This window comes from Pelobates fuscus, chromosome 3 (assembly GCF_036172605.1).
Source record: "Pelobates fuscus isolate aPelFus1 chromosome 3, aPelFus1.pri, whole genome shotgun sequence".
NCBI lineage: Eukaryota > Metazoa > Chordata > Amphibia > Anura > Pelobatidae > Pelobates > Pelobates fuscus.
Window position 1 is genome coordinate 260,108,915 of NC_086319.1, and position 129,201 is coordinate 260,238,115.

General features: G+C 41.8%; 1 protein-coding gene across 1 annotated transcript; it reads left to right on the plus strand.

The window, feature by feature from the left end:
- The first annotated feature begins 1,442 nt into the window (after positions 1-1,442).
- PLEKHA2 (pleckstrin homology domain containing A2) lies at positions 1,443-71,449 on the plus strand. Its single transcript, XM_063448413.1, has 12 exons — positions 1,443-1,736; positions 3,878-4,038; positions 5,838-5,894; positions 15,568-15,616; positions 19,382-19,479; positions 38,097-38,225; positions 41,915-42,067; positions 51,777-51,845; positions 53,970-54,040; positions 62,653-62,716; positions 66,162-66,239; positions 70,263-71,449. The coding sequence occupies exons 2-12, from the start codon at positions 3,901-3,903 to the stop codon at positions 70,563-70,565; spliced, it is 1,209 nt and encodes a 402-aa protein (XP_063304483.1). The 5' UTR covers positions 1,443-1,736; positions 3,878-3,900; the 3' UTR covers positions 70,566-71,449.
- Positions 71,450-129,201: the final 57,752 nt, after the last annotated feature.

Here is a 129,201-nt window from a genome sequence, read left to right on the forward strand (position 1 = left end):
TTTTGTCGAATCATCTGTAAGCCATTAACCCCTTAAGGACCAAACTTCTGGAATAAAAGGGAATCATGACATGTCACGCATGTCATGTGTCCTTAAGGGGTTAAGGACTGGTGATCTATCATTACTATCACAATAACAAGGCATCTGCCTGATCCTAGGATTATTAATAATAATAATTATTATTATTAATTATTATTATTAGTAGTTTGATTTAAAATGTGTATCTCCAAAAACCCAAAGTCTGCACCCACTACTGTCGCTGAAATAGTGGGAGATAGCTGAATTTGTCGGGCCGAAAATCATGCTAAATATATTACAGAGCATTTTATAAACAGGTACTCATAGCCCTATAGACCACCCTTCCTTTTTTCCCATAAACCCTAATCTCCCCTTTACTCCTAACCTCCCCCACCCTTAACCCCTTAAGGACCAAACTTCTGGAATAAAATGGAATCATGACATGTCACACGTCATGTGTCCTTAAGGGGTTAAAGGGATCCTATAGTGCCAGGAAAAAACAAAATTGTTTTCCTGGCACTATAGGCTCCTGGAATGCCCCCATCCCACGGGGATTAAAACCCCCACATCCACTTACCTGAAACCAGTGCCAATGTCCCTCAGCGCTGGGTCAGGCTCTGCCTACGCTCCTCACCTGCCAACGGCAGCCGGCGTAGAGACCTAATGCGCATGCGCGGCAATAGCCACACGCATTAGACCTCCCCATAGGAAAGCATTATTCAATGCTTTCCTATGGGGAAACGGACGTCCAGCGTCATATAACGGACCAAAAGTCTGTTTGGATTCCAGAAGACCTCTAGTGGCTGTCTGGTAAACAGCAAGAGAGGGCAGACTTAGAGCTGCAATGTAAACATTGTAGTTTCTCTGGAACTGCAATGTTTTACATTGCAGCACTAAGTGCAAAAGGGACACAGCACCCAGACCACTTCAATTAGCTGAAGTGGTCTTGGTGCCTACAGTGTCCCTTTAACCTGATCCAAATAACAACCATACCAAACAAAATCACAGGGGGTGTAATGCCACTTGGTTCTTACAATAGCAGATATTGCCATTTAGATGGTCATGTGTTAAGGCAGCCTGGCAGGCTCATATGATGCAAATAAAAAATAAGCACCTTTAAAAAATGCCCAACACTGTATTTAGCTATTAGCTGGTACAAAAATCCTACATGTGACAGTTCCACCTTATACAACATCTATACAAGAAAGTGCACATGGTCTATTAGTACTACTTTGGTCTGATGCAGTTGCACCTGACTCTTGCAGTGAACTGCACATTTTCTAATCATGGTTCACAGACTGCTTCTAACTTCCGACAGCACTTTAAAAATGAATCTGCCCACATATGCTGTGTATGTGAGGGGTGTGTTTAAGGCGTGCCCGCTCTGCAGATTGTGAGAGGAAAGCACACACAATAGGAAACTGACTAACAAACACAAGCACAAGGCAGAAGGAGAGAGGATTCTCTAGCTGGAGTCTTAGAATCTAGAAAGAGATTATCTCAGAACAGACCGAATCATCCACTCTAGAAACAGTTCGAGCTAGATTCGTGTTGCATTGTTAGTAATTTTGCAAGTTCGAGTTAAAAAATCTGAAACGGTATTCCACAGTAAATCACCAGAAATAATTCTTGCCTACTTAGACCATAGTGAACTAATGTGACACCGCTATTAAGAACTGGACATGTCTAAATGGAGAATTTCCAAGAAAGTTATTAAGGTAGGATTTAAAAAAAAAAACAAAAAAAAACGTAATTTACATTTTATCAACACAGTTTAAGTGGGATGATGTGAAATGATCAATAGAGGACAGGTTATCATGAATGGCACAGACAGTGCTGGGCATGTATCTAATTTATGGTGATCTCATGATGCAGTTTATCAGGGCAAAGTCAGACTGGGGTGAATTTTTATCAAATTTAAAGTATTTTGACTGCAAATTATGTAGACCGATTGAGACAGTGTTTTGCTTTTTCTAATGTGAGGTGCTGTCAAAATGCAAATTATCGGGACAGGCTCAGAGAGTGCTGGGTTTATATCAGGTGTGGAAAGATCTGACTGCAGTTTGCCAGGACAGCCTCAAACAGTGCTGGGTTTATGTCAGATGTAAAGGGATCCTCCTGATGCAGATTTTCAGAACATATTTATGCAATGCTGGATGAAGTGTAATACATCTTTTTAATATGTTTTGACTGCAGATGATCAGAACAGTGTCAGACAACACTTGGTGTGTACCTAATGTAGAATGGTGTAATGATAATAAATATAATAATGATGATGATTGATGAATATTACTAAAACTATGTAAACAACCTATAATATAGCCCAGTGGATAGGTCTCAAACAGAGGTAATCAAACCAGCAGAAGTTTTAATGTTGCTATTGATTCTCGTTAGATTAGAGGAGTAATCTAATTACTAATTGTAAAGGTTGTAGTGGACATCCTCTTTATGATGTTGGGTAACGTCACCAACTTTATTAATTACAGAATTTTCACATTGGATAACCGCCTTGGGATGGTAATGATGGGCAGGAAGCCCCTGGGGTAAGGAAGCGTAGGCCTCTCAAACTATCACCAGTGCTGAAGTTTGGACAGGCTAATAGATCACTGTTTTTTTTTTTTTTTTTTACACTGCTGGAAAATGGAATTAGAGTGACAATGTCCAAATATTATTATAGTGAGCTGTAGTGGTTATGTTGTATAGAGTGTCCATATAATGGGACATATGCAGAAAGGTTTATGATTTCCTGATTACAAACAATTAGAGCACATTTACTTCCATTTATACTGTTAATGAAATAACTCAGTACCTAGTTTAGTGTGAGTTCACCAAATCATATTTGCTGAAATATGTATGGACCGGAATAGATATACATAACATGGTAAGGGTATACAATAGATATAGTACAATGCAATAGCTTTCAAACATCTCCTCAAGAACCACAAGTTGGATAAAATATAAGCCCTTAATTTAGCAGGTATGGATATTAGTGATTGACAGGAATATGTATCTATTGTGATCTGTTGGTGGGTCCGGAGAACAATGCACTAATTGATGATGAAGGAACCCATTTTTACAAGATCTGATACAATACCAAATACCAGGCCATATTTTGCAAAGGTAAAACTAGAGAAATTCTAAATAAGTGATCACCCTATCAATCAGTTCATGATTAACAATTTCCTGTGTAATTACTTACTTGTGTCTTCATAACTAGGGAATTTCATGCGCTCATATAAAATGTGCACTGTGTTAGCTTGACATGCGCACAGTCGTTCCTTAAGCATAGTATTATAACACCCCCCAACCTTACCCAGTCATTTTTTGGGGGTACATGTTTGTCCACAGCTTTTAATTTTCATATGAAGAATATATCAAAGAAAGTCATTGTCAAACAGTTCCTTAGCACCACATTCCCTCTTACATCACACACCAATGACAATGACTGCTAAACATAAATACTGTGATGACAATGTGACAATATAACACATAACACTACCAACAGTGCAAACCACTTCCTAATGACCTAACCTGTAGGGGTATACCAAGATACCCCTACACCCCCAAACTCTGAGCCCCCAATTTGCTTATTAATCCCCTGTTGCTGTGACCAAACGGGAGCAACATCAACTAAACGTAAAGGGAGGGTGGGTGGGACAAAAACAGATTTGTAAAGATGAATTAGAATGAACTGTCACAAAAAATGGCTGTCCTATATATAATAGCCCTCCCTGACTTTGCGCATAACCTTTTAATTTATACCCTAATTTAATGCCATCCTCCTGGCTCTGTCAAGGCCCTATTACCCTAAACGGTGCTGTGGCTACATGACCATTGGAATCCTTTGTTTTTAATGTAGGTTGGTGCGTGGATGCAGTAGGAATGCCTTATGTGGATCGGCAGAACCGGACCTGTGGTTTTCTGGACATTGAGGATGGAGAGAATGGGCGATTCCTACGGAGATATTTTATTCTGGATACAAAGGCAAATTACCTTTTGTGGTACATGGATAATCCCCAGGTAGGCAATGCTGTACTGCAGAATAGGCACTTTTTACAGAACTAAGGTGGCATTTTAATTATTATGGGATAATCATTTTTTATTTTAGAAATTATTTTGATATTTTAAGAACACTCCATGCTAAACGTGGCCATAATTTAATGCATCAAATTATGCAAAGATATTGTCAAAAAGCATCCACAACACTTCAGAGAGAAATGTATCCCCCAAATAATTGTTGTAATCTTTTAAACACAACTTTTGTGTCCTGTAAGCTTTTTTTTTTTGTAGGAGGGTCCCCTGTGGCAGGTTAGAAATGAATGTTTGTGCCTGTTTTCTGTTTTGTATAGGATATTACTATAGGAGTTATTTTTCCATTCGGTTGCTGATCTGTCTATTTGTTTACTTCAAGACAAAATGTTTCAGATTGTCTTTAAATGTGATGGCTCCCATTTGCAATCCAGTCTATTGTTGTATTGTGCAACTTCCTACGAATACATATATGACTGCGCAACTTTTCTATTGTAATGAAAGTGAATTCTGCCCTTAAGGGGGAACTGACACGTCTCTGGCACCATTGAATAAATCGTTGCAAATCACCGATCACTTTGAGTTAAAGGACCACTATAGGCTCCGAGTCGTCTGGGTGCCAGGTCCATCTAGGATTAACCCTTTCTGCTGTAAACATAGCAGTTTCAGAGAAACTGCAATGTTTACTTTAGGGTAAATCCAGCCTCTAGTGGCTGTCTCATTGACAGCCGCTAGAGGTGCTTCCGCGCTTCTCACTGTGATTTTCACAGTGAAAATACGCCAGCGTCCATAGGAAAGCATTGAGATTGCTTTCCTATGGACTGACTGCGCGCGTGGCCCATTTGCAGTGGATGTCCTCATTTAATGTTATTGTTGATAGCCACAAATACATATTTGTTAAATATAGGGATGAATAAACATGATATTAAAAATCCTGGGAAGTCCTATTACCCTGTCAGACGATCAGAGTGATTTCCAATCCCCCCCAACTAAAGAATAAAAAAAGCAAAGACAATCATTTTGGATTCCCAGTGACAATTCGATTTCTCTTTGGATCAGCAAGCTCTTTATTCTGTCTATAATATTTGTTATGCTTCATTGTTGGGAGATAGTTGCCATTGTACTAACTCCATGGTTCTTTTTATGCTGCATGCAATATTACCTGTTTCCTGTTTGAATGTTCACTGAACATTGTCCTGAAAAGCTTATAAATCATGTATGTAATCTTTAATATTTATATGTGAAGCAATTTCATTGTAGAGGAGTTATCATTTAGTTGACTTAGCTATCAACCATTTTTTTTTTCACAATATGCTTAATTTGTTTTATGTTAACTGAGTCACAAAAACTCACATATCCAAAGCATGAGTGTCTTGCTGAATTTGGGAAAGCACACAGGGGATTTCTGTCTTCAAAGATGACGCACCTCCCTCAGATGATTGTGGGAAAGGTTGTCAGGATGACAGGTCCTGGGTAGGCTAATTATGTTTAAAAAAATATTAGTTATGGTTGCATTCCAGATGTTGTGGACTACATCTCCCTTAAAGCTTTCCAAGCATTATGGCTGTAAGAGCATTATGGGGGATGTAGTTCACATTTGGAGTGCTGAACGTTGCCTATGCCTACTCTAGACTGTTATGCATATGCAGATACACTCATCGTGTCGGAGATACATGAGAATAATATTTTTTATATATTTTTATGTAAATTAAAGTATTCATTATAACATGTTTTATTAGTTTTTACTTTTGAAGGTGTGATGTTTCTCACCTATGTTCTCACATTTTTAGAACCTGCCCAGTGGAACAGGAGCAGTTGGATCTCTGAAACTGACGTATATTTCAAAGGTGAGGAAAGGACTAGATCACTGCCGTGTGTATATGTGATACAGGTTGTCATCTAATTTCTAGAGTGAAAAGGTAGCATTCCAATATGGGTGCAATTTGTGGACATTTGTCGACCTGTGCTGGGTAAGTGTGATGCCGCCAGTCGCCATTTTGCCTGAGCCACGTGGAGTTGGATCGCCGGGGACAGTGTGGTCGGGTGCTCCAGATGTCCAGTGTGGACCGGGATAACCCCCGCCGGTCCATAGGGGGGGGGGATATGCAGGGGGTTCGCTGAGGAGTCTGTCCCAGGCTTCGCCTTAATAGAGAGCGGCCGCCTCTCCTCGGCTCGACCGTGGGTAGGCCCCATCTGCTTGCTCGGGTTCCCGGGCATCGTAAAGCGTGAGTCGGGTGTCTGTAGATGCCCCCGGGTTTGCCTGGTTGTGTGCCTGCCTTCTCGCTGGCGTTTCTATTGATTTCTGGGGTAAATACCCCGTTTTTCGTCGCTTGTGAGCCGGAGCTGTGTCTCGGCGCGTCTATCCAGCTTGGCGGCTAGGCTCCGCCCCCTAGTTTGTACTCTTATGTTGACACAATACCAGTAGAAAATGTATCTTTACTGGGGGCATAAGACACAAATTGCTAGATAGAAAAAATAAATCTACTGGAGATCAGTATACTGTGCATACATTGTCTGTAGCACTTGTGTAGGGTACCTTAGTTATAGGAAGAGATATACACAGGCTCCACGGCTGCTTAGAACATGATGAATGAAAAACCGGCTTTAAATGAAGAAGTCGACCTCCATCCACTTCAATGGTAAAAGCAAATGAATCGCGTCTGACGATTTGCAAAAGGTACGAAACTTGTTAGAGGATAGATCCAGTACTCCCCCTGTCTGCCCAAGCCATGCCACGTACATGAGTAAAGGTATGATTAATTTGCTTACAGTTCAAGTGGATTGAGGTGTTCTTCTTAGTTTAAAGTCGTTTTTTGTTCATTCATTAGGTCATAAGACACAATATTGACACAATAGCTGCTAATATGATAGAAGTACCGACATTTTAGCATAGACTCAGTAAGGTGTCAGAGAGATACTATTCTATGGATACAGCAGAAAAAAAAACCTGCTAGAATTCTATTTCCTATACCTGTCTGTCTCCCTAATTGAATAGTTACTCTATTTCAACATTTACTTAAATTAATAAACACAGCAAATTGCAGAAGGAAGAGTTTTATTTCTAGTAATAACAATACAGATGCAAGAGTTAGCATTTCCAAACTGGGACACTCCATGCACATTATGCAGCACTGACCCAGGAAGAACCTCTAGTGGCTGTCTGAGTGACTGCCACTGGAGGTGTAATGTAAAAACTGCCATATCTCTGAAAATGCAGTGATTACATGAAAAATCCTGCAGGGACAGTATATAGACACCAAAACAGCTACATTAAGTACATTTTAAATGACTCTGGAATGCTTCAATACAATAGACCAGAGGGTCCCAAACTGTGTGACGGGCACACAGGGGAGCCGCAAGATGTTTTCCTGGTGCTATGATCAGAGATCTCCCTCTCAGGCCCGCTAGCAGTGTAATGCTGGCAGCCGGCAGGGGAGGGAGGCAGAGAGAACCCGGGGAGCTTTAACCTGCAGCTCCGCCGCATTCTCCTCTCGCGAGCTCGGAGCATTGCCCCGGTTACCACGGCAACTCTCCAAATCTCGCGAGAGTGAACTCTAGTAGCTCCTGAGGTTGCTAGAGTTCACTCTCGCCACTGGGACCACCAGGGCTTCCCCACCGGACCACCAGGGATTTCAGGAAATGTCCCCCCTCCCAGTCAAAGGTAAGCAGGTACGGGTATATGAAAATTATTATTTTTAATTAAAAAAAATAAATTATATATTCATGAATTTGCCCTCCCAACCCCACAGAACCCACACCACACAATAACTCCCCCCATACGCACACACACTGCCCCCCCACACACAAACTGTACCCCTCACACACACTGCGCCACCCACATTGTACCCCTCACACAACCTGCCCCCCACACACACTGTATCCCTCATACAACCTGCCCCCTACACACACACTGTACCCCTCACGCACAAGCTTACCCACATACACACACACTGCACCCCTCACAAACACGCACACTGCACCCCTCACACACACTACTGCCCCTATCCTCTTCTACAGCCCCTATCCCGGCAGATCCCAGGTAAGTTGTCAAACTGTTCTTAAACAGTTTTACTACTTACTCTGGGAGGGCACTACTGGAACCATAACCACTACAGAGTGCTGTAGTGGTTATTGTGCCTGGATTGTTTCTTTAAATAATTTACCAGTGCCCCTCCCAAGATTAGGTTCTGCGCTTAAACGGCAAGCATTTCTGCCTCCCATACACACACGCTGTATATGCCGTTGCACTGTACATATACACAACCTAGAAATTGTTTTGACTTGGGCGCCTTTTAGTTTAGGAATTACTGCAAAAGACTAAAGGGATATTCTAAATAATAGATTAAAATATGAGTTATTTGATGAGGCACTCTTACAAAGAGCTATATTGTTTTTACTACTGACTTATATAGCACCATCTTCTGCAGCATTTTACAGTGTAGATATTTAAAAGCAAGTAATTCACTGACAAAATAAACAATGACAGACAAAAAAAGTGTCTTAGAATCTAGAAAGTGTCTTAGAAAGATAGAGTAAAAATCGAGAGGGTGAGATGACATGTGGCATATACACAGCATATCATAGACAGATATGACTGATATATATACACTGTATCATTAATCTGTCACTACTGAACATTGATTTAACAACCATACATTGTTCCTCTTTTTTTGCTTTTCTTTCTTTTCTGAGACGCCACTTCCTGTCTCTGTCTAAATATATCAATGGTCAAAAATGCATTTTTTTCTTTTGTATCCTAGCCACAATGTTACTTTTCCCCAAATTTTTTTTAAAAAAAGAAGAGATTTTGCAACACATAACAGAGTTGATAGGCTAGAGTTATACTGTGTCCACATCACAGATAGTCCTCCTTACATTAAAATTTGCCGTTCTATTTGGGCTCTTCTATATACAAACAGAATCAAGGCTCCTATCTCAGTGTGCAATGCTGTGTACAATAAGGTACAGTTAATAAGGTGCATTATGCTATAGTTGTTCTCGTGGCTATAGTGTCCCTTTATTAAAGACTATGCTACATAGTATATTTGCATAGATTTTACATTTTGCATAGAAGTCACATACTAATGCATTTTAAAAAAAGAAATCATTGCTTTTTTAAATTTAGTACTAGTAATGTTTTATTTATTATTTTAGTGTTTATGAATGAAACAGCAAATTATTAAAAGGACGCTCTAAACACCAAATTTATTGCAACTTAAAGGGATTCTATAGTGCCAGGAAAACAAAGCAGTTTTCCTGGCACTATAGGGTTAATAGGTCCCCCCACTCCCTTGGGGCCCCCCTCCCGTGAAGCTGAAGGGGTTAAAACCCCTTCAGCCATTTACCTGAATTCCGCACTGATGTCCCCCGATGCTGTCAGGCTCCGCCCACGCTCCTCCCCCGCCGACATCAGCCGGCGGGGGAGACCTAATGCGCGCATTAGACCTCCCCAGAGGAAAGCATTGTTCAATGCTTTCCTATGGGGAAAATCTGATGCTGGAAGGCCGTGAGGACATCCAGCATCAGATAACGGACCAAAAGTCTGTTTGGATCCTGGAAGCACCCCCAGTGGCTGTCTGTTAGACAGCCACAGAGGGCAGACTTAGAGCTGCAATGTAAACATTGCAGTTTCTCTGGAACTGCAATGTTTAACATTGCAGCACTAAGTGCAAATGGGTCACAGCACCCAAACCACTTCAATGAGCTGAAGTGGTCTGGGTGCCTACAGTGTCCCTTTAATGTTTTGGTGTTTGGTCTGTTCCTGCAGCTGTTAATTGTCTCCCCATAAAGAAGTGTTATAATGCTTCTCTATGAGCAGAATCCTATTTATGTACTTAGTTTATACTTTCTTAATGCATTGTGAAGATAAAAATGATAATTTCTATCCTGGAGTGTCTCTTTAATTTTGTGAAATAAATATTCACTTTAAGCACCTTAAGAACTTTGATTTTAATTTGATGGGACACAAATTCCTGTGACTGCTCACTTTAATTATAGACTAGTGACTTTGCAACCTGCATAATACAAGTGCCCTCCCCAATTAAGTGTATGGATTGCTTTTCATGATACTTAGAAAAATAAAATTCAACAATTTTGCATTAATGTTTCATTAATGTATTTTTTTTTAATTATTTCACTGTTTACTGAAATATTGAGCAGACAAATGTTTTAGTGATTACATTCTATATTTTATCTTGCAATACTTTAAATTGGTTCTTAAATATTAAAATATAAGGACAAAATTCCATTGTATGACATACAGTAAGTGTGTGTTTTCTATTTATTTTACATGAATTCTGCTCACTCCTCCCTATACTTCTGCCTATATTTTACAAAGTTTCACTAATTTAATTGGCATGCCTAATCCACCAGGTATCTGGTCATGAATATCTTTATTATATTTTTCATTCTTTTTATTTTGGGCGTGATGTAGTACTGGTGCCTAGGGGTATCTGGGATGTAACACTGGCCCTGCTAGTCAGACAGCTTTAAAATAATTTTCCCACCCCAATAAATCTGGGAGATTTTCAATACTGCTTTATTATAAACAAATGTGATTGAGCTCCAGGTATCTTTTACTCTTTATTGCTATAAAACAACCTATATATTTAAGAAACTAGAGAAACAATTCTTCATCGTGATTTTACTGCTAAATCATGGCCAATTAGTTTAATTGCACGTATAAAAATAATGTTAGCTAACCATAAATGCAGCTAATATATCTTAAATTAGTAAATAAAAAATTAACAACTTTATATAACAGAGAATTTCTATGTGGTGTTTCATTCATATCTTTGATCAAAGGGACAGGGTGGGCGATGGGGGCCCAGACCTTGATCTATGTAAGGGGCCTTAAAACGTATGATGGCAGCTCTTCTAATATATATACACTGATCAGCCACAACATTAAAACCACTGACAGAATAAATGAATAACATTGGTTATGATGTTACACTTGCACCTGTCAAAGGGTGGCATATATTAGGCATCAAGTGAACAGTCAGTTCTTGAATTTCATGTGTTGGAAGCAGGAAAAATAGTAACTTTGACAAGGGCCAAATAGTGATGGATAAACAGATGGATCAGAGCATCTCCAAAATGGCAAGTCTTGTGGGGTGTTCCCATTATGCAGTGCTTAGTATCTATCAAAAGTGGTGCAAGGAAGGACAACTGGTGAATCGGTGCTAGGGTCATGGGCGCCAATGCTCAAATTGCTGAAAAACGTGGTGGTGGCCCTGATAGAGAACACAAAATGATGTGCATGGGGCTGTGTAGCCGCATACCTGTCAGAGTCCCATGATGACCCTTGTCCACTGCCGAAAGCACCTTCAATGGGGACTTGAGCATCATAACTGGACCATGGAGCATTGAAAGAAGGTTGTCTGGTCTGATGGATCATGCTTTCTTTTAGATGAAGTGGATGTCTGGGTGGGTGTGTGTCATTTACCTGGGGAAGAGGTGGCAGCATGATGCACATATTAAAAGGCAAGCTGAAGCAAGAAGGCAGGCTGGAGGAGGCAGTGTTATGCACTGGGAAGTTTTCTGCTGGAAAGCCTTGGGTCCTGGCATTCATGTGGATGTTATTTTGAGACGTACCACCTATCTAGAGATTGATGCAGACCTCGTATACCCCTTCATGGCAACGGTGTTCCCTGACAGAAATGGCCTCTTTCAGCAGGATAATGCACAATGCCACAGTGCATAAATTGTTCAGGAATTGTTTGAGGAACATGACAAAGTGGTTTTTGGTGTTGCCTTGGCCTCCAAATTCCCCAGTTCTCAATCTAATTGAGCATATGTTGGATGTGCTGGAACAGCAAAGCTGATCCATAAAGCCCCCACCTTGCAACTTGCAGAACTTAAACAATCTGCTGCTAATGTCTTGGTGCCAGATACTACAGGACACGTTCAGAGGTCTTGTGGAGTCAATGCATCGATGCATCAGAGCTTTTTTGGCAGCACAAACGATACCTACACAATTAATGTTGTGGCTGATCATACATACACACCCCCTCATACATTTTAAAATTCAAGACCTACACTAATTGCCAGCCCTCCAAAGTTACTTGCTGTGAGACCCTGGAAGGACCATCGCACACTCAGCAGGAATACATTTCTATTTGACGTGATGAGTGGAAATTTTGAGCCCTTTATATACATATATATGAATTATATATTGTAATTTAGTTATATTTAAAAAGATATATAAAAAAAATGTTAGTTTAAAAATGTATCTGGCTAATAACATTTGGCACAAGCCCATATATTCTAGAAATAATTGGTAACCACTGCCGTCTTTTTACAATTCATTTTTTAACTGAATTCATTTTCTCACTTAAAAAATGGGGATTTACCATTCTGTTAACCATCCTCAGGTAATTCCTAATTAAGCTAATGTGGCTAGTAGTACTGCTACTCAATATCGCACTATTGGAAATTCATTACAGAAGGAGAATTGGAATATTAGAGGGGATTTTTCTTGGTAAATTTGCTATGCCAGTAAACTGCTCTGGGGAATACCATAAAATTACTGGATGCATCACACGACCAGACTGCTCTGTATTGATACAGGCAAATCATCTAACATTTAGAGAATAAGCAGAAGTATGAATGAGGAAGTGAGAGTATACAAGCAGAGAATCTGTATTGGGAAATGTATGTGTTACATGTCAGCACATGCCTTCCATCATACTTATAATGATAATGATATGTGCATCATTTAGATATTTTCATTGTGGAATGTATTTACTGTGAGAGAAACTGACTAGTATAGAACTTTGCCCCATAATTCCTTTTTATTCATAGCCCCATTGTTCTAGCATACATAGAAATACAGGCAAAGGTGAATGTTTATGATTCCATAATACATGCCAGTTAAATGCATGGTTATGGGATTGTGTGGTTAGCGGGTGATTTTCTGCTTCAAAACTTGGACAATGTACCATCACTAATGTAAGCAGGGGCTTTGCAGGGATTAGATGATTCTAGGGAGGAATGTTTAGCAAGCCATCTATAAGCTACAGCTGGACTGAAAGAGGGGTTTTCAGTAACTGACAGTGTTCTCAAGGTATATAACTGCAGGGGAAAAACTGCATACTAACATGTAAAAATTAATAAGCTACCTTCCTCTTTAAAACCTAAACTTACCTACCAATGTCTAGAACCAAGTAAACAAATACAAAGAAAGCATTGATATGAGTATATTATGATTATCACATGACTCTAACTTAACATGTCATTCTAACATAACCTTAATTCTAGCCTTATTCCTAAACCTTACCTTGCTTGTAACCCTTCCTTGCAATCCCTACCTCTAAACCGAACCTTAACCTCTTTAGCATTAACCCTATTCCTAGACTAGGACATATGGCTGTTGGAAAGATTGTTGTTACAGCCAATCACAGGGTTCACATTTCTCTAGATGTCAAAAAAGCTGTTTGGTATATACAAGGCAGAGATGTGCAGGGGCTGCCCTAGCCCTACAGTAAAGACAGCTTCTCAGATCAAATGGATCCCAGAGGCAGCACCTTGTAGAATATTGCTGGACATCCTCTTGCCTGTGTCAGAATAGAATCCCTAAAATCCAGTATCTGGTATTGCACTGCGCCCCAATTTTAACACATAAAATCCCATTATCTCTCTCATATTACAGCTCTATGAATTCTCCTCCGACACATGGTCATCGAGCCACTGTGGTATATGGTCCTCTAGTGAAGACTAGACAATGTATTTTAATTTAAAATCAAGATAAATGGAGATAATGTGTCCACACTTATCACAATGTTCCGTTGCACACTTATACCCAATCAATAATGTGATATGCGAGATAAATGATCTATATATAGTTTTCAATTTCCTTGCATAGTCTTATACTGTATAACAGACTCACATAAAGCCAGTTTGATGGAAATGAAGTTTACATGAATGGTAGTTAGCAAGAACTACAACCATACGTGTGTACCTAATTGTGGCTCCGTTTTTATTTGCTATATCTATATAGATCAGTGCAGATACACTTTGAAATCGTATTTAAGTCATTTACTAAAACATATTTATATTAAATATAAATGTTCTGATTTCAAATTCTATAAATTTTAGCCTTTTCTTAAAAAAGGAATGTGGACCCAAGACTCAGATTGTCCGTGGTTAATGTTAGGGTTTACTAGAAAGTGACAGACTGTCTTTGATGAACTTCACTGAGAGTTTAAGGCTCTAAACATTCTATAATGGTTTCATGAGAGATAGATAACATTTATTATTTTATATCACTGTTTTTAAAGAGCCAAACATCAGCTTTTTATTATTATTAACAGTCATTAATAACTTCATCTATTGATGATACAAATAACACTGTATCACCCTCGCATGAGCTGTGTTTGTGAACATTTAATCGTTTCCCTTAAATTGTGGTACAAGCGTTAAAGGACCACTCTAGGCACCCAGACCACTTCAGCTTAATGAAGTGGTCTGGGTGCCAGGTCCTTCTAGGGTTAACCCATTTTTTCATAAACATAGCAGTTTCAGAGAAACTGCTATGTTTGTGAATGGGTTAAGCCTTCCCCCTAATCCTCTAGTGGCTGTCTCACTGACAGCCGCTAGAGGCGCTTGCGTGATTCTCACTGTGAAAATCACAGTGAGAGCACGCAAGCGTCCATAGGAAAGCATTATGAATGCTTTCCTATGTGACCGGCTGAATGCGCGCGCAGCTCTTGCCGCGCGTGCGCATTCAGCCGACGGGGAGGAGAAGAGGAGGATCGGAGGAGGAGAGCTCCCCGCCCAGCGCTGGAAAAAGGTAAGTTTTAAACACTTTCCCCTTTCCAGAGCCGGGCGGGAGGGGGTCCCTGAGGGTGGGGGCACCCTCAGGGCACTCTAGTGCCAGGAAAACGAGTATGTTTTCCTGGCACTAGAGTGGTCCTTTAACCATGAGTAAGTAAAACTTCCTGCCTCATATTCTGCTGTTACTTTGTGGGCGGTGGCACAGAATTCAATCTGTTTAAATTAATACATGAAGCATGTTTCTGTCATTTCATAAGCACATAGGAGCTCTACTCACCTCCAGGAAAGATACATTAGTACAGTATGTTTGCTCTTTGGTGGAACAACCAGAAGTGGCACCTTCATTACTGTGGTCACTTCTACTGACGCACCTGTAAGTGGGTTTCTGAACCCAAACACCGTGGTCACTGTAAAAACTGTATACTTAGAAAGAAAATGGACTCAAAGGACTCAAACCAAGGACTCAAAATATAAAAAAAAAAGTCCTTTGCAGATTTAAATCGGAGTGACAAAATAGACAGACTATGAGTTTTACAGAATTTTTCAGATCAGGTATTTCTCCCAAATCTTGCCAATTACATTTCAATTCAATACAAAACAGTATTGGTGGATAATCCTAATATTACACAGATAGCCTTTTAAAAGCTTCTCTCCTTTGAGAAAGGTGATTTTAATAGAGACAAAGAAAATGCCTATTTGAACGGAATTGTGGCTAATTTAAAAACAAACATTTCTTTCTGTCAGGTTGGTAGCGCTACTGTGAAGCAGAAACCAAAGGTACCTTTTTGTTTTGGTGAGTATGCCCTTATACAACACATTCTAAAGATATTATTACTGTTTTTATAATCGGTCCTCTTCATGTAAATCCTTCCTATAAATTCATATTACAAGCTATAACATTTTCCTACAAAGCTCCCATCAACCATATGAGATCTCTCTGTAATGTCCATCTCAATAACCCCATTATACTATTTCATAAAGCCTCTAACTCCTCTTATTATTCCATATAGCCTCTCCCTGTAACTCCTCCTATTACTCCATATAACCTCTCTCTATAACTCCTCCTATTACTCCATATAACCTCTTCCTATAACCCCTCCTATTGCTCCATATAACCTCTCCCTATAACTCCTCCTATTACTCCATATAACCTCTCTCTGTAACCCCTTCTATTACTCCATATAACCTCTCCCTATAACCCCTCCCTATTACTCCATATAACCTCTCCCTATAACCCCTCCTATTACTCCATATAACCTCTCCCTATAACCCCTCCTATTACTCCATATAACCTCTCCCTGTAACCCCTCCTATTACTCCATATAACCTCTCACTATAACCCCTCCTATTACTCCATATAACCTCTCCCTATAACTCCTCCTATTACTCCATATAACCTCTCCTAATAACTCCTCCTATTACTCTATATAACCTCTCCCTATAACCCCTCCTATTACTCCATATAACCTCTCACTACAACCCCTCCTATTACTCCATATAACCTCTCCCTATAACTCCTCCTATTACTCCATATAACCTCTCCCTATAACCCCTCCTATTACTCCATATAACCTCTCACTATAACCCCTCCTATTACTCCATATAACCTCTCCCTATAACTCCTCCTATTACTCCATATAACCTCTCCCTGTAACTCCTCCTATTACTCCATATAACCTCTCCCTATAACCCCTCCTATTACTCCATATAACCTCTCACTATAACCCCTCCTATTACTCTATATAACCTCTCCCTATAACTCCTCCTATTACTCCATATAACCTCTCACTATAACCCCTCCTATTACTCCATATAACCTCTCCCTATAACTCCTCCTATTACTCCATATAACCTCTCCCTATAACTCCTCCTATTACTCCATATAACCTCTCACTATAACCCCTCCTATTACTCCATATAACCTCTCCCTATAACTCCTCCTATCACTCCATATAACCTCTCCTAATAACTCCTCCTATTACTCTATATAACCTCTCCCTATAACCCCTCCTATTACTCCATATAACCTCTCACTATAACCCCTCCTATTACTCCATATAACCTCTCTATAACCCCTCCTATTACTCCATATAACCTCTCCCTATAACTCCTCCTATTACTCCATATAACCTCTCCTAATAACTCCTCCTATTACTCTATATAACCTCTCCCTATAACCCCTCCTATTACTCCATATAACCTCTCACTATAACCCCTCCTATTACTCCATATAACCTCTCCCTATAACTCCTCCTATTACTCCATATAACCTCTCCTAATAACTCCTCCTATTACTCTATATAACCTCTCCCTATAACTCCTCCTATTACTCCATATAACCTCTCCTAATAACTCCTCCTATTACTCCATATAACCTCTCCTAATAACTCCTCCTATTACTCTATATAACCTCTCTATAACTCCTCCTATTACTCCATATAACCTCTCACTATAACCACTCATATTACTCCATATAACCTCTCCCTATAACCCCTCCTATTACTCCATATAACCTCTCCCTATAACTACTCCTATTACTCCATATAACCTCTCCCTATAACCCTTCCTATTACTCCATATAACCTCTCCCTATAACCCCTCCTATTACTCCATATAACCTCTCCCTATAACCCCTCCTATTACTCCATATAACCTCTCCCTATAACCCCTCCTATTACTCCATATAACCTCTCTCTATAACTCCTCCTATTATTCCATATAACCTCTCCCTATAACTCCTCCTATTACTCCATATAACCTCTCCCTATAATCCCTCCTATTACTCCATATAACCTCTCCCTATAACTCCTCCTATTACTCCATATAACCTCTCCCTATAACTCCTCCTATTACTCCATATAACCTCTCTCTATAACTCCTCCTATTACTCCATATAACCTCTCTCTATAACTCCTCCTATTACTCCATATAACCTCTCTCTATAACTCCTCCTATTACTCCATATAGCCTCTCCCTATAACCCCTCCTATTACTCTATATAACCTCTCCCTATAACCCCTCCTATTACTCCATATAACCTCTCCCTATAACCCCTCCTATTACTCCATATAGCCTCTCTCTATAACTCCTCCTATTATTCCATATAACCTCTCCCTATAACTCCTCCTATTACTCAATATAACCTCTCCCTATAACTCCTCCTATTACTCCATATAACCTCTCCTAATAACTCCTCCTATTACTCTATATAACCTCTCCCTATAACCCCTCCTATTACTCCATATAACCTCTCACTATAACCCCTCCTATTACTCCATATAACCTCTCCCTATAACTCCTCCTATTACTCCATATAACCTCTCCTAATAACTCCTCCTATTACTCCATATAACCTCTCACTATAACCCCTCCTATTACTCCATATAACCTCTCACTATAACCCCTCCTATTACTCCATATAACCTCTCCCTATAACTCCTCCTATTACTCCATATAACCTCTCCCTGTAACTCCTCCTATTACTCCTATAACCTCTCCCTATAACCCCTCCTATTACTCCATATAACCTCTCCCTGTAACTCCTCCTATTACTCCATATAACCTCTCCCTGTAACTCCTCCTATTACTCCATATAACCTCTCTCTATAACTCCTCCTATTATTCCATATAACCTCTCTCTATAATTCCTCCTATTACACTGTATAGCCTCTTTAGTAGATATACCCCAATTAGTATGTGCATGCATTTTTCATGCATGTATTCGTTGAAGGTATATCTTAAAAAAGCTTGCAAAAGTTAAAGTTCTTATGAACTGCAAGCAACCTCCGTTTTCCCTGTAAGAGACTTTCAGTCTCCTTATAGGGAAATAAACAATGACAACAGGTATGGAGAGGCAGACTCACTCAAATAGAGTGCACCCGCCACTTCCATTTACTCAGAGTAACTAACTGAAGTAGGAAGGAAACCTACCCGGCGGTTTGATTGACTGCGAGGTGTAGTCCATTATTTATCTCTTAGAAATCTGCACTTTTATAAAGTACCTTTTTAAAAAAAAAAAAAAAAAAAAAAAAGCTTTTAAACATTTTTTTTAAAACAACTTATGTATGAAGTGCCTTTATGGCATTTTGCAGTTATACTGATTTTGAAGTATTTTTATAAGGTAATACAGTAACGGGAAATATATATATAAAAACCTGAAAATTATAACAAAGTGACAGAAGTTTGTAACAGTAGCTATCTATTCGTTCTTCGTTATTCTTGTAGTTATCGTATATAAAGTACCTTTTTAATAGGATACTCCTCACAAATAAAGGACTTCAGCAGACGGAAGTGTGTTATAGGTGTGGAGTGGTCCTTTAATACTCCCTGTAGCCTTTATAAAACAAGTTGAAATGTTTATTGTATTTATATGTATTTTGGACCATACCAGTTTACAGGAACAGCTCCGATATTGCTTAAATGCTGTATGGATTGTATATATAATGTTATTAACATTTTATTGATTCCGCATCATTGTAAAAATGAGCATTAATGAATGATTGCTAGAGGGAGTGAACCATCAAAGTGTGTTTATTAAACCTTCTGATGTTCCCATCAGTTATCAATGCACTATCGCAGAGACATTTCCTTCAAGCCAGCGACCAAAAGGATCTTCAGGAATGGGTGGATGCCTTAAACTCAGCAAGTAAAATTACTGTAAGTGCTATTTTTATCACACTACTCTCTGCGTTCCCGTGATGTATCTGATTGTCATGTGGGATATCCATCAATTCCACTGCTTAATTCTTCAATTTTCGAGTTAAATCACTCTTATTTCTGTTAATGCAGACCTAGGCACACCTCCCCTGGCAGTGACTGACACGGCCTGCATGAAAACAAAATGGTTTCATTTTCAATCAGATGTAACTTACTTTAAAAGTTTTTATCTCCTGCTCTGTAAATTGGTGAACTTTAATTACATACAGAAGGCTCCTGCAGGGTCTAGCAAGCTATTAACAGAGCAGGAGATAAGAAATTCTAAATTAAACATAATTTGCAATAAAGTAAGTGTAAACATTAGATGACTTTTTGTCAGGATCGGGACAGGGATCCAACACGCAGAGTACAAACAGTAGCCAGATACGTATACCGGACCTTAGAATGGCCGGACTAACGTAAGTAGTACAGTATAGAATGGTCAAAGACAAGCCGAGGTCGAGGGTAACAGAAGACAGGTAAGCGAGAGACAAGCCGAATCAAGGGAAACAGAGATAAGCAGAGTAAGGTAAACAAGCCGGGTCAAAACCAAAAGGGATAATAGAAAACACAAGCACTGAGTGACTAGAACAAGCTAGAACCACGACAGGGCAATGAGCTAATGAAAGAAGCTCTGTTAAATACCCTGTTCAGAGCAGTAACCACGCCTCCGAGGCGTCCTGATTGGTCCTGCAGCAATTGACTGACAGGTCGTACCGGGGGAGTGTCCTGATGACTACTTCCTGCCTAGATGCTGTAAAAGGCAGTCACTCCCTCGCGGCCGGCCTAGCATGACCGGATAGACCGCGGGGAAGGAAGCCATCAGACCGTCTGGATGGAGGAACAGCTAAGTCTCTACCTCTTTCGGAGGTAGAGACCACAGGTACCCTGACACTTTTTACAGGAATTGTTTATGGAAGGCTATGTAAGTCACATGCAGGGGGTGTGACTACGGCTGCATAAACAAATTGACCTACCTCCTAAATGGCAGAGAATTGAACAGTGAAACTGTAAGGGCATGATCTATACACCAAAACTGCTTCATTAAGCTAAAGTTGTTTTGGTGACTATAGTGTCCCTTTAAAGATTTAAAGAATATTGTAGGCTTTTGCACAATATTTATTTTTGTGAAAAAAGGTGCAAGTTTGAGTGAAGCATTTTAATCTAAAGAACGAACAGAGTGATATCACATGATTTCAAAATAAGAATGAACCAAAAAAAAAAAAGTTAAATCTTTTTGTAACACAAAGGTTTCTTCATGTAGTAATTATGTTGCCTAGGGTTACTGGGTTCCATACCCTGCTTAGGGTTTTTCATGGAACGCAGTGGCTACCTTGAGAATACATAGCTTACAATGTTCCATTATAAAGGCCAGTTTTGTCCAGCCTGAACAAATGTAATAAACAGTGATCTCAGGAGTAACCAACCCATAGCACTTTCAGCCAGACAAAATCATATTAACTAGAATGCACATGAGCAGGAACCTGCCTACTGGCAGAATGCTGGAGGGGTGTGCCAACCAGCAGGTGCATGTGGCTGAGAAATGGACAGCGAGGGGGCTGCTTTGATTTTTCTGCACAGATTTCCCAGCTCCCTCTCACACTCTGTACTGCTGGAGCTGGGACATGACATAGCGTTGCTACAGATCAGAAGAGAGCTGGTAAATCAGTCAAAAGACTGATCCCAGCAGCAGATCACTGGACACCAAGGATGACTTTCCACGCTAGCTGTCCTTCTCAAGGTAAAAAGAGTGAAGCAGTGTGGACCTCACTATGAAACCCACACGCCTTCCCAAAATTAATAAATAAAAAATAAGTCAGCTATTGTATATAAATGTGTCTGTGAGTAAATTAGTGTGTGTCGAGTCTGTCTGTGTATGAATGTGTGTTTGTGTATATGAGTCTGTGTGTGTATATATGAGCCTGTTAGGGTTATTTTTTTAAAGTGAGAATTGAAACTGATTTCAAAGTAAATTTCAAATTTAAGGCCAAATTGGCCAAACTGTAAGAATTCTCTCAGTCAGCTATTGTTTTATTTCTGCTACTCTGGCTTTAAATCTAAAATCTTTGAATTCTCACTCTAGTAACCATGTGTGTGTCTGTTAATTCTGTGTTTGTATATGAATGTGTGTTTGTGTATGACTCTATGTCCGTATAGGTGTCCATGTGCTTTTGCATGTTGTTTGAATATTTTTTTTGTGCAACTTTTTATGTATGTACATCAATTGATGTGTATATGAATTGATGTGTATATGAATGTGAGTATATGTAGGAATATCTATGTATATGAATGTACATAGAGATTTCTTAGGGCAATTTATAGAAATCGATATTTAATAATGGGTATTTCTGTGCAGCATACTCTCTCACAGAATGTCCTTCTTTCCAGCTCTTGGACAATTGGCAATGCTTTTTAGCTGGGCTCTCAGCTTAGTGCCTTGATACAATAAGAAAGGTATGCATGAAAGCATTTGCGTGGGTTAACATGTCTATGTAAATATTATGTGCTTAATGTCTCTGCACTGAATATTAAGTAAAGTGACAGGTGAGTGTTACAGACTTTGCTTGATAAGACGGTGGAGGTAAGGGTGTGTGCAGGGCAATTTCCCAACCTGGGCACATGGCCCAGTCCCATAATCCACAGAGAGAGAATACAGAAAGGATCCAGAACTGGAGGAAACACTTGATCTATCTCAAGCTCCCTTAGTTACACGTTAATTCGCCAGTGCAGTAACACTGTATTTCTTTTCATGTAGAAGAACCCAGGGCAGTGTTACAAAACCTAAATCTACTCCATGTGAGGCACAGGATAATCTAGCTATCACTCTGTAACCAAAAGGGTTACACAGCAGCCCTTTCTACTGAAGCTTTTTGTACAATGGGTTCAAAGTGTTTGTTTAGACTCTGTCCAGGAATTGAAGAAACGCAGAGAATAATATAGTAATACAATGACTCCATTCATGTACTGATCATGAAATGAACCACAATACTTAGATGAAACATACAGCTTGATCCAATAAATCAGTCTGGATATGGCTAAATACAGGGCCAAGGTTGCTGAACAATCAACGTAGATGAAAGACAAAGCTATAACGTGTGTTGTAATCGATACAAGGTCAGAGAGGTGACTTGGCTGTACTGGTTGGTCAATGGGGGTGTTTGTGTGTCACATGACCCCTGTTAACAACTGTGGGATTGGCTAATCACTGACAGCATGTCTGCGGGTAAGAGGCAATGAGACTAAAAAATTGTACTTCATATGCCATCCCTAGGTGGCAGCACTGTGGAATGGCCAACCATGTGACCAATACTTGTAATACTAAGATGGCAAAAATGCCTAAATCACACTAGTGGATTACTGTGAAGGTGCTGTTAGTGGATGGGGTTACCAGTCAATGAGTGTTTGTGTGAGTCAATCATAAAGACTTGCTTTCTTTGTTTAGATCATTATTGCTCATCTGTGTTAGTACGTGTTCATGCTTCACTTAGCATGACTTCTCTACATTAACAGCCATACCTTCTATAAACTTCATCAAACCACGCAGACACACCAGATGTATGCTTTTGTTATTTTGTTGTTTGTTTCTCGCTGACGTTCTGCTTCAATGAAGAGTAAAAGACTTACCATCAATGCAAAACGATAATATAATTTAGCTGTCAGTTTTCTCTCCTCACCATTAGATTTTATTTAACTGCAAAACCCATTCTATAAACATAAAAATATTTTCACGTCACTCAGATTGAAGGTTTTATTAGCTGTACCATTATTTTTATCCTGATCTTTCTTGTTACTTTAGTCATGTTTTAATATCCATCCACTAAAATCCCAGGTTTTTTCCATCTCCGTTTTCTGAGACAATTATCCCATCACCCAGTTGTCTTCTCCCATAATTCTTTTCTTATTGAGTGAAAGATTCATCAATTTTATTAGAATTTTATTTTTATTTTTTATTTTTGTTGTGCATGGTTTGACAAGATGATATACGTTGCCACTGCAACAGCAAACATAATCACAGCAATATCACAGGTTTCTACATATGTGGCATTGGAGAGTAAGCAAATTTAAAAAAAAAATTAAAACGTGGTAAGTCAGTCTAGTGATTTGACATGCAAGTATCAGCATTAGGAGATATGTTCTTTAAGCATTATTATCAGTAGTGTATGTAAGCTATAAACAGGTTTGAACAGTTATATCCTTAAGATTACATAGCTATGTCTAGACACTTTTTCCTGTAGGTGTTTAGGCTATTAGGCATGGAAAACATAGGCTAACAACATACTATAGGTACATAAACATTCTGAGTGCTGGCTAGCATCGCCCATCCACTGAGTTGGGTTACGGTAGAGTCACCCTGCTTTGGTCTATCAACAAGCTTTAATTCTAATGTGCAATTAGGTCGGTTATTACCCTGCCTAGCTGGCTGAAAGTGTGAACACGGTTCCTTGTAGGCATGGCATTAAATCAGCGACATATTCTCATCAACTAAACATGTAATGTATGCAAACCTAAAATATAAACTAACGTAAGGTAGCATTAGTTCAGGTGCTTCTGAGGGGTGCGTACTAGGCAAGACCTGGTCAGCAGTGTCTGCAGGAGAAAGTCCTGGCTTGCGAGTATGCATGGCTCGCGTGTCAGTCCTCCGACCTGCCCTCTCCTTGCTTTGGAGGGTTGGAGCCTCACCAGTGTTACACAGCAGGCCCGTTCAGCCGATGCCCTGCTTGTGCGTGGGTGTTGCAGGTAATGCAGGTGTCTGGCTGGGAGCTGTTCTGGTTGACTGCTTGCAGAGTAGTACAGTCTCTTGGGTGAGTGTTCTCCGGGGTGCTGTGTATTGCGGGGACTCCTCGGTCGGTTCCGTCCCGACCGGCTGTCATGAAGGGGCTGTACCTGCCTGGGTTGTAGCGGAGAGCACTTCCCTGTGTCCTCGGGTCCCTTTCCCATACATGGGGGGACCGTGGGCCCTCCAGAGCCTCGCTCTCCCGATGCTCCTTTGTGTGTGTGAACGGTGGGTCGGATTTTGTTCCGGTATGCTCCCCTGCCCAGAAGGAGATTTGTTACTCCGAGTGGTTAAGCGAGATTGCGGTCGGGCTTGTAGGGGTGGACAGGAACGTTTGCTCTGTTGTGCTCGCTTGGCGCCGGCCATTTTGTGCCCTCCTCGTGGTTGCGGTGAGGGGTGATTGTCACGCTTGATTTCGGCTGGGATGTGTAGGCGCCGTGCCAGCCTGCGCCAGAATGCCGCAAAGATTTTATTTAGCCTTGCTGTGTAGTCAGCTTGGTCAGTGAGGTTCGTGTTTGACTCTCTTGTGCTCTCTCCGGGTTGCTTGGGCGCCATCCTCGCCTCAATCCCAGGGGAATTCCGAACCCGTTGTGTGTCAGGCTGTAGTGTGGGGGTAGTCGCCCCCAGCGAGGACCGGGATGTCCCCCATCGGTCCAGAGGGGGGGGGTTGCAGGGCCGTTCTGAGTGTTTGCTTGCGAGCGTGGTCTGTGTCAGGGGATCGGCCGCCTCCCCCAAGTTGCAGGTTTCGCTCCGAAGTAGGCCTCGTGGCCGGTCCATGCATGTTCAGGTGATTTCGACATGGGTCAGGGATCATTGTGTGCCCCTTGTGGTCCTGTGTCGTTCTCTGGGCTCCGTTTGGTGTTGGCACCAGTAGTTCGTGCAAGTTTGGCATTTTTGTGCCTTCTATTGCAGGAGCTCTCAGAAAGCACGTCCGGCCATCTTGGCTGTCAGGCCCCGCCCCCCAATTTTATTAGAATTATATCATCTATATATCTCCATTACTGCATTCAGGTTGGTCTTTTTCTGGGTAAATTAATGTATGAAATTAATCTTCATTGGATGACTTTGAGACAAAATGGCACTGAGCTAAATATTAGAACTGCTTTACATGGGAACATATTTTGTATCCAAAGTGCATTGAATAAAACCTGCACATTCTTTACTAACAAGTCCAACTGCTTCCTGGCATTGATCCCACAATGGGATCGAATTCAGCACTCCCAACCACACAGGAATGTGCACGTTACAAATGTATGTGTGATCTTTTTATTCTTATATCTGTATGCGATACAAAGAGTATAATTATTATTACTAATATGTAACACTGGATGGACTAGTACCTCCACCCCAATTATGCTGACTGGTATGCTGAGGTATTTTTCCAACCTTAATTTAAACAATACACATATTTAATTGAGTTTAAATATATATGCCTCTGAATTTCCTCTCATTACATGAAATGATGGTTAAATGTTTATTACGAATGCATTTATCTAAGAGAATGATCTTCCTTTTTGTAGACTTTTTAAAGGTTACTTTTTTATAGGTAACATCTCATTCTTTCAGGCTCAGCTATTTCAAATCCTCCACTTCAGTCCCCTATCTCCCTCTACAGCCCTAGCCTACTACTTACAGCCGCTATCCTCCCACTTCAGTCTCCTATCTCCCACTTCAGTCCCCCATCCACCTCTACAGCCCTAGCCTACTACTTACAGCCGCTATCCTCCCACTTCAGTCTCCTATCTCCCACTTCAGTCCCCCATCCACCTCTACAGCCCCTAGCCTACTACTTACAGCCACTATCCTCTAACTACAGTCCCCTATCCCCCACTTCAGTCCCTAACCTACCGATTACAGCCTCTATCCCCCCACTACAGCTCCCTATCACCGCAGTACAGCCCCCCAGCTCCACCGCATTACAGCCCACTGCCAGTGCTACTCTCAAGATTTAGTTCTGGATCCACCCTGTTGTGGAATGATATTTGGTACCAGATATGGTTGTTTGCGTTTCTCAGGAACTGCTGATCTGTTGGGGTTTTCATGTACAATAGTCTCTAGAGAGTATGGTGAGAAAAACAGTCAGTAAGCGGCAGTTCTGTTAGAGAAATAGCCAGACTGATTCAAGCTGACAGGAAGGCATTAGTAACTGAAATAACGAAGTATAACAACAGTGCTACGCAAAAGCGAATCCATGTCCTCTCCTGTCAGCTTAGAACACGAAATTGAGGCTACAGTAGGTACTGGAGTGCTAAAAACGGGAAAGCAGAAAGATAAATAGTTTCCTGCGTTGATGAACTTTGGTTTCAGCTGCAACATGTAGATCATGGGTCCTCAAACTCCGGCCCCCCAGATGTTGCTGAACTACAACTCCCATGATTCTCTGGCTATCTATGTAATTCAAAGAATCATGGGAGTTGTAGTTCAGCAACATCCGGAGTTTGAGGACCCATGATGTAGATCATAGGCATAGATAGGCTAGCATGAGGGACAGGGGGGCAATTGACCGCTGGACTACCAGCATATTAGAATTTGTGTGCCACTGCCTCATACCATTCATTTGCTGATTAAATTGCAAGAAGTGGGGTCTCTGTTTAGCACAGTACAGCAGGCTGGATTTGTGAAGGGCCATTGCTAGCCCAGCACTGTATGGGTTTGTGTTTGGGCTGTTGGTCCACAGTCTTAATGTGTTTAATGTGGATTGACCCGGTTGATTATGAGGAAAATTTAAAATGTCACTGGAGGTATTTGGAGTGGCTGTGGGGTGAGAAGTCTGTGCTCTCAACATTTATAAGTAGTCACTCGTCATTGGCAGCAACAGAAAACAGACAGAACAGGGCAGCATTCAAAGAATGATAATTAATTATCACATAAATGTATTCCCCTTCTGTTTAAACAGCCTGCCTGTCTTCATAACTATTATGCAGGAATTTGGGCACTCTGGATCATGGGGCACCAGGATAGTATAGTTTCAGTTTGGGAATGAGCTTTTTCTTTACATTTGTATCTAAATGGGCTGCTCCACCTCTTGTCTCCGTTAATTTTTGCATGCCAGTTACTTATTGTCAAATATCCCTATTTTATAAATGTAAAGAGCTGCACATATAATTTCTAATAATAATTATAAAGTGGCAGCAATGCACCTCTCGCAGCCTCCGCATATCACATGTCCATTTAGGACTATCCACACAGAGATCTATGAGTTTTGTGGACAGAAAAAGTACATTCTATTACATGTATCTTGCCCCATCTCTGGTCCACACACAAGTGAAGGACTACCTTTGGCATTTGTGCCTGAAGTTAGAAATCTGACCCAGATTATTAGATCAATTTAATTTATTAATGCAGTTATAATTGCAGTTTATTTTTCTTATTGAAGGAGCGAACGTTGCGTCTGTTTGGTATGGCACAAATCATTCTAAATGTAGAAGTACGTATATCTATATCAGCATGGGGACTTTGATCCCGAGGCAAAGAAATTAATTATTGCATGTACGTGGGTGGCAAACAGACTGCAGGGCATAAGGTCTTCTATGCAATGCATTCTGATGTGTGCTAATTATACTGTGAGAAATTGGCTCGTATCCAGAATTGTGTAACTGCCGTCTAGAAAAGTGTATTCATTAGTGATTTAACAAATCCATATTTACATGGTGCTGAGGTATATTAATATTCAGGTTTTATTTCAATGTCAATATGGAAAAGTAAAAACGTCATAACTCCTACAAAACTTACGGACTATGGCTTATTTACGAAGCAGTATAAAAACAAAACTATGTTCTACTATTGTTTCTTTATTTTTTTTTATTTATTTATGCTTTATTTTTGTGGTGTAAATAACAGCAGATTGTTGCATTGACATGTTATAAACATCTTAGTATACGTTTTTGAGTAGAAAGGTCCAGATAAGCTGCACCATTTTTTGTTAGAAAACATTAAAGGGATTATACATGCTGATAACATAAGACTGAAAAATCATTTGAGGATTATATATGCTGGTAATTTATGGTTTTGAGAACATTTAAGGCTTGTATATGCTGAGAATGTACGACTTTACAAACATTTAAGGAGTACATTTGCTGATGATACATGAGTTTAGAAACATGTAAGGAGTATACATGCTGATAATGTATGACTTTGAGAAAATTTAAGGAATGCATATGCTGATAATACATGACTTAGAAACATTTAAGGATTATATATGCTTATAATATGCAACTTTATGAACAGTTAAGGAGTATCTATGCTGATATAACATGACTGTAGAAACATTTAAGGAGTATATATGTTGATAAAATACGACTTGTAGAACATTTAAGGATTATACATGCTGATAATGTATGACTTTAAGATCATGTGAGGATTATAGATGCTGATAAGTTATGGTTTTGAGAACATTTAAGGGTTAAATATGCTGATCATGTACGACTTTAAGAACATTTGACGAGTACATTTGCTGATGATACATGACTTTAGAAACATTTAAGGAGTATATATGCTGATAATGTATGACTTTGAGAACATTTAAGGAATACATATGCTGGTACATAACTCAGAAACATTTAAGGATTATGTATGCTGATAATGTGCAACGTTAATAACAGTTAAGGAGTACCTATGCGTAGGAGTACCTATGCTGAGGTGCCGGCTAAGGTGTTATAGAGACCGGTTTGGCCCTGTCAGGAGTGAACGATTAACTGAAGGGTTCAAAGTAAAACTAAACATATGCGCAACCATAGGGTACTACTATGTGGTTCTCGGTCTGCGACTTTCTCGCCACCAGGTGTCCTTTGCGGTTTCAGCCGGTGTCGGTCCCAGCTCGGGGGGTAAATGGAACAATCTTGGAAACATCCCAAGTGTCTGTGTGTCCCAAGTTGGTTGTAGCAGCCATCCAATTTGTATGTTTTTAGCTACTCGTTGTTGCAATAGGGCTGCGAAAAGGCGGCGTAGGAAGTGCGGTAGTTCTTGGTCGTCGACTGTCTCCGCAATGCCTCTAATTTTGAGGTTTGTGCACTTTCTTGTGTCTTCCATCGCCTCTATTTGAAGTTGGGTGGCATGTTGTGCGGTCTGGAGTTGCAGGATCTGCTCTGCTTGGCTTGCTTGGCGTTGGGCTTTGGAGGAGATGGGCTCCTCGCACTCTGGCCGTGACCATAGAAATATCCTCCCTGATGATGTCTAGGTCTGCGTTAAAGAAGGCTCTGATGTTTTTCATCAGGGCTTGGATATCACCCTTGGTAGCTGGGGCTTGAAGGTCTTCCTTCAGTGAGGATAGTTTTGAGCTCTCCGATCTCGGGATGTCATCGTGGGCATCAAGGATTTCATCTTCGGAGGAGGGGCAGGTTGAGTCTGTTGGCGACGCCATTTTGGGCCTAGGCCGCGGTTGCTGCAGCAGGTCGCAAATGCTTCTGGAGCCCTCCTCCGCAAGGGTTCTGAGTTTTTTTTGTCTTTTTGCCCATCTCTGGTGTTGTTGGGCCCGGTCCTACGTTGTGTGAGGGCAAGAAATCACCGTTTTGCGTATATTTGCTGTATGTCCTACTATTGTGTTTTTTTTTTTTTTTTTTTTTAACAGTGATATTTTTTTTATTTTTTTTTAGCTATTTCACTTTTATATCATGCAGCTTTAATGATTTATTTATATATATATATATATATATATATATTTATTTTTTTAATCTATAGCAATACTTTCTTAGCGCCTTATTCACTTCTTATAAAAAACCAAAACAAAACTGTAGCAAATAAATGGGAAAATTACAATCCAGCATCAGAATCCGACAAATGTTTTCTTGATTTATTGTGTGAATGTTTTGAACAAGATCACAATTCATGTGTCACAACTTTTTTTTCTTAGTTATGTTGCTAAATCGTTAACAGGGTTTTTTCAGTCATCATCCTTAATTAACCGATCCTAAAATCGATAATCCGAGATAGCAAGGTTGGCAACAAACAAACAAACTGGATCCATCCTGGACAGATCTGATTTTCATGGTGAAGTGTGTAAATTAATCTGGTCTGTTCCAAATTGATGTTGATATGCCTGTATATTTCTTTGTGTTTTTAAATTGCACTCTGCTGTTATTTTGCTGTTACAGTGCATACCTTTCCTTTATTTCATTTAAAGGATCACTATAGGGTCAGGAACACAAACATATATTCCTGACCCTATAGTGTTAACACCACCATCTAGCCCCCCTGGGCCTCTCATGCGTCCATAAATATAGCAAAAGCTTACTGTATTCAAGCCTGAAGCTGTAACTCTGTATGCTGCTTGACTCAGAAAAACATGCAGTTTGCTGACATTATCAGAAGTGTTGTTCTGAGCCAATCACAGTGCTTCCCCATAGGATTGGCTGAGACTGACAAAGAGGTAGATCAGGGGCAGAGCCAGCATGATTCAAACACAGCCCTGGACAATCAGCATCTCCTCATAGAGATGAATTGAATCAATGAATCTCTATGAGGAAAGTTCAGTGTTTGCATGCAGAGGGAGGAGACACTGAATGTTTGGATGCCTTTTAGGCAGCCGTGACCAAGGAAGGATCTCTTACAGCCATCTGATGAGTGGCCAGTGAAGTTATCACTAGGCTGTAATGTAAACACTGCTTTTTCTCTGAAAAGACAGGGTTTACAGCAAAAAGCCTGAAGGTAATGATTCTACTCACCAGAACAAATTCAATAAGCTGTAGTTGTTCTGGTGACTATAGTGTCCCTTTAATTGATTTAATGAGAAGTCATAAACATGAGTTTGGTGACATATTTATTTATAAAATATTTTACCAGGATGGATACATTATGATTTCTCTCGTTTTCAAGTATGTCCTGGATCCACAAAACATTGCGTTGTTACAATAGGATACAATATTACAAAAAAACAATATACGAACTACTGTGTGTGTGTGTGTGTGTGTGTGTGTATATATATATATATATATATATATATATATATATATATATATATATATATATATATATATATATATATATATATATATATATATATATATATATATATATATATATATATATATAAAAAGAGATCTATGGCAATATACCTGAGCAGAGAATGCACCTGTCATGGTTGAATATATTTATCACCTGCATATATATATATATATATATGCAGGTGATAAATATATTCAACCATGACAGGTGCATTCTCTGCTCAGGTATATTGCCATAGATCTCTTTTTTTATATATATATATATATATATATATATATATATATATATATATATATATATATATATATATTGCTTGCGAAACACAACATTTTTGCAGTATTAGTTAAAGGGACACTATAGTCACCTGAACAACTTTAGCTTAATGAAGCAGTTTTGGTGTATAGAACATGCCCGTGCAGCCTCACTGCTCAATCCTCTGCCATTTAGGAGTTAGATCCCTTTGTTTATGAACCCTAGTCACACCTCCCTGCATGTGACTTGCACAGCCTTCCATAAACACTTCCTGTAAAGAGCGCCCTATTTAGGCTTTCTTTATTGCAATTTCTGTTTAATTAAGATTTTCTTATCCCCTGCTATGTTAATAGCTTGCTAGACCCTGCAAGAGCCTACTGTATGTGATTAAAGTTCAATTTAGAGATTGAGATACATTTATTTAAGGTAAATTACATCTGTTTGAAAGTGAAACCAGTTTTTTTTTTCCATGCAGGCTCTGTCAATCATAGCCAGGGGAGGTGTGGCTATGGCTGCATAAACAGAAACAAAGTGATTTAACTCCTAAATGACAGTGAATTGAGCAGTGAAATTGCAGGGGAATGATCTATACCCTAAAACTGCTTTATTTAGCTGAAGTAATTTAGGTGACTAGTGTTCCTTTAATTATGTGAATTATGTGAATAGTGTTTTGTTTTTTTCTTCAGATGAATTCTGATTAAGAGTGGTATTTTAACATATGGTATAGAGCTCTTTTTCATCAAACTGATAATGGTATTAGTGTTTCGAAATGTTTATTTTTATTGAAAATCCTGGAGTAGTCCTTTAATAACACATCGTGATCTTGTGGTCTGACATTCAAGTGTAATGCATCATTGTAATTTAAAGTGACACTTTAATGACCAAAACAACTTTAACTTAATAAAGCAGTTTTGGTATACAGCTCATGTTCCTTCAGTCTCACTTTTTGTTTATGCCGCTCTAGCTATACTTCCCTTGGCTGTGACTCAGCCAGGGGAAACATGGTTTTATTTTCAATCTGATGTTAGCTTGCTTTATAAGTGTTTAATCTCCTGCTCTGTAAATTTAACTTTAAATGGACACTCTACTGCCTAAATACAAAATAAGTAAAAATCACTGTTTTGTAAATTGATGCCATATGAAAACTTGCATGTATTTAATCTCTGATTCAGAGATTAAATTACAGGAAAAAAAGCTTGAAATTTGCTCCTAGTGAAGATGTGGATGATTTGAATCTGTATATTGATCTAAAGAAATTCATTAGATCTATGCCAGTAAAAAGACAAGAAGGCGGAGGGATACCAACTCAATACAAGATTCATTCAAGCCCATGTCCCACTTTTTTCATATTCATAGTAAGGCACCCTATTTAGAAACTTTTGAAAGCCATGGTTAATTTGAAAAATATTCCAGATTTCGCAAAAGACATTTAAGAGCTAATAATCTAGCTAGAGAGGAGATGGAATGCCTTACAAAATTGGCTAATAGGGAGGACATAGTTATTAAAGAGGCAGACAAAGGTGGGGGAATAGTAATCATGTCCACAGATTACTACCTACAGGAATCAATGTATTTAATTATGCATTTAAAAAAAATATATATATCTTTTTTTTTTTTCTGTGCAATCGGAGTCACAAACAAGCCTGTAGTGCCACGATCGCAGTAACAGGCATATCAATGCAAACAATATTATGACAAGATTGAGCTGCACATTTTTTCTTTTAAGTAAACCGGATGAAACTAGGAGATGATTGCGTATGAACAGTATTAAAAGGTTGTGTAAAATAAAACAAGCTTATATTGGTAGCCTAGTATTCTATGGCAAGCCATTGATTTGAAACTGCAGAGTGTTCAGTTAAGTAAGTGAGTAGGGGGTCTGTATGGTGGGTAGGAGGACTGTGAGTGGGTAGGGGGGCTCACTGACAGACAGACACACACACTCATTCACTCACACATTCAATGACAGACACACACACACACATTATTATTTTTTTTTCCAATTTAAATACACCCAGCCTCCCTACCATTGGGAGATCTGGGTGGATTTTTTACCTGGGGTCCAGTGGGGCTGCTGGCTGTTTTTGCAGGAAGGCGGGCGGCGAGGGAGTGTTGATTTGTGAGCTCTCCCTGCTCAGCTCATGAAGTCATATTCCGGCTCCCGGCATCACTCTGCGGCGCACGGAGTTCAACCGGCCGCCTACCCCGAGGCTAACAAGACAAATGCCTTGTTCGCCTCGCGGGCAAACAAGTCATGCAGGACTCCTAACCGGAACGATGTTCCTGCTGTGGAAAAAGTGCAGGAACGCCGTTCCCACGCGTTCCTGCAGGACTCGAGCCCTGAGAGTGTTGTTCAAAATATGCGTGTCTACTTATGTACTGCTTGAACAAGTGGGTATGGTATGTATTTGGTTCACTAGTGAGACAAGCGGGCTAAGCTAGACTTAGTCGTGTGGTTGCATTGTAACATGCTCATCGTGTGTGGGTCAGGTAGAAGACAAAAGAGCGTAACTAGTGCCTAAAATAACATATACTTTTAAATCTTTTTATTGAGTTTTATAGTATAAAAAGACAATGACAGACAACACTGAAAATACAGTACCACACCGAGAAAGGTATTACAATACTACATCAAAGGAAAATATTACAAAAGACAAATAACAATCTTTCTCGAAGGGGGTTACATCCCAGAGGGTATACCCATTTTACATCATATATATCTGTGAGATCACTCTGCCCGTGCATATACATTTGGATTACAATCCACATAACTTGATTCATCCCCTATCTGCGAAATTCTCTACCCTGCTTGGGCACACATATAGGACAGGTTGAAACTGGTCAGAGATAAAGACACATAATATCAGGTCGAGAGTTCCATATTCCAAAGAAAAAGAAAGATAAGCAGTAATGAAAGATATTAATGAGTTTTTTGGGTTCATTGAGAACATGGTTGTTGTTCAATAATAAAATTAATCCTCAAAAATACAACTTGCCTAATAATTCTACACTCCCTGTATATCGTTAGAGCATCATCATTAGGGTACTCATTCATAAGTATGACCCCTTTTTCCATCTCCAATTGATATAATAATTGGGCTATAACTTGGTCTCTATTAGGGATCATAATACTTTTCCATAATCTTGCAATAAGAATTTTAGTTGCTAGTAAACAATGTATAATTATAATATCTTGAGTGTCCTTTATTTCTTCACCCATAATATGGAGAAGGGCAATTTCTGCTCTATGCTCCAATCTAGGACCACCTAACCTATATATTAAATTGAATGATATCTTACACAAGGGCTTAATTCTGGAACATGCCCACCAGATATGAAGCATAGAGCCGTCTTGTTGGAAGCATCGCCAGCAAGTTGATGGATTAGAAATAGATATTTTTGCTAATCTAGTCGGTACCAAGTACCATCTATACATAATTTTAGTATGGGTCTCTAAAAAATTCAAACAATGTATAACTTTTTTGGTCAACACATTTTCCCATTTAGTTAAGGCGTTAGAGGTATCTGGATTGCCCTTAAGTTTTATCAATTCTATCGCAAGATAGAACACCATTTTTGGCCTCGAGGCGGAATTTTTTTCCCCAAACAGTTTTCCCGTTTGACCATTTAAAACTAATAAATTCTCTTTAAGATAGCTCTTTATACGAAGATAATGAAATATTTCTCTAGTGGGTAAATCGAGCAAAACTTTAAGATCTTCGAAACTTTTTAGTTGTTGATCATTATAAAGATCTTTTATCTTATAATTGGGATCCTTATACCAATTTATTAGATTAATCTCCAACATATAGTATTCCAAAGAACTTAAACCCAAATTCTTGTAGAGTTTATTATTAATTTTTAGTTTTTTCTTTATAATATTCAATTCTCTTAATGTTTGTAATAAAGCTAAAGGATATTGGGATGGTATCTCATCCGCTTGATTATTCTGACTTGCTTCTCTCCAAAGAAGAAATTCCAGGTTATCTAATCCAGTTCTAGCTGCTTCGATCTTATACCAGGCTTGCTTTTTAGAATCACTTAGTTGTAAATTGCTGGTGTGTACTAACATATTGGCCTGATATATTTGTGAAATTAAGGGGTAACCTAATCCCCCCTTGTTGGTTAAAATAACATATAATGACTCATAACTGGCTACGCTGAATGTTAATGTACACTGAGGTCTGGAGACTTATTGATAATGCATTCTGCTCCCTTAGCGTTAAAGTCCTGGTTGTGTCAGACAGCATGTCTAGGGTAGAATAACGGCTCATTAATACGGTGGAGAGAGTGCTGGAGGCTCGATGCAGTGGGACTCTTTCATCCAATGCTCTCTGTTGGGAAATGGTTGAAGCCTGCCGTCGGGCCGCTGTCGCACAGGTGTCAGTGAAGGTGTCCCTCCAGCCACAGGCTGGTGTACAGGCCTGCATCTCTTGGCCAAAAACTCTGTGACTTCTTGAGCCAGAGTTTCCTCCTCACGTGGGAGTGTCAGAGGGCTTGGTGGTCTGCTGCCGAATGTGGGCAATGCTGTCGGGTCTTCACCCGGGTGGGCTAAGTAGAGTGGGTATAAGTGGGCGTTTTGAAGCTGTGCCTGAGGGTATCTCCTTCACACCCCACTGCCCGATCCCTTTCACCTTGTGTCGAAAGGTTTGGCTGCTCGGTCTGGACTGCTCGCTTCTGCTCCCAAAGTCGATCCCAGATTACGTTGAATATCGCTTCCAGTCGCTGCATAGTGTTGCTGTGGAGCCATTGGGTCAGGAGCAGGTTGTGCTTGCATACTGTGCAGTCAGCCGCCATCTTAGGAGCATCGGGTGTGGGGCAACATCGCTGTTCCGTTGCTTCAGGTTTAGAGCTCGAACCGGGACAGCGGCTACCTCTCCCCTGCTCAATTGCCAGTAGGCCTCAATTTAAGTGTTACAGGACACTTTGGTGTGGTGTCCAAAGATGCACCCAGGTGTCCTCTAATCGTCTACAACACTCCAGAGTACAGGTGTGCCGGTTTTTAGGGGTTTTCCCCCCGAATGTGCGTTTTTTATGTCGGGAGCTGATTCTCGGCACGTCCGTTCAGCCTGGAAGCTAGGCCCCGCCCCCCTAATTATGCTTTTTTTTTTTTTTTAAATTGGGGGTATATATAAAAACAGCTTGCAAAACCTGCAGTTCCCTTGTCTACTGCCTTGGCAAACCATCCCCTTCTATCCAAGCCCAGACTTTCTATGGCTACCCAATCTCTGACTTCCCATTGCAGCCCAATGATAAGTCTGTACAAGGCAGGTGTTCTGTGCAATTGTTGCCTCTTGAGTTAAGATCCACTAAACTACACAAACCAGAAAGTAAAAGGACCTGATGTCTCCGTGAAAGCTAGGGGGGTGTAACCAGGTTAATTTATAAAAGTGTAAACTTCTAGTGAAATCTGCACTTTTTGCAAAATGCAAAAAAATAGGACACACTGTTTACACATAGAGCTTTTCAGCAAATTAAACTGCTTTAGGGGTCTGGAGTGTTCATTTGACCACACACAGGATGCTCTTGCAGGGTCTAGAAGTCTATTAACAGAGCAGGAGATCTGAAATTCTATATGAAACAGAATGTGCAGTAAAGGCAGTTAAATCTTTAGATGTCCCTTTCCAGGAAGTGTTTAGAAAGACTGTGCAATTTACACGCGGGGAGTTGTGGGTAGGACTGTATACATAAAGGGATTTAACTCCTAAATGGCAGATAATTGAGCAGTGAGACTGTAGGGAAATGATTTAAACACCAAAATGGCTTCATTAAACTAAAGTTGTTTTGGTGACCATAGTTTCCCTAAAAGGTTTTTTCCTGACCTTAATACTGGGCTTGCCAATATTGGGAAAACACAGAAGAAGTGAAATAATTTTGTGGCAAAAACATTAGGAATAACAAAAATATGTAACACCATTATTCACTAAACTCTAAATTGTAACAAACTTAAATATTAATGACAAAACTTACACCGTAAAAGCCAGGCTGTGACTATAGCTCACTTGAATAATTTGTCTAATTCAGTAGATTGTATTTGCAAAAGTAATTTTAAATCCTGAATGTAGTATATGAAAGAAGTCATAAATATTATATTTGATAATAAATACGAACAGGCGCTAAAACAACCTTTTCCACACTCTGATTCATTAAAACATCAATGGGATACTTGGGAAACTGAAGTGTTAAAAAGGCTTCATATATGATTAACACACACCCCATAGAGCTGATATTGTAAGGCATCTAATGTTAAATTGTATGCAGATCTGCTGAATAGTATACACAATACTGCTTTATTTGTACTATCTACAAAAATGATGGACCCCACCCTCTTTTTTTTTTCTTACTTTTATGTATTTTTATTTTTTTATTTTGATTATTAAAAAAAATATGTAAAATAGCAAACTGTGCCTGTTTAAAGGAGATTAAAGTATAATTGTCAATACAAGCTAAAATTGCTAATCAATTTGAGTTGTATTTTTCACTATCAACAGCATTTTCCCAAATATCCATTCTTAATATAGTCGTTTCGTTATCATAACTTGCTTTCACATATATTTCCATGCAGGTGCTTTTGTTTGTTTAAATTATGTAATATTATTTTATTTTATTTTTTCAGGTGCCTAGGCCAGGCTCTGGTCCCGCACCTGAAACTGGCTCGACGACCGTTGAAGATAAAAAATCGCAGACAGCATACAAGACAGAGATTATTGCTGGCGTTGTTGTACAGACACCTATAATAACCCAGGCATGTGTTTGTCATTGCTAAAAACAATGCATATGGATGAAGAGAGATTTAATTTTACTCCGTAAACAGCTGCCTAGAAAAGATGTTTTGTTAAGAAGCTTTTTAGGAAGCTGGACTATTTAAAAAAAGAGTAGTGTAATTGCCATGACCAGTGGTGTATCCTGGTTTTGTGCTGCCCTTTTGTGCTCCCTTTCCCTGGGGCTGCCGGTCGGGCGGGCGGCGCTGGCGAGGGAGCACTGATTAGTGAGCTCTCTGCTCAGCTCCCTTGCGCGCTGCAGAGTGATGCCGGGAGCCAGAATATGACGTCATATTACGGCTCCCGGCATCACTCTGTGGCGCGCGAGGGAGCTGAGCAGAGAGCTCAGGGGAAAGTGCTCCCTCGCCAGCGCCGCCCGTCCGCCCGCCCGGATTGTCCGTTAGCGGCAAATGCCTCGCGGCTAATACGTCCCTGGCCATGACCATTCCATCCATAGATACATCCATAATATTAAAGGGACACTATAGTCACCTGAACAACTTTAGCTTAATGAAGCAGTTTTGGTTTATAGAACATGCCCCTGCAACCTCACTGCTCAATCCTCTGCCATTTAGGAGTTAAATCCCTTTGTTTATGAACCCTAGTCACACCTCCCTGCATGTGACTTGCACAGCCTTCCATAAACACTTCCTGTAAAGAGAGCCCTATTTAGGCTTTCTTTATTGCAAGTTCTGTTTAATTAAGATTTTCTTATGCCCTGCTATGTTAATAGCTTGCTAGACCCTGCAAGAGCCTCCTGTATGTGATTAAAGTTCAATTTAGAGATTGAAATACAATTATTTAAGGTAAATTACATCTGTTTGAAATTGAAACCAGTTTTTTTCATGCAGGCTCTGTCAACCATAGCCAGGGGAGGTGTGGCTAGGGCTGCATGAACAGAAACAAAGTGATTTAACTCCTAAATGACAGTGAATTGAGCAGTGAAATTGCAGGGGAATGATCTATACACTTAAACTGCTTTATTTAGCTAAAGTAATTTAGGTGACTATAGTGTTCCTTTAACATCTCAACTATTTTAAGCATAAATAGATGGAGCTTGCTTAAACAGATGACATAGTTTATATATGGAGTAGCAATAAATTGATTTGTTTATAGATGGAGCAGTAATGCAGCTGTAATCAAAATGATTCAACCCCCATTGAAAATCAGGTTTATTGTCAAAATGTACAGACTTTCAGCGTTTTGCAGTGAAAAAAATCAAATAAAGGCAACTGAAATGCTTCAGGTGGTTTCCCCAAATTCAACAGAAAATGCAACTTATAATGACTTCTTCAGTCTCAAAATTATTCAACCCCTTCATGGCAAGCATCTTTAGCACTTAGCCTTTTGCTGTTATGACCTGCTGCAAATAAGATGCATAGCCAGACATCAGCTTCTGGCAGTGTTCCTGAGGAATCTTAGCCCATTGCTGATGAGCCAAGGCCTCCAGATTGGTAATATTCTTGGGTTTGCGTGCTGCAACCGCCTTTTTCAAATCCCACCAGAGGTTTTATATGGGGTTTAAGTTAGGTGAATGTGTTGGCCACTGTAGAACCAAGCCTTGATAGAATTTAAGGTATGCTTGGGATCATTGTCTTGTTCGAATGTCCAATAAAACCCAAGTTTCAGCTTCCCCACATAGGGCATGATATTTTCTCCTTGGATTTCCTGATATTCAATGAATCCATCTTGCCTTCCACACAGTGTAGGTTTCCAGTGCCAGAGGATGCAAAGCAGACGTAGAGCATCACCGAGCCACCACCATGCTTTACTGTAGGCAGAGTGTTCTTTTCAGCATATAGTTCATTCTTCTTCCTCCAGAAATACAGCTGAACCATTGGGATGATTTTTTTTTTCCACTTCGCATAACAGAATTCCAAACCTTCTGTGGCTTATTTATATGATTTTGAGCAACTTGGAGTCAATCTTTCTTGTGCTTTTGGTCAGTAGTGGCGTATGTCTTTGGAGTTCTGGCATTAAAACCTTCTGCGTTTAGTATGGGCCTTTCTGTGCTCACTGAAACCTGTTGCCACAAGTCTTGCTGCAGATCTTTTGCAGTCTCTCAAGGTTTTTCTTACAACCTGTCTTCTCAGAAATCTGGCTGCAGCCATTGATAGTTTCCTTATTCTGCCCTGTCCAGGTAGTGTAACCATTGTTCCTTCAACTTTGAACTTGCAAGCTATGCTTCCAACAGTGTGTCTGGGAACATTCTGTGCCCTTCCTATCTTTTTGTATCCTGTTACTTGTTTCTGAAGGGCAATGATCTCTTCTCTTAACTTTGTGGACCATTCTTTTGACTTAGAAATATTTCTAACATGCAGTCAAATATGACACTCAATAAACCGCTAGACAGTTCAATTATTTAAAGTGTTCCAGCTCAAGCACACCTTGTGCAACTAATGTAGCACTTGATAAGTTGCATCAGGTGCGCTTGAGACAACACCTATTTTGAAGATGTGTGCTGTTGTTAGGGATTCTATTCAGGGTGTTGAATAATTTTGAGACTGTAGAAGTCATTATAAGTTAAATTTTCAGTTTAATTTGGAGAAACCACTCCATGCACTCGAACATGTGTTGAGCTATGTCAATTGCTTTTGTTTGATTTGTTGATTGCAAACAGTTGAAAGTCTGTAAATATAAATTTGCAATGGGGGTTGAATAATTTTGATTACAACTGTTAATGGTGCAGTAAATGGATGGATTAGTTTATAGGTGGAACAGTATACAGATGGAGCCATTTATGGATGGGGTAGTAATGGTTGGAGTAGTTTATGAAATGGATTAGTAATGCATGGGATAATTTATAAACTCAATGCGTCTAGCATCACTTACAGTTATTATTAGCATTTATTTTGTGCCAACTTGGTACAGCATAGCCGTACAATTTTAGAATGTGGATATCTGACAACAAGTAATTAACATACAGAATAATATTCTGTATAAATAAGGCCCTCCACAGACAAGTTTACAATTCTAGTTAAATATGATGTATCCACCTGATTCTCTCCCTCAGCTGGGAGGAGGAATTCCTTATTACAGGTACAATGTGGCACCATTATAAGTATTTCTTTATACATACAAACACACACATAAAAAATCTAAACATGTAAGTATACACTGAATATTGTGTCTTCCTCCATCATTGCACTCAAAATGAAATATTACATTGTGGTAATGACTACAAATACGGTTTCCACCACACCCACATTGGCCATACAGGACTCTACAATCCCCAGTATTCCCAATATGTGAATGCATTTTTGGGGCAGAAGGGATGTGCTTTGAAGTCCTATAGACTCTATATTTGTAGCCTATTTTTATGTGGATGGCATAATGGTAAAGGCAAGAAAAGTAATTAAAAAACCAACAATTTGGAATAATTTTTAATCAATATAGCACGATGTATAGATGAACTGTTATTCCCTACAAAGAAACATGTTATGTATATCATAATATCTGCACCTCCACGGCAGAATGGCATGAAGTAAACACATTCTGTGAGAATAACCTGTTTTTTTGCATTGATCTTGGTGGTCAAACTAGCAGATGCTTTAGCAAAAATAGGAGTAATGTATTAATGCTGTTTACAATTGCTGTTCAACCTTTAGAAGATTTTCAGTCAAAAATTAACTAAATGCTAATATTTTAATAAAAATCTTGCTGTTTCCTGTAGAATGGAGGCGAGCCTCAAGACACGAGTCATTGTGAGACCCACACACATGCGGCACTCAGACGCACTCAGAGTCAGATCCCTCTGCCTGTGAATAAATCTTTACCAACTCGGTCAATTCTGAAGAGCGGGTTTTGTGTCAAACAGGGAAACATGGTAATTTTTTGTGCGGCTGCCTGGCAGTGACTGTATTAATACATAATTTCCTCTACCTACATTGTATCACTGTTATATGTTAATTCCTGTCTGGTGAAAGCCCCAATAATCTGGGGGCACTATCATTGAGTTCTGATGCAGTGACTGATGACCGTTTTATATATATTTTCAGTCAGGGCTGGCCCTGGACACTGGGTCACTGTGCGGCTCCTGGTTTCTCCTTCTCCTCAGACTGAACATTTACAAATTATGAGATGAGAGAGTGGTGGCAACATAGATTTTGTGTTAAATAGGTGTTTATTTTGATAGTATAGCAAATGCAAAAAGAGAGCAAGATAAAATGTGAGGCACATGGTCGCCTACGCAGAGGCTCATTGGTCAAATTTGATAAACATATGAGATTGCAAAACAGTTCTTACATAGGCAATGGCAGGGTATGGGGGGTGGTCGCCCCCAGTCAGCACTCCAGCTCGCCGTGCTCTGTTGGTCCCCCCCATGGTATTGAGCCAGAGCTCTCTTGTAAGCTCTCCGGCTGGTTAGGCAGTAGCCAGGATTTGTGTGAACTCGTTCGAGGAGATGTCTCAGCCAATGGAACCATCTCTTCATGTTTTTGTCTTTGTCTTTCGCTGAGGTCGCTTTTAGGTCTTTAAATTTTCTCGTGTCTTCCACCTCCTCCACACATCTCTTGTGTGGTGGGGTGCGTGGTTGTCTCCAGTAAATAGGTATGATAGCTTTCACTGCATTGAGGAGTCATGGGATCACTGATCTTTTGTAGGCCGGCGTCGGCATAGTGGTGTGGTGGAGGACATAAGGGGCTGCTGACTGCAGTAGGGTCTCATCGGTCACCTCCTGGATCACTCGTCCTATCGTGTCCCAAAAAAGTCTGATGAGGGCACAGTCTCACTATACGTGGATGAAGGTTCCGGGGGTGATGTACTATCGGGTGAAGACTTTGTATGCATTTTCCTGCAGTCTCGCCGACCCTGGGGTCTTTTGGACGTGGGTGATGATTTTGTCCCAGTCTGTCTCTGAGAGCATGTCATTGATGTCTTCGTCCCAATGTTGCATGAACAGTGGGGCTAGTAGGTATCCGTTATCTGCCCGTCACTAGTGAGGTGTAGACCTGGGAGATTGCTTTCAGTGGTAGTGATTCCTGCAGGCAGAGAAGAAAAATTCGAAGTCCGTTCGGGTCCAAAGTATGTAGGGTTTTTGGGGGATTGAGTTGGCGTAGTATGCTATATGTTCTCTTGCTATAGTATGCAAGAATGTGTGACATTGTTCTGGGAAGAGGGCGTTTATGGGGCGGACTGCGAATGGTTTTATACATACACAATAGGTGGAGTATCTTTGGTTCTTGGGTACAAGGTATAAGGCAATGTCCAAGGGTACAGTAAGGTTACTGTAAAGACAAAAGGTATAGACAAGCACCTAGTGCAACATCAGACAGTACATCCAAAACTAAGTGTTGGTTATGTAGTTTTGTACTCCCAAGGACCGAGCCAGATGAATATGGCTCAATTTGAACGCCTGTGGGATAATTAGGAGGGATCCCACTCCCTGCACCTAAAGTGGCTGATGTTATGTAATTTAGCAGCTCCAAGAAGAGATCCGCACCAAAAGGTGTGGAAAAAAAATATATACTTTAATCTTCAAGCATTATAGCAAATACAATTCAAGTAAAAATATTTAAAGAAAAAACAAACTGTTAATAGTAGAAAACTAACATGTGAAACCACTCTGGGTGACTAAGTGAAAAGTCCACTATGGGTAGCAAAACGCGTTTCGCCTATAAAATAGGCTTCCTCAGTTGCTAAAGTTGTTACCTTTTCGTTGGTAGTCTTTTATATCTCCTTTTTGGATTGTTCGTTTAATGCGAATGGTTTTAGTGCACATCTGCTATGCGGAGTATGGTGTTCAGTGGCGTCTCTAGGATTCATTTTTAGGGGGGGCACATGGTGGGCCAGGGACAAAAGTAGGGGGGCACATTTAACCCCGCCCCTGCCGCATGTTAAGCCCCGCCCCATGTGTTTTTTTGTTTTTTTTAATAATCCCTGGTGGAGGATTCATTATTTTCCACCAGGGATTATTAAAAAAACAAACATTTCCCTTGATATAGTGCCATAGTTGCCAACATTTGAGAAATTGGGACATTCAGCGCTCCCTGTACAGTGCTGCTCTCTGTATAATACATGGCTGTGTGTATAATATCCTGGGACAGTCAGTGCTCCCTGTATAGTGCTGCTCTCTGTAAATACAGATCTGTTTGTGTATAATATCCCAAGACAGAGAGCAGCACTATACAGGGAACACTGATTGTCCCAGGATATTATACAGACACAGACCTGTATTATACAGAGAACAGCACTATAGTATTATACAGGTAGCTGAGCATATACCCCATGTCCCAATCTCTAGACTACAAGTACCTGTCAACAGCAGCTCCCAGATGCGTGTAACAGGGCTAAAGTGTGCGGCAGCTCACACAGATGATTCAGCGGTAAAGCGCACTCGCTGGCAGAGCCAAACTGGAAAGTAGCCCTGGAAAAAAATGTATGCCATTCCTATAGGTCAATATATATATATATATATATATATATATATATATATATATATATGTGTGTGTATATATATATATAGTATAGTGAGCACACAAGCTCACTGACATGCGCAAATAGGCTCACTGACAGACAAAAAACTCTCTGACTCGCACACAGGCTTACTACAGACAAACTCACTTGTATAAACACAAGGCTCACTGCAAAGAAGTTCAGGGACACACACATGCTCAATAAATAGAAGCTCACTGACACACACAAGCAGTACCATCTTAACAGTGTTAAGGGCCCCCGGGCAAAGCAGTGCACTGGGGCCCTTCCTACACAACAACTCACAGGAATAAAAATTGTAATTATTGATAGACTGCTGAGTACATACACACAGTACACAAATACGAACACCGAGAAACTTCTGAATACACACACACAGATGTTGCTGAATGCACACAGACGTTGCTGAATGCACACAGACGTTGCTGAAATACACACAGACTGCTGAGTCCATACACACACACATACGGCTGAGTCCATACACACACACACAGACACAAAGACAGACACACAGACTGCTGAGTCCATACACACACAGACTGCTGAGTCCATACACACACAGACTGCTGAGTCCATACACACACAGACTGCTGAGTCCATACACACACAGACTGCTGAGTCCATACACACACAGACTGCTGAGTCCATACACACACAGACTGCTGGGTCCATACACACACAGACTGCTGGGTCCATACACACACAGACTGCTGGGTCCATACACACACAGACTGCTGGGTCCATACACACACAGACTGCTGGGTCCATACACACACAGACTGCTGGGTCCATACACACACAGACTGCTGGGTCCATACACACACAGACTGCTGGGTCCATACACACACAGACTGCTGGGTCCATACACACACAGACTGCTGGGTCCATACACACACAGACTGCTGGGTCCATACACACACAGACTGCTGGGTCCATACACACACAGACTGCTGGGTCCATACACACACAGACTGCTGGGTCCATACACACACAGACTGCTGGGTCCATACACACACACAGACTGCTGGGTCCATACACACACACAGACTGCTGGGTCCATACACACACACAGACTGCTGGGTCCATACACACACACAGACTGCTGGGTCCATACACACACACAGACTGCTGGGTCCATACACACACACAGACTGCTGGGTCCATACACACACACAGACTGCTGGGTCCATACACACACACAGACTGCTGGGTCCATACACACACACAGACTGCTGGGTCCATACACACACACAGACTGCTGGGTCCATACACACACACAGACTGCTGGGTCCATACACACACACAGACTGCTGGGTCCATACACACACACAGACTGCTGGGTCCATACACACACACAGACTGCTGGGTCCATACACACACACAGACTGCTGGGTCCATACACACACACAGACTGCTGGGTCCATACACACACACAGACTGCTGGGTCCATACACACACACAGACTGCTGGGTCCATACACACACACAGACTGCTGGGTCCATACACACACACAGACTGCTGGGTCCATACACACACACAGACTGCTGGGTCCATACACACACACAGACTGCTGGGTCCATACACACACACAGACTGCTGGGTCCATACACACACACAGACTGCTGGGTCCATACACACACACAGACTGCTGGGTCCATACACACACACAGACTGCTGGGTCCATACACACACACAGACTGCTGGGTCCATACACACACACAGACTGCTGGGTCCATACACACACACAGACTGCTGGGTCCATACACACACACAGACTGCTGGGTCCATACACACACACAGACTGCTGGGTCCATACACACACACAGACTGCTGGGTCCATACACACACACAGACTGCTGGGTCCATACACACACACAGACTGCTGGGTCCATACACACACACAGACTGCTGGGTCCATACACACACACAGACTGCTGGGTCCATACACACACACAGACTGCTGGGTCCATACACACACACAGACTGCTGGGTCCATACACACACACAGACTGCTGGGTCCATACACACACACAGACTGCTGGGTCCATACACACACACAGACTGCTGGGTCCATACACACACACAGACTGCTGGGTCCATACACACACACAGACTGCTGGGTCCATACACACACACAGACTGCTGGGTCCATACACACACACAGACTGCTGGGTCCATACACACACACAGACTGCTGGGTCCATACACACACACAGACTGCTGGGTCCATACACACACACACACACACACACACACACAGACACAGACACAGACACAGACTGCTGAGTACACACACACACACACACACACAGACACAGACACAGACTGCTGAGTACACACACACACACACACACACACACACACAGACACAGACACAGACTGCTGAGTACACACACACACACACACACACACAGACACAGACACAGACTGCTGAGTACACACACACACACACACACACACAGACACAGACACAGACTGCTGAGTACACACACACACACACACACACACACAGACACAGACTGCTGAGTACACACACACACACACACACACAGACACAGACACAGACTGCTGAGTACACACACACACACACAGACACAGACTGCTGAGTCCATACACACACACACAGACACAGACACAGACTGCTGAGTCCATACACACACAGACACAGACTGCTGAGTCCATACACACACAGACACAGACTGCTGAGTCCATACACACACAGACTGCTGAGCAGAGGCGGCTCTAGACTTTATGAGGCCTTAGGCGTAACTCAAACATGAGGCCCCACTAACAAAAAAGAGTCACATATACACATTGATGCACAGTACCTGTGTATGTGCCTGAGAGTGTGTCTGACAGAGTATCCTTGTGTGTGAGAATGTATGTCTCTGTGAGCATGTTTGCGTTTTTGTCTGAGACTGAAGTGTGTTGTGTGTATGGCGGGTGATGGTGTGAGGGGGTGATGGTGAGAGGGAGAGCGGGGGTGATGGTGAGAGTGAGCGGGGGTGATGGTGAGAGTGAGCGGGGGTGATGGTGAGAGTGAGCGGGGGTGATGGTGAGAAGGAAGGGGGTGATGTGAGAAGGAGGGGGGTGATGTGAGCAGGAGGGGGGGTGATGTGATGTGAGCAGGAGGGGGGGTGATGTGATGTGAGCAGGAGGGGGGGTGATGTGATGTGAGAAGGAGGGGGGGTGATGTGATGTGAGAAGGAGGGGGGTGATGTGGGGTGATGTGAGAGTGGAGGGGGGGTGATGTGAGAGTGGAGGGGGGGTGACGTGAGAGTGGAGGGGGGGTGACGTGAGAGTGGAGGGGGGGTGACGTGAGAGTGGAGGGGGGGTGACGTGAGAGTGGAGGGGGGGTGACGTGAGAGTGGAGGGGGGGTGACGTGAGAGTGGAGGGGGGGTGACGTGAGAGTGGAGGGGGGGTGACGTGAGAGTGGAGGGGGGGTGACGTGAGAGTGGAGGGGGGGTGACGTGAGAGTGGAGGGGGGTGACGTGAGAGTGGAGGGGGTGACGTGAGAGTGGAGGGGGTGACGTGAGAGTGGAGGGGGGTGACGTGAGAGTGGAGGGGGGTGACGTGAGAGGTGAGGGGGGGTTGACGTGAGAGTGAGGGGGGGTTGACGTGAGAGTGAGGGGGGGTTGACGTGAGTGAGGGGGGGTTGACGTGAGAGTGAGGGGGGGTTGACGTGATGTGAGAAGGAGGGGGTTGATGGTGAGGGTGGTGAGGCTGAGGGGGGTGAGGCTGAGGGGGGTGAGGGGTGGGGGGTGAGGCTGAGGGTGGTGAGGAGTGAGGCTGAGGGGGGTGGGGGGTGATGCTGAGGATGGTGAGGGGGGGGGGTGATGGTGAGGTGGTGATGCTGAGGGAGGTGGGGTGGTGAGGCTGAGGATGGTGAGGTGGTGATGCTGAGGGAGGTGGGGTGGTGAGGCTGAGGGTGCTGAGGGTGGTGAGGGGTGGTGAGGCTGAGGGTGGTGAGGGGGTGAGGCTGAGGGTGGTGGGCAGGGTGGTGGGGCTGTGGGTATTGGGGAGGCTGAGGGTGGTGGGGGGTGCTGAGGCGGAGGGTGGTGTAGGGTGCTGAGGCTGAGGCTGGTGGGGAGGGTGGTGGGGCTGAGGGAGGGTGGGGAGGCTGAGGTTATTGGGGAGGGTGGGGAGGCTGAGGGTGGTGGGGGGTGCTGAGGCTGAGGTTATTGGGGAGGCTGAGGGTGGTGGGGGTTGCTGAGGCGGAGGGTGGTGGGGCTGAGGGTATTGGGGAGGCTGAGGTTATTGGGGAGGGTGGGGAGGCTGAGGGTGGTGTGGGGTGCTGAGGTTGGTGGGGAGGGTGGTGAGGCTGAGGGTGGTAGGGAGTCCATACATACAGACACACAAACTTCCTCACTAAAAATCATGAAAATCACGTAGGTATGGTCAAGAGGTTCTGGTATTGTTCAAACCAAACATCCAGAAGGGGAAAAAATATGATTTAATTGTCTTTGACTATAGAATGATTTTTGGTACCAGACGTTGGATTTTGAATATTGTAGTAAATATTGATCTCCTGGTATATTTTCACACAAAAGGCTCTGAAGTTTACAAAGATTGATATGGGGGAGAAGGGGACAGGACATACACTTAACTTCCCTTCCATTGGTGAAGACACCTTATTACTGAGATAGGTCAAACTGAAAAAGGTACATGCTATTAAGAATGCAACAGTAGCTAAAATAACCATGAAGAAGGCATGGTAAGAATTTGATAGAAACAACACGAGTACGTGGATTCATCCTCAACCTACCTGAGTGTTGTTGCTGACTGTATACATCTCTTTATGGCCACAGTCACCTCATCTTCTAACGGCTACTTACAGCAGGATAATTGACCATATCTGAAAACAAATATTTTCTAAAGCTGGTTCAACAAACATGTCTTCAGATTTTGCACTAGCAGAGCTCTCTTGGGATGTGGTGGAACAGGAAATTCACAGCAAGAATATGCAGCCAACAAGTGTGAATTAACTGCGTGATAATACCAAGTTAGTATGTACTAGAATGTCTAAGGAATGTTTTCAGCACCTTTGTTAAATCCATGCCACAAAAATTCAGGAAATTGCCGAGGGGTAAAGGGAGGTGCATGTATGTAAAAACAGCTTGCAACAGTTACAGGTCTCTTGTCTGCTGGCTTTGCGCCCTCAACCAGAATTTCTGTGGATGTCCAATCATAGACTTCCCAATGTAGCTCAATGAAAAGTCTTTGCAAGGCAGGTGACCTGGGCAGTTGCCTACCTCTTGAGTATAGCTTCACTGAGCAATAAAAAACATGAAGTAACAGAATCAGTTGTCTGACAGCCAGGGGGTGTAACAAAGTTAAAGGGACAGTTTAGACACCATAACAACTTCATCTAAATGAAGTGGTGGATTGAGTTTTAGGGAGAGGGTGCAGGAGACACCTCTGCCCGGTGGAAAATTGGGCTCCAGAGAGAGGGAGATATTTGGCCTCCCTCCCCAGCAGCATGGCAGAGCTGTGCAATGCAAAAACTGCCTGGAAACTGCAGGGGATTGACTTTTGGAGGCTGGTAGCTCAACTAACTCTAATCTAAGACTGATTGGAGGTCTGGTACTTGGTTAGTCTACCCTTGGGGCTGAGACATGTGATGAAAGCCCATGTGCCCTGGGTTGTGTAGGTGCTTGAGGTCGGCCTCCTGCCCACATACTATGGGCCTGGTCAAAAAAGGGCTGTTGTGGCACTGTACTTGCCATTGTATTGTATGGAGGAAAGGAAATGCTCATTTGGTCTCTATAAATTGATGTTTGTGCAATCAAGGTTGTCATTCTACCCTGTACATTCAATTTTGATTAATGTGTGGGGGGAAAGGATATAATCACTGCTGCTGTACAGGAGCAAAGCCATCTAGAGGAAAAGAGCTATAATTGTTGTAAACTTGTCCAGTGGAAAAGGTCCCCTGAGATCCCAGTTCAGCTTCAGCGACTGGGTCTGAAGCACTTAAGAATTTCTGGTAGCAGTAATGAAGACGACCTAGGGAAGGATCAATTTTAGCTCTGGCCTCCCTGATTGAGGGACTGGAAGCACTGAACCACGAATCCGCTATTGCTCTCCAAGCAGCTATTGGGATTTTATTAAAAGGTTTCTGAGATTTACTGGGAAGCCTGCTAAGGGTCGGGATAGTAAAGGCCAATAGAAAAGGCAGTCTGTCGATCCCTGACTCTTTCCCAAAAGGGAATCCATACTGGGCAAGACCACCACATTTCAATGTAGGAGCCACGGTGGCCACAAAGCGTCCAGCAGTCATCAGTGACTGTGGACACCATTCCCATGCTTCATAACATTCCTTTGTTGCAATTATTTTGTAGTAGGTGTAACAAACTCTTACTGTAAAGGATACCACAGGGTAACTAAACAGCAGTTGTGTGTCCACCATTGCTAGTTTTTTTTAATGTCTATCTTGTCCTGTTTGTCACTGCAATACTTTTTATTACTTTTTATTGCATATTGTGGCATATTTCTCCTCCACCTATCAGCTGTTCGTTATCCTCTAGACTGTAAGCTCCTTTGAGCAGGGTCCTCAACTACCTATTGTTACGGTTACATTTTGTTATTGTATCATTTGGTAAATTCCCCTTTTATTGTAAAGCGCTGTGGAATAAGCTGGCAATATATAAATAATAACCAATAATAATAATCAGACATCAATGTAGGATTTGCATTAATTTGAGAATTTGAGTGAGCGAGAGAGAGAAGGAGGCAATGAGACCGGGTGTCTCTACTTGTATCTTCAGCCATGGAAGTAATCCTTGATTATATAATTATGATTATTAATAATCACATTTACCAGTAAAAGATTTGCTGTCCTAAAAGAGAATAAAAAGGAGAATTCAGACTTGACTACAATGTACAAGCCTTACAGCTCGGTACAGTACACCGATAGATGCTGTATGGCCAATTACTTACTTCATTCCATGTATAGAATGTGGTTGGGATGATCGAGTGTAGACAATTGGGGTGGAATTCAGAGATAATTATAATATAAATGCACAGGGCTTACTTTAACCTATGTTTTTGAGTTTTAGAAAAGTCTCCTTCTGAAAAAATAAATAAATGTTATATTTTATTTCAGAGAAAAAACTGGAAAAGGAGATATTTTATCTTGGATGCAGTTTCTATTAGTTATTGCAAATGTGAAAAGGTACGTAAAGATGAACTAACTTTAAAAAAAAACATTTCCCCTAAAAAGCACTATAGTGGTCCCACTCCCGTGGCGCTGAGGGGGGAGGAAGGGGTTAATCCCTTACCTTTTTTCCAGCGCTGGGCTCCCTCGTCGCTGGGACTCTCCTCCCTCTTCTTCCGTCATCGGCTGAATCGGCTGAAATTCTCAATGCTTTCCTATGGTCGCTGGCGTCTTCTCACTGTGAAAATCACAGTGAGAAGCGCCTCTAGCGGCTGTCAATGAGACAGCCACTAGAGGCTGGATTAACCCTAATGTAAACATTCTCTGAAACTGCTATGTTTACAGCAGGCAGGGTTAATCCTAGATGGACCTGGCACCCAGACCACTTCATTAAGCTGAAGTGGTCTGGGTGCCTATAGTGGTCCTTTAACAAATTGACATTTAACAGGATTCAATAAAAAATGAGAGCTCAAATGTGGCTATGTTATCATGGCAAATGTTATGTACGTGACAATTAAAAATGTATGAATACAAGTGATAGGCATTGAAAGGGTCAATTCTGTTAAGATACATTTTTTTTGTTAAGATGAATCATAAGGACACCTGGTAACCCAGTTTTGCACATGACTTCTCCCTATAACTCCTCCTATTACTCCATATAACCTCTCCCTATAACCCCTCCTATTACTCCATATAACCTCTCTCTATAACTCCTCCTATTACTCCACATAACCTCTCCCTATAACTCCTCTTATTACTCCATATAACCTCTTCCTATAACCCCTCCTATTACTCCATATAACCTCTCTCTATAACTCCTATTACTCCATATAACTCCTCCTATTACTTTATATACCCTCTCCCTATAAGTCCTCATATTACTCCATACAACCTCACTCTATAATCCCTCCAATTACTCCATATAACCTCTTCCCATAACTCCTCATATTACTCCATAAAACCTCTCCCTATAACCCCTCCTATTACTCCATATAACCTCTCCCTATAACCCCTCCTATTACTCCATATAACCTCTCCTTATAACTCCTCCTATTACTCCATATAACCTCTCCCTATAACTCCTCCTATTACTCCCTATAACCTCTCCCTATAACCCCTCCTATTACTCCATATAACCTCTCCTTATAACTCCTCCTATTACTCCATATAACCTCTCCCTATAACTCCTCCTATTACTCCATATAACCTCTCCCTATAACTCCTCCTATTACTCCATATAACCTCTCCCTATAACCCCTCCCATTACTCCATATAACCTCTCCCTATAACCCCTCTTATTACTCCATATAACCTCTCCCTATAACCCCTCCCATTACTCCATATAACCTCTCCCTATAACCCCTCCCATTACTCCATATAACCTCTCCCTATAACCCCTCCCATTACTCCATATAACCTCTCTATAACCCCTCCTATTACTCCATATAACCGCTCTCTATAACTCCTCCTATTACTCCATATACCCTCTCTCTATAACTCCTCCTATTACTCCATATACCCTCTCTATATAACTCCTCCTATTACTCCATATACCCTCTCTATATAACTCCTCCTATTACTCCATATACCCTCTCTATATAACTCCTCCTATTACTCCATATACCCTCTCTATATAACTCCTCCTATTACTCCATATAGCCTCTCCCTGTAACTCCTCCTATTACTCCATATAACTTCTCCCTATAATCCCTCCTATTACTCCATATAACCTCTCCCTGTAACTCCTCCTATTACTCCATATAACTTCTCCCTATAATCCCTCCTATTACTCCATATAACCTCTCCCTATAACCCCTCCTATTACTCCATATAACCTCTCCTTATAACTCCTCCTATTACTCCATATAACCTCTCCCTATAACCCCTCCTATTACTCCATATAACCTCTCCTTATAACTCCTCCTATTACTCCATATAACCTCTCCCTATAACTCCTCCTATTACTCCATATAACCTCTCCCTATAACCCCTCCTATTACTCCATATAACCTCTCCCTATAACCCCTCCTATTACTCCATATAACCTCTACCTATAACTCCTCCTATTACTCCATATAACCTCTCCCTATAACTCCCCAAATAGTATTAAATACACGTTATGACTCCCATATTTCTCTCTAGGATCCGGTACCTCTGCGTATTATATACCTCAGGGAAATTTTAAAGACACATGAATGTCTTGTAAAGTCTGGGTAAGTAACAAGGAAATTATTGTCTTACTTTTTGTGTACAGTTTACCGGTACAGTTTGTATAGTCGTGCTTTTATAGAGACCTTTTAACCTTAATTTTCTGTAAACCACAAATCATTTTGTAATAAATGAGACAGTAAGTAAAGTGTACGGTATTTGTTTTCAATATAGGATGTATTATAATATATGCAGCTAGGCATTAAGCTAAGCCCCAGTTAACAGCCTCCATAATTCAAGATCAAATCCCTACATGAAGCCCACCTAGACATGCCAATTGTCTGTGTAACATGCAACATCTCTGCGTTTGTTGGAATCATTGTTCCTCTAAAGGAGTCGCCAAATTTTTATACAGTTCTAGAAATGCATCACCACTCTTCAGCTAACCCTTTCCTGGCCTTATGTAACGATAATATGAAAGGGGCAGTTTGATCTATTAACCTCAACTGAACCTCCCCCCCACCCACCCCCCTGCAAGGAACCGGTTATATGATAAATGGGTTTGGTTTCTGGTAGTTCCTCTTCTGACTGGTACATCCAGGTGAGGAAGCAGAGATAAGACATCCTGTGTGCTGTGGTTTAAACTGATGTCACCGCTGTAAAGAGCGGAAACTGCATTTCACAAAGCTAACTGCACATTTTAATTGTGACTATCGTCCCCACATATGTGTCACATGCTGCACTGTATATTAACGCGTATGTATAGGAAGCCCTTTCCTCTATCTGGTGCACTGCGTACTAGGCATGGATCTCGTTATTTAGTAGTATGATGAGACACCAAATCATTACTGTCACTGTATGGTTGTCATTTATTTTACCTGCACTCTAGAAGCAGATCATTCCTGTTATTTGTACTCTAGAAGCAGAGATGTTTAAGTATACAAGAAATAAAGTACAACATATGCAGAAGGGAAGAGAGATTGCAAGACATGCTGTTTTAAAATAGAAAGAGTTGCTGTACAGTATAATGATGAAATAGGATGAAACAAACTGTGTGTTAGCAGAAGTCATGTGAAGTGAGACATGGCTAGGCTGCTGTAGGGAGAGAAATGATGTACGTAAGTTGCTAAACTTCCTTAAAGTGTACCTGTCATGGCTCATATTAAAGAGCATTCGATTCCATTTATACACTGCTAGCAGTGTAAATAGATTTTCATTTAAAGCTCTTTAATTTTTTGACCCCTTTATTCTGCAGCATTAGATCAGTATCCTGATGGCACAGAGTGTTTAATGGTGTGAACTGAGTGACAGGGAAAGCAGGAGAACCCTGCCCCGGGTGATTCTCTTGCTTACTGTGTCACTGTGTCACTCCCTTAACAGGTGTTTTTTGCGCATGTTGCGGGGGGGTGGGATGCACTAGCAGTGAATTCTGCATGTTGGTATAAGGAATAATGATTTCTCTGCTTCGGGAAGCATTGTCCACTCACAACAAACAGGGGATGGCAACAAAGGGTGGGTGTTACAATAGTGCACTGGAGCACAGAACAGCAGGTAAGCACAAATATATATAAGGTCTGCAGACTAGGTAAAAGTCTCAGAGAATGATAAAGTGCATTTTCTAAGAATTGTGCAGTCCTGCAGAATTTCACATCAGTGTTGTAGGCCAAAAGAGGATAAACAAAGCTGAAGGGTAGAAGGAAGTCACTGAGGAGGGGTGTACATTAGAGAACATACTGATGTGTTTCACCAGAGATGTTGATAGCTTTGTAGATTAGTGTAAGGATGACATTCCATAGATGCAAACTGTTGCACCCAGGTACAAATATAGATTAGTACATCAAATTTATTATTTATGCCTAGTTAACAATACCACCTCTAAATAAATCCGCACCGCGTTCAGTTCAGGTCAGCTCATAAGTACATTCAGCTCTTCCTTGCCACAACTGATAACATAACTGCACACACAACTCTTGAATACCTGATGTCGTGTGTCATATTATTGAGTCATCACTGGAGGCTCAGGCCCTGCCAGATCACATTAAAATAATGGCGTTTGAGGTTCTGTCAGCCTTATCACATAAAATATCTGCTTGCAATCACACTCCAAATAGCTTTCATGAGTTATAGCTGACATAAATAATTATAACTATATACTAATATGCGCACACGTATAGATTGATAGATAAGCTGAACATGAATGGAGAATTGTCTGTTTATTTTTATATATGCTATCAAGCTCTGTCTGCCCCTAGATGACCAGGATTTTTACTCTCTCGTCTACGTTACATACATACGTCTGTCTGTTTTATTTATTTACAAACACTGTTTTCTTATCTGTAACTGCATTATTTAGTAAGTGATTTTTTTTAAACAGTTTTTCTGTCAAACCAAATTTTTCATGTTTGTTTCCATTAAATAATGTTCTATCTATACTGTAATGAAACATACATCTAAACATTACTTTTCAGGGTAACTTTCACAGACTGCTTCACAGTGAAGGTGTTAACATACTAGACTGTGTACTGAGTAGCCCCAAAGTAATGTGATATATACAATGCATAAAAAACATATATCTAGGAGAGACATACCTTTTTTAATTTTTTTTTTTTTACAATATGACATTAAGAAATATAATGTACCTTTTTTATGTAAAATGTTGCTAGAGTTCTGGCTATTGACAGCTACAAAGTGGTACACTATCTCCCTCTAGTGGTACTTTGGTTAAACTGTCGTTAGGTAGAGTGAACTGTAACCCGGTAATTTTAATTTCCAACAGAAGTAGTAAAATGTCTAGGCTAAGCAATAGATTAAAAAACGGTGACCCTCACTGGAACTTATCGAAAGCCCAACGACTATCCCAAACAAATTTGACCTCACATATATCATTCTAAAAGGACCTTATCCATGAGATTATCAGGTTGGATTCAGTGGTTGGAAAGTGGTTCAGAACCAACGTGGCATTTGTCCTCCGCATGTGTTGAAAGAAGTCCATATGGTATAAAGGGATAAATTACGGGTACGGTTTGTTTTCTGAAACTGTTCACTGCAGCCTTAGAATAAGTATATTTCTCTGTGCGTTTTGACATATTTTGATTGTTTAAATATTATGGGAGACATACTTTAAAGTATTTTTTTCTCTTTTTTTTTTTTAAATCTATTTTTGGGATCCTTCTTATTTAGTGTTAGCATCATTTTGAATGCTTTAAATTGGGACGATAGGAATAATTTCAGCTTTTTGTACTGAAATATTTTATGAAATAGAAGTGGCAAATAAGAGTTTGCATATTAAGCCTAACCAAATTTTATCACACAATTCCCGATTTGAGCCAGTTTCATATTTCCATCATTAGGTTCTGGATTCCAGTTGATCATTTGCATCCAGATAGACTGAAATCTGATCAGCACTCAAGTTAAATATGAGGCTGTATTGTGCTATCCAGACATTGGTAGATCTTGTGATCAATATCTAGATCTCATTGTCTGTTGTCTGCTATTAGAGTACTACGGCTAACAACTCTTTTTGGAGCTGGAATGAAGTTCAGACAGAGTCTGCTTGTTGTAATTGTAATGTGACAGACTGCTGTTATGGTCTGTGTACCGTTCTCATCCTACTACTTACCCTCGGTTTTCCTATAATTGGTACCACAACTTGCCATAAGAGACCACCAACAACAGGCCCCGCCCAATAGTTCCAATTTCTGAGGGGAGTCCCCCAGTTTTGGGATCCTGACCCAATTTAGTTCCCTGGGGACACCAGGGTACTGTCCTCTGGCAGCACAGCACGAATGCATCATTAGATGCACGAGTGCTTTGAACATGCACCAGGATCCTGCAGAGAGCTTATCAACAGCACCACTTCATTTTTCTGCTTGGATCTATGGGCGTTGCCATTGATGTGAGTCACGCCACTGGTGACACCCCTTTAGGCCCCTCCCACCCTCCTTATTTTGGGAGGTATGCAGTAGCAAATACAAATGTATCCATTCTACAAACGGCTTCTTTAGGGGCTGTATATGCTCTCTTGTTAAATATCTTTGGGTTCATTCTTTGCCTCATAGAGCCAGTTCATGTATAGTACTCTACATGTGGATATCATTTTCATCAAGGGAGGATATTTGCACTCTAAAGAGTGTTGAAAGCAGAGAGCGCATTGTGAAATAATCTAATCCAATATTAATAAATACATTGACCATTGTATGCTTTCTAAGTAAGTAGGCAAGAGTCTGGTAGTATTGTATATAGCAATAAAAATTTATCGCCCACATGCCAAAAATATTTGTATTTCTGTTTATTTCAATATTCATCTGTATAATAAAAAAAACTACCAGATCCTGATTCCTTTTAGATATTTTTAACATTGCACACCTTGGTGTCTAGTTTTATGCTTTAATAGAAGTAATAAATGCAAACACTGAATGTTTCATACAGACTATTGACATAAGGCAATACATCATGATATATAATCACAGAAAAGGATAGTATATCACACCATACTGATCTACTCTATAGAATAGTTTAACCTACATAAATACATTACAGTAATTATACTATGGTAATGTATTTTATCAACATCCAATCTACCCTCTCACATGACAAAGTGTACCACATTCCTGAGATGTACTAAAAAGGATAAATTGGAATGGTCAACATCCAAATACATCTGTCAGGATAATGTGCCCTGGAGATGTAGATAAAATATTTACATTATATATGAATAATTAAGGAATGCATTTCCAGTACATAAATAGAACTGAATAGTATAGTTCTATTTAACAATATTTTACCTTTCAGTTATTTATGGACCATTCTAGATTATGATAGGTTCTGCAATGCTCCTTAAGGAGTTGTCCAAACTAGGCCCACCAGCTGTTGTTGGATATCTGTTTCTGTAATTCTCTGCCAGCCATTTTGAGTGAATAACAGTAGTTATTTCAAGGTGAAATATTGTGTATATTTGTTTTTGTTAATGGTGCTTCTATCTTGTAGGCTTCTGAATTGGCTGCTAAGAACTCGTTATTTGCCTTTGCAACTACATCTGGGGTGGGCTATTCGTAAACTGTGTTCTGCCATTTAAGAGAATTAGAGTTAGGATTATTTATGATTCAGAAAGATCTAATGTTAATGTAGGGGAGCCAGAACTTATTAAGCTGTGGACTCTTATTCACATTATGGGCGAAAATGATAAATGTTACGGTCCACATCATCTCCAGTGTCCACATAGGTTAGAAAGAAGCAAGCCCTAGGATGTGGTTACAAATGACGGTATAATGTTCTATACGATGCAGTCCATTATAAACTGCTCTACAATGATTCCTGGTCTTACCAATGCAGTGTTATTATAGGGTTAGTATGAGGCTCAATATTTTTAGAACTCCATGTACTAATGTATTCTTATTAAAACATAACTGTAGGAGAACGAAGGTGAAAGGATTGATCTTAAAAGTTATAATAGGATACCTCCTAAAAAGACGGAATCATTAAGATTCAATTTTATTGTTACTTGGTTTATGTAAAATGCCATTTAAACTATCCTACTATTCTCTTTCGGCTCCCATCCTGTTTTTGATTAGGGCCTAATAAACTTAGAGCCACCCATTATAATAGGCATTTAGCATCGAGAAGGATTTAAACATAATGAGCAGTCTAAGGTATATAATGATAGCTTTATTCTGACACCTTATACTATTAGTCATGGAATATGCAACAGAAGTGTGTTAATGAGTATCCATTTCCTTAGCAATCCTATGTTAACGTTGATGTGTAGAATTCTGGTATTCACGATGTGAATGGTACAGAGAGTGTAGAGGGAGTAAGAAGACATAAATGAAATAGCTCTAAAAACTGGATGAAAGGGTTTCACCAAATCCTACAAACAGGAAATAAAATACACCATAAAGTAAAATGTAACGTTGCTGTGTTCGTCTCTTTTGACATCCTCAACAATAAACAAAACTAAACATAGAGCACAATGTGGGGCAACAGATTGTCCACAACATGTGAGTTAGACAGGAGAACACAGGTAATGGAAATCAGGAACCTTCTGGCTGCAATGGCTACGACACACTGACTACGCAAATTGCTTGGATGGCACTGTAACAATATGCACTTGGTATGCATAGCCACTGCAAGTTGGCCTTGAAACAGTAGGTGGCACTGCACAAGACCCATAACCAGTATACTAATTGTACAGTGGGCTTCAAGAATATAAACTGCTAAGGATTCTGTATGAAAAGCTGCTGGAAGTGCTGTAGTGTTAGACGTGAAATCAGTCTGAGGTTGAAGGCTAAGAATTGTTATTCATATTATTTCTGTCACAGTTCTGTCCCAATGACCTTCCTTTGTGGTGATCCGAGTAATAGCAATGCCTTCCAGGAAATGCCTTCTCGTGCGTATGGTCCTTGTGGAATATTCGAATAAACTCAGATTGTACTTGTCACTACTCTGCACTCCCCACCGTCCACAACACATCCATCTATTCAGCTCACACCAATGCCAGGACAGCCATCATACCGCAGCTGCTAAAAATAATTACCAGGATATGTTTCTAACTTCCCAACTTAATGAGGTCATGTCTAGCGACGATTATGGGGCAGAGCGAGGCCAGTGTTTTAATTTATAGACCTGCAATCCTTCTGGAAATGGACATGTTGTACTATATAATGATGCTGAGCCTCCCTACTGCTAAGTAGCATCAAATAGATTGGTACTGTATACAACATTATACCATTACTCTACATAATATTGTTTGCTTTTAGTTTATTTTACTGCAGATTGTGTTGCTTTCACCTACATCCTATTGCAGTTGGGTTTTTATTACATTTTGGAAAACTAAATCAATATAACAAACAGTAACCGACAGTTGTGTGTTTATATAGTCACCTGTTGTATTTTTATAGAATTCACGGTTATAAGTAACAACACAGGTAAACGTAAAGAAATGAGAATAAAATTGTTCATTACTTACCATATTTTTCTTTTCCTGACTTTTTATTTTTTTGGTTTTCTCCTCCCTTTAGCTGGAAATGATTGCTCCTTGACCATAAAATTATAATATTTTATTAAATCTAGGCTACATAAGGACTCATCCCTGCAGATGTTCTATGTCTGATTGCAGGCTAAACCACAAAAAACATATTGCCTGTAAGGGGACGTTCAATGTATAGGCCTACAAGTCCTGAATGTACATGACAATGGAACAGCATGGCATATGGACTTGAAGGCATATTTTATATGGATTGCTATCATGACAGCCCATGGAGTAGAAATATCTGTAGTATAAGGACCCATTACTAAGATAGGCGACTGTAGGCTTCGATGAGATGCAGACTTTTATATGGCGCCACTAATCCATCTTCTTTTAGCCCTAGTAGCTCAAAACAAACATTCTGAAAAAATTACCTGTCCTTAAGAGATAAGTCTTCATTCATCTTATTAAATACAGTGTATGTAAGGTTCCCTCCTTCTCTGAGACTATAGGGTAGATTCCAATCCAGTGTCCATATTTGGTGGATAATGTTTTCTGACTTTTGGAGACTATTGCACGATATTGTGATCACAGCAAACAGAGATAGCAAGATAGCTGAATGACAAAAATAAAAGGATTCATTATAGAATTATTTGACCTGTCTGTTCTTAAACCCTTCTAGTAGAATTTATCACTAAGTAGTCCATGATGGTCACCAGCATAGGTAATAGAGAGTTAAGTGGAAAAGCTAAAGAAAGCTTAGGACGATAGACCCATTGCTGTCCTGAGCAAGAAATATAATGGAGAATAAAGTAAAATGTACAGATTAGCTTACCCAATTTTTTTTAGTTTTCTTCAATATTCTGTCTGTTACCAGAAAAATGGTATCATAATTACTGAAATTTAGATGTCTACAAAAATAACTACATGTATTTTATGTATTTAATAAAGTTGTTCCTAAATTATTTTAATCATTTTTTTTTTAATTTTTTTTTTAAATCAACACCGTAAAATCAACCAGATTGTCTGGAAAATGTTACCATGTTAATTACACTGTTTTATTTATTTATTTTTTTGGCAAAAGGCAGAACTGTAGTGAATTGATATGTATATATATAAAAGGCAAAATGAAGCCACATATTTAAATAAATAAAAAATTTTAAAAATTTAAATCCAATCCTGCTATCACAATGTGGCTGTTTTAGTCTAACTTGTTCAATTTTGATTTCTATCAGAGAATTGGCCTTTAAGGCCTGCATTTAATATTATTGCATAAGCTTTTCAAATGAGTTAAGTTTTTTGGAGAAAATCTTAAAATGATTTAATATTATTCAAATGTTTTAATTTGTGATATAATTTTTTTTTAATATATAGATTTTTTTATAATTATGATTTTTTTTTACATTTTGATATTTTGAATTTAAAAAAAAGTTTATTACAAAAAATATTACATTATTTGAAATGTTTATACAACAATATAAAACTATGCCTAAATACTTTTATCCATATATTAATTGTATACCGTACTGGTGCATGAAAATGCTGAGTATCTCCTTGCAGTTTGTTTATATATTTAATAAATAAATGTATTAGATGTTTAATGTATCACTTGTTGTATCGGATATTAAATGTATACATATGTTGGTTACAAAAAAACACATTTTTAAAAGTATGATGCACTAAACATCCAAATTATATTCTCATTTCTTTTAGGGATCTGTTGATGAGAGACAATTTGTTTGAAATCATTACTGGCCCAAGGACATTTTACATCCAGGTATCATACTCATTATATGTGATTATTCATAGTTCTGAGTTTGGTGCATACTACTTAATAGTCTATAGGATGTCCATATATTCATGCCGTTATCACTATATACATAACTTACAACTCAAATAACTTCATAGCATAATAAGTGATTCTAACCCCTCAATTAATTAATACATAACTTTTAATAAAACCCTTAAAATCAAAGTGGAAATCACCACCAACAGTGTAACAAACTTTGGTAAAAGAGGAACTGTACAAAAGTTTTCAGTGTCCTCAGAACAAAAAATCTATTGCGCAAAAGATAGATATTTGCCCAAATCGAAGATATGAATAAGATTGTATGCAAAAGCCACTCAAATTAGCGGCAGCAGTACAATTAATTATTCATAATGGCATATCTACAATGATACTTATACGATCCTAGTATGGTATAATAAACTGATGTGGGGATAACCACCGTCGAGGTAATAAAGGTTATGAACACTAGTAAATGAGGAACTGTTCAAAAGTTTGCAGTGGCCTCAATGCTGAAATCTATTAGCACAAAAGCAATATTGCCCAGTAGATGACTGTTTATGAAGATAGTATGTTCGTACCTATACGATTTTGCTGCACAAACAATTAATCATACATATTGACATAAGATCTATACGCTTTTGGCTGCACAAACAATTACTCATACATATTGTAAATAATGGCCAAAGATGCACGGGTACAGCGTTAATCTTATTAAATAAGTCGTAATTAAAGGCTGAGACCTCCTACATGGAGATCGCTAATCTGCCCACAGCTTGTATATAACCCCTTAGTTAACAGTGTGTCAATGTGCTAACGGGGTTCGTATGACATGGCCTTAGATGGTGCCTAATAAAAGCCTAATATGTTCAGAGTATGTCGGGGATCAATCACGGTCCTCAGTGAACCCCAACAGCAACAATGTTAGAAGTATGATTAGTGATTAGCCTTTAGTATAATGTTTAAGTGAGATATGTGGATCGCCACCGTAATAGTAAAACGTAAAATACGGGAGGAACTGTTCAAACGTTTTCAGTGTGCTCCGTATAACAGTCTATTGCGCAAAAACGATTTTTGCTCAAATCACTAGGCGGCCTTGGATGGTGCCAAGTAGAAAATCTTATAAATAAATAAATATATACCGGGAAAGGTCACAATTGACACAAGCTCCCAGTAACAACAGTAGTAAGTGCATAAAATAAACAGACTAACAACTGAGTGGGAGGGACATGTATACAGAACCAGCAGGGTAGCCTATGAATAATGAGATGGTACGGCTAGCTCGTAGCCGAAACAACTTAGCCGTGAGTTCTTGTCCCTGCCACAAACAGCTGGAAGTCAGCTCGAGAGCCAGATGCCACATAAACCGTGGTACAGAAAGGTAAGATGTAGCAATGAATGGCAGCGGCAGTGGATCATCGAGAAGCCCCTGACGCGCGCGTCAATTGTGACCTTTCCCGGTATATATTTATTTATTTATAAGATTTAAGATAAATAAGATTTTATTTATAATTATTTTATAATTGTTTGTGCAGCCAAAAGCGTATAGATCTTATGTCAATATGTATGATTAATTGTTTGTGCAGCAAAATCGTATAGGTACGAACATACTATCTTCATAAACAGTCATCTACTGGGCAATATTGCTTTTGTGCTAATAGATTTCAGCATTGAGGCCACTGCAAACTTTTGAACAGTTCCTCATTTACTAGTGTTCATAACCTTTATTACCTCGACGGTGGTTATCCCCACATCAGTTTATTATACCATACTAGGATCGTATAAGTATCATTGTAGATATGCCATTATGAATAATTAATTGTACTGCTGCCGCTAATTTGAGTGGCTTTTGCATACAATCTTATTCATATCTTCGATTTGGGCAAATATCTATCTCTTGCGCAATAGATTTTTTGTTCTGAGGACACTGAAAACTTTTGTACAGTTCCTCTTTTACCAAAGTTTGTTACACTGTGGGTGGTGATTTCCACTTTGATTTTAAGGGTTTTATTAAAAGTTATGTATTAATTACACGTGGGCACTCATCCTCCTCCTTTCTGTGTATACTACTTTTGTAGTTCCCTTAGGGTTAACCCCTTGTCTGTGAGTGCCCCTTTCAGGCTTCCAGGTTTCTTCTGTTTTCTCCTTTCTAACCCCTCAATTAGCACTGAAACCTGGGTCCCCATTCATGTTTGCAGTGGATCCTTATTAGTTCTAACAGTAATACTATATTCACAAGGCTGTCCAGCTCAATGAAGACCCCTGTGAAGAGGTGTCTGGCAAAAATGATTTGAGTCTATTGTATAGTACACATGGGAGATATACTAAAATAATTTCTGCCTAGACTGCCACTTTAAGAACCAATGAATGGGACAAGCAAGCAGGTAGACTCTGCCCTCGGGAAGTGTTTTATAACAAACAAATAAAGGGGAAAAAAAGTGAGGCCGAGTCCCTCTGACCCTCTAACCAGGGCCCAGCCATATGTCACCTCATGCTCTCACATGAGTGGTGTTGTGAGGATCAATTACCTTTAGAGTAAATGTGCAGAAACTTGGTTAAGTATAAAACCATGAATGATTTGCCCCTTACCCCATTTAAATACCATGAACTAGCTCACTGATTCTCTCCTATCCCTCACAAGATGGGTGACGGAGGAGGATATAATCTATATTGCAGGATCCCATGCACTCACTACTGTTTTATGGCACCTATTTAAGGGTCTCTGTGAATGCAAAATTAACGAAGCCATGTGGCCAGATTACCTTGCTGCTATGCGGTGACAAAGTCATACATATAAATGCCCGTCTTGTTATAAAGATGTTTTTCTGTAAACTGTTTTTGTTTTTTTATATTTTATGTTTTTTGTTTGTTTATGGATTTCATTTGCACTTAGATTCCCATTACAATACCTTTAGTGAATAATGAACAAACATTTATTGTCCAAAAAAGTATGAAATGGTAAGGATATCCTAAAACATCTGAATGGCAGAAATTATTCCTCAATCACCTTATAAAGATAAAAGCATGGGGACGGAAAGAAAAGAAAATTAGATTTTTTTATTTTTTTTAAGACGTTTTCATATGTTTCCGAACATAACATTTTGTTCTCTACCAAACTTTTTACACATTAATTATAAGACGTGCACACAATCTAAATCAGAATCTGATTCAGTTATGATTTGGGTTTTTTGTGAGCAAACCAAATTTTCAGAATCAGTTTGTTTAATGATTGCCAGGAATTTAATTTGGATTAATTGCTAGAAACAGTTTTTTGTGCATGTCGATTGCAAAACAAATTATATAAACACCAGGATTGAGTGAAGGCCAGTAAGACATGGCAACTCCTCCGTGATATGTTGTTCTAAAAGTGTTTAAGAAATAAATGTTTAGAACCGAATATCTGGAATTGACTCTGGTCTTGTGTTCCTATGAACAGGCTGACAGTCCGCAGGAGATGCACAGCTGGATAAAGGCAATTAATGCAGCGATTCAAACACTGAGGATGCGCTACAGGGTGTGTATATCTGTATAAAACACAGAACTCCAAAAATAAATCTGTATTTACATAATAAACACATAACCGTGATTAGGCGCAAACAGATCTAAATATCTTAAACGCAAGGAAACACAATAAACAGGATGAAAAACACAAGTTGGCTGAAAGCGAGGGTATTGCATAACTTAATTTAATGCAGCAGTTTTGGTGTATAGAACATGCATCTGCAGTGTCACTGCACAATTCTCTGCCATTTAGGAGTTAAAGGGTTACTTCAACCAAAAAACGATGTTATTATAAAACACTGTTTTTGGTGAAGTAACCCTTTCTGAGGTGGTCTTCCCACCCCAAATTTAAAAAGTGAATAATTAAAAGCTAACACTTCCCTCCGTTACATCGCCATGTCCAATATCTGAGCTCAGTTCTACCCTCCTTGGCTGACACCACTTTTCCTCGCCGGACAATGAAGGGGGTCAGGGAGTTAAAACTGAGGGGAGAACACGAATGTGGTGTGCAGTGCCGCTATTGGCTGTATGGTGATAGCATGCCGTGCGTGCTGTCATTATAAGCCATGTAAGTTATGCAACAACATTTACTATAGGAATATACAAGTATGTGTATACATGTATTATTATTCTAGTAATAACCTCGAAAACTGAGTGTAAATTCAGAGTGCACACTCCTTGCTTTCCGCAATTAAACAATATCTATTTAACCCCTTAAGGACCAAACTTCTGGAATAAAAGGGAATCATGACATGTCACACACGTCATGTGTCCTTAAGAGGTTAAGAGAGGCTATAAACCAAACAATACATATAGAACTGATGTACGTCAGTATATGCTGGTACCAAACTATTCATTGATTGAATGGAAATCATAAAATTAACAGTGAAAAGGCATTGACACATGATACAGTGATACAAACCATGTGTTCATCAAGCAGACGCAGAGAGAGAGGGTGTAGATGGAAAAGAGCAAAAATGGAAGGGAGATGCATTGAGTAGGGCCTATAACAGGATAAGGCCCCTCGTTCTGCTGGACACTGTTCCTCAGCCAATTATTATTATTAATATGTGTATTTATATAGCGCCAGCTTATTCTGCAGTGCTTTATGTTCTGATAGATGGATAGATAGATATATAATGGTTAATATTTTGCTGCTTTGTGATGGCCTCTCACACATTCCAATGGAAGAGTTTGTGATATATTTCACAAACGTCAAGTCCTGTTCGATGACAGAAATGTCTTGAAGGATTTTTCAGTTCCCACTGGATGTGAAAAGGTGGAGTCCATCTGGGTGGAGGCTCCTTGTAAATATTGTTAAGCTTAGTAGTAATTACACCTTGTAATTGCCACATCATATTTTTCTTGTCCCTTTAAAATAAGGAACATCCCAGCATGTAGCATAACTAAACTGCATTACACAGTCTCCAGAGTTTCACATTTCAGCAGCTTCAGGGCAAATAGTGAGCGTATTATTCACTACCTGCCAAGCTTCAGATGAACTGAGAAAAACTCTGTGAGCCTTGGGGAAATGTTAGCCCAAACACAGTTCACATATTTAACACAATTATTAACCAATGCCACCACTCTACTACACTGTCACCAAATCGCGTGAGACCAACCAAAATCTGATTTTATTTAATTTCCATTGTTTTTGTGTTACACAACCCTGTTACAGTGCTGCCGCCTACGCCTATTAAGAGTTGGTAAGTGTGCTGGGGTTTAGAAAAATATGCCTCTCTGTATTTTGCTTTTGAACTGAAAACACCAAGGCGAATTGGTAGTGTAAGACCCAGCTAAGATGTTTGTCTTTTCAGACTAGTTGAGCTTGCACTTTAATGCCCATTAAAGTGATACTAAAAAATGCATGGATCTGGGATAGTGTGCAGACAACCTTTATTTTGGCTTCCACTATAGTCACCAGAACAACTTTGTCTTAATGAAGCAGTTTTGTATTGATCATGCACCAGCAGTCTCACTGCTTAATTCTCTGCCATTTAATAGTTAAAGGGACACTATAGTCACTAGAACCACTACAGCTTAATGTAGTGGCTCCGGTGTCTACATCCTGTCCCTGCAGGGTGAGCACTGTAAACACTGTTACTTGTAAGTGCCAGAAAATTGAGCAGTGAGACTGCAGGGGCATAACCTATATACTCAAACTGCTTCATTGAGCTAAAGTTGATTGGATGACATTCTTTGTAGCAATATACTCTTCTGTTCAATTCTAATCCATTACAAAATCATATATTCAAACACAAAGGGAAGACAACCCTTTGGATTTTGCACTAGAAATATGCTTAAAGGAACACCATAGTGTCAGGAACACAAACATATATTCCTGACACTAAAATGGTATATAAGGTGTTTAAACTAACCTTTTATCCAGTGCTGGCCCTGCCGTGCCTGTGTGGCTGTAATGAGAATAAAAGGAGAATTCATAGTAAATTAAAAATATTATTCTAGAAAAGCAAAATTGGAAAAATTCTCCAAGTCAGCTATGTTTTTTATTTTTGGCTATTTAGCAAATAACCCTCATATCGCTTAGCAGTTATGCCTTTGACAGAAAGATACAAGGTAAATAGGGCTAATAAAGTAAAAGGTAGAACATAGAGTAACCCTGAATTCATTCAACTTAATATCAGAGCGCAAAGAATAAACATTGTATACAGTACGTAGCTGCCGACACTAGAGATGACCCTCCTACAAAAATGACATTTCATGGTAAAATCTTTTATCACTTCTCAAAATACATAATTATATTTTTTTGAACTATATTATTACACATTACAAGCTGGAAATATTCCTTGAGCTATTTCGACATCCTCCCTTTGCACTTGTACAAATAACATTGGTGTTTGGCAAGAAAATAAAATTAAACATTTTCCAAGTAGGAAAAAACTACTTTTTGTGGGCCTGGGTTTGAAACCTAAATCCTATCTGTGGCAGGAGGGACAAGCATGGGTTTGAAATCCAAAAAATGTATAGTAGACTTTTATTACTTCATAGGATGAAGGTGAACAATGCCTACAGAATGCCTTTAACTAGTTAGAGGAGTTGGTTTGTGGTTAGGACAGATGATTAAGGTTAAAGGATCACTCTGAGCACAATAGCAAATTTGCATCATGGTATAGATCAGGGTTCAGCAACCTATGGCATGTGTGTCATGCATGGTACTCAAGATGATTTTGCACGGCACTCAAAGCTGCCAGAGCCAAACAGACTCTGGCCTATCAGGAGTTTCAGTGGAACTTCAGATATTTGCTAGTGCAAAAGTAGTCAAGATCCATGGAAACCCCACAAGAGTCACATCCTCGGATAGCCCTGATCTGGGTGGCCAAGATAAGATATTGGCCATTCTAGCAAATTATGATGAGGGGGCAACGGTGGAGATAAGTGATGTGGTTCTTGCACCTTCAGGAGATTAGATAAACAGATAGAGACATAGATTTATTGCTAGACAGTCCAAGCTATATGATGAATGCCACAGGCCACTTTACGTATTCACACACTGCACTGGAGCCCAGAGAACCTCTAAAGCATTTAAAAACAAATGGATGAAACAGGAAATATATTCACCACCACTGGGTAAAGTTTCAGCTTCACTGGGCCCTTCTCAAGCTTGCGAATGGTTTGGTTGAGCCTAATATTTGCCAGATTAAAAGATATAAATATCATAACAGTAATAACTTCTGTGGGATCAATAAAACAAATACTCTTATTAAAACATTTTGAATAGTGTTGAGTGTTTCCCACAAAATTATGCCAGTGCACTTACTGTTTTCCAGAGATTTCACCCCAGAGAGGACAACTTGATCATTGCTTTTATTCACAATATATTAAATGTTTCCTACTTTTTGTTTCCTACTTTTTGGACAAACTAGAACTACTACTGCTAGCTGAAGAGACTCTCATTAATATTTGAGAAAGATTGTGAAATCACATATGAATGGCCATGGTTTTTTCATCTATTCCATTGAAAACAATTAAATATAAAAAACTTTTAATTCCAATTCCGTTTTGTTTCATCCCATAGGAGCAGTATTTTGGTCGCACCATGTCCTTAAATCGTGCCTGTATTCCTCCACCAACTCCCTCGGTCAACTCCAGCAGTCACTCAGAAGGCAAGCGTCCACTTGGAAAGTCTCCTTCTGTGAAGTCTTCTTGGCAGCCCTGGACACCAGTCCCTAAATGTGAAACGGAGGTGTCAAGGGAGGGTACCACAGATTTTAAAGAAGCAGGAGTACGAGCAAGACATGTGTCTGAACCCCAGAGGGCATTAGAAAAACCATTTCTCTTCAGTCTAGATGACATGAACATCCGCACTTCAGATGTTTGAAAAGACTATTTTTATATTTATATATACAGCAGGAAGAGTTCACTGATGTATTAAATACTCGTCATATAGGTTTACATTGAGTTGCTGAAAGTGTTTGTATATAGTCACAATCTTTTCTGATGTTTGTTATCAACCTGATAGTGAACCCAAACTCCTTGTATCGTTATTTAATGCTGCATTGCTTAGAGGAAGATTAATGTTTCAAAATGAGAATATTTCCTTGAATCAGGAAACAAAACCATAGATTTCCCTGCAGCGGTATTGTTTTGGAGACTTGAGAACCCACTAACAGGTCGTAGTGCCAGGATTCTAATCAAAAACTGGGGAAGCATTGATATATCAATCTGACACTTCTCATCCATGACCACTTACTTATTGCTTGCCACTAGTTGTTACCCATCCACACAAAATGGAAGGATTGGGAAATCACTTATTTGTTTTTAAATGGTTGTGTTCTCAACTGTATACAGCAGTTGTCAACTTGCGGTGGTAGACCACAGCGCATTATATAGCGAATAACGCCCAATGGAGGGGAGGCCGCCATTGACTTTTAATTTTATTTTGTGTCGAATTTTTTTGCTTCGTAAGATATACAAAAATATAATTTAAAACCAGATATTTTATATATACTTTTTATTTTTAAACATTAATATCCGTTTCATAGTAATAGGTTGCCTATTGCAATAGCCAGTGTGTTTGACAGCTTATTGCCATTATGCAGTGTTTGTATGTAATTATTTTGTGTTTTTACACCTAAAATAATGATTGCTTTATTGTCTTTCTATTAACTGTGAAATTAGGATTTCTGTTCCCGATATTTATGTGAAATGTTATTACAGAAACTATTATAAATGGCTCTGCAGCTCTGAATTTTTTAAACATGATTATTTTTTCTTTTTCTTTCTCTCATTTTCACATTAGATTTAAAGAGATACTATAGTCACCAGAACCATTACAGCTTAATGAAGTGGTTCTGGTGTCTATAGCCTGTCTCTGCAGGTTTTCATAGAAAAGGCAGTATTTACATTGATGGCTAATCACACCTCTAGTGGCAGTCATGGCCATTAGAGGTGCTGTCTAGTCCAGTGCTAAACGCTACCCATAAAGATGCAGCGATTTACTGCGCATGTGCAAAAACCTCCCAGTGATTTCCTCCAGTTTGATGATCTCATCCATGGAGGCGGAAAAAAAAAGTGAAGTTTTTAACACAATTGTGTCAGGAAAATATGTTTATAAATGCACTTACAGTATTTCTCTTCTGTAGGTTTCACTAAATAAAAACCAGATCACATCTGTAAAGGAAAATGTCAGGCAATGCAAATTGCAGTTAGACTTGGTCCTGCAACAAATACTACACAATACATGCGGAATGTTTAACAGATACCGCATGTAAGGCTTATATCATGCCTGTGCATTATCTACATTATTTCAGATATGGAGAAGTTAAACACATTGTTAAAACGACTGTAGAAAGTTTACCCTGTTCATTATAAAAACACACACTGTGTGTGAACTCATGTTTGAGCAATGTTAAAGGAACACCACACCAAAAAGTAGTGGTCTTTATTTCCTCATTTTACAAGGCATTACAAGTCTGAATTCACAAGTCAATATATCCAGGTATGCAAACATACAGTCTAGAGTCGGACTCTACACTACTGGATTCAAACCCAGTCTAAAGACACAGCAGCAGTCCATGTTTTGCATGTCTAACAGGAACGAAACTTGAAAATGCCTAAATCATGGACAGTTGTTGTCCCTCGATGACTGAGTTGAGAACCACTAGAGATCTACTTACCTCATATTCTTCCTCCCTCCCCACCACAATCTTTTTCTTGACATGACAAAACCAGTGTTACATTTGTATTCCCCTGCGCAAAATTGGTCTGAGGATATCCTTCAAGGCAATGGGATCCTCCACCGGTCTGTTTACTCCTGCCCAAATGTATGCCTTAGGCATTTATAACACATTACACAAACAAATGACAAGACAATAAGTTTGTGGTTTTGCCTTGTTTTGCCGCATCAAACAGCATACATAGGACAATGGACTCCATGGTTTGTTTATTTTTTCATTGTGTTGGAAAAAGAATACATTTCCAGCAAAGATATATGCAGTTTTCATATATCTTTATACAGCCAAATTCAGAATAGACATTCTTTATATGAACTCCATTTGCCACTTCGCAAAATCGGGCTCTTTCAATTGCATTGTTCATAACATTACTTAATGTTTGAGGCGCTAGTGCTTGAATTTCTGCACGGATATTCTTCTTGGGCAGCTCAAGTGAACGCAGTTTGTTCATGTACATCCACGCCTTCAGATATCCCCACAGGAAGTAATCAAGAGCTGAAAGGGCAGGCGAACGTGGTGGCCAGTTAATGTGGGAATTTCTTGAAATAATCTGTTTACCGAACAGTTGTCTCAGGAGGTCCACTATTTTTTACTTGTTCCTTCGTGAAATTACCCATGCTGGATTTCCCAAGTTTCAGTTAGAAAATGTGCCTGCAACAAAACCTTTTGACTGCTAACAAATAAGTTCGTTACCTGTCACATCCTACTCTGAATGTTGTCCACCCTGTATATACTTATGAAAGTATTCAAATGTGCTGGTAGTATAAAAAGGAGAAAGGGGTTGCTCTAAGTCACTATAACACTACAATACAGCATTTTGTGGGGTTATGTTGTAAGACCTAAATTTGCACAATCACCTCTCTATGTTTCAACACATTAGGCTTAAACCTCAATCCAAATGACTGGTTATGGATCAATGTCTTTTATCTCTAGGGTTCAGCCCATGGGAAGTATCAGGCATTTGGTACTATTTATTTTGGGTGTCAAATGATCCAGCAACAAATTTAGCTAGGATTGTAAAATGAAAACATTGGATTTTGACATACCAAGATTAATTACAGTGTGGGAATGATGTAATCTCTAATTTGACATTCTGCTAAGGCAACTGCTGAAAACATATGACAGATTTAAGCTTTCCTTTAAGGTATTTCTCACCTCTGAGCTGTGGACAGAATAAAAACAGAGGTATATTTTGATTTCTAGTATTATTAATGGCATTGCAATTTCTTAACAAGTAATACTCTTTAATTTATTGCGGCCACATTACATTAGGAATAAGGTCTTTGTGATGATTTAATTAGCACTAAATGACATCAGATGTTAAACGTATAACGTAGAATAAGACCCGCTGTTCTGCAGATGTTCCATGTTGAATGAATAACATTTCACCAATATGACGGGAAAGCACTGAATGGCCCGTTATGAGTAAGGTACCTTCGTATGTGGTCCATAATAACAGATCAGATGTAGGAATCTATGGCGCTGCAAGATAATTAACACTGTTTGATCCTGAATAACAGAATCAGGAAGCAAACAAGTGCCCAAGACCAAAGGCACTGCTTAAAATGATTAGGCAACACTAATAATGTTTATCCAATTATCCATCACTCCATTCTTGGTCATCTACCTAGAGGAAGATATTGTAAGATCTGCCCAAATTTAAATCATAAGAGGAAATTTAGAAGTCAGAAGGGCTGCATCTTATCACAGTCAATTATGTTAGTTTTAGTAACCAATTTACCATTTGCCACATGTGTATCATGCCCTAGAGCAGTGTTTCCCAACCCAGTCCTCAAGGCACACCTACCAGTCCAGGATTTAAGGATTACCCAGTTTTGTCTAAGGTGTTTTTAGAAAAAAAAAGAAAAAACACCTTAGACAAAACTGGGTAATCCTTAAATCCTGGACTGGTAGGTGTGCCTTGAGGACTGGGTTGGGAAACACTGCCCTAGAGCAGTGGTTCCAAAGTAGTCCTCATGACTCAGCAACAGCAAAGGATTTGTCAGTATCCCCATTGGGATAGAAAAGGGAAATACATAAATCCTGGACTGTTGCTGGACCATGAGGATGGTTTGGGGAACAACAGTTGTAGAAAATATAATTTAATCAATAGGAGGTGCTAACCAGCTGGTAACATAACAGAATATAGAAGGTACTTTTTATTTAAAAAGTTCAATTTTAGCTCTTGGAATTTTAATAATTGATATCCTCCTAATCCCAAATCCTGCAATTTGTTGCTTGGTTATTTTTCTGACATACTGAACGGATTAAATTGATAGGCCTAATGGAAGCTAACTTTGTCATCTATCTTTGCTGATTTCACTTTTGATGATTTATAATAATAATAATAATAATAAATGATGATGATGATAGGTTTATAAATTAAAAAGGGATTTATTCATGGATTTATCCTTGTAAACCTTCCCTGAATACCAAGCAATGTATATGCCAGGTTTCACCACTTCATTTGAGAACCATGATTATTGTCTACTGATCCACTAATGTCATTTACCCAGGTGTGGAAGACTCTGCACTGCTAAAGAAGTCCTCAGATCTTTCTGTCCATGTGAAGGTTACCTGGCCCATACACTATGACCCTGGTTTGCTGTCACTGACAAGTTAGCAATAGACATTAGTTGAATATTGCATTAATCTGTAGGATTATGGCTTTGTCTAATAAATTTGGAGCCGTCTGGCCGGTGGACCTGGTATTTAATATAAGTATGTGGAAAAAAGAGACAGTGTGTCTGAACCCACACCTCTAGAATTAACTTATAGTTATAATATAGCAGCATCCTCTCGGGATGTTCCAGACCTTATCCCGTACAAATAGAGTGTGTATATGAATAGCAGAGGAGTATAACTGATAATCTACAGAAAGAAAAACAGTACAATAGTGTAATACTGTAAATAAGCAATAAAACTGCGCCAATATCAATTGAACTCACAAGATGTAAATAGTAAGATCGCTTCAGGGTGCCTCCCCTTAGATGTTTGGGTTTATATCCAGAACCCCCTCTCAGCTGGTTGGTGGTGTCGCCACAATGTGGAAGTCCGGACTCAGGAAATGGTAAAAATAACCTGCCCCCCAAGCTGCAGTGGTTCTGGGGACTATAGTGTCCCTTTAATGTGAGGTTAATTAGAGATTAGTGCCACGAATAATAGACTAGATTGCCTACTCAGGGCCGCCATCAGGGGGTGACAACCATGACGGTTGTCACGGGCCCGGCGACTCTGGGGGCCCCTCGTGGAGCGGCAAAACTGCAAAGCATTTAGGGCCACCCGATGGGCCCTATATCTTCAGGGGCCCGGTCAGCGCTGCGGCCGGGTAATTGCGCGACCGGGCCCCTTTAAAAGAAAAATTGCATCTACACCGCAAGGGCTGCTGGGAGGAAGTGACGGCCGGTCACTTCCTCCCAGCTTACTCCGCGCGGGGGGAGAGGCAGAGCAGAAGGAGAGCGGAGGAGAAGACACCAGAGGGCAGAGGCATCCACTCCCATCATCCCCAGCCACCCTCCTGCAACTTAAAGGTAAGAGGAGGGTGGCTGATAAATGAGGTGTGTGTGTATGTATGTATGTGTCTGCAATTATGTATGTCTGTGTGTGTATGTCAGTATGTATGTCTGTCTGTGTGTGTCAGTATTTATGTCTGTCTGTGTGTCAGTATGTATGTCTGTCTGTGTGTCAGTATGTATGTCTGTCTGTCTGTGTGTCAGTATGTATGTCTGTCTGTGTGTATGTCTGTCTGTGTGTCAGTATGTATGTCTGTCCGTGTGTGTGTCAGTATGTATGTCAGTATGTATGTGTGTCTGTGTGTCTGTCTGTGTGTCAGTATGTCAGTATGTCTGTCTGTGTGTGTGTCAGTATGTATGTATGAGTATGTATGTATGTATGTCTGTCTGTCTGTGTATGTATGTCTGTCTGTGTGTCAGTATGTCAGTATGAATGTCTGTCTCTGTGTGTGTCAGTATGTATATGTCTGTGTGTATGTCAGTATGTATGTATGTATGTCTGTGTGTATGTCAGTATGTATGTCTGTGTGTGTATGTCTGTATGTATGTGTGTATGTGTGTGTGTTTGTCTGTATGTATATATGTCTGTATGTCTGTGTGTGTGTGCATGTATGTATATCAGTATGTATGTGTATGTATGCCATTGTGTATGTATGTATTTCAGTATGTATTTATGTGTATGTATGTCTGTTTGTCAATATGTCTGTATGTGTGTGTGTCAGTATGTGAGTATGTATGTACGTCAGTGTGTGTGTGTGTGTATCTGTGTAAGTGTCTGTGTGTGTATGTCTGTTTCAGTATTTGTGTCTGTTAGTATGTGTGTATATTTCTGTGTGTGTGTCTGTGTCCTTTTGGGGTCTCTCTCTCCCCCTCCCTCCATGGTGTCTCTCCCTCCCTCCATGGTCTCTCTCTCCTGCCTCCCACTGAGTGAGCACTTTCTGTCAGTCCGGCTGGGTACAGGAGACTGATGCTCCTGTACCACGGACTGGAGCAGAGCCCGGCCACGCTATACTAAGGGACTGGCAGGAGAGAGCGCTTTGCGCTTCCCTCCTGCCGATCCCTTTTTTCTTGTGCTCCCGGGCCGGTGCACCCTAATGGACGTGCCAGTGTGGGTAGAGCTGCAGCCACCTAAGGCTCTCTATAGAGCGCTCAGGCGGCTGCAGCATGAGGGGCTGGCGCTCCTGGCGGTGCCCCTTCGTAAGGGGTGCCCTAGGTGACTGCCTAAGTTGCCAATAGGAAGCGCCGGCCCTGATTATGTTGGCTATTTAACCCCTTTTTGACCAGACCGTTTTTCAATTTTCTTACCGTTTGGGACCAGGGCTGTTTTTACATTTCTGCGGTGTTTGTGTTTAGCTGTTATTTTTCTCTTACTCATTTACTGTACCCACACATATTATATACCGTTTTTCTCGCCATTAAATGGTATTTCTAAAGATACCATTATTTTCATCATATCATATAATTTACTATAAAAAAATGAACACAGTTTTTTAACTTTGACCCCAAAATCTGTTACGCATCTACAACCGCCAAAAACATCCGTGCTAAATAGTTTCTAAATTTTGACTTGAGTTTAGAAATACCCAATGTTAACATGTTTTTAGCTTTTTTTGAACGTCATAGGGCTATAAGTACAAGTAGCACTTTGCTATTTCCAAACAATTTTATTTTTCAAAATTAACTTAATTAATTAAGTTGCATTGTAACACTGATATATGTCACGAATCCCTGAATGACCCTTCACATGTATATATTTTTTAAAAGTAGACAACGTAAGGTATTAAACTTGGGGTATTTTGACTCTTTTCATGCAACCATTTTACCACCAATCTATGCCAAATAAAAAAAATTAAAACATAATTGTTGATTTTTTTGACACACATAGTAATTTAAGAATACATTTACTGAGAACTTTAAGGGTTACTGCCAAAGAACACCAATATGTGTTCAGTATCATCTCCCGAGTACAGTGATACCACCAATGTATAGGTGTGTCGGGTTCTCTTGGGGCTAAAATACCTTATTTGGAGGGAGCGCATTCCAGTTTTCCCAACTTGGAATTTTCACAGCTGGTCATCATGCACCCATGTCCTATTTGGGACATTTTTGAAGCTGGCCAATGTCATTTACCTCCATCAAACCATACGTTTTTGAAAAGTGGTCACCCTAGGGTATTTCAAATGGTGGTATTTTAACACTTTCCATCCACTAATTCTACCACCAGTCTTTGTCAAACTTTTGGGTAGTCATTTTTTTCTGTTATTTTTCTCTCACATTGTATTTTAGGCATGAATTATCAGTTCCTGTTACGTGTTACTGAAAAAGAACACCCCAATATGTGTTCAGCAACATCTCATGAGTACAACAGTGCCCCCAATGTACAGGTTTTATGGGATTTTTGCATATTTACATGGGTCAAATGTAGGGCTTTCCCCTTTTCCATGTTTGCACATTGAAATTTGCCAGATTGGTTTGCTGGGCCTATGTTGCCTTTGAGACCGTATGGCAGCCCAGGAATATAAATTCACCCCATAATGACCTACCATTTGTAAAGGTCGACAATCCACCCTATTCAAAATGGGGTATGTCCAGTTTTTTTTAATAGCCACTTAGTCACAAACCCTGGCCAAAATTAGCATTTGTATTTGATTTTTTACATTTTTCACCGATGATGTTATCATTATAATATATTTTACTGCTCTAAAACACTCATATTTGTGTAGAGTAATGTCTCAAGAGTACAACAGTACTCCTCAAGTACAGGTTTCATGGTGATTTGGAAAGTTACAGGGTCAAACATAAGATTTGCCAATTTCTGTTTTTGTAAATTACTATTTGCCAGATTGGCTATGTTACCTTTGAGATGGTATGGCAGCCCAGAAATGAAAATTAACCCCACCATGACAGGCCATTTGAAAAAGTAGACAACCAAGGGTATTCAAAATGGGGTATGTGCAGTTTTTTGTAGTAGCCTCTTAGCCACAAACACTTGCACTTTTACTGGTGATTTCATAGTTGTGATATGTTTTACTGTTTTAAACACTCATATTTGTGTTCAGCAAAGTCTCCCGAGTATAACAATAACCCCCGTGTACAGGTTTTATGTTTTTTTGGGAAAGTTACAGGGTAAATCTAGGGCTTGCCCAACTCAGTTTCCCAGTTTGGTTTGCTGGTTCTATGTTGCCTTTTGAGACCAAATGGTAGCCCAGGAATGTGAATTAACCCCATCATGGCATACCATTTTCAAATGTAGACAACCCAGGGTATTCAAAATTGGGTTTTCCAGTCATTTGTAGTAGCCACTTAGTCACAAACGTTGGCCAAGTTAGCGTTTTTATTTGTTTTTTGCATTTTTTTTACACAAAAACTGCAATTTTACCGGTGATTTAATCGTTGTGATAAGTTTTACTGTGAGGTCGTGGCCTGATGCTCTGACAAGATGGACGCCTAACAACTTAGCTCTCTCCACCAGGTCCCAAAAATAGCAATTTAAAGCGCAATCTAAGGTCCTAATGGGGCGAACTAAGAAAGCAGTCACTCCCCATCCATCCTGGGAACCTGATACCAGCAGCCCGACCTGGACCGATGGATGATTATCTGACCTTCCCGGCTGCCCTCACAGATACCGCAGCCTCCCGACACGTGGTGATGGCGCTCAGCCCCAGGAGCCCGGGGAACTCAGAAGCAGATCAAGGGGACTCACCTTCCATGATGGAACTGATCAGGAGGTACCTCCAAGCATTTACCTCTTCCATGTTCAAAAGAACGGACGCCGCCTAAAGCACACAATCCGAACGCAGCTCGCCGCAATTCACCAAGACATTTCGATACTTCAGGAATGGGTCACGTAATTGGAGGCTGACACAGAACGCTCCAACATGTAGCATGGGGCTGCTGAAGTTGCAACTACCAGGCAAGGGAACATGCTCCTAGAGATCAGGAGGCACGTTGACTCTCGACAATAAGAGCCACCGAGGCAACATCCGGATCCTTGGCCTCTCAGAGGATACCCAGACAGAACCTCTGGAGTCAGCATTGCAGGCACTGTTCAACTCCATACTGGGGAAAGGTACCAATGAGAGCATCCAGCTAGACAGAGCATACCAGGTCTACCGCCAATAGCAGCCGGATGGAGAACCCAGGGATGTGGTCTGTAGCATTCACTCCCTCAGAAAAAAGGAGCAGATAATGAATCGGGCACATGAGTGCCAAACATGGCCATACCAGAACGCAAAAGTCAGCCCATATCAAGACCTGTTCCCTCTGACGCTGCAGGACAGAAGAGCAGTAAAACCTGTAACCAATCTGCTACAAGAACGCAAAATCATCTACTGCTGTGGTTACCCTTCAGCCTACAAGCCAGGGCGGCAGACGCATGGGCCACAATCAAGCCCTCCGAAGATGTCCTGGACTTCCTGCAGGCCTTGGCCTTACCCCAGGTCACAGTCCAGAATTGGATCCTACACCCCTCCACGAGGGCACCCCCAGAGATGGGAGCAGGAAGACACAGAGGGTCGGCTCCGAACACACCTTCCACAGCGATGCCCAGAGCAAACCTAAGTAGGCCGGAGAATTTAACACGGGCCGGACCTGCTTTCGCCCAGCCCCCAAGATGCAAACAGATGGGATCGGAAGAGATCACAAAGGAGTGGGTGAGCGTAGGGGATCCATGGGGGCGGCAGGTGCACCCCTCACTTGGGGCGGGGGGACCCCGATACAGGTTGGGTGGGAGGAGTAGAGGCCCCAAGAGTCTAGTTCCTGCATCAGGCATCCGGGAGCCAGAACACGGGCCTACCCCAGGCCCGATACACATATTGGGATAGGGGGATCTCCACAGGTTTTGGGCAGCTTACAGGCTGGGCCGACATATAGGAGGAGGCCTGCTAGGCTTTGCCTGGCGGGGAGGGGATGGCTACCACATCTCAGACCTGGAAGGGGTATAAGGGGCTAGAAGTGAAAGCCTCCTGGGTCTGGGACGGGAAAAGCGACAAGCCCACGGAAGGAATCCTCGAAAGGCCCAGAAGACCACCAGCTAAAGTGTAGTGCTCGGCCCAAAGCAACAGGGCCAGTCTCACTCTCACACGCACATAGACAAAGTGGCAAGCCCAGACAAGCACATACCCTAAGCTCCATGCGAACGAAGTACCGTATTCATGATGCTCTAACCTTATATGGGGGGCTCTTTGTATGTATGTAATGTTTGTTAGCTAGGGATACCCCTGTGCAGATAAACTATGGGAACTCTGTGGGTGCATTACTCCACTGGACAACCCCCCCCACCCCACCTGGCCTGGACACCAAAGCGAGATGCTCGGTGGTTCCCGGGAAAGCCTGCCGACTTCTTAGGCCAGCATACCCTTTTCGGAGGCTCAGAGGGGCAACACCTCACGGCTTCGACTTAGTTTCAGGCTGACACACCCGGAGCCCCAAGGGGGTGTAGTAAGGGGGGATGGGACCTCCCGGGGTGAGGCCAAACTCTAAACCTAAGCCACATGCCGCAAGCGGTTCAAGGGGCGCCAAGCAACCCCACTCATTAGAGCCACTGCCCGCCGTGCAACGGAACACATAGGTACTGCCCCGACCTGTGCGCTATTCCCCCTTCAGGCATATACAGTATAGATGGACACAAACAGCCCAAACTGAACAACTTTGCCCAGGCCCAACACAGGAAGGGAATGCCACTGACTAAAGGAGAATGGAGAGGGTTTCCTAAACACATGGGCGGGATAGGTAACATTCATTAAGGGCCACCCCAACCATCTACACACCGAGGGGATACCGCTCCTCAGGAGGAAAGGAGGGACCAATCCCCACACGTCCCACATGGTACAATGGACCATTGCTTGTCTAGGACCCTGGATACCACGAGAGTTTCCACACCCATCAAACTGGACCCGGGCACTGACAGGGTAATACTGACGGGGATAGGGCAAACACCATATTAGACGGCCTACAGAGCCCCCACATGGGGAACATTACGTGGTCAGATCACGCTCCCGTAGACACACGCATGGAGTCCCCCCTGTTCAAACCCAGGGTAAGAACATGGCGAATGAACGACTAGTTGCTCCTAGAAGATGAGGTGGTCTTGGACAAAAAATGAAACACTCACCCAATACCGTGAAGATAAAGTCAACCACGAGACGCCCCCAGCAGTAATCTAGGAGGCACATAAGAGAGTAATCAGAGGGAAGTTCAGTGCAATAGGTGAAAATTGGAAGAGGACAAGTACAGAGAAACTCCAAACGTTGTTGATGCAGATCGTGAGACACAAACAATCCTTGGTGGATAAGGACTTCATAACCCTGCTCAAAGCTTGGAGAAACCTGAAAACATTGCTCACACAGCAACACCTACACACACTACAGAAGTCCAAACGCTTTTTATGTGAACATTCTAACAAATGCAGTCACATACTGGCGAAAATGCTAAAGAAAAGGCAAGATAATTTCCACATTGGAAAGATACGCGTGAATCCCCACCGGACCACTGAACACCTGAAGGAGATGACAGAGGCCTTCCACAAATATTATGCAGCGCTGTACAATAGACAATTCGGTTCCGTCCGAATGGAAATTCGGATGAATATCGGACATTCGGACATTAGGATGCTTCCAAATGTCCAAAGAGGCAAATTTCGGAAGTGCCGAACCAACCCGAATTTATGAAGTGCTGAATTTACGAAGTGCCAAAATGCTTCGGACTTCTGAAAAGTGTCAAAACGGGTAGGGGTAGGATTGGGGTTGGGGTAGGGTTAGGGGTTGGGTTAGGCGTAGTGTTAGGGGTAGTGTTAGGGTAGGGTTAGGAGTAGGGTTAGGGTTGGGCTAGGAGTAGGGTTGAGGGTAGGGTTAGGGGTAGGTTGTGGGTTAGGTTTGGGTAAGGAGTAGGGTTAGGGGTTAGGGTTCGGTTAGGGTTCGGTTAGGAGTAGGGTTAGGGTTGGGTTAGGAGAAGGGTTAGGGTAGGGTTAGGGGTAGGGTTGGGTTAGGAGTAGGGTTGGGTTAGGAGAAGGGTTAGGGTAGGGTTAGGGTTAAGAGTAGGATTAGGGTTATGATTAGAGTAGGGTTAGGGTTAGGAGTAGGGTTAGTTTCCCGAATTGCCAAAGTCCCGAATTTCGTAAGTTCGAAACCAAACTGAAGTGTTGAAGTCTTGAATTGCCGAAGTACCGAATTTCAAAATGCCGAACCGAACCAAATTTTTTGCCCATGCACATCCCTACTGTACAATATCCAGGAGACCAAGAACCCATGGTATGATATCCACTTAGCAGACATAAACAACTATCTCTTCACCCATGTCAAGTGGCAAATATCGGCGGAGGAGAGGGACACCCTGGATACAGAGATCACACTTGAAGAATTAAATGGGACCATCAAAACATCCAAAACAGGCAGGGCCCCGGTGGCTTCCCCCTGCAGTACTATAAGAAGTTCGGGGCGTCCTCCTACCATACATGCTGAAGTCCTGAAGGGGAAAATTGGGGACAGAGTCACTCCTAGCGTACATCACCATACTCCCGAAGGAAGGGAAAGACCCCGAACAATGTGCGAGCTATAGGCCAATTTCCTTACTAAACTGTGATAGCAAGATACTTGTTAAGGTCCTAGCGGCATGCATGAAACCAGTCCTAGCATCATTAGTAAACCCAGACCAAAGTGGGTTAATCCCTGGCCGAGAAGCGAAGGATAACTCCATCTGTCTTCTGAACATACTACACTTGGCCACTTCCAAAAGCCGCCACCTGGTCACACTCTCCACCAACGCAGGAAAGGCGTTTGACCGGGTAGACTGGGGATTCATGCTCCTTACACTGAAGAATATGGGGTTCGGCGAGACATTCTGCCATTGGATCCAGGCTCTCTACTCCACACCCTCGGTGAGGGTGCGAATAAACGGAGGACTTTCACCACCAGTAAAAATCACCAATGGCACACGACAAGGATGCCCACTATCGCCCCTATTCTTAGTGCTCACTCTAGAGTCATTCCTGGAGGCAATCAGATCCAACCCCTCCATAAATGGCTTCCAATACGCTAGAAAGGAATACAAGATATCTGCGTATTCGGATTACTTGTTATTTTACGCGGAGCAACCATTAATTTTCCTCCCGAACATCATCAGTGAGTTTAGAACGTATGGTAGACTCAGCAACTTCAAACTGAACTTCGAGAAATCAGAGGCCCTGAACATATCTGTCCCAGCAGGAATCCTGGAACACCTCGACGACAGCTTAAAATTTCGCTTGTGCACAGACAATATTAAGTACCTAGGAATCTGGATCCCACAGGACCTACGACAGTTGTACCGACTTCCAGACGCTACTATTGTGCCTCATGACAGATATGAAAGCCTGGATGGCTCTTGGATAGGGTGAATCAACACCGTCAAAATGTACGTACTGCCCAGGATGCTCTCTCTCTCTCTACCAGACGATACCAATTGCTCTTCCGCCAGCCTTCTTCAAATCATTGAGTTCGGTGTTATTAACCTTCATTGGAAAAGGCAAAGACCCCGACTACAATTGACGCAACTCATGAGACCCAGGAAAGAGAGGGAGGGCTAGGACTGCCATTATTTCTGGGGTACTACCGAGCGACACATCTGGCAAGGATAGTCAAATGGCACAACGAAAACTCCCAGAAGATTTTTCCGTCATTGGAGCGGGAGATATCTGGCTCGGATATCCCAGTGGCTGTATGGCAATCAGACACAGCCGCAACGAAACTAATCGCAGATTAGCCATTCATAGGGGCAACGTTGAAAACATGGAACCAAAACCGGTTCAAGTTCACCCTCACGACAGCCCACAGACCTATATACCCAGTGTCGAATAACCCGGAATTCCCAGTGGGTGTTGGAAAGACAACACTGAAATACTTGGGTAGGGGCTCCTATATCTGCCTTGTTGATCTTTGCAAAGATAACAACCTGCTCCGTTTACCAACACTGACTGAAGACAGGACCCCCACAGCTCGGGAATTCTTTGCGTACCGCCAGCTGCACCACTTCCAACCGACTGCAACTACAGTGGCTCCTATACCAATTCGAAGAAATATGCTCAAAACGGACAGTTCTGCACTGCGGCATTTCCGTGCTGTATACACTGATACTATCAGGGGACAGGACACCACCCCCTAAGTATCAGGGAGTAAGGATCGCATGGGAAGAAGCACTCCAAACCTCGCTCTCCAAACAGGATTGGGCTCAAATAGCAAACTTTGCCCACGCTGCGCAAAATCCCAAGAGACGTATTACAAGATACTCACCCAATGGTATGACACGCCACAGAAATCCACAAATACGCTCCGGAAAAAAACAACACATGCTGAAGATGTGGGATGGTAGGTGGCACACTCATACACATCTTTTGGGAGTGCTCACACCTGATCCCATATTGGAAGAGGATCTTTGACACCATGACATGGGTAGCAGACGATTGTGTATCATTCAACCCAACTGAAATGCTACTGAATAAATCAAACCTCTCAATCTCCAAATACAAATGATCTCTCTTGAGACACATGCTCTCAGCAGCTCATTCACTAATTTCACTACACTGGCGTACAGACACCACCCGACATACCAGGCATGGCTAGAGAGGGTCGAGGAGATAAGACAGGTGGAAGAGGAAGAAGCCATGATAGGTGGGTGACTGGATAACTATGAAGCAATCTGGAGACCGTGGATCTACAACATGTGTTCCAGAAATGACAAAGTACCTCCCACAGAATCTGGCCTGAACGGTTCCTCTCCCACACAGTTGCCTTTGGCCTTCTTTCCTTCTCCCCCTCATCCCACCTTTTTTTTCTCTTTATCTTCTTCTGTCCTCTTCCTTCTTCTGCCATTTTCCCAGACTTGCCATTCTTAGTCCTTCTCACACCCACATCACACCCAGCTACACTGTTTAGTCTTTACCAGATTAGGATCTGCAGGATAAACTAGATAACCTTACCCGGCCCCCAATGAGAAACAGTAGACTAGCAAGACTAGAAGTGATAAGGCTGACGTGGTAGGTGGAGATGATTGGAACCAGAATAGGAAGGAGAGCAGATGAGGCGGGCAGGCGACCCACAGGGGTCTGGGACAACACACACAGATGCGACCATAACATTGACGGAACAACGTAGGAGACATCACAAGATTAGCCTCAGACCCCTAGACACTCGCCTATCTCACTGACAAATGGATATTATTCTGATCTACTATCTAACACACCCTGAATACCAGACAACCCCGGAAGACCCTGGGTTAGTCGGAGTCGAGGGAATAAACCCAGCAAAGGAAACCACAGGGAACTGCTGGAGCCCCTGCTGGTGCCCCCGCATGCAATCGAAAGCAGAGCAACTAAACAAGAGAGGTTACGATATGGGACAGTCAATAACCTTGTTCCTACGCTAGACTCTTTCAAACCTTCTCTCTACACTTGTAGCAAGGGCTCAATCAAGATCACCAACAACTGCAGCTTGTTGAAGACAATTGTATAGCTACCTGACTACTTACTGACTGTACCTATATTCTGTAAAATGTGAAAACTAATAAAAACAGATTGAAAAAAATAAATACGTTTTACTGTTTTAAACACTCATATTTGTGTTCAGCGAAATCTCCCGAGTATAACAATACCCCCAGGTAAGGTTTTATGGTGTTTTGGGGTTAAATATAGGGATTGCCAATTGAATTCCCTGGACTGTCTGTCTGGGTTGTCAGGCAGGTCCCTCAAATTATAATTAATACAAATCAAACAATTATGTAGTTAATAGTTAAATATATATATATATATATATATATATATACATTTATATTTATATATATATATATTTATATATATATAAATAATACGTGTGTGTATATTTATATATATATATATATATATATAGAAAAAAGTGTACAGTACCTTGCACTCAGGCTGCCAGTGATTTCCAAAGTTATCCAAAAAACCGGGTGCAATACCAGGGCTGTTTATCCATATAACAAAAAGATGTGGCTGCACTCACGGATGTCTTTAAAACTTAACTTTTATTCAGTCCATAAAACCGATCGACGTTTCAGTCCAACATGTGGACTTTCATCAGGATCATATGAACATCAACACAAATATCACATATATATGAATGCATTAATTATAATATAAAGTGGTTAACTCACCCCAGGTGCTGTGAATGTGTGCAACCGGCGTCCTCCCCGGCCATGTGCACATGTGCCGCGGTCTCCCCGCCCCTTGCTGTGACGTGATTGCGCTCGTATGCCGTCGTTGCTATGGGGACGCGGCTACACAACAGTGTAACCCTAACATTGCCGAGCGCTCAGCAATCACCCGTGTGGATAAAAATTACTGAACTAGCTGCTGCTGATGCAGTAATGTGCTTGTCATCTGGACTAGATCTCAAAGTGAAAAAATGAGTGTAGCATAAATTACTAGTCGATATCATTAAAGTGACTAGTGTCATAAGTGTCACATAGTAATGTTGTGAATATAGTAAGGCAACACTTTAAAGTTGCTGTTAAAGTGACAGGTGTCACATAATAATATAGTGTCACATAGTAATGTGGTGAATATGGTTAGGCAACACATTAAAGTTGCTATTAAAGTGACAGGTGCATATACTGAAGTGTACACTACACTTCACTGTGTCTTAAAGTGCCAAAGTGAAAAAAATAGAAATAAAAATAAAGTGCAAAGTGCCAAAAAGGTGCAAACAACTCAACATTCTATATATGCATATTAGTTACTATACATTAAAAATGAACTAAACATATTGCGAACTGTAGAGCATCTGAAATGATCTATATATATTTTTTACTTTTTACTTAATCCAACTATAAAGTCCAATTCAATGTCATACTGGTGGATATTATTGATGGGTATTTCATGCCCCTATATATCTTATTCCATTTCAATATGATTCATACTCTATACTGTACTGCAATTGTATAGTGATAACATATTCTATATACACAAATTTATCTTGCACTATATACACTAAAATTATACTAAAATTATAGTACAAGTCGGGCTTTCAAAATTCACAGAAAAGAATGCAGGGATAGTGATTCATTGAGACCTCTTGGGGAGACAGTGTCTAATTCATATATCCAAAATGCTTCTTTATTTAGAAGCATCTTCCCCCGGTCACCTCCTCTCCTTGACAGTGGGATATGGTCAATCGCCACAAATTTTAGCGTGGCCAAGGTGTGTTTCAATTCTAAAAAGTGGTTAGCTACCGGTTTGTCCGAGTGGCCATCCCTATACGCCAGCCGGATGCTGGACCTGTGTCCTCTGATGCGCTCACATATAGCTGTTTCGGTTTTACCTATATAGCAAAGACCACATGGACAACTCAGTTTGTATATTACATGTGTAGTTTTGCATGTTATAGTGAACTTTATAGGGTAAACCTTGTTGTTGTGCGGGTTGTTAAATGTCTTCGCCGGGATCATGTGGCTACACGTGACGTATCCCAAGCATCTGACTGATCCCCTGATTTGTGCTTTTGTGATCTTCTGATAGCTGGCTATAGGATCCGTGTGGACCAGTAGATCTTTAAGGTTTGTATTTCTTCTGTAGCAAACCAGTGGTGTTGTTTTGAATTCACTGGAAAGTGTTTCGTCACTTTTTAAGATCTTCCAGTTCTTTCTCACTGAAGCTGCAACTTGAGGGGATGCTGGTTGGTACAGCATAGGAAATACCAGTTTCGAGGATTGCTTCTTATCTTCGTGAGCGCGTGCACTGCGTGCTTCTGGAAGCGCTCTCTCAAGGTTTCTGCTGTTATAGCCCCTTTGTAAGAATTTAATTTTCATCTCTGTAATCTGGTTTTCCATGACATCTTTGTCCGAGTTATTCCTGATAACTCTTAGGAATTGCGCTTTCGGTAGGGAATCTTTGAGTCACTTGGGGTGTGCACTTTGATAATGTAGCATCGTATTCCTATCCGTCGGCTTGGTATATAATGAATATCGAAGACTAGTGGTGCCCACTTCTATCTGAAGATCCAAATAATGGACTTTATCCACACTTATATCCGCTGTGAACCTGACCGGTAGTGGTACTGGTTAAGGTGTTGGACCATCTCCTGTGCTTTTTCCACCGATTCATTCCATACGATGAACACATCATCGATGAATCTGTAGTACGCTCTGATGCTGTTGTTATATCGCTCCAGTATTTGACTTTCCTCATAAATAAACATATACGCATTAGCGTACAAAGGCGCCACTGCTGACCCCATGGATGTTCCTGCCACTTGAAGGTACCATGTGTCTTCAAATCTGAAATAGTTGTTCTGCAAAACCAAGGTAAGGAGTTCCAATACGAACTCAATAGGCGGGCCTTGGCCTACCGTCGATCTTGTCAAGACTTGCCTCATTGCCTCCACACCGTCATCATGTGGGATGATTGTGTAGAGGCTCTGTACGTCCATGGTTATGAGGATGGGTTTCTTTTCTTCATATTGTATTTCTTCAATACTGGAGATGAGTGCCGGAGTGTCTTTAATGCAAGTGTGTAGTTGCTTTACTGGACCCTGAAATAAGTGGTCTAACCATTTGGCGATAGGCTCTAGGACGCCTCCTATTGCCGAAACTATGGGGCGTCCTGGTGGTCTAGTGGGATGCTTGTGTATTTTGGGAATCGTGTAGATTATGGGTGTTCTTGGATAAGATTTGGTGAGGTATTGACGTAGCTCTAGGTCTATGTACCCAGCTACCAGACCCATAGTTAGGATCTCATCAATTTTATTCTGGATGTTTCTTGTAGGGTCTCCATTCAGTGGCATGTAGGTATTCCGATCTGCTAGTTGAGTTTTCAGCTCTGTGGCATAGTAGATGTAATCCATTATCACAATTCCGCCACCTTTGTCCGCTGACCGTATAATGATCGTAGAGTCCTCTGCCAAGTCTGTAATAATCTTCCTTTGCTGTCTTGAGATATTTTGTCTCTTTCTGTGATCTTGTTGCATATACCTCACTGCATCTTTATTCATGACTGACAGAAATGATTTTATGGACGCTTTATTTGATATAGGGTCAAATGTTGATTTGACCCGAAAGGGTCCACTTACGTTCCCAACACTACCCCCTACTGCATCACGTGGGTTAGAAAAATGGTCTCTAAGTCTCAATGTTCTGCCGAATTTATGTAGCTCAACTTTCCATTTAAATTGGTCTGGTCTTGATGTTGGCACAAACGATAGGCCCCTGCTCAGGAGGTCTATTTCTGCTACACCAAGTGGTCTCTGTGACAGATTAAATACAGGGATTATCTCCTGCGTGGAGGTCTCCCCTGTACAAATCTGTTTCCCCTTGTGGCCTCTCCGTGTCCTAGTTCTGCGCCTCCTCTGTCTCGGCTCCTCGTCACTGCCCGCCTCCCGTGTTGTCTAAAAAAGGTGTCGCATTGGCTTGGGTGGAATTGTTGATATCGGTATCTGAGGCTGATTCGCCCGAAGTGATATCCACCGTGGGTATCTTGGGTCGTTGAATCCTCCTACGCGGTCTCCTCGGTCTCTGTAAATTAGCTCTGCCTGTCAACCACCCATACACCCTATGGTCAAGATAATCCTGGGCTACCTTATCAAATTTCTGTTTTTTGAAGTGTATAAGTTCCATTTTGTATTTCAAAGTCTCCTCCTTAAGTTTCTGTATTGCCTTCATACCCTCTGGTGATGCTAATAGCATTGCATGTTCTGTTTCCAATGCTGTAATTTTGAGGTTAGTGTCGTTTAGGTCTGTTTTGACATCTTTAATAATAATAAGCATTAAATCTAGTGATGCTTTATTGAGGACATGCGTCCAGTCTTTGCAAACCGTAGCTTTTGCCCTTCCAATCGTTGGGATGTTATGTATTCTGAACCCTCTTGGGATTCTCTTAGCTTTAAAATAGTCAGATAAAAAGATGCCATGTAGGTCTAAATCGACTTGTTTCCTGTATAGGCGTAGGAGCTTGAAATAAACATCTTTCACTGTCAAATTATGGGGAAGCTCAGAGCTAGATTGTTGCCGTAAGATGGTGTCAGCATCTTCCTGAGAAAAATATAATGTTTCTGCTTCAGTGCAGTATGCCCCTGCTTGTACTAAAAATTCGTCCATGATGAAAAAATATTACAAAAATTGCATCCAAAAATCGCTACTAGTGGCCAATATTATAGTCTTGCTAAAAATACTAGCAAAAAAATATGTATGATATAAATAGCCGGTGCATAGGTTGGAGTGAAAAAGCCCACACTCCTAAATATAGAAAAAAGTGTACAGTACCTTGCACTCAGGCTGCCAGTAATTTCCAAAGTTATCAAAAAAACCAGGTGCAATACCAGGGCTGTTTATCCATATAACAAAAAGATGTGGCTGCACTCACGGATGTTTCTTTAAAACTTAACTTTTATTCAGTCCATAAAACCGATCGACGTTTCAGTCCAACATGTGGACTTTCATCAGGATCATATGAACATCAACACAAATATCACATATATATGAATGCATTAATTATAATATAAAGTGGTTAACTCACCCCAGGTGCTGTGAATGTGTGCAACAGGCGTCCTCCCCGGCCATGTGCGCATGTGCCGAGGTCTACCCGCCCCTTGCTGTGACGTGATTGCGCTCGTATGCCGTCGTTGCTATGGGGACGCGGCTACACAACAGTGTAACCCTAACATTGCCGAGCGCTCAGCAATCACCCGTGTGGATAAAAATTACTGAACTAGCTGCTGCTGATGCAGTAATGTGCTTGTCATCTGGACTAGATCTCAAAGTGAAAAAATTAGTGTAGCATAAATTACTAGTCGATATCATTAAAGTGACTAGTGTCATAAGTGTCACATAGTAATGTTGTGAATATAGTAAGGCAACACTTTAAAGTTGCTGTTAAAGTGACAGGTGTCACATAATAATATAGTGTCACATAGTAATGTGGTGAATATGGTTAGGCAACACATTAAAGTTGCTATTAAAGTGACAGGTGCATATACTGAAGTGTACACTACACTTCACTGTGTCTTAAAGTGCCAAAGTGAAAAAAATAGAAATAAAAATAAAGTGCAAAGTGCCAAAAAGGTGCAAACAACTCAACATTCTATATATGCATATTAGTTACTATACATTAAAAATGAACTAAACATATTGCGAACTGTAGAGCTAATGCGTATATGTTTATTTATGAGGAAAGTCAAATACTGGAGCGATATAACAACAGCATCAGAGCGTACTACAGATTCATCGATGATGTGTTCATCGTATGGAATGAATCGGTGGAAAAAGCACAGGAGATGGTCCAACACCTTAACCAGTACCACTACCGGTCAGGTTCACAGCGGATATAAGTGTGGATAAAGTCCATTATTTGGATCTTCAGATAGAAGTGGGCACCACTAGTCTTCGATATTCATTATATACCAAGCTGACGGATAGGAATACGATGCTACATTATCAAAGTGCACACCCCAAGTGACTCAAAGATTCCCTACCGAAAGCGCAATTCCTAAGAGTTATCAGGAATAACTCGGACAAAGATGTCATGGAAAACCAGATTACAGAGATGAAAATTAAATTCTTACAAAGGGGCTATAACAGCAGAAACCTTGAGAGAGCGCTTCAAGAAGCACGCAGTGCACGCGCTCACGAAGATAAGAAGCAATCCTCGAAATTTAACAACCCGCACAACAACAAGGTTTACCCTATAAAGTTCACTATAACATGCAAAACTACACATGTAATATACAAACTGAGTTGTCCATGTGGTCTTTGCTATATAGGTAAAACCGAAACAGCTATATGTGAGCGCATCAGAGGACACAGGTCCAGCATCCGGCTGGCGTATAGGGATGGCCACTCGGACAAACCGGTAGCTAACCACTTTTTAGAATTGAAACACACCTTGGCCACGCTAAAATTTGTGGCGATTGACCATATCCCACTGTCAAGGAGAGGAGGTGACCGGGGGAAGATGCTTCTAAATAAAGAAGCATTTTGGATATATGAATTAGACACTGTCTCCCCAAGAGGTCTCAATGAATCACTATCCCTGCATTCTTTTCTGTGAATTTTGAAAGCCCGACTTGTACTATAATTTTAGTATAGTTTTAGTGTATATAGTGCAAGATAAATTTGTGTATATAGAATATGTTATCACTATACAATTGCAGTACAGTATAGAGTATGAATCATATTGAAATGGAATAAGATATATAGGGGCATGAAATACCCATCAATAATATCCACCAGTATGACATTGAATTGGACTTTATAGTTGGATTAAGTAAAAAGTAAAAAATATATATAGATCATTTCAGATGCTCTACAGTTCGCAATATGTTTAGTTCATTTTTAATGTATAGTAACTAATATGCATATATAGAATGTTGAGTTGTTTGCACCTTTTTGGCACTTTGCACTTTATTTTTATTTCTATTTTTTTCACTTTGGCACTTTAAGACACAGTGAAGTGTAGTGTACACTTCAGTATATGCACCTGTCACTTTAATAGCAACTTTAATGTGTTGCCTAACCATATTCACCACATTACTATGTGACACTGTTATGGTACTTTTTGAAAGTAAACCAAAATGTTCAAATGTCTATCTGTTCCTGTCCAAATCAATAAAATTAAATTGCGTATATACGCTGAAGTAATTAAGTCTGACACGCAAGGTTCAGGTTAAAATTACTTCGAGAAAGTTTTTTGGCAAGTGAGTAAAAAGCGGGCGCGCAGGCCCTTTTAAGAGGCATTTTGCGTCATCATTGATTATTAGAATATCAGCAAATAAACATCATCAATTGGATTAATTGTTAAATGTCGGTGTTAGTGTCTTACCTATTGGTTCAAAAATAAAGAGGTTAGTCCCGTGCCCACCCATCAGAGGTGGGATTATTCTGGACACGGGTGGGGATAAGGGGGGTCCTAAGCGTCATTTTACACGGTCAATAATATCAGACTTCATGTCCAGGTGCAAGGTCTCTTATGAATAGAACATTTCATTACTACTGTGTTCTGTGGCCTTCAAACTATACTATCTTACAAGTTCTAAGGAGTAGCCAGCAAGTCTTAAGGAGTACCCAGCACCTCCTGGCATTTGTCCTTGTAGGAAAACACAGTCTTTGTCTACTATATTAATTGGGTTGAGAAGTTCAGTCACGTAATGTAGTTTTAAAAATGAACAAGTTAAGTCATGAGGACAAAATGGAGGATTTGAAGAAGTCAGGTTAGGAGGACAAAATGGAGGATTGTCACAATATAAGGTTAAAATGGAGTTAGTACAATAATTCAATACAAGTACAATAAAGATTTTTAATAATTCCACATCAGTCCCCCCTATGAAATGTTAAATTCTAAGAGATAAAACTTTATTATGTTAGTATCAGAAGACGTGTTAACCCAAAGGCACAGATACCCCGTGGCCACTAGCTAGGTGTTAATGCAAAGTGCAAGTCTGTCCCTAGAACTGACCCTAATAGGCTAACTCATCCATCAGTATGGCTCTCGAACACTTCACACCCATGGGTGTCCCATGGCAGCTAACCCACCACTTCTCCGCACGGGGCCTTTACCATTCACTGACAGATGCTGTCCTTAAGCTAGTCCCTTCCTAGAATTCCTGCACTTTATCAACAAAGGGGAATGTTTGCAGCGGCAGACAGGGTGAATTGATGTCTTGGGACTCTTGGTCATCAACTTCGAGATGGGTGAAAGTGGGTGCCGCTTGGTCAACAGTCTTCATGAGGGATTTTCTCAGACATGGGAGGACACAACAAAAGAGAAGAGCAAAAATAAAAAGAAAAATTAGTATAGCCAAACCAATCTGCATTAAAGCCTTTTGCCATCCTGTCATCCAACCAAACCATCTTTCCCAGGGATCTTTTATCCCAGAATTCCTTTTTAACTCTTCAGACAGGTCATTTAATTTTTCTATGGCTAGTGTGACTTTACCATTAGGGCCTGTGTTTTCTGGGATGTAGGTACAACATGTCATGGTGTCGGGCAAAATTTTACAAACCCCTCCTTTTTCGGCTAAGATCATATCTAGGGCCATTCTATTCTGGAAAGTCATTTGGGATGTGGCCTGCAACTGTTCGGCCAACCCCTGGAGGGCGTCTCTGGTGTAATTAACAAAACGCTGTTGATTATAATAAATGTAATTTATCCAATTTAAATTCTTATTTGCGGTAACTATGGTAAAAATTGATTCAAATCCTGCAGCAACTTCATCCCTTGCTTTAAACTCATTGGGCACCCCCCTGGGCACTCCAATGGCATCAATATACACATGAGGATCAAAACTTCCTTTCACTGGGGCGTCACGTTTAACCTTAGTGTGGCTGGACTCATGGGTGTTGAGGTGTGTGTCAGAGATAATGTGTATAGGCATAATGGCCTTAGTCAAAGTACACTCCCCCCACCATTCCGTGTCCATTCTGGATCTTAGCTGTAAATCCCCACACAACCAGTAAATGTCTCCTAGTGACCTAGTGTGATGTTGCAGCAAGCGTACAGGGACAGTTCTGTATGTAGCACAATAACCTTTGGAAAAGTTACCTACAAATTTACCAATACCATCGTACATGGCATAGCAAGTGTAATTACCTTTATATACGGTAATACCATCAGGGGGTTTGACATCTTTGGCTAGAAGAGGATACTCCTTTGTCCATGCAATACATATGGACCTGTTAAAATTATAGTGGTAGGCAAAAAGGCTTAAAACACATTCTTCTATATCTACTGGTAGGATTAAAGGCACGGTACCCAAGTGAGGCCGGGCACCGCCACACACATAACATGCAGTTCTATTATGCTTATTGGCATTATATTTCATCCATTCTAACCATAAATTTACATCATTAAAACCTGTTTCAGCGGGCATGGTATCTTCAAAAGTGGGGTTAGCAATGGCCATCATGTCTTGAAAGGTCTGGATATGAGATTTTAATGGGTTAGGGACCATATGGGTGGCCCCTTGCCACTCAGAAGAGTTGCACATATCTTTGAGGTAGAAATGCCCTAACTTTTTATAGGAACCCTTTTTCCAATACATTCCCATCACATACTGGTCTGCATCTGTTGGGCTTGGATGCTCAATGTTAAGAATTAATTTCATTGGTGTACTCCCCCCAGGCTTTCTCAAAGTCATCCTCTGGAGGAGGGATCTACCATGATCATCTACTTTAGATACGGCACTTTTTGGTTTGTAACCCCAGGCAGGCCCGGCATTCCATCCCGCCGCCCCCCAATGATCACAATTGTGCCCCCATTGTTTGTCAACTACACAAACATATGGGTCTTTCGAATGAGGGATATCTCTATAGATGCTCTGGATTTGTGGTGTGGGAAATGGGCATTCTACAATATCACAGTAGTCAAATGTATAAGTAGCCACCTGGGTGCACGATGAATTATACCAGAAGGTGTACCCACTAATGTCTTTGGTAATGGCTACTTGCTGGGCCTCCATGAGGCTAATTAAGGAGAAGATGTACCAGAGATACATGTTTGTGCGATATTCGCTTCCTCTGGGGCAGGAGATTTCTTGCAATGGGAAGCGTGGATCCAATTTGGCCTACCGGCCAATTTGACGGAGGTTGCGGTAATCAGGAGAACTTGGAATGGACCGTCAAATCTTGGTTCCAGGGTATTTTTCCGCACAAACTTCTTGACCAGGACCCAATCTCCAGGAAGTAGGTTATGGGAACCTGTATCCAATTCGGGATCTGGAATTGAAGAGAAAACTTGGGCATGTATTTTGTTTAGGACACTTGCAAGTTCAGTTACATAGTCTACTAAAACATCTGATTGGAGTTGCAACTGCTGCGGATAGTAACAACCTAGCCTGGGTGCTGTCCCAAATAGAACCTCATATGGGGACAGTGAATGCTTCCCTCTAGGTGTGTGCCTAACACTAAATAAAGCTATTGGTAGGCTTTCTGGCTAGGGCATCTTTGTTTCTTGTGACATTTTTAACATTCTAGTTTTTAGAGTGCCATTCATGCGCTCCACTTTACCACTACTTTGTGGGTGGTAAGGGGTATGGAAGGCTAGAGTCACCCCTAGGGCGGTCCAAATTTCTTTAGTCACAGTTGCTGTAAAGGCTGGGCCTTGATCACTCTCAATGACTTCTGGGAGTCCGAATCTACATACAATATCTGTAAGTAGGCGCTTTGCGGTTGTTTTTGCAGTGATATTGGCCACTGGGTAGGCTTCTGGCCAGCCTGAGAACATGTCCACTATTACTAGTGCATATTCATGGGGCCCACTCTTGGGCATTTGGATGTGGTCAATTTGAATTCGCTGGAAGGGGTACATGGGCTTTGCCAGGTGTTTCGCAGGCACCTTAATTGGTCTTCCTGGATTGCATTTTGCACAAATGACACAGGCCTTGCAGAAGCTATTGATCAATGTTGTGATTCCAGGTGCTTCATAATACTTCTGTATGAGGGCGGCCATCAATTCTTTTGACAGGTGTGCAGGCCCATGTGCCCATTGGACAACTGCTGGATACAATTTTCTGGGAAGGCAAAATTTGAGGTTGTTGTAATATATTCCGTCCTTTTGGACAGCTCCTTTCTTTTTCCATTTCTGGATTTCTTCAGGAGTGACTGCAGCTTGCTGTTCTTGTAAAATTCGCAAATCAGTAGGAAGAGTTTGCAGAGCAAAAATAGGAACTTCTTCTTCTTCTTGTCCGGACACTTCTTCATCCACTTCCTGCAGATCCCTGGCCGCTAGCTTAGCAGCCTGATCAGCTAGATGGTTGCCTTTTGCTTCATCTGTATCCAATTTCCCATGGGCCTTGACTTTCAAAACGGCCACTTCTTTGGGGAGTAGGAGGGCATCCATTAGCTCCTTGATTGCAGTGCTGTGTTTGACTGGTGTACCGGCGGTGGTAAGAAATCCTCTTGTCTTCCAAATTAGGCCGAAGTCATGTGCCACACCCAGAGCATATCTTGAATCTGTATAGATGTTGGCACATTTTCCCTCGGAAATTTTGCATGCTGAAGTCAGGGCCTGTAATTCAGCTTCTTGCGCAGACATTGCTGGCGGTAAGGATGATGATTTGATAACTTCATCTGTTGTGGTTACGGCATATCCTGTGTGATATGTTCCTCCTTCATCGGCATATCTTGATCCGTCCACAAACAGGGTAAGATCCGGATCTGGTAATGGATTCTCATGCACAGTTGGTAAGTGCACTGTTTCCATTTTCATCTGTTCAAAACAGTCATGAGGTGTTTCTGGGTCATAATCATTCTTTATGACCAGATCTTGAAATTCCTTTTCCAGGAAATGGCGTGGCCATGCTTCTAGGAGGTCAGTTGTTGGGTATTTGACAATACCATTTTCCTGTAGCTGTTCTTCATTCATGGTGGCCCATAGTTTTGCCATGGGCCCAAGATCATTCCATGACCTTGTCTTCAACTTGGTAACAGGAATATGTGGGATAGCGGTATCCCAATGGCGGTAGAGGTAGTTAAGTTGTTGAGGTAGCTGGACCAAGACCATGCTATTACCTTCAGAGTCACAATAGAAGTCTTGTGCAGTGAGCTTTACATCAGTCCAGTGGTAAAGCTCGTCTTCATAGCAAGGCTCGGGAGTAATGTTTGGTTTGTACCACATGGTACAGAAGGCGTAATCCGGACCTTCACAAAGAGGTGTCTCATCTTCATAAAATGACAAATGTGGATGCATGACTTTCTTGATACATCCACAGAGCAGGTAGATGTAGGTTTCATCTGTGATAAATCCATAATAGATACCCCCCTCAGGGAGTGGAAGAAGAGTGGACGGATTAAGCACTTGACATCTTTGGATGGAAATGTTGTCAGGCAAAAGAAGATGACACTGGAGGCGCAGGTGTCTGGCTGGAGACACGTGCTTGAGCTGGACTTGGTTGATAATAGCAGAAATGTCATCAGGGGCCAAAACAACCAGAGGGTGGCCGAGGACCAGGTCCGAGGTTCTTTCTATGAGCTCTCTTGCGGCAAAAACAGCCCTGAGACAGGAAGGAGTCCCTCTGGCCACAATGTCTAGTTGACATGAGAAATATCCAATAGGCCTCTGGCGGCCTCTTAAGTCATTCGTTTGGGTGAGAACTCCTGTTGCGTGGCCTTGTCTTTCAGAGACAAATAATTTGAAGGGTTTGGAGTAGTCAGGTAGGCCCAAGGCAGGAGCAGAAGCAATGGCACGTTTTAAAGCATCGAAATTGTCCAGAGCTTCGTTGGTCAGACAGAACGGGTCAGACTTAAGAGCATCATAGAGAGGTTGCATAAGCAGAGAGGCTTCTGGGATCCATGCTCTGCAGTAGGAAATGAGGCCTAGGAAGGCATGAAGAGACTTTGAAGTCCTTGGAGGTGGAATGTCCAGAACAGCTCTTACCCGGTCCCGAGTAAGATGTCTGGTACCTTGAGATAGGCAATGTCCAAGGAAGATCACTGAAGATTGACAGAATTGTAGCTTGAGGAGTGAAGCTTTGCATCCCTGTTCTGCCAAATAGGAAAGAAGACTAATTGAACACTTTTCAGTAGTGGGTATATCATCTCCACACAGCAGTAGGTCATCCACATACTGAAGCAAGACAACTTCTGGGTGCTCAGCTTGCCATGGATCAAGGATGGTACCCATGGCCTTTGCAAATTGACTTGGAGAATTTTGTGCCCCTTGGGGCATGACAGTCCAGGTATACTGTTGCATCTCATGAGTGAAAGCAAATAGGTATTGACAGGAAGGGTCCAGGGGGACACTGAAAAAGGCATTGGCCAGGTCGATGACTGTGAAGAATTTTGCAGATGGTGGGACTCCAGAGAGCAGAGTATGGGGATTTGGTACAAGAGGGGTATCCAGGACGGTAGCTTCATTAACAGCACGGAGATCCTGGACCATCCTGTACTTCTCTGGCTCGCCCTTTGGAGTTTTCTTTTTCACAGGAAATAACGGGGTGTTGCATTCAGACTTACATTTTACCAGGGCACCCTTCTCCAGGAGTGCCTTGATGTGGACAGAGATTGCAGCAGACTGTGCTGGTTTTAATGGGTATTGTGGTTTCCTTGGTAACTTAGCTCCTGGAATAAGCTTTACCACCACAGGGGGAACATTTAGGTGACCTATGTCCTCTGGGCCTGAGGACCATAACTTGGCGGACACCTGTGTTTTTAATTCCTCGGGGAAATTGGACCTTAATTCTGCTGCTTTCTCACGGGGCTTTTCTAAATGCAGCATCAAGGGCAGGGAGCATAGGGCTGAGGTGTCTGATACAGATAAAGGTGTGAACATTTCTACTTGCCCGTCTGGGGTGAAGGTGATGGATGCTTGCAGGCGTGAGAGGACATCAGCACCTAACAGGTTAATTGGGCATGTGGAGGATACTACAAAGCGAGCGAGCAGGCTAGAACCAACTCGTAGTGGAGTTGTTAAAGGGCTATGTCTTGGCTGGCCATCCACTCCAACACAAGAGACATCAATATTTGACAGAAAAGATGGGTCCGGCAGGTCTTGTTCTCGCAGAACACTACGGGCTGCACCTGTGTCAACAAGAAATGTGGTGGGGTGGCCTTCAATGGGCAAAGTCACTGTGGCAAGTGGCCCCCCTTTATCCCCTGTAGACACTGCCATTACAGGGATTACAGACACAGGCTTGCCAGCTTCCTAATCATCTGGTTCTTCAACAATTGGAACCTTTTTCTCGGTCCTGGGGCCTGGGGCAGGCTTGGAGAACTTTTTGGGTGCCCCTGGTTCCCTTTTAGGTTCCGGACAGTCACTTCTGTAGTGTCCCTGAGCCCCACAATTAAAACAAATTACATCCTCTATCTTGACTCCCTTGGTGCCGGAGGTGATGGGGGTAGCGCGGGCCACCATGAGGGGAGCTGGATTTGGTCTCCTTGGGGTCTGAACAGATTCCAAACCTCTAGCAACTAAAAGCAGGGTATCCAAGGGAACAACCTTATATTCAGGGCGTGCGGCAATGATTCCCTTACGTATAGAGTCTTTAACACCTTGGACAAACGCACCTGACAGCATTTGTGAATGAATTTTGTCAGTAAGATCAAATCCTAAATCTGTGAACATTTGATACAGTCTTGCATGGAACCTTTCTACTGATTCTCCTTTATCTTGAATAACATCAGTGAGGCCAGCAGCCTGATCTGCGAGTTTGTCTTTAGCCCATTCTCTTAATTGGGTGCAAAAGGTTACCCCGGAGGGGTAATCAACATCACTGGAAAGCAGATCTGTACTGAGGTGACGGGCCATGCTCGGCCAGTATGCATCCCCTGCTTTAATAGCACAAATGCTCAGCAAATCACGCCATGCGGCGGAATAAGTCTTTTGAATTTGAACTATCCCTCGGTAGAAGGGCATAGGCTGTTTTTCTGGGTCAGGGAGTGATTTCATTAGAGCACTAGCTTGAGTGGGATTGAAAGCAATATATTTAGGAGGGGCCTGTTCTCCCCGACCCTTGTGGCCAAAGGGGTCATCGATAGAACGATGAGTTGGGGCTCCCGCGGCAAGCTCCGATGAGACATGGGACACCCTGTCCATCTCGTCATCATCGAATTCTATGATATTGGCTCTTTTGCGTGGTGCAGGGCCCGCATGAGGTGAAAGGATCGGTGGTTGGGAACGAGCCCCAGATGCAGGGGTGGCTAGCGAGTCATAACCTGGGGATAGGTAGTCACCGGGGATTACTGGCATCAGGGCCGAACTGGGGGCCGCCATATTGGTGGCCGGAAAAGGTACTACATTAGGGTTAAGGGAAGAAGTGGCGGCCATGTTGGATGAGGGCACATCCGGGGCAGACTGTGCCGGACTGGGCATGACCGGAACCTGGGGAGTGGCTTGGGGAAGGGGTAGTGGATATCCGGGATAGGGCAGGGTCATGGGATATGGGAAGGGGTAGGGCCAGGCTGGGGAGGGGAAGGAGGTGGGGTATTGGACTGGGGTGGAGATGGGAGGGGACGGAGAGGGATTGGTAGGGGTGGGTGTAGAGGGAGGAGCCGGGGCAAGGGTGGAAGAGGTGGTTAGCTGGGCGGATGAGGAGGGGAGGGGATCATTAACGGAGAGAGAGCGTAGGGAAGGAATGGCAGATGAAATGTTAGGGAGAGGTACAGCAGGTAGCGTAGGGATGGGTGAGGATGATGGGAATGTTAGGGACGGGGAGGGGGAAAAGAAAGATCCATCAGAATTCAGGACCGGGCAAACAGGGGAGGTGGTGGGATGGGTGTTAGGAGGATTGGGAGTGGGGAACATAGTCAGTTGGCTATCACCTACTGCTGACTGAGCCTTGGGGATAGACGTCCCCTGGGCGCCACTTTGGGGCGCTGGCTGAGGGTAGACCCCAGCAACACAATTCTGATGATACACAAACAATTTCACACCTTTGTGATTAATCTCTTCCTCAACCCAACCTTCTAACTGAATAGCCTTCGCTACTCTATACCATGCTTCAGCAGTCTTTAATAAACCATTATCTGTAAGCTTGCCTTTCTTTTCTGTCAGTAACCTACGCCAACTTTCTGGTTGCAATCTTCCACATGTCGGTACAGCAATTCTACATACTTTCGCAATCTTTTCAACACCTTTAACCATTTCCTCACCCTCTCTGTCTTCAACTAAATCACATGCTAACCAGCCCTTACTGGGCTTGCTTAAATCCTGTCCCATAATCCCTTTACCCCTATACCAGCGTCCTAGATATAGGGAGAGAGAAGGAAAAACTGAACAAGAACGTCTACAATGCTCGACTGCCACCCGAGAACCGTGGGACTTTCTCAAGTGCGTCTTCCCAAAACGTAGACCAGTCACTGAATCCGCCTACCCGGGGTGGTAGACACGGATTGGAGCGAGGTGAGAAGTGTGTAACCAATCACTTCTCTTTCAAGAGAAATGGGAGTGGATAGTATAATAATATAGGAAGTTTAGAAAAGATGAAAGGCAAGGAAAAAAATCCTTAGAGACAGACACAGGAGTTCATGAGACTCCTAATTAGACAAACAAGACAACAATACAATTGAAATACAGTGCATGCATCACAGTTTAAATGAAATCAACAATAATCCCTTTCCTTTTACATGTGCTTACTCCAAAGTCACCTCCCTCAACCTCGTAGTGTCCCCACTCGGAGAATGACTTCCTCAAGTCCCACTACCACAATTAAGTAATCAGTGGACCCCCAACTCAACTAGAGCTGGATGGTCCGGGTCAGGACGTCCCCAACTCAACTAGAGCTGGATGGTCCGGGTCAGGACGTCCCCAACTCAACTAGAGCTGGATGGTCCGGGTCAGGACGTCCCCAACTCAACTAGAGCTGGATGGTCCGGGTCAGGACGTCCCCAACTCAACTAGAGCTGGATGGTCCGGGTCAGGACGTCCCCAACTCAACTAGAGCTGGATGGTCCGGGTCAGGACGTCCCCAACTCAACTAGAGCTGGATGGTCCGGGTCAGGACGTCCCCAACTCAACTAGAGCTGGATGGTCCGGGTCAGGACGTCCCCAACTCAACTAGAGCTGGATGGTCCGGGTCAGGACGTCCCCAACTCAACTAGAGCTGGATGGTCCGGGTCAGGACGTCCCCAACTCAACTAGAGCTGGATGGTCCGGGTCAGGACGTCCCCAACTCAACTAGAGCTGGATGGTCCGGGTCAGGACGTCCCCAACTCAACTAGAGCTGGATGGTCCGAAAGCGCACAGTGAAGCTAGCTAGGCTATCAAAGTGACACAAAATTGGATCACAGGAAACTACGATTCTACACAGATCCCACAGTTCCACAACCTTCTTTTTCCATACAGTCACAGCCACGAGGCTCCTAAAAGAAGTAAACAGGCAAAGAAGACCCCCAGGAACACATCCACAGGTCAACCCCCCTTTTTCCCTACAACCACAGCACCGTGGTTCCTAAAAGGAGTAAAACAGGCAACAGAAGACCCCCAGGAACGCATCCACAGGTCAACCCCCCTTTATCCCAAAAGGGGTAAAATACAAACAGATAGACAGACAAACTGAAGACCCAGGCAAATCCCCTCAGGTCCACCCCCCTTTATCCCAAAAAGGGGAAACAGACAAACAATTCAGACACACCCAGGCAACAGATAGACTAAAATGCAGGTAAACAAGTGAGTAACCAGGCACCGGGCAAGATATTACCTGTCTTTGATGTCCTCCCGGGAAGCAGTCACAGACACGTGGACGGGTCAATCAAAGGGGCCGGAACATACCGGTGGCTCTGCAGAAGTCTCTACCGTGTACCTGGAGGTGATCAATCTCCTTTCCTTCCCCCCGGATTCCTCCGTCCACCCTTGTCTTCCTTAGGACGGCTCACCGGCCGGACATAGCCCGATGCCCCACGTTGGGCGCCAAGTTGTTATGGTACTTTTTGAAAGTAAACCAAAATGTTCAAATGTCTATCTGTTCCTGTCCAAATCAATAAAATTAAATTGCGTATATACGCTGAAGTAATTAAGTCTGACACGCAAGGTTCAGGTTAAAATAACTTCGAGAAAGTTTATTGGCAAGTGAGTAAAAAGCGGGCGCGCAGGCCCTTTTAAGAGGCATTTTGCGTCATCATTGATTATTAGAATATCAGCAAATAAACATCATCAATTGGATTAATTGTTAAATGTCGGTGTTAGTGTCTTACCTATTGGTTCAAAAATAAAGAGGTTAGTCCCGTGCCCACCCATCAGAGGTGGGATTATTCTGGACACGGGTGGGGATAAGGGGGGTCCTAAGCGTCATTTTACACGGTCAATAATATCAGACTTCATGTCCAGGTGCAAGGTCTCTTATGAATAGAACATTTCATTACTACTGTGTTCTGTGGCCTTCAAACTATACTATCTTACAAGTTCTAAGGAGTAGCCAGCAAGTCTTAAGGAGTACCCAGCACCTCCTGGCATTTGTCCTTGTAGGAAAACACAGTCTTTGTCTACTATATTAATTGGGTTGAGAAGTTCAGTCACGTAATGTAGTTTTAAAAATGAACAAGTTAAGTCATGAGGACAAAATGGAGGATTTGAAGAAGTCAGGTTAGGAGGACAAAATGGAGGATTGTCACAATATAAGGTTAAAATGGAGTTAGTACAATAATTCAATACAAGTACAATAAAGATTTTTAATAATTCCACATCAACACTATATTATTATGTGACACCTGTCACTTTAACAGCAACTTTAAAGTGTTGCCTTACTATATTCACAACATTACTATGTGACACTTATGACACTAGTCACTTTAATGATATCGACTAGTAATTTATGCTACACTAATTTTTTCACTTTGAGATCTAGTCCAGATGACAAGCACATTACTGCATTAGCAGCAGCTAGTTCAGTAATTTTTATCTACACGGGTGATTGCTGAGCGCTCGGCAATGTTAGGGTTACACTGTTGTGTAGCCGCGTCCCCATAGCAACGACGGCATACGAGCGCAATCACGTCACAGCAAGGGGCGGGAAGACCGCGGCACATGCGCACATGGCCGGGGAGGACGCCGGTTGCACACATTCACAGCACCTGGGGTGAGTTAACCACTTTATATTATAATTAATGCATTCATATATATGTGATATTTGTGTTGATGTTCATATGATCCTGATGAAAGTCCACATGTTGGACTGAAACGTCGATCGGTTTTATGGACTGAATAAAAGTTAAGTTTTAAAGAAACATCCGTGAGTGCAGCCACATCTTTTTGTTATATATATATATATATATATATATATATATATATATATATATATATATGTATATACACACACACACACACACACACACTTTTATTTCCTATACATGTATAATATATTATGCATATATAATTCATATAAATGATTCATTATAAGTGTATTTTGAGATATATGTGTATATATCTCAAAGTACACTTATAATGAAATCATATATATGCATTATATATGTGTAATATATTATAAAATTAAAATGCTTTAATTATTTTATAATATATTATATAGGGATGTGCATGGGGAAAATATTCGGTTTGGTTTGGCATTCCGAAATTCTGGACTTCAGAACTTCGACGCTTCGGCAACTTCGCAACTTCGAATTTTGGCATTTCGGAATTTCGGGACTTCGGATGTTCTGTTGCAGCTGCTTAGTAGATAACTCCCTAATTCCCACGGTATTAGGAAGCTATCTACCAAAAGGCAGAAAGACCTAAATTGGTCTTTTAGTCAAATTTACTAATACTAAGTAAAAACTACTTAGTATTAGTCAATTCTGCCCCTACTTGCTGTACTGCGAGTAGGGGCATGTCTATTAAACAGTGAGCAGCCTGTTTAATAGACAGTGTATTTTAATATTAATATTAAAATACACTTTTAATAATGTTGTATGTGTGTTTATGTGCATGTAATAGTACTTATATCATATATATATATATATATATATATATATATATATGATTTAAGTACTTTTTATGTACTTTATATACTTTAATTTAACTTTAAGTAACTTTTCAAACTTTTTTTCAAGCACTAGAGGGACTGCCTGAAGCTCAAGAGGCACTACACAAGCCGGCTATTCCTCCCATGTGATCGCGAGGACCCTGCGACCACATGGCCCGGGAGGGCCAGGTTGAGCAGTGGGGGTCTCCCTGAGCCCCCAGGCAGACACCAGGATCGCCAGCGATCAGGTAAGTCACGATCTAGCAAATGACGTACCAGGTACGTCTGCGGTCTTTAACTACCATTTTTTGGCGGACGTACCTGGTACGTCACCGGTCACTAAGGGGTTAAAGAGTCATTTCAGACCCCTAAGCAACTTTTGCTTTAACAGGTGTGAAGAGTGTGTTCTCTTTTTTTCATATTGCAAAAAGTGCAGATTTCAATAGACAGCAATTGCTCAGAGCACCTGACTTACAAAGACTTCTAATTGAGCTGTATTGGGAAGTCTGTAATTGGACAGTCACAGAACGTGTGGGCGGGGTTAGACATGGAGAGCTTGCAAAGGCTGAAGACAAAAGAACTGCAGGTTTTACAAGTTGTTTTTAGATATAGCTCCAATGAAAAAATACGTAATTAAAGGCATTCAAGGTTACATTTGGGGTATATCTACTAAACAGTGATTTTTTTAAATTTTGTATTTGGGCAGTGGAGTGTCCCTTTAAGGGCAAACTGTCACTAAGGAGGAATTTTAATATCATGTTTACTTTTGCCTTATATTTAGCATTTATGTTTGAGAGGTCTGAAATAAATGTTGATGTAGATCGATAGATAGATCGATAGTGTACAAGCAAATTAAACGTATTACTGAAAAGACTTCACTGCTAAACAGAAAGAAATGACATATTGAGAAACCATGTGAAAAATAAAGTTATGCCTGCTTGCCTTAGTTAGCGTTTATTTTGGCATATATTATTTTTAAAGAATGATTTGAGTAGCTATATTTAATTCAATAAACAATGATATCATTTTATGATTTTGCAATGGGAGGATAATTAGCATTATATGACTATGTGTGATTTCCTTTTTACATTGCTTTTAGCCTTATTCCATGTATTTCCTGGCTCACACACATAGTTACATTATTTTGGTTTAATAAATATGACTCTTGTTTATATACTTTTAGGGAGCAAGCAAACAAAAATAAACATGTATCAAATTACTTGTGAATATCTGACTCATTTCAAACTGTTATTCTTAGTACCATTTAAAAATATTAAAGAGAAATCCTAGACCCTGTCATATTATTGAAGTGGTTATAGTGCGATAACGCCCCTTATTACTCCACATAACCTCTTCCTACAACTCCTCCTATTACTCCATATGACCTCTCCCTATAACTCCTCCTATTACTCCATATGACCTCTCCCTATAACTCCTCCTATTACTCCATATAACCTCTCCCTATAACCCCTCCTATTACTCCATATAACCTCTTCCTATAACTCATCCTATTACTCCATATAACCTCTCCCTATAACTCCTCCTATTACTCCATATAACCTCTCCCTATAACTCCTCCTATTACTCCATATAACCTCTCCCTATAACTCCTCCTATTACTCCATATAACCTCTCCCTATAACCCCTCCTATTACTCCATATGACCTCTCCCTATAACTCCTCCTATTACTCCATATAACCTCTCCCTATAACCCCTCCTATTACTCCATATAACCTCTTCCTATAACTCATCCTATTACTCCATATAACCTCTCCCTATAACTCCTCCTATTACTCCATATAACCTCTCCCTATAACTCCTCCTATTACTCCATATAACCTCTCCCTATAACTCCTCCTATTACTCCATATGACCTCTCCCTATAACTCCTCCTATTACTCCATATAACCTCTACCTATAACCCCTCCTATTACTCCATATAACCTCTTCCTATAACTCATCCTATTACTCCATATAACCTCTCCCTATAACTCCTCCTATTACTCCATATAACCTCTCCCTATAACTCCTCCTATTACTCCATATAACCTCTTTATAACCCCTCCTATTACTCCATATAACCTCTCCCTATAACTCCTCCTATTACTCCATATAACCTCTCCCTATAACTCCTCCTATTACTCCATATAACCTCTCCCTATAACTCCTCCTATTACTCCATATAACCTCTCCCTATAACTCCTCCTATTACTCCATATAACCTCTCCCTATAACTCGTCCTATTACTCCATATAACCTCTCCCTATAACTCGTCCTATTACTCCATATAACCTCTCCCTATAACTCCTCCTATTACTCCATATAACCTCTCCCTATAACCCCTCCTATTACTCCATATAACCTCTCCCTATAACCCCTCCTATTACTCCATATAACCTCTTCCTATAACTCATCCTATTACTCCATATAACCTCTCCCTATAACTCATCCTATTACTCCATATAACCTCTCCCTATAACTCCTCCTATTACTCCATATAACCTCTCCCTATAACTCCTCCTATTACTCCATATAACCTCTCCCTATAACCCCTCCTATTACTCCATATAACCTCTTCCTATAACTCATCCTATTACTCCATATAACCTCTCCCTATAACTCCTCCTATTACTCCATATAACCTCTCCCTATAACTCCTCCTATTACTCCATATGACCTCTCCCTATAACTCCTCCTATTACTCCATATAACCTCTACCTATAACCCCTCCTATTACTCCATATAACCTCTTCCTATAACTCATCCTATTACTCCATATAACCTCTCCCTATAACTCCTCCTATTACTCCATATAACCTCTCCCTATAACTCCTCCTATTACTCCATATAACCTCTTTATAACCCCTCCTATTACTCCATATAACCTCTCCCTATAACTCCTCCTATTACTCCATATAACCTCTCCCTATAACTCCTCCTATTACTCCATATAACCTCTCCCTATAACTCCTCCTATTACTCCATATAACCTCTCCCTATAACTCGTCCTATTACTCCATATAACCTCTCCCTATAACTCCTCCTATTACTCCATATAACCTCTCCCTATAACCCCTCCTATTACTCCATATAACCTCTCCCTATAACCCCTCCTATTACTCCATATAACCTCTTCCTATAACTCATCCTATTACTCCATATAACCTCTCCCTATAACTCATCCTATTACTCCATATAACCTCTCCCTATAACTCCTCCTATTACTCCATATAACCTCTCCCTATAACTCCTCCTATTACTCCATATAACCTCTCCCTATAACCCCTCCTATTACTCCATATAACCTCTTCCTATAACTCATCCTATTACTCCATATAACCTCTCCCTATAACTCCTCCTATTACTCCATATAACCTCTCCCTATAACTCCTCCTATTACTCCATATAACCTCTCCCTATAACCCCTCCTATTACTCCATATAACCTCTTCCTATAACTCATCCTATTACTCCATATAACCTCTCCCTATAACTCCTCCTATTACTCCATATAACCTCACCCTATAACTCCTCCTATTACTCCATATGACCTCTCCCTATAACTCCTCCTATTACTCCATATAACCTCTACCTATAACCCCTCCTATTACTCCATATAACCTCTTCCTATAACTCATCCTATTACTCCATATAACCTCTCCCTATAACTCCTCCTATTACTCCATATAACCTCTCCCTATAACTCCTCCTATTACTCCATATAACCTCTTTATAACCCCTCCTATTACTCATATAACCTCTCCCTATAACTCCTCCTATTACTCCATATAACCTCTCCCTATAACTCATCCTATTACTCCATATAACCTCTCCCTATAACTCCTCCTATTACTCCATATAACCTCTCCCTATAACCCCTCCTATTACTCCATCTAACCTCTCCCTATAACTCCTTCTATTACTCCATATAACCTCTCCCTATAACTCTTCCTATTACTCCATATAACCTCTCCCTATAACCCCTCCTATTACTCCATATAACCTCTCCCTATAACCCCTCCTATTACTCCATATAACCTCTCCCTATAACTCCTCCTATTACTCCATATAGCCTCTCCCTATAACCACTCCTATTACTACATATAACCTCTCCCTCTAACCCCTCCTATTACTCCATATAGCCCCTCTCTATAACTCCTCCTATTACTACATATAACCTCTCTCTATAACTCCTCCTATTACTACATATAACCTCTCCCTATAACTCCTCCTATTACTCCATATAACCTCTCCCTATAACTCCTCCTATTACTCCATATAACCTATCTATAACACCTCCTATTACTCCATATAACCTCTCCCTATAACTCCTCCTATTACTACATATAACCTCTCCCTATAACTCCTCCTATTACTCCATATAACCTCTCACTATAACCCCTCCTATTACTCCATATAACCTCTCCCTATAACCCCTCCTATTACTCCATATAACCTCTCCCTATAACTCCTCCTATTACTCCATATAACCTCTCTCTATAACTCCTCCTATTATTCCGTATAACCTCTCTCTATAACCCCTGCTATTTTTCCAGGGTCGGGATAGCTACATTTGCTGTATATGGCTGAGTATTCCATGCTGGCAAAGATATCAGAGAAAACAGATAGCTCATTGCCCATGATCAGCCACTCACCAAAACCTACCCATAATAAACTATACCGGTGAAAAAAAATGATTTTTCGTCACAAATAAATAGATATTGATTATACTTGGCTTGTGCGGTTTGTGTATAACAGCAGCACACTCACAGACATGCCACAGTCAGTAGTTACACAAAGGCAGCTGGGGATATCCCTGCAGGGTTAAGATTGTGACGGGAAGAACTGGTGCTGGAATTGCATAAATTAATTTTTAATTCTCAAACTGGGTCACTGGGTTAAAATTTCACATAAAAGAAACTGTGTGCTGTTTGGAGCACAAAAATTTATAGCTTCCAAATGAACAATATAACGGAAGCTTCCCCATCCGCTTTTCCAGATGAAAAAAAAAAGGACACAGATAATGTTATTATCAAATTGGAAATGACAGAATATCATTGTAAATTCAAATACGTTAAGGGAACGTCATTTGGGAAAGTGTTTTTTATGATTCTGAACCAAGTTAACTGGGGAAATGTGCCCCAATCATTCCCTAAAACAAACCAAATAATGTCTGTATGCACCGTTAACACAATAATATGTCCTTGAATAAACTCAAAGTAAGTAATATTGTCCAGGAAGATAAAATATCCAAAATACTGAGACTTTCATTAAAAAGTATAGAAAGATGCATAGAAAGCCAGATCTCCTTTGTCGTGTAAAGGGAGCAAGTTCTGTATCCAAAATATAGTAGGCCACTTTCTGTTACAACATTCACCTTCAAAAGAGAGAAGAAAAGTACATATAGCCTGTAGCAAGCGGCGAAACGCGTTGATGAAGCCACAGGGTGGCTGCACTAGGCATCTAGCTGGGGTAATCATCCCATTCCCGGGTATTACCCTGGGGACAGCACCAAATATTAAGTATAGAGAAGCGATAATCTCAATGTGAGCATAGAGATAGGTTTCACATCTCCTAATGTAAGGGTTTTTAATTTCTGCTTGTGGTGTTGTAAACCAGTGTTGTAACAGTAGAGAAACACTAAAGTTTTACGAATACAAACCTGTATTCCTGACCCTTAGTGTCCCTTTATCCAGGGCCGGATTAACATAGGGGCTGATGGAGCTGCAGCTCCAGGCCCAGGCCCATGGAATAGGCCCATTGATTTAAAAAAAAATAATAAAAAATTTTTTTCCCCACACACTACTCTTAGGGATTCCACCTGGCTTTTATTCTATTGGCACGGCCAGTATTTGAAGCTGCCTGGCTGGTGCCAATATTGCAGTGATACTGGCAATACAAATGCTGGTATTTTTCTCAGTATAACCAAGAGAATACTATGCAATACCAGCACTGGCCAGTAGGGGTCGCTGTGTATGGAGACAGGCAGGGATAGGAAGTCCCAGCATATCCCTCCCTGCCTATCTTTACTCACTGATCTGCAGAGGTGCAGCTACAGAGAGTCCAGACAGCAGCTCCCACCCTGCAGAGACAGCCTACAGCTCAGGGAAGTAAGGGATGGGGGGAAAGGCTGCAAGGAGACATACACTAAGGGACATTGGGAGACATTATGACACAGACACATGGGGACACAGGAATCCATCTATACAGCAGAATCAAACTAAGTAGTTTTTTGATGATTTTACAGCATTTTCTCTTATGTCACTCCTTGTGATTTACATCATGTGATGTCATCCATACATATTTAATTATGCAAGTTAGCAAGGCCGGTATGTTTTTCCAAGAAAGGTTGCAACCCTAACTACTTTTCACATACTCTTACTTAAGAATGGAAACTTAAGAGGGATGTATGGGAACAAAACTTGTGAGAACTGGCTGACAATGAATATGGTTAAAGGGACACTATAGTCACCAGAACAACTACAGCTTATTGAGTTTGTTCTGGTGAGTAGAATCATTACCGTCAGGCTTTTTGCTGTAAACACTGTCTTTTCAGAGAAAATGCAGTGTTTACATTACAGCCTAGTGATAACTTCACTGGCCACTCCTCAGATAGCTGTGAGAGATCCTTCCTGGGTCATGGCTGCCTAAAATGCATCCAAACATTCAGTGTCTCCTCCCTTTGCATGCAGACACTGAACATTCCTCAAAGAGATTCATTGATTTAATTCATCTCTATGAGGAGATGCTGATTGGAAAGGGCTGTGTTTGAATCATGCTGGCTCTGCCCCTGATCTGCCTCTTTGTCAGTCTCAGCCAATCCTATGGGGAAGCACTGTGATTGGATCAGGCCACCACTTCTAATGATGTCAGCAGACTGCTTGTTTTTCTGAGTCTAACAGCATGCAGAGTTACAGCTTCAGGCTTGAATACAGTAAGATTTATATTGCTATATTTATGGAGGCATGAGGGGCCCAGGGGGGCTAGATGGTGGTGTTAACACTATAGGGTCATGAGTTCATGTTTTTGTTCCTGACCCTATAGTGATCCTTTAACCCCTTAAGGACCAAACTTCTGGAATAAAAGGTAATCATGACATGTCACACATGTCACGTGTCCTTAAGGGGTTAAGGTAATGCTGACTTTGGTCTCTCTAACACTGTGGCATGTTCCCTTTCTTCTACACTCACTACATATAGCTTTTCTCTGTCCCAGACTATATACCAGGAGTTTCTGCCTGCTAGTAAGAAGGTAAGGAGACAAGTGGACCAGCGAGTGCTAGGGGACAGTCCTTAGAAAGCGTTGAGCGAGCGCATCATTAGATGCATTTATGCCAAGCTCAGGGTGCTGTCTGCATAGTATGCCCTTAATTGGCCAGCTGAATGATTGGCAGGCAGCCTGACATGCATTCATGCCAGGCTGGCCTTCTAATTCTTTGGGCAGACATGTCCTCTTTTTGGGCATGTTCGTCCCTTTTGGCAGGTTACATGATTTGTGTCAGTGGCACACCCTTTTACCGTGCCCATTGACTTCCTGCTTGACTGGACACTGCTGTTAGGGGTTATGGATTTACTTGAAAGATGAAAGCATAAATTAGAGAGAGATTAGCCTAGGGTATGTGTTTTCTTATAGCTGCTGTTTTCTTTCTCTCCAGCACCATCTCCATCAGAGTGTTTTACTGTTTTTGGTCAATATGATTCTGTAATTAGGCCCATCATAATTGTCAGCACCAGGCCCACTGGGCTCTTAATCTGGCCCTGCCTTTATCTGTTAGATTGTTTTCCCCCATTACAGCAAAGCAAATAATAAAATAAAGAATTTTACTAACCTATTCCCTCCTTACCTCATCACTTTACAAAATGTCATAGAGGAGTCATAACCTTCCCCACAGTGGTCCAGTACAATTCTCCTCAAAGAGGAGCACTGGGGACCTGGTGTACGTGTGCAGCTGTGTCCTGTGAGCATTAAGCTTCCCTTCTCTTGAATCAATTCATTTCTATGGGGTCTTCCATGGTGTCTTCCACATCAAGTCACGTGTTTTACCAGATCAGTATGACAGCCAGAAGAGATACACTTACTCCCTACAATTTAAACACTGCAATTTCTAAAAAAAAACTGTTTTACATTGCAGTGTTAAAACTAAAGGACCACTGCACCCAGCTTACTTCATTGAGATAACGTGGCCTGTGTGACTTTAGTGATCTTTAACTGGATAGAGTGGCATCTTCTATACACATCTTCCAATACGTTTTATTAAATATCTAAATATTTGGGCTATTTTATCTTTCTTGACAATATTACTTCGGGTGAATTCCACTTGTATTGTGTGTTTTTCCCGGCCTTTCGTATATTGTACCCTCTTCCCCATTCAGGAGAGTTCATAGGAAAGAACCTAGCTCGTCTCCAGACCGGGACCACCCATTTAGAATGCTAGTTAGAACTTTAGAATGTTCAAGTAGAAGGTTCTCAGGAAACAATTAATGAGTGCTCCCCTGGGTGGCTGCCATTTCGCATAGACGAGCGCTAGCCAGGGGGAGAATTTGTGGATTGTTTCCCGACTCATTTGTCTCCAGAATGAGGACTACCCCAGTGTCCCATTAGAACGCTTCCACCAATTAATTAGAACATTCGCACTCACGACATAAGTGTAAAGCCACGACGTTCGCACAGGCAACATAAGTGTGAAAGGTAAGTAATTCATGAGTGCTCCCCTGGGTGGCCGCCATTTCATACAGACGAACGCCAAGCAGGGGAAGCATTCGTACCCAGAAAGGAGACGCATCCCTTGCAGGTTTCAGCACAGGAATCTTGCGAACGGAGATTGCTCGGAAAATGTGCCAGTGTGAGGTCGCCTGAGATTGGTGGGGACACTTTTGGGACACTGGCTGGTTTAGCGAGCTTGTCTGTGCCTGGGAGACTCTCAGGCGCTTTGGCTCTCAGGCACAGAAGCTCATGGGGTGAAGACCCCCCTGTCGTCCTGGGCAGGAGACACCCTCGCCTGGCTTTCCATATTTGGGAGACAAAGGAACAGCGACCCCCCAAGCATAGAGGATCCTGGAATAACCCCTGTTTATGTGTGTGGAAGACCCCTTGCATGGGGCTATGCATAAAATAAAATTCTGTTGTACCTCAGAACTGTGTGTAGTCCATTTACTGGGGGAAATGGGTCTTTTTATTTTCTAAGGTGGTTCCTGAGCAGCTGAAGGAAGGTGTTAGCGGAGGTAACCGGTCGGGTTACCCGGGGTCCGCTATAACTTACTTTTATTTTATTCGATAGTTTATTTGAAGTCATTATTGTACTGGTGTAGTGTCTTAAAGTTTTGGAATCGTTGGCTCATTGGGAGTTTTTTTTATGTGTCTTCTGCTTAAATTTGGATATTTTTTATTTTGTGCTTTCTTATTGTACATTGATAGTTTTATCTGCTTAAATGTAGATTTATGCAAATAGCACACTAGATAAATCATACAACAAAACTATGACAGAAAATAAGAGCTGAACTAAAAAAGCATATTCAGCATTCATCTCTTAAAGGAACACTCCAAGCACCATAGACACTAAATCACACTATAGTGATTGTGGTATCATGAGTGTCCAGTGTTACCAGTTTGACAATTTACCTGGTGTCCACTGGGCATCAGTAACCTACTCTATGTGAGCCAGAAGCTCTCTGCATTGAGTTTAGCCCACCAGCTGGCATGTAGCCAATGAGCTGGCACTGCATGGCAGGGCTAAACTCAAGAGCGCTAGCGGTAACTCTGTGCAGGAACTTCTGCCTCTCAATGGAGTAAGTGACTGGCACCCAGCAAACTCCAGGTAAGTCTTCAAACCATTAGCAAACACTTTGATTGCTTACATATAGGGCAGCCAGGCTACTCCTGTACCCAGTGGTGTATCCTGGTTTTGTGCTGCCCTACGCAGGACAAAACTCAGGCGCCCCCCTCCGGCCCGCACCACCCCCACCCAACCCTTCTCCCCGCCCGCGCCACCCCCATCCAACCCTTCCCTCACCCCGCCTTCTAAATACACACACACACACATTCACTGACAGATACACATACACTAGCTAACAGAAACACACACTCACACTCACTAACACACACACTAGCAGATATACACACACACTAACAGACACACACACACTAACAGACACACTAACAGACACACAATCTAACAGACACAGACATACACACACACAGACATACACACACACTAACAGACATACACACACACACACACACACACTAACAGACACACACACTCACTAACAGACATACACACACTCACTAACAGACATACACACACATACTAACAGACATACACACACACACTAACAGACACACACACACACACACTCACTAACAGACATACACACACACACTAACAGACACACACACTAACAGACGTACACACACAGACACACACATACACACTAACAGACATACACACACACACACTCACTCACGTCATATTCCGGCTCCCAGCCTCACTCTGCGGCGCGCGAGGGAGCTGAGCAGACAGCTCAGAGGAAGTGCTCCCTCGCCAGCCGCCCGCCCGACCGGCATGTCAGTTAGCCGCAAGGCTAACAAGGCATTTGCCCTGGGCATTTGGGGGCGGCGTTTTTTGCCGACCCCTGGAAAATGCCGCCCAAGGCAAATGCCTTGTTTGCCTCGCGGCTAAAACGTCCCTGCCTGTACCCATAACCACTACAGCATGCTGTAGTAGTTATGGAGCTTGGAATGTTCCAGGGCACTAGCACAACCTAAGTACATTTGCTAGATTTTGACCTCATATTCATGCTGTATTTTTCTCCGCATTCAAACCTCTTCAGCAATAAATAAATGTATGTTTTGCTGCTTGTCCCTTTCACAAAACATCTTCCCTATTGGAAGGAAGGCAGTAAAGCTCAGCCAATGATTGATATCTGTAAGCTGAGCTACTGGCTATTTAAAAGCTGTGCTAAGGGGAAAGTGGAAGATGATGAGAGGACAGTGATTATTTTATGGGCAGAGTAATGTCAGACGCTCAACTCTGATTTCTCATTGGCTGAGCAGTGTACTACGCACACTGTGCTTCCAATCAGGAAGATATTTCTTCAAAAGCAGAGGCATGGCTAAGGGGTCAGCATTACGCTGCAGAAATCTGTATTTAAACAATTATTTTTTTTGAGCACTAAAGAAATTTCAGTGCTTTCAAATTAATAAGATGCTTAAACATAATGCACTGACAGTCAACCAAGCTAGTCGCATGTGGCTGGAGCATCTTCAAAAATCTAATTATTAAGCCAAATACTTACAGTACTTACACAGTGCAATTTGGGCACAAAACTTGGCTACTCAATGACAGAACATTCTGATGACGGTAGGCTTCGCTACTGCCAGGTTTCTGCGGGCATAGGCTGTGCTGGACTCCTGTGCGACCTGCTGACATACTTGAGGCATGGGACCAGTGGGGGGATCCTGAACAGTCAAACTGGACTTCAGTGCTATAGATCTTTAAAATATGTATTTCTTAATTTTGGGCTCAAACAAATAGGGGTCGTCTTATACATGGGGGCGTCTTGTACATGGTAGGTGCAAATTATTAAAACCAAGTACTATATATACTACCAATTTTTTTTATACCAAGTGTTTTCTGTTCTGTAAAATCCTAAATAATTCACTTGTGAGCCTGATGGGGGCAAAAATCTAAACTATTAAGAAATACACATTTTTTAACTGTGCCTGGGGGCATGAATTTTCACCTGTTGAAAGCCAACTTTTTTATAAAGTATTTATTGAGTTAAGAATGTACTAAACTATTTTCAATCTCAAAGTGGATTTTTTTTTTCTAGCCTCCAGCGACCTTAATAATGGAGTTTGTGCTCTAAGGAAATACGGATGCAGCAGGAGCGTGCTTGCAAACTGAAAGGCGAAACCTCATTCTTGATATCTCCATTATTTGTAATATAAGGGAGTTTATCATATTTTTCAGTGATTGGGTAAGAAATAGTCTTTGCATGGAAACATTAAGTGAGAAGCACAAGTGTCGGGATCCCGCGGGCGGCTGCGAGGGGAGGCCGCACTCCGCTTGCAGTACTCACCCTCCAGCCGTCCGCGGTCCCCTCCTCCTCGTGGGCTCGGCGAGCGGCATCCTTCCAGCCTAGGATGCCGCCCGCGTCTTCCTCCACATCCCCCAGCTGCAGCATGCATGATGCTGCACGCTGGGAGACCGCCCAATATATTACACGCCGGGGTCAGTCACCTGACCCGGTGTTAAAGGCACAGTGCCTCAATCACAGTGGGAGGTTTAGATATCTCCCACGTGTGATTGTTAATTCTGATTGGAAATTATCCAATCAGAATTAACCTTATGGTTGAAATACTTACCTTTCCTGTTCCTCCCTGCCCTGTTGTGGTCTTTGCTTGCTAGTATTGCTACTGAACTTGTGCTTCTGGTTACGTACTCTCTGGCTTGTTAATCTGACTTTGTGACTTTCTCCTACCCTTTGACCTCGGTTTGTCTCTCGTTATTCTGTCTTCTGGTTCCCCTTACTCGGCTTATCTCCTGACTATTCTTTGTGTGCTTAGCCCGGCCACTCTAAGGTCCGGTACTGCACCTTTTCTGTGTGTGTGTGTGTGTGTGTGTTAGCGTGTTGGGTTCCCAGAATCGTGACAACAAGGCTGAGAGGGGAGCAACTCTTTATTTTTACTATTATATTTATTTTGTTAATTTTTTTGTATATTTTTCATTTTTTTTGTGTCTTATACTCCCCTTTAGTGTATCTCTTACAAGCCCCTTTTGTGTCTCTTATCCCCCCCCCCTTTGTATGTCTCCTACATCCTCTCAACCCCTTTGTCTTACTCCCCCGAGCTCATTTGTATCTTACTCTTCCCAGCTCCTTGGTGTGTCTCTTTTCCCCCAGGCCCCTCTGTGTGTCTCTCTCCTGAGCCCCTATGTGTGTCTCTGTCTCCCCCTCTACCAGGTAAGTGTGGGATTAGGGTGCAGTGGTCCTTTAGCTTTAACCCTGCAATGTAAAACAGTTTTTTAGAAATTGCAGTGTTTAAATTGTAGGAAGTAAGTGTATCTCTTGTGGCTGTCATACTGATCTGGTAAAACACGTGACGTGATGTGGAAGACCCCATAGAAGACCCCATAGAAATTAATTGATTCAAGAGAAGGGAAGCTTGATGCTCACAGGACACAGCTGCACATGTACACCAGGTCCCCAGTGCTCCTCTTTGAGGAGAATTGTACTGGACCACTGTGAGGAAGGTTATGACTCCTCTATGACATTGTGTAAAGTGATGAGGTAAGGAGGGAATAGGTAAGTAAAATTCTTTATTTTATTATTTGCTTTGCTCTAATGGGGGAAAACAATCTGCAAGGAGCCAGAAGGGTCTGGAAGGAGCAGGAAGAGTCAGCAAGGAGAAGAAATGGGCAGGAAGGGACAGAAGGAGCACAAAGGTAAAGTAGAAGAAGGAGCAGAAAGGGCCAGCAAGGAGCTGGAAAGGGCAGCAAGGAGTAGAAAGGAGCTGGAATGGGCAGAAGGATTGCAAAGGTAAAGTAGGAAAAGGAGCAGAAAGGAATAGAAATGAGCAGAAAGGGACAGAAGGAGCAGGAAGGTAAAGGAGCAGAAAGAATCAGAAGGAGGACAAAGGTAAAGTAGGAGAACGAGCAGAAAGGAACAGCAAGGAGCAGAAAGGTCAGCAGGGAGCAGGAAGGTAAAGTAGGTGAAGGAACAGAAATGAGCAGGAAGGGACAGAAGGAACACAAAGGTAAAGTAGGAGTAGGAGCCGAATGGGTCTGCAAGGAGCATAAAGAGATCAGAAAGAGAAAGGAGCAGAAGGGCGCAAAAATAGCAGAAAGTAGCAGAAAGGTAAAGGAGCAAAAGAAGACAGTGTCAAAAGAATAAGAAGAAAAGGAGATTTGAGCAAGAAGGACAAGTGACGTGATCCCTCCCCTTTATTCTGGACATCACATCATAAGGCTTTGAAATCTGGGCCTGGCAGGGAAACTTTGGACCTTCTCATCTTCCCAGGTAAAAAAAAAAAATCTCAGTGTTAATGTGTCTTATTTACTGAGTGTCAGGAAGCACAGAGTGCCGTTGGGTAAGGGTGTCGCTGATTGGCTAGAGCGGTTAGCTGGCACTCTAAGCCAATCAGTAGCTCCCCATTCACAAAAAGTAAAACATTTTTATGAACCAGGAACTAGCGATTGACTTAGAGCGTCAGCTGACTCCCCCTGCCTCCCCTTCCCATAGTGCTCTCCCCTTCCCCCCTTCCCATAGTGCTCTCCCCTGTCCTTACCTTCCCATAGTGCTCTCTTCTACCCTCCCCTTCCCCTAGTGCTCTCCCCTGCCCTCCCTTCCCATAGTGCTCTCCCTCCCCTGTCTCTAAGAGTTCTCACCCCTCCCCCATCTTTCCCTTAGTGGTCTCCCCCCCTCCATCTTTCCCTTAGTGGTCTCTCCTCCTTCCCCACCTTTTCCTTAGTAACCTCTCCTCCCCCTCATCTTTCCCTCAGTGGTCTCTCCTCCCTCACCCCCATCATTTCCTAATTCCTTAGTGGTCTCTCCTCCCCCCCATCTTTCCCTTAGTGGTCTCCCCCCCCCCCCAGTGTCGCTCAGTGGTCTCCCCTTCCCCTCATCTTTCCTTTAGTGGTCTCTCCTCTCCCCCCCCCCCCATCGTTTCCTTAGAGGTCTCTTCTCCCCCACCCCATCTTTCCCTTAGTGGTCTCTCCTCTCCCCTCCAGTGTCCCTTGGTGGTCTCTCCTCCCCAAGCCCCCCTTAGTGGTCTCTTCCACCCCATCTTTCCCTTAGTGGTCTCTCCCCCTTTCCCTCCAGTGTCCCTTAGTGCCATTTCCCATCCCTTCCCTTCCCTGTTGTGCGTCCTACCTCTTTGTAGGGTGGCCGCGTGGCACGGACCGCGGTACAGGAGCTTCTGTTTCCTGTACCCGGCCAGACTGACAGGAAGTGCTCACTGAGAGCATTTCCTTTCTGTCCGGTCGAATACAGGAAGTTCCTGTACAGAAGTCCGTGCTGCCCGGCCATGCTACACTGAGTGACAGGCAGGAGGGAGTGCAGTGCGCTTCCCTATTGCCGGGTCACACAAATCTTGCGCACCCCGGCCTGTGCGCCTGGAGTACAAAGCTATAAAGGGTTAAGAGCTCTTTATTTAGTTACCTTACCCCAGCGCTGGGTCACGGCTCTGCATCCTCTGACGTCTTAGAGACAGCCACTGGGGGTAGAGTTTATTAGAATAGATTTTGTCATCATTAAGTGTGCTTCTTTCCAGTTGTTTTTTTTTTTTTTTGCAGTGCATGTAATGAATACAAACTGGCTGGAGGTACCCCAATGGCAATCCTCTAGCTGCTCATTATACGTAACAAGTGGGGTATTCGCTATTCAATGCACAATTTTATGGTGTAAGCAGAAGAATGATAACATGCTGTGATACATTATTAGAGTATAGTGAAGGTACTAGAGTGCATATGCATATGAATGTAAAGGTTATGCTTAGAGCTGAAAGCGTGTGGTATAGCACGTGTGAGGTAAAACAAACCTTTTATATAGTATAGCAGGCTGGAACTAGTGTTTGTGGAGTACATGAGAAAGTTGTCTGTGTGTGCCTTGTTGAGTGTACTCCTTGAGTTTTAGTACGAGAGATAGAAAATTGATACTGCAGATGAATAAACCAAATCATACTAAACAAAATAATAATAATAAAGTCCTCTGGGATCCCCCAGGCTTGAGTCCCACTCCACACAGGCCGGCAAAAAGAGAAATGTGCCCCTAAGAGTTCCTGCTATGGCTTTGGGTGCTGTGTGAGGTCTCCCAGCCGGGAAAGCTAGTGTCCCGTTTCACCCTGGATGGTTCACCCTATGCCGCGTTGGGGCTGCGGTTGCCCATGGTGCCGCGTTGCGGTGCAGTGATCGGGCAGGTCTGTGTGGGGTCGACTGGCTGGGCCGTGCTGCCGGGGTAGGGTCACCCCTGATGCGGTGGGTACCTGAGGCGATTCTGTGTTTAGCTTCAACGGTCCCCTCCGCCTTGCCGTCCGGCGCGGGAAAGGTGAGTGCCCGCTCCTCCGCCTTCTTCTGGCTTTTGCTTTCTTGGGCCTTGCGTCTCGCTTCCGTGCTTGCTGTTTCGGGTGAGCTTCACCCTTTTGATTCCTCTGTCTCGTGCGGTGTCTCTCAGATAGCCTTGAGGTCCCAGGGGTACAAATACCATACACCTTCGCTCTCTGTTAGATCTCCTGGTCGTGGCTTTGAGAGGGACCGCCGTTGGAGCTGGCTTTTCTTGGTGGTGCTGTGGGAGTATGCTGCGGTTTGTCCCCGTCTGGCCTCCTGCTGGGCACACAGTAGTGATGGCTGATGCTGCTCCTCAGACGCTGAGGGTCTCATGCGGGCTTCCAGTTTTTCCCAGAAATCAGCGAAGATGCTATTCAGCCGCATCTCCGTTTCCTGCCATGCGTTGGGTGGGTCAGCGGAGCAGCAGGTTCCCGCCATTTTAGCGCCCACAAGGACAGTTGGTTTTGGGCTTCGCTGAGCCGGTACAGGGCCGTTGCCTTGCCAGGGGATCGGTTGGGGGCAGCCTGGGATGACCCCCACCGGTCCAGAGGGGGGGGGGAACGAGAGCCCACCGCCAGATATCTGGCACGGTGTTGCAGCTGGGGAGCTGCAACAATTTATTTTTATAATGTTTATCTAGAAAGTTTTCAAGAGTAGGATTTTCTTCTATCCCTTTATTTTTCATACAGTGAGGGGAAAACGTATTTGATCCCCTGCTGATTTTAAATGTTTGTCCACTGACAAAGAAATGATCAGTCTATAATTTTAATGGTAGGTGTATTTTATTTATAATATTATAATCTTTATTAATAAACGTGCATATAAGTACAAATCAGCATTTAACGCCACAACAGCGAAGGCATGCTTACAACGTTTTTAAAACAGTGGCATGAGAATTGCACGTTTAAAAAAAATTATAATTAAACAAGCTAGGCTGGCATAGAAAAGATACAATTTATCCAGGAGCTTTTACAATAAAAAGAAGAGAATGCCTTATAGTTACACAATAAAATTAAAATTTCTAAAAATGAGGAAATTCTTAAAATGCAAATGTGTGTACTCAGGCAGACAAAGTTGTACTCAGTATAAAATCACAGCATTATGTTTCATAGCAGCAAATAGTCCAAGTATAAATATATAAGTCCCAAATTGGATGAATAATATATACCAGTCTTTTAGAGTGTGTATCATAAACCACCTTTGATCTGCTGGATGAAATAGCAAGATCAACTGGGGTATTTATGAATTTATATACTTTCAATACAAGAAAGATCAAGTGCAAAAGTAGAAAATTAGTGATAATTCGAAAAAATAGATCCAAAATGTCAGTAAATAAACCAAAACATAAAAATGTAAATGGTAATAAAATAAGGGCTAATTAGTATTGCTGACTAACAGCCAAAATGCTTAGTCTCTCACCGAAAAAAATCTGGGCTGACAGCCTGAGAGTGATAATTGTGGCTGTAGCAATCAAAGATAAAAAATATACTGTGTTAAAGTCGTGACAGGATCCGTGTACTATTTGCTGCTATGAAACATAATGCTGTGATTTTATACTGAGTACAACTTTGTCTGCCTGAGTACACACATTTGCATTTTAAGAATTTCCTCATTTTTAGAAATTTGAATTTTATTGTGTAACTATAAGGCATTCTCTTCTTTTTATTGTAAAAGCTCCTGGATAAATTGTATCTTTTCTACGTTAATCCTTGGGATTTGGTGAAACCCCACTCACTCCAGTTTTCGAGCTTCCACTTATTACTCTGTCTTGTTCCCTCTTATTTTCTGATAGCCATTACTTTTGTCTTTCAGTTTTGTTTATTTAAAGCTAGGCTGGCATGTCTATATCCAGGGCTGGCCTTAGGCATTTAGACGCCCTGTGCGAAAAATCTTCACAGCGCCCCCCCCCCCCCCGTCATCCATGTATGCTGTAATGTTTGTGTTGTCTGTGTATGTGATAGTAGGTGTGATGACTGTGTGTGATATGTATGCTATGTGTGATATTTGTAATGGGTGTATTAACAGTGTGTGATATGCGTGTATTGGTTGTATGTGACACACACACACACAGAGTCAGACGGCCATACACACACACAGGAAGACATCCACACACACAGGCAGACAGTCATACACAGACACACAGACATACACAAAGGCACACACAGGCAGACAGTCAAACACACAGACACACAGAGGCAGACAGTCATACACACAGAGGCAGTCATACACACAGTCATACACACAGAGGCAGACAGTAATACACACAGACACACACACAGAGGCAGACAGTAATACACACAGACACACAGTGGCAGACAGTCATACACACACACACACACACACACACACACACAGGCAGACAGTCATACACACACACGCACACACAGGCAGACAGTCATACACACACACACACACACAGGCAGACAGTCATACACACACACACACAGAGGCAGACAGTCATACACACACAGACAGTAATACACACAGGCAGACAGTCAGACACACAGACACACAGAGGCAGACAGTCATACACACACACAGACAGTAATACACACAGGCAGACAGTCATACACACAGACACACAGAGGCAGACAGTCATACACACACACAGACAGTAATACACACAGGCAGACAGTCATACACACAGACACACAGAGGCAGACAGTCATACACATAGACACACAGAGGCAGACAGTCATACACATAGACACACAGAGGCAGACAGTCATACACACACACACACACACACACAGAGGCAGACAGTCATACACACACACACAGAGGCAGACAGTAATACACACAGGCAGACAGTCATACACACACACACACACACACAGACAGTAATACACACAGGCAGACAGTCATACACACAGACACACAGAGGCAGACAGTCATACACACACACACAGACAGTAATACACAGGCAGAGAGTCACACTCACCTGACAATCACTCATTGTGGAGACAGTGCAGCTCATGGTGACTGTTTGGTGGGGAAGCAGGGACTCCTTCCTGCTTCCCCTGCAGCAGTTTTCCGGCGCTTTTAGCTCCGCCCCCGCCGCACGGTAAGCTCCGCCCCCGCAGCAAATTTAAAAAAAAAATAACAAATTTTTTTTTTTAATTCCGGACGGCTGTGCGGCCGCACGGCACCCCCTGCTCCATGGCGCCCTGTGCGGCCGCACAGCTCGCACACCCCTAAGGCCGGCCCTGTCTATATCAACACCAGGAATGTGGGACTACTTAGTCAGGAATGGATAAACATGTGCGTAAGATTCATTGACAGATTGAGTATGGTAAAACATATAAAACTGAAAGCATGGCATAAGCTGATTGTAGGTAAAAATATGATTATGATAGTAAATGCTATAGAAGAGTGAAACAACTGGGCTTAAGTTTAGAATCACTTGACCAAACCTCAAACGATAAAATTAAAAGATAAAAGCAAAACTACAATATTGATATCATTTAGACTAAAAGGCAGGTATGTGTCTGTTCTTAGTACATGAGGTGGTAATGCAGGCGTTGAGCTTGTAGCCATCAGCAAGGTTAGAGTTACTGTAATGAGGTCTGGTATTAAGACCGCAAAGCGGTTCCAAGGTGTTGCAATCTTGCAGGCCAACCACCATATTTCCCAAGCCCAGGCGCTCCCAGTGATAAAGGTTTTCCTCCGCTCGGGATACCATGAGAGTCCGGGCGTTGGTTGCTGCTTTCGGAAGGTCTTCTTCTGCAGCCCCACAGCTCTCCGAGCTCAGGCTTCTGCGTCGGGCGGCATGATGGTGGACCCTCAGGGCTCCGGATCAAAATGAGCCCTGCGGGTAAGTGGATGTTGGGTCGGGCGTAGCTCTGAGTGAGCTCCCAGCCCAGTGGGAAAACTGTGTGCTTGAGTAGCAGACTGCTTTGGCGGGTCAGCGCTGGCGCTGGGGAGTGGAGGCTTGTTAGCTATTCTGTGCCAAAATGCCTGGCATAGCCTGCCAAATTTAGCTTCAAAGACCATGCGGTCCTCCGAGGCAGCTAGATGGAGTTCCAGCAGTCCAGGGTAAGTTGCTTTCCCAGTGGGGACTGGGATAGCCCCCGCTGGTTCAAAGGGGGGGTAACTGGGCTGTGCTTTGACAGAGCCGTTGCAAGACACGCTCCCCGAGTCGAGAGATTGGCTGCCTCTCCCAACTCCCAGGTCAGCAATCCGCTAGGCCTCAATGTTAGCCAGGCCTGGAACAATGCGAAACGGGCCAGTAAGTTGATGTTTGCTGAGAGAATTGTCTGCTGAGAAAATTATGCTTTGTCCGGTATGCTGTGTAGCAGAATACGCTGTTGTTTTGCCCTATTTTCCAGGAGCTACTGCTAGACATGTCTAGCCATCTTGGCTACCAGGCCCTGCCCCCCAATGATACATGTATTTTAACAGTGAGAGACAGAATAGTTAAAAATTGATTTGCATGTCAATGAGTGAAAAAGGTATTTGATCACCTATCAATCAGCAAGATTTCTGTCTCCCAGGTGTCTTTTATACAGGTAACGAGCTGATATTAGGAGCACTCTCTTAAAGGGAGTGCTCGTAATCTCAGTTTGTTACCTGTATAAAAGGCACCTGTCCACAGAAGCAATCAAGCAATGAGCTGTCCAAGGATGTCAGGGACAAGATTGTAGACCTACACAAGGCTGGAATGGGGAGAAGGTGACAACAGTTGGTGTGATTATTTGCAAATGGAAGAAACACAAAATCACTGTCAGTCTCCCTTGGTCTGGTGCTCCATGCAAGATCTCACCTCGTGGAGTATCAATGATCATGAGAATGGTGAGGAATCAGCCCAGAACTACATGGGAGGATCGTGTTAATGATCTTAAGGCAGCTGGGGCCATAGAACCAAGAAAACAATTGGTAACACACTATGCTGCAGCGCCCGCAAGGTACCCCTGCTCCAGAAAGCACATGTACAGGCCTGTCTGAAGTTTGCCAATGAACATCTGAATGACTCAGAGGAGAACTGGGTGAAAGCGTTGTGGTCACGAGACCAAAATCAAGCTCTTTGGCATCAACTCAACTCGCCGTGTTTGGAGGAGGAGGAATGCTGCCTATGACCCCAAGAACACCATCCCCACCGTCAAACATGTAGGTGGAAACATTATTCTTTGGGGGTTTTTTTCTGCTCAGGGGACAGACAATTGCACCACATCAAAGGGACGATGGACGGGGCCATGTACCATCAAATCTTGGGTGAGAAGCTCTTTCCCTCAGCCAGGACATTAAAATGGGTCGTGGATGGGTATTCCAGCATGGCAATGACCCAAAACACACAGGCAAGGCAACAAAGGAGTGTCTCAAGAAGAAGCACATTAAGGTCCTGAAGTGGCGTAATGACAAAGGGGCAAAGTCACTATATAGTGGGAACCAATCTGTAAGAAAAAGAAAAAGAAAGGGGTAATAAATAAAATACCCAGTGAAAAAAACTGGTTGAAGCTGTGAATAATTGATGTAGAGAAGACCTACCCTGAAGCAGGTAGTAGTATAAGGGGCTGAGAAAACAAATCTATGTGGTGTGCTGTGTCAAAATGGCAGGACAAAAGCCTGAAGCACCATTTAAGATGGTCGCCGGTGCCTCACAAGAGAGCAGAGACTGGGCATCAGAAATTACGTGAACCGAACTTGAAGATGGCAGGTGGAAGTGCAGCCCACAAAAGCCATAGGTGTGAAGGGTATCAGGGAAAGGTCACAGCAGCCAAAGTATATGGCGGGTCTGATAAGCAGACAAAATAAAAACAGAGCAGGCAATAAAGGAAACGTCTGCAGAGGCCTATAACAAAAGTTACCAAATATATCCAGTTCAGTAAGACAAGATAGGTCAAGTTGATCAAAGACATTACTATGGAATATAAGAATGGGGTGACAAGTCTATTATTTAAAAAACAGGACAGCCCAAGTGTGCAAACAAGTCCAAGATATTCACCACGGAAAAAACACACAAATTGAGGTGAAAAAAAAACTAACATTAATAAACATTCAATAGCAGTATAATTAGAAAAGACTAACATGGGAGGCAATCAGCAGGAGGAGGATCCTCATTACCCTTTGTTATTGTTATGTGTATTCTTATTGGTTGATTTTGTTTTACACTGTTAACTATTTCTTTGCTGCTGGGAGGTTTTTAGTAAAGAAGATTAAATAGAAAATATGAAGCCTAATGTCTTGTCATTAAATTCTGAAAGTCCTGATGTAAACAGACTTTTCATAACTCAACTAGAAGTCTGTAAAATCAGGCGTGTGTCCCTTTTATAGGGTAGTATGGTGATGGAGCTCTTCCTGGATGTTTCTTCTTGTACACTCAGATAAGGAGAAACAGAATATATAGTGCAGATTGTCTAAAACTTATAAATGTATTAATACAAATGCGCACTTACAAGAAATCAGAAGGAATATCAGCATATCACCACACATAGTGGTATCAAGATGAAGCAGCTCAATCTCCAAAAGGATGTAGCCGAAATCCAGAAAGTGACAAATACAGTGCAAAACATACATATACATACAAACAATTAAATACAATTCTATGTGTGCTGGACTTCTTCAGGGATGTGTCAAGGTGTCTGCCCGCTAGTGAAATTATCTGCTCAAGTACAGACATCAAGGTACCGGGTATGTTCTCCCTAGGGACCTCCTGTTGAGGTCCTAGATATAACCTGGTGACCTATGTGACAATAAACAAGTTCTTCACCCTTCACTAGTCTTGGCTAGTGTTTGGGTGAGCCAGCGATACGACAGCGGCAAGGAGCTTTAATCACACTGGGCTATAATCACAAGAGAAAGAGTACTTGGTTGTGACAACCCAGCTACTCGTGATTATACAGTCATATATATGGAAACAAATTAGATCAGA

Excerpts from the sequence above, each read along its gene's own strand:
- PLEKHA2 (XM_063448413.1), top strand. The coding sequence starts at position 3,901 with ATGCCTTATGTGGATCGGCAGAACCGGACCTGTGGTTTTCTGGACATT. Across the intron at positions 15,617-19,381 it reads AAAGGTACCTTTTTGTTTTG|TTATCAATGCACTATCGCAG; the intron begins GTGAGTATGCCC and ends TGTTCCCATCAG. Across the intron at positions 51,846-53,969 it reads GTTATTGCAAATGTGAAAAG|GATCCGGTACCTCTGCGTAT; the intron begins GTACGTAAAGAT and ends ATTTCTCTCTAG.